At 49.0% G+C, this 122,558-nt stretch overlaps 2 protein-coding genes across 5 annotated transcripts; one reads left to right on the top strand and one right to left on the bottom strand.

Annotated features, from left to right (window-relative positions):
- The first annotated feature begins 2,921 nt into the window (after positions 1-2,921).
- Positions 2,922-116,584, top strand: TDRD9 (tudor domain containing 9). Of its 4 annotated transcripts, XM_086362716.1 has the most exons (37): positions 2,922-3,400; positions 20,728-20,843; positions 28,352-28,449; positions 29,899-30,120; positions 30,627-30,749; positions 35,246-35,326; positions 38,262-38,426; positions 47,502-47,605; positions 50,463-50,527; positions 53,275-53,329; positions 53,480-53,564; positions 54,880-54,937; positions 57,333-57,437; positions 59,612-59,709; positions 60,234-60,365; positions 62,082-62,247; positions 62,337-62,400; positions 62,475-62,538; positions 62,864-62,908; positions 66,387-66,440; positions 69,452-69,568; positions 70,754-70,861; positions 73,938-74,038; positions 75,448-75,621; positions 77,475-77,586; positions 78,635-78,847; positions 79,106-79,195; positions 79,641-79,901; positions 80,977-81,132; positions 82,058-82,128; positions 83,484-83,593; positions 84,048-84,144; positions 96,098-96,236; positions 100,821-100,939; positions 112,325-112,397; positions 113,072-113,173; positions 116,335-116,584. In XM_086362716.1, the coding sequence occupies exons 1-37, from the start codon at positions 3,105-3,107 to the stop codon at positions 116,434-116,436; spliced, it is 4,341 nt and encodes a 1,446-aa protein (XP_086218842.1). In that variant the 5' UTR covers positions 2,922-3,104; the 3' UTR covers positions 116,437-116,584. The 4 variants fall into 4 exon arrangements, with proteins under 4 accessions (XP_086218842.1, XP_086218843.1, XP_086218844.1 ...); XM_086362717.1 differs by lacking the exon at positions 113,072-113,173; XM_086362718.1 differs by lacking the exons at positions 96,098-96,236; positions 100,821-100,939; positions 112,325-112,397; positions 113,072-113,173; positions 116,335-116,584 and adding an exon at positions 85,609-86,897 and having other exon boundaries at positions 2,955-3,400.
- Positions 12,072-14,086, bottom strand: RD3L (RD3 like). Its single transcript, XM_086362720.1, has 3 exons — positions 13,851-14,086; positions 13,166-13,471; positions 12,072-12,518 (listed from the first exon to the last, which is right to left on the bottom strand). The coding sequence occupies exons 2-3, from the start codon at positions 13,462-13,464 to the stop codon at positions 12,221-12,223; spliced, it is 597 nt and encodes a 198-aa protein (XP_086218846.1). The 5' UTR covers positions 13,465-13,471; positions 13,851-14,086; the 3' UTR covers positions 12,072-12,220.
- Positions 116,585-122,558: the final 5,974 nt, after the last annotated feature.

Raw genomic sequence — 122,558 nt, 5'->3', positions numbered from 1 at the left:
GGCTCACAACTGAAGCAGCAGATCCAATCTATCCAGCAGTCCATTGAAAGGCTCTTAGTCTAAACAGGTGACCTCAGCCACATGTCCTGCTGACTCCTCCCCCAGGAGTTATGTATCATATTGTCTGTTAGCATGCAGTATCTTCAGCTACCTTCTGTTGTTATAAAATACTGTAGTGCTTTAATCCCGTTTTTGGACTTCCGTGGTGTCTCAATGTTAAAGAACCTACCTGCCAATGCAGGAGACACAGTTTTGATCCCTGGGTCAGGAAGATCCCCTGGAGAAGGAAATGGCAACATGCTCCAGTTTTCTTGCCTCAGAAATCCCATGGACAGAGAAGCCTGGAGACTTCTGGTCTCCAGTAAACTCCTGGGGTTTACCCAAACTCATGTCCATTGAGTCAGTGATGCCATTCAACCATCTCATGCTCTATTGTCCCCTTCTCCTCTTGCCTTCAATCTTTCCCAGCATCAGGGTCTTTTCAAATGAGTTAGTTCTTTGCATCAGGTGGCCAAAGTACTGGAGTTTCAGCTTCAACATCAGTCCTTCCAATGAACATTCAGGGCTGATTTCCTTGAGGATGGACTGGTTGGATCTCCTTGTACTGCTGCTGCTGCTAAATCACTTCAGTCACGTCTGACTCTGTGTGACCCCATAGACGGCAGCCCACCAGGCCCCCCTGTCCCTGGGATTCTCCAGGCAAGAACACTGGAGTGGATTGCCATTTCCTTCTCCAATGCATGAAAGTGAAAAGTGAAAGTGAAGTCGCTCAGTCGTGTCTGACTCCTAGCAACCCCATGGACTGCAGCCTACCAGGCTCCTCTGTCCATGGGATTTTCCAGGCAAGAGTACTGGAGTGGGGTGCCATTGCCTTCTCCGTCTCCTTGTACTAGTAATGTACTAATAATGTACTAGGGAACACAAATGGGATTTGCAGTTATTGAAGTGGACGACAGAAGATGATGTGGTTGGATGGCATCACCTACTCAATGGACAGGAGTTTGAGCAAACTTTCGGAGACCGTGAAGGACAGGGAAGCCTGGTGTGCTGCAGTCCATGGGGTCACAAAGAGTTGCACATGACCGAGCAACTGAACAACAGCCTATCTCGCAAATTCGAACATGTGTTAGCTTTCACCAAACTTGTAGTGTTTTTCAATCAATGCTGAACGACGTACAAAGAGTCTCAATGAGTTTATGATCACATTTTCTTGTCTTTCCCTTGCCCACAAATGTGTACATGTGAGGCGGTTCAGTATTTGGATCAGCCAAAACTCCAAGGCCCAGATCTCATATGTTGGTGGTGTGGCCAAGTTAGGACCTGGAACTGCTAGCTCAGTACCATGCTGGGTTCATTTTTTGTAAGAAACCAGTAGTTCAACCGCGTCTAGTCTGACTTCTACCTGCACTGCTCTCAGGCTGACCTCTTAACCGCCACTCATTGCGTATTTCCCAGTCCTGAACTGATTGGCTCTCACACTGTTGATCAGTACATGTTCTTCATGCTGCTCAGGCACTCTTTCACACTGCTTCTGGGAGCCCACATGGTGCCCGACACTGCACTGGGCACTGATGATATTAAGGTGGGCAGGCAGTAACGTCAGTATCTTTGCTGGACTTGTCCTCTCTGCCTTTTCTTTCAGGCTGTTTCCTAGCTTCTGTCTATCTCCACTCACTCTGGCCTGGACCTTTTCAGCTGCTCTGAGGGTTTTAACCACCATCCATTTGTTGATAATCTCCAAAGGTGAACCTCTTACCACCTGTTTCTGTGCAGCTGTGGGGAGGACATTGCCTCCGAGAAATGGATTTAGGAAGGAAGACGAACTCAGTTCAGTTCAGTCGCTCAGTTGTGTCTGACTCTTTGCGACCCCATGAATCACAGCATGCCAGGCCTCCCTGTCCATCACCAACTCCCGGAGTTCACTCAGACTCATGTCCATCGAGTCAGTGATGCCATCCGGCCATCTCATCCTCTGTCGTCCCCTTCTCCTCCTGCCCCCAATCCCTCCCAGCATCAGAGTCTTTTCCAATGAGTCAACTCTTCGCATGAGGTGGCCAAAGTACTGGAGTTTCAGCTTTAGCATCATTTCTTCCAAAGAAATCCCAGGGCTGATCTCCTTCAGAATGGACTGGTTGGATCTCCTTGCAGTCCAAGGGACTCTCAGGAGTGTTCTCCAACACCACAGTTCAAAAGCATAGATTCTTCGGCGCTCAGCCTTCTTCACAGTCCAACTCTCACATCCATACATGACCACTGGAAAAACCACTCAAGGAAGACGCAACTCAAGTTGCGGCCAGTCAAGTTCTGGCCCCCTAAATTCCGTCCAGATGCTCTCAGCTCCCAGAGCCCCCTGCCTTCATCAGCGGATTACCTCCCCTCCAAGTCCTCCTTCACCCAGCTTGTTATCGGTTCTCCCGCAGGTGTCCACTTAGGTGTCATTTTCTCCAAGAAGCCTTCCCTAGCTTTCTTGCTCCTTTCCCCAAATTAGGTGCAAGGTGTCTGAGGTTAGCAGGGTCGGTTTGCCTTTCATCTTCCTCACCCTGAGGTCTATCACTGCGACCCTGCACTGGGCCAGGCGCACAGGAGGTCCGCAATAAACTTCTGTTCCTTCTCGGCCCAGATTGCCAGGCCTTAGACGGAGTAGCCCTGAGGGGGAGGCTGGAGAGACACTGGGGGCGCTGGTCTTGCACATCTACGGTCCCCTGATGCTGGGCCCACCTCCACAAGGCCGAGGGACCCTGAAGGCCTCATTTCCCCAAGTTTGGTAATGGACGGCCAAACCCCGAGTCACGCAGCCTCTGTGTGGGCTGAAGAGCAGTGCTCCCAACAGGCCTAGCGCAGTGCGTTGGCGCCATGGGGTCCTTTGGCGCCACAAGCTCCCAGCAGCCCCGGTGCGTGGAGGGCTCTGATTGGAGGGCTTGTGGTGGGGCGGGGCCAGCGGCCTGAGGTTGAGCAGTGTGCCTTGTGGAGGGCTCTGATTGGAGGGCTTGCAGTGGGGCGGGGCCGCGGGCTCGCCATCTCTTGATCCTGCAGCCAGGTTCCCGCCTCGCCTGTTCACGCTTCTCTGACTGGCGGTTGAGCGGCGCTCAGGCCCGGCTGCGAACATGCTGCGCAAGCTCACCCTCGACCAAATCAATGATTGGTTTACCATAGGCAAGATGGTGACCAATGTGGAACTCCTCGGCTCGCCACCTGCCTTCCCAGCCGAGGCTGCTCGGGACGAGGCACAGCGCAGGGATGCGGCCCCCAGCTCTGACCCTGAGGCTGAGGGCCAGGCTGAGGCTCCAGCTGAGGCTCCAGCTGAGGCTCCGGTCCTGGCCCAGGCCCAGGCCGAGGCCCAGCACCAAGACCAGGAGCAGGCTCCAGCCCAGGCCCAGGCCACGCTGGCACTACCATGGAGGTAGGAGGCTGGGGAGGAGAGAGACGGGTGGGCGCAGTTGTGGGTCTGGGCTTCCAGGACCTGGGCCGTCCCCATCCCGTGAGACCGCGTCCCTGGCCTTGGCCTGTCTGGTGAGGTAGCTGGGCATCAGACAAGCCCCAGTCCGTGGCCTGGACCAGATTAAACTTCTCCACCAGGAGTGGAACCTCCCCAGAGTTTGGGTCAGTGAAAAATCTTTTTATTGATAGGCTTTATTATTATTTTTTAGAGCAGTTTAAATTTACAGGAAAATTGAACAGAAAGTAGAGTCCCAAGTATCTCCTCCTGCTCCAACAATTTCCCTCATTGTTAGTATCTTGCTTTAGTGTGGTATATTTGTATGTTTGTTACAACTGGAATTTATTTTGGAGCCCAAGAAAATGAAATCTCACACTATTTCCCCATTTTCCTCATCTATTTGCTGGCAAACCAATAGATACATCACACACACACACACACACACACACACACACACACAAGTCGCTCAGTCGTGTCCGACTCTGCGACCCCATGGATTGTAGCCCACCAGGCTCCTCAGTCCATGGGATTTTCCAGGCATGAATACTGGAGTGGGTTGCCGTTTCCTTCTTCAATAGATACATCATTATTAACTAAATCCATAGATAAGACAGAGGGTTCATTCTTGGTGGTGTACAGTCTGTGGGTTTGGACAAAGCATGACGATATGTATCCACCATTAGTATCAAAACAGTAGTTCCCCTGCTGAAAAAAATCCCGTGTTCTGCCTGCTCATCCCTCTTTGCCCCACTCCCCATCCCCAGTGGGTAGGCAGCCACTAATCGTTTTCTTGTTTCTAGTTTTGCGTTTTTCACAGTGCCTTATAGTTGCTTCCCTGTGGTGGTCCAGTGGTAAAGAATCTGCCTGCCAATGCAGGAGACCCAGGTTTGATCCCTGGGAGGGGAAGATTCCCCTGGAGAAGGAATTAGCAACCCACTCCAGTGTTCTTGCCTGGGAAATCCCACGGACAGAGTCTGGCGGGCTACAGTCCATGGGGTCGCAAAAGAGTCAGATACGACCGAGCAACTAAACAATCGTTGTTAACCTGCTGTATGTGACCTTTTCAGATTGGCTTCTTTCACTTAGTATTATGCACTTAAAGTTCCGACATGTCTTTCCAGGGCTTGATTACTCATTTCTTTTTAAGTGCTGAGTAACATTCCATTGTCTGAACGCACCATGGTCTGTCGGATCACCACTGAACACTATGTTGGTGCATCCCCAGTTTTGGCAGTCGTGAATGATGCTGCTGCAAACGTCCTTGTGCAGGTTTTGTGGGCCCAGAGGCGTCGGCTCGCCTGGGTAGCTGCCCAGGAGCAGCAGTGCTGCGTCTTTGTGCGGTTTCGTTCGTGCTCCTTCTCCCATTGCTCTTCTGCTGGACTGCGGTGGAATCTGTTCGTGATCTTGGTGGAAATAAAGCAAGAGGACGCCTGCGTTTTCAGGAGACCTAGATCTGGTCAGTCGGAGAAGGCAATGGCACCCCACTGCAGTCCTCTTGCCTGGAAAATCCCATGGACGGAGGAGCCTGGTAGGCTGCAGTCCATGGGGTCGCTAAGAGTCGGGCACGACTGAGCGACTTCACTTTCACTTTTCTCTTTCACGCATTGGAGAAGGAAATGGCAGCCCACTCCAGTGTTCTTGCCTGGAGAATCCCAGGGACGGGGGAGCCTGGTGGGCTGCCGTCTATGGGGTCGCACAGAGTCGGACACAACTGAAGCGACTTAGCAGCAGCAGCAGCAGCAGCAGATCTGGTCAGTAGAAACACCTGCTTGCTCTTTAAAGAAAGTCAGAGTGGAAGCACCTCTTCGCACCTGGGGAATCTGTAGCACTGCTTGGCCCCTTCCCCTCAAGTTCAACGCCCTTTACAGTTGAGATGCTGGTTTTGTTTTTAAAACTTCTTAAAGCTACTCTTGTTCTTTGCCCCTCACCCCTACCCTTTGATCTAGTGGATGGACTCGAGCCTGAGTCAAGGTCTCATGGGCTGTTTCCAGCCTTTGTAAAGCCAAGTGGGACTTGGTATCTTTGGTAAATTTGTTTCTTGGGGGCAGGGAGGGGACAAAGAAACTGTGATACAACTTTCGAGTTGCTGTTCTGTTTCATTTTCACACATTTTGTTTCCCTGAATCGCTCTGGCAAATGATTCCATTGTCTGAATGCACCATGGTCTATCTGGCCCACCCTCGGCCCACCCGCTGCCCTGCTTCGCCCTGTGCTCCCTAGACTTAATGGACAGAACGGTATCGCTTTCAAATAACTGGTTGTTGAAGTAAATTATTACTGACTTTGTCAGAAATGACAAGCACGGATTAAAATGTCCTTTTAACTGCTAAGGACCAGTTTTAAAAATTTTCAATTCTTCATGGGCTAAGACTGTTGTAAAGTCAATAAAAATGAATTTTCAGAGTAGTAAAATGAAAAAAGATAAAATGTAAGCCCCATTTTTAAGATTATTACAATCAGCATGTAAAATAACTTTGTAAATGCAGTAGATGTTTGCCTGCTGCTGCTGCTGCTAAGTCACTTCAGTCGTGTCCAACTCTGCGTGACCTCATGGACTTCAGCCTACCAGGCTCCTCTGTCCATGGGATTTTCCAGGCAAGAGTACTGGAGTGGGCTGCCATTGCCTTCTCCAGATGTTTGCCTACCACCAGTGAAAAGGCAAAAAATTATGACACTGAAAGATGAACCCCTCTCCCCAGGTCAGTGGGTGTTCAGTATGCCTGAGTGACATAGCTCCAGAAAGAATGAAGAGGCTGAGCCACAGTGGAAACTGTGCCCAGTTGTGGATGTGTCTGGTGGTGAAACTAAAGTCTGATGCTGTAAAGAACAGTATTGCATAGGAACCTGGAATGTTAGGTCTGTGAATCAAAGTAAATTGGAAGTGGTCAAACAGGAGATGGCAACATTTAGGTGAAAATTGACATTTTAGGAATCAGTGAACTAAAAATGGATGGGAATGGGTGAATTTAATTCACATGACCATAATATCTACTACTGTGGGCAAGAATCCCTTAGAAGAAATGGAGTAGCCCTCATAGTCAACAAAAGAGTTTGAAATGCAGTACTTGGATGCAATCTCAAAAATGACAGAATGATCTCAGTTCATTTCCAAGGCAAACCATAGTATAGTGCAATTCTCACATCTGCACGTGACTACTGGGAAAACCATAGCTTTGACTGAAGGGACCGTTGTTGGCAAAGTGATGTCTCTGCTTTTCAGTACACTAACTTTGTCATAGCTGGAGCGCCAGAGACTTGATACTTTTGAATTGTGTTGGAGAACATTCAATCCTAACGGGAACCCTGAATGTTCATTGGAAGGACTGATGGTGAAGCTTTAATACTTTGGCCATCTGATGCGAAGAGCCGACTCATTGGAAAAGACCCTGATGCTGGAAAAGATTGAGGACAGGAGGAGAAGGGGGAGACAGAGGATGAGATGGTTGGATGGCATCACTGACTCAGTGGACATGAGTTTGAGCCAGCTCCGAGAGATGGTGAAGGACAGGAGGCCTGGTTTGCGTCAGTTCACGGGGTCGCAAAAAGTCAGACATGACTTGATGACTGAACAACCACAACAAAGCAGAGGGCCCGGTTGGGTCCACCTGGACGCGTGACTCACAGAAACTGTGAGTAACATGTGTGTGCTGTTCTAAACTGAGTGCTCGTGCTGACTGTGGCAGCCGCGGGAAACTGACAGACGGGTGGAGCTGGGATTCAGACACTAGAAGCTGTCGCCTGGTACTGCGGCCGCGCAGAGGCTTTTGACTGATGTCTTCTCTGTGCAGGAGAGTGTCGATATTGGGAGAAAACATTTGATGCAGAGGAAGACAGGCTTTATCAGTGTAGGGTATCACACAGTGAAGCCTTACTAGAGGGGATCAGTCCCTCAGGTGGGAAGAGTAGCGCGCATGAGTCATTGGAGTCTAGTCTGTGGGTGCTGCTAAGTCAGTTCAATGAGCTGCAAGAGTCATGACCACTAGCGTTTAAAAACGGAGCAGCAGAAAATTCCAGTATGCATCACGATAGTTCAGATAAGAGTTGCTCTGTGAGATGGATGCATGTCTGGGTGGTGAGTACGGTCACAGTGTGCGTTTCCTTCTGGAAGGAAGCCGCGCCTGAGGCCCTGTGGTGAGCGATCAGAGATGGCCACGAGCTGGGAGGGTGAGTGGTTTGCAGATGATACGCTCAGTGATGTGGATTTCCTCCTGTCTTGTTTTCCACATGGTATTGTGTTTTTGCTCCTTGGTGCTGATTGTGGGGTATGTTTTCTTTTATTTTTACATTCTCTTTCTTCACCTTGGCATGTGAAAAAGGAAATACTTTGTGACTGTGTTAGGCATTTCAAGCGTTTTCTTCCACGGTTGTCTGCGGGCTTTTCTTTGGAACTCAGGGCCTGGCCCCCAGCTTGAGGCTGGGAGCTGGCCACCCCACCCTCTGCCCAGGGCTGGTCTGTGTGTGGACTGGCCTCTGTCTGCAAAGCTCACAGACTCCTGGCTCACTCCGATCTTGCTCAGCTCCCACTTTTATCTCTTGACTCTCCAGCACCTTAAGGTGTGCTTGATCCCGGAGACACTGCTACAGAAGCTTTCAGATTGCTGTCGTCTGGCGCCTTTATCCAGTTTTCTTTTCTCTTGGTTTCCCATTTCCTTCCTGGTGTGCTGTTCTGTCGATTGAGTGCCTGCTGCGTTGGGCATTTTGCACGTGACATAGGCCACGTAAGCAGTCCGTCCTTCTGACAGACGAGGCTGGTCCTGTCTTACAGCTGCCCCTGGGCTTCCTCAGCTGCGTTGGGAAGCTGCTCCCAGCGCGGGTATCTGATAGGTTGGACAGTGGGTGTGTTTGACTCCACAGCATACGATCTTTTCCTTTTGGCCCTGCCTTTCCATGTCTAGGCCTTGCATAGATGTTAGCGTTTGCTTGTGTTACCATCCAAGGAGTCTGTTTTCTCTTCACCCACAAAGTCCCTGTTTTTTAAAAACCTTCTATTTAACGGATGTAAGTTATTAGGTCATTTCCCCATTCATTGGGAAAGTACTTGAGTGTCTATGTCTTCCATGCGCAGCTGGAGTAGGCTGATGGAGAGGAGGGGCGGTCCGGCGGGAGCAGGCGCCGGGTCACGGTTCGTCTTCGGTCTCAGTGAGAAGCTGCCCCACCCAAGACGTCCGGGGTCACTGGACGGCGCCTGGAGGCTTTGTGCGTGGCCGCCTGTGTGGTTCCCACTCCAGCAGGATGGCTGCTAGTTGAATGAACTGAATGGGGCTGGGGCAGAAACAGGGAGGTCAGGTATCAACTTTTATCAGCGCATATCCTGTTGGCTCTGTTTCTCTGGAGGGTCCTCAGTAATACATCATCCAAGCAGGAGTATCCTCTACAGGGGTATAGACCAGGACAGTGGCAGTGGAGGTGGTGAGCGACGATGGGATTCAGGATGTGTTATTAAGAGGCTGGAACTCTGTAGCCGGATCAGATACCGAATGGGAGTGGGGAAGCAGGCACGGGTGACATCGGGTTTCTGGCCGAGCCCTTGGAAGCTGTTGGGACCCGCTGAGGAAGGCCGGGCCACAGGAAGAACTGGCGTGGGCGGAATACCAGGAGCTTGACCTTGAACATGCTAACTTTGAAATTCCTATTAGATAACGGTAAGTGCAGGTGGTCTGGAGTTGAGGAGAGAAGCTCGCTGTGGGGCTGGACCAGTGGGAGTTTAAGGCTCTGGGTGAGGGAGCCCCGAGCCTGGAGCACGTGGTCATTTAGGTTGTGAGATAAAACGTGCAAAGGCGGCTGAGGAGGAACACCAGCGGGGCCAAGGAAGGGCAGCGGGAAGCCTGTTTATGTAGCGCGTGCTTGGTATCCTGAGTGTGTATCTCTTAGTGCTCTCAAGGAATTATTTTGTGTTGCTTTCCCCACATAACTCCTTGAGGGTGGAGATTTTCAGTGAGTCTCCACCTCAGCACAGTACCTGGCACGTAGCGGGAACTCAGGTGTCCGAGGGAATGAATTGTCTTTGTGGGTCCCAGTTATTTTTATTCTAAAAACGATGAGAATTGCTTCCTCATTTGCTCCTGTCTTGAATAAAGCCTGAAATCTGTCTTTACTCCTCTGACCAGAGCTGATTTCCCTCAGGTTGGGGCGGGGCGCGTGTAATACCCTGGCAACTGAACCATAAAGTATTTTCAGAGTAAGGGTGTTTCACAGTGTATGCTGTTGCACACAGTCTTGTTTGTGATGTGTTTTTTGGCTCCTGCACCATAGCAAGGGGATCAGAATGATTCTGAGATGTCTGCTGGTAAAATTGGATGGATAGGTAGTAGTGTCATTTCCTGAGAAGCGACTGGGAAACACTGGGTGGAGTGCTGAGTTACGCTCTTAGTCTGTGAAGCGTGCTGTTTGGATTCCTCTGTTCCTTTCCTGCATTTTACTTATCCTGTTAGCGTACCTCTGTGATTTGGTTTAGAGCATGTTGATTTTAAGTTGCCCGTGGGCCTCCAAAGGAGGTGTCAGGTAGGCAACCGGCTGTGTGCATTTGGGGCTGGAGGGGCCTGCCCGGCTGGCGTGCATCCCCGCTCTGCCAGGCAGCATCACTGTGCTGTTGGGGAGCCCTTGAACAGGCGTGAGGCCGTCTGCTCATCTGTCCGATGGGAACAGCATCACCTGCTTTCGAGTTCAGGATTGAGTGGGACACGCATGTGGTGCTCAGCGCAGTGCCTGCGTGGAGAGCCATGGCCGCCTGTTACTAGGTGGGCCGAGCTGGGAACAGTGCCGCCTTTCGAGAGCTGGCCGTGTGTCAGGCTACCAGAGTCCTGTTAGTGGATTAGTGTGTGTATTCCTTACTGTTCCCAAGCTCAGACCGTTAGCTGCTGTGCTGATACTTCATCTTTGTAAACCGTACCTGAAGCTTTCCTCCCCGCGTTTGTACCCACTTATGTTTTTAATCCTCATTCTTTTGTCGATTTAAAGTACTATAAATAGCCCTGTGTATAAATGTGTGCATCTACTAATATTTCAGGAAGTTACTTGTGTTATACTTTCTACTTGATTTGTCAGTTTTTAAGGAACAACTCTAGTTTTAAGTTATATACACTGATACTGACACAGGAAATGTGGTTATTGGGTTATTGCCGAAGACGAAAGTGGGAGGTGGAGGCTGAGAATGCCGAGGGCAGCGCGTTTCCCACCCCTTGCCGAGTCTGGGTGTACAGCTGGTTTGTGCCTTATGGGCGACTCAGTGGTGGGGGTCCGTCTTCTTCCTGGGCTGCTGGGATGACCTACCGTCTACAGCCTCTTCAGTCACTGTAAGCTTTTTGATACGAACTATATTTAAAACTTTATTTTCTTCCCTTCTGGACAGAGAGGATTGCCCTTTCTTGAAAGTGCTGTAGACTTGGTCATTTCTTTTGTGCAGTGGCTGTTTGAGGTGCCTTGTGGGAGGAAAATGTTTTAAGCCTCTTCATGGTGTGTATTTTCTGATACACATGCTGAGGCTGCCGGTTCTAGTACTGAATTTCATAGACAAATTCCAAATTCTATTAAAACAAAAATTCTGTGAGGACCTATCATATAGCATAGGGAAATCTACTCAATACTCTGTAATGGTCTTTATGGGAAAATAATCTAAAAAAGAGTGGGTCTGTGTATATGTGTAACTGATTCAGTTTGCTGTATAGCAGAAACCCACACAGCGTCGTAAATCAACGAGACTCCCATAAAAATTACTTAAAACCCTGTTTCCATCGTTGATGCAGTGTCGGACCTCTCTTTTCTGCTTCCTGCATTCAGTGCTCAATGAGCAGCTGTGCACTTTGGGGAGCATTTCTCTTTCCCACAAATAGTTCTCACTCCGTGAACTCTTAGAGTGATGGGAGAAGCCATAGTTATGTTCCGAAAACCAAACAGAGAGGGAGCAGGCGTGAAAGGTGTCTACTCTAAGTCTGCTTGGGGAGTGTTCCCATTTACCTTGTCTTATTAAACCCTGGTTGTGTTGACACCAGGATGGCCTGGAGACGGGAGTGGCTGCCCACTCCAGTATTCTTGCCTGGAGGATGCCACGGATGGAGGAGCCTGGCAGGCTACAGCCCGTGGGGTTGCAAAGAGTTGGACATGGCTGAGCGACTAACACAGTATTGGTTTAGATCAGCATTGATTGTTTTTCTTTGAGAGTAGCAGTTACCAGTGTTGTTAAACCAGTTCATTTATTTTTATTCATAGTATAGATCTGTGTTTTTTTATACTTCTCTTAATGTTGGTTGAGATTAAAGATGAATCTGAGTGTTGAGGTGAAGCACTGCTTTGCTTGCAGACCACACGTAGTTTTCTCCCTCCCTGCCGCCTTCCCCCACAGAGAATGACTGACTCAGTCTTATATTGTAAAGGTAAGATTCACAGTAATCATTTATTTTATTCAATACATAGCTTCCTTTTAGAATAAAAGTCAAAGTTAATTTGTCAAATTTTATACTTCATACTTTCATATAAATTTCATATTTCAAATTTCAGAATAAAACTTAGTTTCTGTGAGTTGTGTTTGAGGTATAAGAAAATACTTCAAACAGTTTTTCAAAATATTTAGGAAATATTTTAGTTGAAAGCATACTGTTCAGTGAAAACATTGCATTTTAAAAGTGGCTAGAAAAGGAACACTATTTCAAATATCGACTACATCACAGAAATTTTAGCTTCTGATCTTGCAACAAAGAGTAACATCAAGTCACATCACTTTCTCTTAATGTTAAGAGTTCTGATGCTAAGATGGTCACCAAAAAACTCTTCTCTCTGGGTATAGGTAACTTAACTTGATGGGTAGTAGTACGGTAGGTTCCATATTCGATGTGAGAATGTCGGGAACCTGTTCTTTGTGTTTCTGTCTACATAACTTGAGATGGTGGGGATTTCATCTTTCTCTGGACCCTCGGAGCTGCCCCCTGGGGTCACGGAGCGCACAGGGCAGGCTGCGCCCGGGGACCCTTCCAGGCACTCCTGCTGACTGCCCCCGTCAGCGCTGCTCAGGAAGTCTCTCAGAACTTGCTTGAAGATGTAGACGATTTCCCACGGCAGTACATCATTTTCTGCCAGAACTTCTCGAAATCTAGAGGCAAAACACTTGTGAGTATTCAGTTCAGAAAATCTCTTGTCATAACCCTTTATCTCAAAAATTCAGCTTAAATAATGTGCTCATATAGTAGTTATCCATCTTTAGCGTAAACTGCTGGAGAAGGCAATGGCACCCCACTCCGGTACTCTTGCCTGGAAAACCCCATGGACGGAGGAGCCTGGTAGGCTGCAATCCATGAGGTCGCTGAGAGTCGGACACGACTGAACAACGTCACTTTCACTTTTCACTTGCATGCATTATAGAAGGAAATGGCAACCCACTCCAGTGTTTTTGCCTGGAGAATCCCAGGGATGAGGGAGCCTGGTGGGCTGCCGTCTAGGGGATCACACAGAGTCGGACACGACTGAAGTGACTTAGCAGCAGCAGTGTAAACTGCACATTTCTTTAAAATTATGCTTCTAGTGAAGAAATTTTGAAAGTGACTTTAAAACATTTCCTAGCCAGTGAGTTATCAACAGATTTTTTTTTTCTTGTTCAGCCCATTCTTAGGGATTTTGGTTGCTGAGCATTTGATACACACGGTTAAAGGACTTATATGATAAATAACGATCTCCACTCTAAGTGTAAAAGGAGCTGAGAGCTGACAGCAGACATCAGGAGAAGAGAGTGTAGAGTTTTACCTGCTGAGAACAGTTCCCGTTTGGCACGGTTGAACCTGTGAGCAGAGAACTTCGAGTTGTCTTTGTTCAGTAGCTGGAATGGCTGTGTGGGGATGCTGGTAGCTTCTCAGCCAGTTGTAATCCACACCTGTTTTTTTCACTTTTTGCTCATTTTCGATCTCTTGTATCAGTCTCTCCCGTTCCTTCAGATGCCATTTTAATTCCCGAAGCAGAGTCTTTGTCACTACATCTGAGTCAGGGTAGTGTGTGGATTTGTAGGAATCATGTTTTGGCCATTTCATCCAGCCAAAAAATGGCATTTTAAGCCTGTGGAAAAGCTTTCACTTGTTTACTTGCATAAAATGTTATGGTTCTGATCAGCAAATATTTGTTTCTTTACAGTAAATTTGCCAGAAAAGTGCATGAATTTTTCACTGGTTAGATATACAGGTCAGACTAAGATTAGAATGGATTATTTCTAACTAGGTCAGTGCCAAAAACCAGGCTTTCGAAATACTTTTATGTAGCTAAGCAGGAATGAAATACAGTCAGGGATAATCTACAGACTGAACACTTCCTGAAAATAACACTAACACTTGCTATTAAAAGTTCTTAGGAGGCTCTATAATATTAACATATAGGAAAGTGCTGTCCGCAAACAGACTTCTGACTTAGGTTTTTTATACAGAAAAGGTTTAAAGGTTACCTGTGAAGTTGCTGGGTCCAACGTGGCCTGTTGCTAAAGAGTTCACTTGAATTGGTGATGGAGCTGTGCTTCACACAGGCACGTCTCCTCCTCCTGGATGGGTCCCCTGTTGAGAGAATGAGCCGCCTCCTTTCCCCACTGAAACCGTCTTCAAAATAAATAACTTTCTGTGTTAGGAAGGAGGCCGTGATGTCTTCATTTGGAGAGAATGCTCCTTAATCCACCTTGTAAGTAACCTAGAAGAAAGGACAAAAATAACTCACTGTTTAATCTTTACAAATTATATAACGCTTCGCCTTTTGAATGTAGCTGTCTCTTTGAAAAAGATGCCGGCAGCCACGGATTCTGGTCCTAAATGCATTTAGACATATCTTTGGTGAAGAGATGAAGAAAGGTCGTCTGAAGCACCACAGATGCGCTCCCAGCTAAAGTGAAGACTGTCGCATGATGTGATGCTCTGTGTGCGTAGCTGCAGGTCACAGTTTAGTGCTGTATTTTTATGCCTGTAGAGCTCTAAAAATAACCATGTTGCTTTTATTCTTCAGCTTAACTTTCAGGCCATTTGGAAGTCAGGTCACTGTCCCCGCTAATGAAAGCATGGGAAAGGGATGGGACTTGACTCCGCACAATATACACACGATACACATTCTGAGAAAACACGCTACAGTTGTGCAAAGTAGGCAAAGAATGCTAGATATTAGTCCTGTGAAATATTTAGCAAATGTTACATTCTGTACACATTTTGTTTTTTTTCTAAATAGTATTTAAATTTGTATATTTAAACAAGTTGCAATGCATTACATATATTACATACAGTGAAGTAGATAACTTTGTAATCTCTAGAAGCATGGTGATAAGGCAATCTACTGATTGAGGTCAGAAAAAAAAAGAGACATAAGAACATATAAAGTTGAAAACAAAATCTTACAGTTCATTAAAGAAAATAATTTCTGGTTTTCTTCTGGAGCTGAGAGTGAAACTTGCACTTACTGTTCGGGTGAGTGCCGGCGTGTAAGGTCCTTGTGAGGGTTTTCTGTCCCAGAGCCTGTGTGTCTTTCCCTGCAGTGTGGACAGGTTCTTGACTCTCTGGGTCTGTGAAATGACTGCACAGCGCTTCCCTTTTATAATATGTGTTTCTTGTGTTGCTCTTTCCTCCAACTGAACTGTGACGAGTAGACCTCATTCATCCGCATCAGACCTGCATGTCACGCACGATAAAGAGGGATGCGTGTGGTCACCCTGCAGCTCCTGTTACTCACATGTTAGAAAACCCAGATGTCAGGGTTCATTATCTGCAACGAGCAGGTTTTCACATCGCATTGTGTGTAGCGCCGTGCGAAGGACGGGAGGAAAGTTTCTCGTGACAGAGCTGTCCTCTCGGATTTCCTCCTGACAGCACCGTGAACCACGCAGCTTCTCCCTCTGAATAACCTCCTCGTCGTTGCTTTGGTTCTTCACGTTTGCCTCTGAAGCGTCAGAGCTGTACTGGGTTGGAAGATGACCCGCATTTCTGTCCCGGGCTGGCTTGCTTGCATACCGGTGTCTGTCCCTGCGTGACCCTTCAGCTGCGCTCACACTGGTTCTGCTGAGGGGCTTGTCTTTCTTTTCCGTGTACCTACACTGTAACTCTTTTTCAGGGCCTGTTTTAAATACCAGCTAATTTTTTCTTCGGTCTGAGGGAAAAACATCATTTTCCCTTGACCCCTGTTTGCTTGAGCTCTGGTCGCATCTCTCTCCACTGCTATACTACTGTCCTTTAAGACCAGGTCTGTTCTGCCCCCGCTGGGGTTGCGGCTCTCCTTCTCTCAGCAGGTACCCTTGACTGTGCCGACTGTGCCAGGCCCGGGTGCATGTCGGGGACTGGGGGCCACGGGAGGCAGCGGTGGACAGACTGACTGTTCCCTGCCCTGCGGGCCCGTGGGCAGACGAACCCGAGTCCCCGAGGGGCCAGTGTGGTGGTCCTGGCACACTCAAGGCCTCCCTGGTTGGCTGCGGGGGTTGGGGAAGGCCTTCCTGGGGACGGGCTGTCCTTGGAGCAGAGACCTAAGGGTCACTGAGTAAGCCACACAGAGAACTTCTCGAGGGGCGGTCTCCCGCCTCCCCTTGACCTGTTAGCACCTAGCTAGCTATCAAGGCTTGCCCAAGTCTGATCTTGACAGAACGTTTCCTACCGCCTGGACTCACATTCAGTACATTTTCCTTTGATCTTCCTTGGATAAGCCAGTTTTTCTAATACTTAGGGTGTGCCGCCTGTAGTATTACACATTTTGTTTCTTCTGTCCTAGCTCCTGAGGTCATTAGATTGAAACAGAGCCCAAATGTCATTCTCTGATTAAAGCAGTTCCCCTACTGTAATGTAGATAGAGACAGAAGTATTTGTAGATCCGGGTAAGGAAGTACTTTTGCATTAATCCTGCCTGTTCATCAGAGTATAATCAGAATAATGTTGGATTTTGTTCATCAAACATTTTAGTAAGTTGAATAAGTGAATTTTTTCTAATTAATTGTAACCTGGTGAAGCTGTTTTGTGTGGAAGACATAAAACTTGAACTGTGAAGCAGTTAGGTTAATTCCTTTTTGGTCACTGTCATGGTTTTCTAGGCTACATCTTGGCTGAATTGTAGAAAATTTTATAAGACAAAGTGAGATAGGATCATATCATCCCTAGTGTGCGTGTGTGTAAAAGTGTAAGATGTATAAGGAAGTACTTAAATTTAAGTCTAAAAAGACAAAACTTTGGAATCCTGAAGGGCAGGCTAAGGAGCCAGATTGTGTATAAGCAGATTTTGTATATTTGCGACCAGGGCCACCTTACACAGTTCTCAGCAGCTTTCTCTTGCAATTAAAGGCAGGTTTTTCATTGTAAGGAGACTACTGTCTTCCTGTTTTTAATTCCTTTGCTACTGACCTCAAAGTTCTGGATTATTGGTTCTTTTTTTTTTTTGTCTGTTAAAGATGCAGTCACCATTTGAGAAACTGATGTTGAATTTCCTTTCCCAGTATTATTCCCTCCATAAGACGTCTCACACTAAAAGCCGCGTTTTCATGGGGCTGTGCTCGTGTCTCCCTGGCTGGAGGGAATTCGCAGCACGTGCCCGGGTTAGGTGCAGCTCTCAGGTGGCCTCTGTTGTTGCCCTTGACCTTGGTAGACATGTTCACAGTTTTATAACTCGTTCATTAATATTTTCCTTTTTTGTGTTCTTGTTTAAAGCCTTCTTTACTCCAAAGTTATGACATAGGGGAAGATCAGCGTTTTAGGCTTAAAAAATAAGTACCCCTTGGGTGTAGTTGGTTTGGAGTTAATTAGTGGTTGGTGTGAGGTGGGGGGTCCCCAGGTTGGATAGCCATTATCCAAAGTCAGTGGTTGTCGCTTCGCCCAGCAGCGCTCCTGACGGCTCCTAGCGCAGTCCCTGTGGGCGTGCCCTGGGCGCTTGGAGTATCCTCATATCGTGGGCCCTGGGTCTTGTCACACCCTGTGGGGCTGCAGGTTCCACCCAGCCTCCTGTGGGCAGCGATCCGAGGCCCATCGGGGCCTCCGAGCCTCGGCAGGGCTGTCCGGATCTGTCCTCAGTTCTCCAAGTCCGTGCTGGGCTGTCTGGGCTTGGTGCCGTGCGCCCAGCCCGGGTGAGCACAGCGGTTCCTAGGGGTTCCCGGGGGTCTGCAGCGTCCCAGGTGCTGTCCCGCCCAGGGCCTCCCTCTCCCGGTCCTCTGGCTGGAAGCCGGGGCTGTCTTGTCCTGTTCTGCCCAGCACTTCCTGCAGCAGCCTCTGCCCTCTAGGCCGAGCAGTGGATAGATTAAGAAAAAGGGCCGTGAGAGTTTGTGCTGCCGACAAGGGTCCATGTAGTCAAAGTGGTGGTTTTTCCTGTAGTCATGTACGGATGTGAGAGCTGGACCATAAAGAAAGCTGAGTGCCAAAGAATTGATTTCGAATTGTGGTTCTGGAGAAGACCTGAGAGTCCCTTGGACTGCAAACCAGTCCATCCTAAAGGAAATCAGTGCCCCTACACCTCTGCCTGTGCCAGGGCCCCCGTGCATTTTATAGTGTGGGGAGTTCAGGCCAGGGGCTGCCAGAGCTAAACACGATGCTCTATGCCTGGTGAGCGCTCTGCATTCTCGTCTCTCCCTAGTCTGCCCGGTACCGCTTACTGGTCAGCGTTCCGCAGCAGCTGCGGAGGCATTCTGCCGGGAGTCACAGCTCCCTTCTGTGCGGGTGCAGTGTGCTTACCCATCTAACTGGAAGCTGGAGCCTTGAACTAATTCTTTTTTATTTTATTTATTTTATTTTTTTAAATTTTATTTTATTTTTTAACTTTACAATATTGTATTGGTTTTGCCATATATCAAAATGAACTCATTCTTGACTCCTCGTCACTCAGTCGTGTCTGACTCTTTGTGACCCCATGGACTGTAGCCTGTCAGGCTCCTCTGTCCATAGGATTCTCCAGGCAAGAATACTGGAGTGGGTTGTCCTGCCCTCCTCCAGGGGATCTTCCCAACCCAGGTCTCCTGCATTGCAGGAGGATTGTTTACCATCTGAGCCACCAGGGAAGCTGGTTATTTTACATACGCCGTGTCTAATAATGACGGCATATTCTATGGGCTCCACTTTAACCGCTGCCCCTCTGGTCTGAGCGATGTCATCTCTGGCCTTGGTTATATGGTGCTCTGTTAGGTGGTCTCCCTGCTTTTCTGCTGTGTCTGAGCCCCCATCATTCCACCCCACTTTACCTGATCAGAGCCATCCTGTTAAAATAGGAGCCAGGTATTGTTATTTCTCTGTCTGAGTGCCAAACTCAACTCACTCAGAGAAAAGGCCAAAATCTTTAGGATTAGCCCCTGCCAGTCCCCTGGTTCTCCTCTGCCCGAATCCCTGGCTCTTCTGTACCTCTACCCCCACCAAACCAGGCTTTCTCTGCTGGAGCCACATGGGCCTCTTGCCCACCTTCCTGGCACTTTGGCCTCAGGGCTCCTGCTTTCCTGACTGCCTCCCTCAGAGAGCTGCCCAGCCTTCATTTCTGTCTGGTCTTTGCCTGAGTGTTCCCCTGTATATTTTATACCCACACACCCCCCACATTTTCTTTATCCATTCCTCTGTTGATGGTCATTTGGGTTGCTTCCATGTCTTCAGTTCAGTTCAGTCACTCAGTCATGTCTGACTCTTGGCAACCCCATGGACTGCAGCACACCAGGCTTCCCTGTTCATCACCAACTTCCAGAGCTTGCTCATGTTTTTCGACTCATGTCTGTTGAGTCGGTGATGCCAGCCAACCATCTCTTCCTCTGTCATCCCCATATCCTTTTGCCTTCAGTATTTCCTAGCATCAGGGTCTTCTCCAGTGAGTTGGCTCTTTACATCAGATGGCCAAAGTATTGGAGCTTCAGCTTCAGCATCAGTCCTTCCAATGAATATTCAGGACTGATTTCCTTTAGGATTGACTGGTTTGATCTCCTTGCAGTCCAAGGGACTCTCAAGAGTCTTCTCCAGCACCACAGTTCAAAAGCATCAATACTTTGACTCTCAGCCTTCTTTGTGGTCCAACTCTCACATCCATATGTGACTATTGGAGAAACCATAGCTTTGACTAGATGGACTTTTGTCAGTAAAGTAGTGTCTTGGTTATTGTAAATACTGGGGTGCGTGTATTTTTTCAAATTAGAGTTCTTTTCTGGGTATGTGCCCAGGAGTGGGATTGCAGGGTCATACAGTAACTCCTGTTTTTAAAGAAGCCTCAGACTGTTGTCCGCAGGGGCTGCACCGTTTTGCATTCCCACCGACAGGGTGGGAGGGGCCCTTCTCCCACGCCCGCCCGCGCTTGTTGCACGTGGACTCGAGAAGGAAGTGATTTGGCTGCCAGGTCTTGCTTGTGGCGCGCAGGCTCAGTGGCTGTGGCGCTGAGCTTGTGTGCCCTGCATTGGAAGGCAGAGTCTTAACCACTGCACTGCCAGAGCTCTCCCTATCATTGTAGACTTTTTGATGGTGGCCGTTCTGACTGGCGTGAGGTGGCACTTACTGTTGTTTTGACTTGCATTTCTCTCATAATTACCAGTGTTGAGATCTTTTCATGTGCTTGTTGGCCATCTGGATATTGTCTTTGGAGAAATGTTTATTCGGGTCTTTTGCCCTTTTTTTTTTTACTGTTTTTTTTTTTAATTGAGCTGTGTGAGCTGTTTGTATAGTTTGGCAATTAAGCCCTTGTTGGTTGAATTATTTGCAAATATTTTCTCGCATTCTGTAAACTGTCTTTTCTTGGTTTCATCTCCTTTGCAAAAGCTTGCAAGTTTGATTAGGTCCCATTTGTTTATTTTTGCTTTTATTTCTGTTGCCTTGGGAGACTGACCTAAGAAAACATTGCTATGCTATGTCAGAGAATGTTTTGCCTTTGTTCTCTCTGAACCTGTAGTCTTGACTGCCTTTAGTTCAAAAGGATCCTCATGCAAAAGTGAGCTGCGGAGGCTCGTTCTGACACCCTGAGCCTCCATGCGCGTCTCTGCACATGCTCCCTGTCTGCAGCGCAGCACTGCTCTCGGGGAGGCACGGAGGGCGTTGCAACAGATTCTGGTAGATTGCCCTGCAGAGGAAGTGGCTGTGTCCGTTTACTGCCCTCTCCTCGGGATCTGAGACCATTTGTTCTTTTGGCCAATTTGAAGGATGAAAAAACTTTCTCATTGCTTTAATTTGCATCTCTTTGGTGACTGAGAATTTGATTGTATTTTCATTTGTTTATTGATGCTTTGCAATTTTTCTTGTAGGGCTTAATGTAAAAGTTATTTATTCAAGAATTCTCCTAGCATATGGACATTTCTTAGCTTTTTATAAACAGTATAGTTTTTATAGGACTTTTGTAAACAGTATAGTAACTTTTAATATTCTTTGCAGGCTCCTGGGTGAAAAGAACGCAGAAACGGAGTATATTGACAAATACAGACAACTTGAAGCACAAGAATTTTATCTGTATTTCCTTGATCACTTAATCAGCGGGTCAGATAAAACAGGTATCTTTAAATATCATAGAATATGTGTGAATTGTTCACAACATTAAGTTCTTAAACGTCTTTAAAAATGTAGTATTATTTTGATCAATGAAGAATCCATGTTACTTGTTAATTCAGGATTTTTAGGGGAGTGAGTGTATGATAGATTATACATTGCCAGTGTGTCATAGGTTGTAAGTTGCTCATTTTTTTCTCTTTTAAGTGTAGTGTCTAAAATAGTCTGCCTTTTGGAAGACTACTGATGGTCCCTTACCTTACTGTTAATTTGAAATACTTGAAATTGTTATTAAAGTTATTATATGGAGAAGGAAATGGCAACCCACTCCAGTCTTCTTGTCTGGGAAATCCCATGGACTGTAGAGAGGAGTGTGATGTAGGAGCCAGGCTCCTCTGTCCATGAGGTCACAAAAGAGTTAGACACAACCGAGTGACCAAACAGCAACAACAACAATAACTGTGTGAGTTTGTGAATATACTATAACCAGTCATCCACTTTAAAAAGCCGGGTTTTATAGTATATAAAACATACCTTGATGAAAATTCAGTTGGAAACAACAGGTATGCAAAGAAGCAGGAAAATATATCCTTGATTAAGAGAAGAATCAATCAATCAATCAAAATTCACCCAGAACTGACACAGGTGTTCATATTAGCAGATAAAAACATTTATTGATACGTAGTTTTTATAACTACATTTCATATGTTAAAAAAGTTAAATAGAGAGACCTGAAAGATTTTTTTAAAGACCCAAATTAAACTTCTAGAGATGGAAGCTCTTGCATATGAGATAAAAAGAACTCTGGAGACATCTGGGTTAGTCCAGTGGTTAAGACTCCTTGCTTCCACTGCAGGGGGCATGGGTTTGATCCCCGGTCAGGGAACTGAGATCCTACATGTCCTGCAGCAAAAAAAAAAAAAAAAAAAAAGCGATAGATTAGATTTTGCAAAAGAAACAATGAACTAGAAGGCATAGCAATAGAAACTATGAAACGCTGGGCTGGAAGAAGTGCAAGCTAGAATCAAGATTGTTGGGAGAAATATCAATAACCTCAGATATGCAGATAACACCACCCTTATGGCAGAAAGTGGAGAGGAACTAAAAAGCCTCTTGATGAAAGTGAAAGAGGAGAGTGAAAAAGTTGGCTTAAAGCTCAACATTCAGAAAACGAACATGGCATCCGGTCCCATCACTTCATGGCAAATAGATGAGGAAACAGTGGAAACAGTGTCAGACTTTATTTTTTTGGGCTCCAAAGTCACTGCAGATGGTGATTGCAGCCATGAAATTAGAAGACGCTTACTCCTTGGAAGGAAAGTTATGACCAACCTAGACAGCGTATTAAAAAGTACCCAGCAAAAATATTTTTCAAAAATGAAAGTAAAAGAGTATTTCAGATGCATGAAAGATAAACGAATTTATCTACTCACATGTAGAAATTTAATGATGTTCATTAGCCTATAAATGTGAGTTTTCTGTTTTATTTTTAAAAATCATCTGTATCATTAAACAGTTAAAAAATTATTATAGTTTTAAGAATAACTGTATTAAAACAAAATTTTAAAGAATACATAAATATGTAAAAACAAAAATTTAAAGAATACATAAATGTGTAAAATAAAAGACAGAAGTCCTTTTTAATCTCTCCTCCTCCCATGGGTGCAGCTGTTCAGAGTTTACATTAAGCTCGTCACTTCCTGTGAGAGTGCACTCTTTTTCTCTGTGGGTTTTCTTGTTAGCATTAGGCCTGATTCATATGGTAGAAGTAAGTTTTTATTCTTTTGCTTTGCAAACGCTTATCCCTCACAAGCTTCCTACCGGCCAGCCAGGAAGTTCTACACCCTTCCCTTCTGCCCTGTGTGCTCACGCTGTGATGTAGAGATAGAAGCTGGGATTCGAGTAATGTTTTCCTTTTCAGCCTTTTTGAAAATTTCAGCATACAGCCCGTATATAAAAGTATATCAGTCCTTTTAACGGTCTTCACTTGGACTTCTTGATAATATAAAATACTGATACCTTTCATCAATTCTGAAACAGTCTGAGCTGTTATCTCGGAGACCCCCACCCTCATTTAGCTTGCATTTTTCAGTTTTCAGTCACCCAGCTGTCTGCTGGTCACTTTCTCCTTGTTGGTCTTTCTCCTGAGGCAGAAGCAGCTATGAGTTCTTTGTTTCCGTCTCTGTGTCCCAGTCTGGTTAGAGACTTTGCCCTGGTGTTTTCTTCTGTCTCACCAAACTTTTGGATTTTTAAAGATGGTGTTTGTATATTTAATCTGGTATCTTTAGTTGTCCTGAGGGGGAATATTTGTCTGAACAATGCAGTACCTTATTACCAGAAGTGATCGTTCAAAGTGATCGTGTGTGTCCTTTGATCTGATGTTTACTTGTGCTAAGAAAAGTACAACACCGTACGTGTAAGAATAGTCAGTGCATCATTGCTTATGTAAGGGACACCTTTCGAATCTCTTCAGTGTCAATGAACAGAAGACTGGCGATTTTTAAAATATTTATTTATTTTTTTAATTGAAGGATAATTGCTTTACAGAATTTTGTTATGAATCAGCCGTAGGTGAGGACTGGTGATTTGACCTGTGTAAGGGAGTTTGCAGATGTTGCTAGAAGCCCGCCACTTACTTACTGTGGACAGATGGCCGTCGTTGCCGTCTCATGGGGAGGTGTGTTAGTTTTAAGATGGTGCTTGGTACCAGGGCCCTTCCCGTTGCCCCTGCGTACTCAGCGCCCGGCACACACCTGCTGGCCCCTGCGCGGAAGCCACTAGACTGCAGAGGGATGCCTGCGAGTCCCAGTGTCTGCTCTTGGAACTTTTGATTTGGGTTCATATTTGAAACTATTTGCAATCTCTGTCCGTGGCACCTTTAATATATTTGGAAATTTTCACTAGGGAGTCATACAGCTTTGGCTGCACTTGGAAGATTCACTCCAAGACCAGTGTTTATCAAGATGTGAGCCAGGGACGGTGGGGAGCAGTGAGAGCAGAAGTTGAAAAGGCCTGGCCTCTGCTCTTAGAGAGGCCATCATGTGACCACACAGTTACACGAAGCGGGGCTTTAGAGGTGAATGCTCTGGAACGTAGCTCTCTGCGGACCTGGGACAAGGACTGTAACTTGAGCTGGGGTTCAGGAAAGTCATAATCGGGACTGGAGCTGAAGGATGAGTAGAAGTTTTAGAAGTTACCTAGGCAGCATGGGGATCGGGGAGAGGGGAATGTGTGCCAAGGGCTGTAACGGGGGAGAGTCTGAGGCTCCAGCCTTGGGAGCGTGCAAGGCACTCATTCGTGTCTGACTCTTTGTGCCCTGTGGACTGTACAGTCCATGGAGTTCTCCAGGTCAGAAGACTGGAGTGGGTAGCCTTTCCCTTCTCCAGGGGATCTTCCCAACCCAGGGATTGAACCCAGGCCTCCCGCATTGCAGGTGGAGTCTGTACCAGATGAGCCACCAGGGAAGCCACCAGCCCTGGGCGAGGGCCGGCATTGCTGGGTGTGGGGGCCTGGGTGGGGGCAGCGGGGGACTGAGTCACAGCCCTCCCAAGAGGCCCACACCTTCATCTTCAGAGCGGTGGTGCCTGCGCTGCGTCCCTGGTAGAAGGAGCTTTGCAGCTCTGATGACGTTAAGGAGCTTGAGGTGGGGGTGCTGCCGGGTGGGCCCGGAGTAAGCACAGGGCTCTTCCCAGAGTCAGTAGTGGATGTGACGGCAGGCACCGTGGGCTGCATGATTCGAGTAAGGGGCAGGAAGCCAGGGGACGCAGGCCCTCCGGAAGCTGAAAAGGTGTGGGGACGGTTCTCCCCAGAGCCTGCAGAAGGAGCCAGCCAGACTGCTGTGGGCCTCAGATGCTCAGAGCTGTGGGAGAGGCAAGGTGTGCAGTGTGAGCGTGAGGCTCAGGGTCCTTGTCTCAGGAGCCGGGAAGCTGAGCGTGCTCGTGGGGGAGATGCAGCTGCTGGCGGGGGCCAGCCTGGGGCGGAGAATTCTGGTCCTAGTGCTCAGAGCAGCGGTGGGCTGAAGGTTCTAGGTTTATTCTGGGTGAGTCTGAGGGGAGGAGTGTCAAGTGAGGAGTGTTTTGAGGAGACTGCTCTGCTCATACTGGAGGGACTGGATCGGAGGGGCCGGTGTGGACCTGAGAAGTCCAGGCAGCACTGGCTGGTGATGGTGGGGAGCGGGGTGCTGGTCCGGGGCCAGCCGGGCGGGACTCGGGGCATGGGGATGGGGACATGGCGAGTGGCAGGGCTCACGCTCTGGCTTCTGAAGTGTGGTAGTGCCCATGAGGGCAGAGAGGCGGTTCTCTGGAGAGTGTGTGTGCGTGTGTGCGCGCGCCTGCGTGCACGGCGCACACAGCACACAGCAGCTTCTATCCCTGTTCTGTCTGTCTGCATTAAAACCGTAAGATCGCACCAGTACCCCTGACTCTGGTCCGGCACCAAGGTTTCAGAGTGAGCATTTTGTCATGTCCAGATACAGAGTCCTTTTGCTTTTGGTGTGATGTGGGTGGTATTTCATCTATGTAGCTCTTCTTAAAAATTATTTCTAAGTAGAAATCCAAGAACGCACATTCACTAAATTTCTATGAGTAACATTAGAATTATTTTGCATAATTAAAGGTAAATCATTTTTTCAAAGTTGACATTTAATAGCATTTCTGAGCAGCCCGCTTCCAGACTGTGGGCCCTGCTGGGTTTCTGCTATTTTCACACAGCAGTTTTGAACTCGTCCTGGGCTGTGTCTGTAGTTGTGACGAAAGGCCATAGCACGGCCTCCCTCTTGTTCCGTGACATTTCTGTTGGTGATTTCCGTCCCTCTCAGAACTTTTCTTCTGGGTTTAAAAGAATGGCCTTTATGGAGTTCTTAATAACTGAAGAAGGAAACAGTCAAATTAAGTTTAATTTTGTATTTGGAACACCAACCCTTACTTGGAGAAAGTGCTGTGTGGTTATTTTGAAGATTTAATTTCATGGTTAAATCAGTAGTGTAGTGATTAAGCTTCTTTTCTACAGTGTACAGCGTGTAATAGATTTTTTGATAAAATCCTCATGCCCATTGTATACTATTTGGAGCCCTGAACTGCTGAATTTTGGGGTTAGATTTTAGATTTGGCTGTTGCGAAAATAACGGGGTGACTTGGTAAAGAGAAACTAGCAATTTTCATGGTTTCCTGTTTTTTCCAGTTCAAGTGAAATGCTTTAATGTTAATTACCTAGAATAAAGAGAAAACAGGAAAATAAAAACAGCGAATTTTGAGGGCAGTGTGTCCTGCATCACTTTTGAGGGAAGGTTTGGCTGTGCGCAGTTGCCGCCTTGCCCTGGCTGGCCGTGTCCTTTCTCCGAGCGCTGCTCGCGGTGATGGCCTGGGCCCCGCCTCTGGCTGGGCTGCGCATGCGCAGATGCCCGAGGTGCGCAGCCGGGACCTCTCTTGGTTCCCGGTCCTCCCTCGGGCGGTGGACGCGGAGGCTGGACTCGACTCGTGCTGGGTCGGCTCCAGCCAGTGACCTGAAAACGTCAGCCCGTGTTTCGTGTTAAACAGAGGAAGGGCTGCGGTTTAGACAGTACAGTTAGGCCTTTCGGGATTTTATCCTGTAGCATTTCTGTCTTCAAGTAGCAGCCTTCAAAATGCGTGTCATCAAGGAGTGTGAGTCACGTTAGTGTGGTTAACGTGGTGGCTCGTTCAGCGGCTCCGGGAGCCACGGCTCCGGTCTCTGAGCAAGAAGCACGGCTGCCAGCCTTTGGTCCCTCTGGAGAGCCCGTGTCGCATCATGGCCCTGGCAGGCCCGGGCGCTCACGGTGTCCCTCCGTCTGTGACCACGTCCCTACGCCGTCTTTCGGGGCTCCCTCGGCTGTGGAGCCTCAGCCCTTCCGTTTGTGCTGTAAGGGCCGATTTTTGATGGATAAGCCTGCTGGCCCCAAGAGAGGGAAGGGCCAGATGTTTTCCCTATTTAGGCTTGCATTATCTCAGTTCTTCATTTGTAGAGCGGTCTGGGTACCCAGCCATCATTTTTAGAATTCCAAATAATTTAATAAAATGTTGGAAGCATTTATAAATTAGGAACTGTTCACACTCTGAATTTTGCACAGTGTTTTGAAGATAAAGTGGTTAATTTAAGGGCTTTTTAGCCAAGTGCTTCTAGAAGGGGTGAGATTGGGCGGAAGTGCAGCAGTGGAGGTATGGGACAGCGGCACAGACCGTGTAAAAGCTGCGAGCGGGAGGGGAGCAGAGAGGGAGGAGAGTGGCCAGGAAGCGCAGGCTTCTGAGAGCAGTGTCAGCAGTGAGGTGTCTAGATGATCAGAAAGCTGTCTGGGGCAGGACTTGGAGAACAGCCTCCTGAAGTCAGTGCCCGGCTTCCTGGGAGGAAAGAGGAGCTGGCTCCTGTGCTCTTCAGGTTCGGAACAAGTTGTTGGTTCAACTGCAGGAAAATAGCCATGTTGTAATTATATAGCTAGGCCAGTTTTGAAACTGAGGGTATGTGTAGGAGAACATGTAGGAGAGCAAAAGAGAGGCAGGGACACGTGTGTGTCGGGCAGGAACAGCGGCGGCCGGGCAGAGGGAGAGACGGGGCAGAGCAGCACAGGGCTGGGAGGAGCAGGAGGGAAGGACCCAGGAGGGCCAGCCCCGTGCTGAGGCTGGGAGAGACAGGGACACTCCAGAGTTTACTTTGGAAATAAAATTATTTCCCAATAAAAGTTTGTATGCTGAGACTTTTGATGATTGTTAATTTGTCAAGAATTTGTGGCATTGCCGGAGAGGAGTGTGTATATTTACAAGAGAACATTCACTGGGCTTCCCTGGTGGCTCAGGGATAAAGAATCCACCTGCCATGCAGTAGACCCCGGTTCCATCCCTGGGTCGAGAAGATCCCCTGGAGGAGGGCATGGCAACCCACTCCAATATTCTTGCCTGGAGAATCTCCAGGACAGAGGAGCCTGTCAGGCTACAGTCCATGGGATCCCGAAGAGTCAGACACGACTGAGCAGCTAACACTTTTATTCACTCGTAGGACTGGGCAGAGCTCCCCTGGTGAGCCTTTGTCAGAGCAAAGACGGTCCCCTGCCTCTCTCAGGACCCCTGCTCACAGGGTGGTGTGTGGCTGTCTACTGCCGATTTGTTCCAGTAGCAAGGAGTGAACACTTAACAAACTGATGTGACTTTTCAAATCAGAGTTAGTTCTTTCAGCTAGTCATTTTTGTGCTGTTTGCAAGTGATGAGCTTGGCGCTCTGCAGGCCTCTTGTCTTAGAGGTGGCACTAGCCTACAGCACCGATGGCTGCGATGGATGGGGGGGTGGCGCTCTGCTCCTGTGCGTTGCTAGTGGTGGGTGCTCCACTAGCACCCACTCCATCATTGCTGATGACCCTGCTCACAGTGTTGGCCGGTGAATGCGTGTTTGTGTGTGTGTGCAGCTTGCTCTGTATATGCTGTATATATAGACTAGATAAACATGGGGTTGTTTATCTTGCCTTTTTTCACATAAGAAATACCATTGTATTTGTTTGTTTTGTCTGAATCCAGGTCCAAGGCCACCTTTAGCTAAATCCAGCCATGTGATGCGCATCCCAGAGACAGCCTATAAATATCCTGAGTTGCCTATAAGCCGGTGTAAGGAAGAGGTAACGTTATTTTTCTCATGATGTAGTTTTGTTGTTTGCATGCCAGCGACCCAGCCCTTGGTTTCTAGTCTGAAAGTGACGAGGGGCCGGGTGGGCACCGGGAGGAGGCTCTGTGCAGTGACCGCGCAGAGGGCCTTCCTCCCGCCGTGTGTCACTCGTTCAGCTTCCCCCGAGCTCACCTTTTCCTTCGTCCCGTCTCCCCTGCTCTGAAGTAGATGTGAGTGGACACCTGTGGGCCCAGGGAGCTGCTGCCTTCAAGTCCCGCTGCCCAGACCTTTTTGAAAGCGGATACTGCCTGCCCCTGGCCACAGCCGCCTCTCGCATTCCACTGGGGTTCCTTTACACACTGGCTGTTTGTGTTGCCTGGTTATTGATCAGTCCTTGACATATCATTTTATGAACAATGCCAGGCAATACAGCAGGAAGATGATTGCATTTTTAATTAGTTACGTGTTACTAGACCTGGTTGGGCTTCCCAGGTGGCGCTAGTGGTAAAGAATCTGGCTGCCAATGCAGGAGATGTAAGAAACTGGGCCTGGAGCATCCCCTGGAGGACGGCCTGGCAGCACACTGCACTATTCTTGCCCGGAGAATCCCATGGACAGAGGAGCCTGGCTGGCTACAGTCTGTGGGGTCGCAAAGAGTCAAACACAACTGAAGTGACTTAGCAGGGCATAACCCGGTTAAAAGTCGATGTGTTGAGATCGTAGTTAACTGTACTAATGGAGGAAATGGCTGCAGATGACAGTGAACGGTAAGTGTTCTGAATTCAGTTTGCTTTGTCTTAGATTGAATCATGCAACTTGTGTAGAGTGTATATGCTTTATTAATTTTAAGAGGCCAACGTTAAAATTAATCTGCATCCCCTGACCATTTTGATGACTAGGGTGATAACCGAATGGTGTTTTGGGTGGGGGTGGGAGGGGTGGATAGCTGGGTCAGCGCTGTAGCCTTGCACATACAGTCTGTGGAGCAGTGGGGGTTACTTGTGTTCAAGTGTGTCTGAAGAATTTCAAGTGAGAACTGAGGGTACATTTGTTGTGTGTAACAACAGCTGTGTTTTCATGTTTCTCAGTAGAATTAGATGGAGGCTCATCACACAATTTAAAAATAATAGAAATTTAGACTTAACAAGAGCTCTAGAAATTCAGTCTGGTGTTTTCATTTTTATGGATGAAGAAGCTGAGACCCAGGGGGCAGTGAACTTGGCCTCGATTTCTGTAGCATTCGCTCCTGCTCACAGTGGTCAGTCAGGTCAAGTGCAGTAACCACTAGTAACCTGTGTCCCTTTTGTGAGGTTTAGGTGGTTAGGTTAAGGATTTAACTTGTAAGGGTGAAGAGAAAAGAAATCCTGAAAGTCTTCTGAGGTTAAGCTTTCGGTTCATAGGTAACACTTTGCATCATTGTTAAATCTGTGGCAGTTTTGAAGGAACTCTTGTACCATTCCAGGTCATCTCTTTGATCGAAAGCAATTCCGTGGTGATCATACACGGCGCCACGGGCAGTGGCAAGAGCACCCAGCTCCCACAGTACGTCCTCGACCATTACCTGCAGCGCTCCGCCTACTGCAACATCGTGGTCACCCAGCCGCGCAAGATCGGGGCCAGCAGCATCGCCCGCTGGATCAGCAGAGAGCGCGGCTGGGTTTTGGGTGGATTGGTGGGCTACCAGGTGAGTGTCTCTCCTTGTTCATTTTGTCTTTTACGTAAGTCGATGATAGGATGTGATTTATTTTCTGCTGGGAGAGAAGATGCAATCAGTTGCTTATGGAGCAGAATTATGGCATAATTTCGAAAATAGTGAAAATCAGAAGTTCTTGAAAATAGCTTAACTTCTTTCTCAGTTGAACAGAAAAGAAGTGAGAATTCTCAGACTCATGGCTTTTATAATTTTATCTTTAATTATATCTTTATGTTGAAGAGGTCTTCATATATAGTCATCTCAACATCAAAATGATATGGGCAGTATGACTAGATAAGCCAGTCTCTCCCCTCATCACCAAAGAAGGAGAAGGAAAATGAATTTGAGAATTTGTTAGTTTGTTATATTTTTTGCATTATATGATAATTTTTTGTTCCCTTTCTTACCTTCATTATGAAATTAACATTGCTTTCTTTGTAGTTAAATGTAAATCATTTAAATAGAAAATTCTCTTTTTTTTCCTTCCCCAATTGTAGGTAGGGTTGGAAAAAATAGCGACAGAAGACACCAAGTTAATTTATATGACAACGGGAGTCCTGCTCCAGAAGATAGTGAGTGCCAAGAGCTTGGTGGAGTTCACACACGTCTTCATTGATGAAGTAAGTGCTCTGCTCTTACGCTCTGTTTTCATTTGATGAGAGAACACAGTACAAGTTACTTATAAAGTGTCAGAAAGTTCTTTGAGTCTATATCAGCTTATTCTACTCATGCAAGTTGATTGGCTCTTTTTATCCTTTGCTCTTACTTCCAAAACATGGGTGAGGAGGTTGAGGAGAATGCAGAGATTCCTTGTTTAGACCAGGGGTTGGCAGACTGCAGCCCTCACGCCAAATGTGGCCCATTTCTGTAAATAAAGTTTTGTTGGCACACAGTTTTGCTGCGTTTATGAGTGCTGTGAGGCTACTGCAGAAGAGATGGGTAGTTGGGACGGGGCCATTTGTTCCGTGAAGCTGGACATATTTGCCCTCTGGCCTTTTACAGGGAACGCCTGCTGACCCTGGTTTGGAGTATTAGCCACATCAGACAATTAAAAGAACTTTACTTGTCTGTAGGTGTTTTCAGCACCTTACAGATACTTTCCATCTAATAAAACAAGAACAATAAGAACAATAAAAACATCTTTTAAGAAAATGAATAGATATTAATCTATTCACTTTTCTAAAAAAAAAAATCCCTAATAATGTACTGTGAACCCTTTTTTTGTGCCAATCTTAGCTGTCTCAACTTTTCTCCGTAAGGATAGAATATTTTAATTTGATTTGACTTTATTCTGTCTTCTTTTAGCCATGCCGTGGGGCTTGTGGGGAATCTTAGTTCCCCAACCAGGGATTGAACCTGTGCCCTCTGCACTGCGTGTTGAGTCCTATCCACTGGACCTCCAGGGGATTCCCAATTTTGTTTATATGTTAGACTAGGGTTTTTTGAGGTGAAGTGATGTTGTGTTCAAACAGTTGTGCCACGAGCTCTGGAAGTAACTCCCCCTAGACTCTGGAGTTTTAAACCTCAGCAGTAGTTATGCCTCGAGAAGCTTCACTGGTTTCTTGAGGCCTTGGAAACAGCAGATAAGTGGGATCTGTGGGAGGCCGTGAGGTGGCGCTGGAGCGCCTGACGGAGGCTGGAGTGAGGGCCTCTGCGCGGCCCTCTCGGGCAGATCTCCCCACTCTCCTGGTGCGTGTGTGATCAGCATGGAACCGAAACGTGCTGTCAGCGGGAATCATGAGTAAATAGTCTATAACAGGAATAGAGAAGGGTGCTCTTTGAGCCAAACTGATGCCGATTGCCCGGGAGACCCAGATTCATGAGACACTTGAGTTGTGTTCTGGGCTACAAGGTGGGGGCCTGGAAAGGCAAAGACAGAAACGTAACGCAAGCTGCTGTCAAGAGTTAGGATCGGAGCCGGGGAGAAGGAAGGGTGCTAGGGGGTTGCTTGGGGTTGGACGGCTGCAGAGCTAGCGGAGGCCTGAGGCCGTGGCGTTGCTGCTGGCGGACAGCGTCTGAGAAAGCGGGTGGAGGCCTGGAGTCCGGTACAGTCAGGGACATGCAGATCCTCGGGGCTCCAGGGCCAGTCTGGACTCGTGTCCGCAGTGGGCACCCTGCTCCACCCTGGATGACTGAACTGCAGTTACTCCGTTTTGACTTTGAAGTGCATCCTCTTTGTTAGTGGACAAAGAAGATACACAAAGCCTGTGTGCCGGGTCACAACACACGGCTGCTCTAATTAGTGTGAAGTCCAAGCCGTGTCATGTATAAGCCAGAGTGACTTCCCGCCGCGCAGCGTGTGAGAGTTTCTTCCATCGGTACTGCAGGTGAAGCTGAGCGGGTGCGTTTCCCAGGTCGTGTCCGCCTGCCTGTTTGGCGGCACTCGCGGGTATTTGGGACAGGGACATGCGGGGCATCTGTTGTTCTTTGCACTACAGTGGGATGTGCAGTGTGGTTCATATGTTCTTCACGACTTTTGGCAGTTTTGAGTGTCTTTAGGTGGTGATGAAATCAAACTTAGGCGGTGTGCCCAAAGGTGGTGTCAGTATGATAAAGTTCACAGGAGTCGCCGTTAGTCACTGAGCCTTTCACTCAGGCCTCCAGGTGGCATGGCAAGGCTCACCCTGGGTAACCTACTCCAGAGTCTCTGCTGCTCACGCTTCTGTTTATCTCTGTGGATCCAGCATCTTTCTGACTGTGTAAGGAGGTGTTTCTGCACATGCACACCTGAATGATGTGGGCAAGCCTGTGTGCACTGTGGTATTGGCTTCATTCTCTCCTGAAGCTGCGTGATGGTAGCTGAACACGTCAGCTGCACTCTGCGGGAACTTGCCCCCACGGGAACGTCTTGTCACTTGGCACTGTGATAACTTTGCTTAAAGAATGAACAGGTTTGGATAGGCCTGAGGTTTTATGTTTACAAAGAGTACTGTTTGTGCTGTGTGGGGTGATGTGAAGGCAGCCAGGCGGCTGGAGATGGAATGCTGCCTCTGTTCGGTGCGTCCGACTCTGCAGCTCCATCGACTGCGGCACGCCAGGCTTCCCTGTCCTTCAGCACCTCCCAGAGTTGGCTCAAACTCATGTCCATTGAGTCGATGATGCCATCCAACCGTCTCATCCTGTTAACCCCTTCTTCTGCCTTCAGTCTTTGCCAGCATCAGGGTCTTTTCCAGTGAGTTGGCTCTTTGCATTAGGTGGCCAAAGTATTGGAGCTTCAGCATCAGTCCTTCCAGTGAATATTCAGGGTTGATTTCCTCTATGATTGACTGGTTTGCTCTGCTTGCAGTCCAAGGGACTCCCAAGAGTCTTCTCCAGCACCATAGTTAGAAGGCATCGATTCTTTGGCACTCAGCCTTTAAGGTCCACTCTCATATCTGTACATGACTACTGGAAAAACCATAGCTTTGACTAGATGGACCTTGTTGGCAAAGTGATGTCTCTGCTTTTTAATACTCTGTCTAGGTTTGTCCTAGCTTTTCTTCCAAGGACCAAGCATCTTTGGATTTCATGGCTTCAGTCACCATCTGCAGTGATTTTGGAGCCCAAGAAAATAAGGTCTGTCACTGTTCCATTTTTCCTGATCTATTAGCCATGACGTGATGGGACTGGATGTCATGATCTTCATTTTTTGAATGTTGAGTGTTAAGCAAGCTTTTTCACTCTCCTCTTTCACCATCATCAAGAGGTTGTTTAGTTTTCCTTTTTGCCATAAGGGTGGTATCATTTGCATATCTGAAGTTATTGATATTTCTCCTGGCAATCTTGATTCAAGCTTGTGCTTCATCCAGTCCGGCATTTCACGTAATGTACTCTGCATATAAGTTAAATAAGCAGGGAATGGAATGGTCATGTCCTTAACTTCTTAGCTCTGGAAAGAGAATAAACTCACTTCAGGTGAATCATTCATTCAGTAAACATCTGTAGAGTACCTGCCTCATTAGGTGCTGAGGTCATAAAGTTGGAGAAGCTGTAGTTTCTGCTCTCAACCTCTCTGCTGGGGGGACAGATGTCTGCTGAGGTGTTGGGGTTGGCGAGAGGACCCTGGGGACCCTGGGGTGGAGGGCCAAGTGGGTCCTCGGGCTGGAGGGGCAGCCTGGCCTCCAGCAGCGGGAGAAGCGATTGTGTGAAGTCTGAGCTGTGGGGGCTCGTCAGGATGGCGTGGGGGCCGGGGGCCTCGGAACTGAGGAGGGCCCCCTTGGGGCTCTTCACTGAGCCTTTGTTTTTGCTTCTCAAGTCCAAGGCAGCATGTTCGTGTTGAGGCGCTGCTCTCAACACTGAGTTTGGTGAGAGAACGAGAGTTAGGTTGCTAAGGTGTCCGGCCAGAGAAGCAGTAGTGGGGTCTCTCGCCCTGCGGAGAAGGGGCCTCCCTCTTTGAAACTCAGGAGCTTGTCTCCGCGTCGGCAGAGACATGGCCCAGGGAGGAATCCCCTGTGCCCTGTGCCCGGGGCAGCCTGGCTCAGTCTGAGATGCCCCATACGTGACTCAGCCCTTGGCATTAGCTGGTGGGGGTAGGCACAGCTAGGGTGGGCAGTCCCCGGGGTGGGGGCATTTGGCTGGAAGGCTGCTGTCTGAGCGGGGCTGCGCGGGGCAGTTTCCCCTGGGGCCCCGCAGCCCCATGTCCCAGACGCTCCTGCAAGGCTCCCTGCTGCCCTCTGCTCCTCCCCAGCCCTGCCCTGCCTGCTCCTGCCAAGCCAGCTCTTCCCAGGCCTCCTGTCAATTTCCGCCCTGCCGGGCAGGCGGCCTGCTGCCCCGCACACCTGCTCCGGTCGCAGTGCAGATGGGCCCGGGGCAAGGGCTGTGGGCTGGAGGCGGCCACGGGAGGCTGCTCTGTGTTGTGTCGGGGACTGGGGGCGCTGTTGGCATTGAGCGGGCGGGGCTGAGAATGCTAGACGTGCCCCTGCCCGGATGCCAGTTGGGCCCTACCGGGAACCCTGGGGATGGAGGGGAGACAGTGACCCACATGCCTCTCCTGCACGTCCTGGTTTAGGGGCTGAGTGGCGACGTCCATCGCGGAGCCTTGACCCCGGCCCTGGGCGCGGCGGTGAGCCCCTTACCCCCGGTCACTCTGCACTGACGGGTGCCTCCCCCCGTGGGGGCCTCCCTTCTTATTTTGTAGGTACACGAGCGAACTGAAGAAATGGATTTCCTGTTGCTAGTTGTCCGCAAACTTTTAAGAACAAATTCACGTTTTGTGAAGGTAAAGTTGATTTCGTGAGTAACTGAAATATTCAGGGTTAAGATTTATCATGCAGTTTTGTTCAGTAGAAACGGTTGAAAGCAGTGACTCTTAAAATCATTGTCTCTGTAGTCCTCCAGATCTTGCTAGGAAGCTGGCCAGAGGACCTTCTCTTAGGATCAGACTGTGGAAGAGTTTTTGGTTGTTAGGCTGCATTAAATTGTAAAATATTCTCCAGGCTGCAGAAAATAATGAAATGCTGGGTGTTAGAGCGCAACTTTGGGCTGAATGAAAACCAGAGCTGGAGGGAATGTGACTCTGTCATCTCCGTTCTGTAAGCAACACTGAGTCGCACTGAGGTTAGTGGTCATGTGCCCTGCTTCTATAGGAGACTTGTGTTAGGAGCTAACCAAAAGTCTGTGGGAATGGCCAACGTTATTTACATTTTATCTGAACAGGAAGAATGAGGACATGAACTTGACCAGAGTAGCAGAGGGTTTATAATTATTACGCAGTCTAGACACAGGTCAGCCCAGCTCTGCTATGCAGGAGTCTCCCGGAGCGGTGGTGGCTGGTGCAGTCATTCACCATGGGAAGGGCTGTGGGAGGACTTGCTGTCTCTGGAAAGTGGGTGCCCGCTAGACCATACGGTACCTTGTCTGCATGTGTTCCATCTCTCGGCTTAGGGAGACTTTCCTCCCTCCCCACCTTCCAGGGTGGGGACGTCAGCCTTGGGAGGGTCACAGTCTCACCTGGTGGGCGCCGAGGAAGTAGAACCCAAGGTTTGCAGGAGGCGGACTTAGTGCCTAAGAGGCTTCCCTGATATCTCAGCTGATAAAGAATCCGCCTGCAATGCAGCAGACCCTGGTTCGATTCCTGGGTCCGGAAGATCCCCTGGAGAAGGGAAAGGCTACCCACTCCAGTATTCTGGCCTGGAGAATCCCATGGACTTTGCAAAGAGTCAGACACGACTGAGAGGCTCTCACTTTCCCTGCTTAAGAGGACCTTCGAAAGATGGAGAGAATCAGCAGAACCAGACCTTTCTCGACAGTCGCTTTTTAGTATAATCTGTTTATCTGTTTACGTTTGGCTGCGCTGGGCCTCCGTGCTGCGTGGCCTTTGTCTAGTTGCCACGAGAAGGGGCTGCTCTCCAGCTGCGGCGTGCGGGCCTCTCCCTGTGGTGGCCTCTCTTGTTGGGGAGCGTGGCTCTGGGGTGCTCAGGCTTCAGTGGTTGCAGTTCTGGCCTCTGGAGCACAGGCTCAGTAGTTGGGCCCACAGGCTTAGTGGCTCCACAGCATGTGGGGTCTTCCTGGATCGGGGGTTGAACCCCATGTCTCCTGCATTGGCAGGCGGGTTCTTCATGACGGAGCCACCAGGGAAACTCGTGATTGTCATTTTAAGACTAATTTTTTACTGTAAGATAATAACTTGATTACAGTTTTTTTTTTTTTTTTTTTTTTACTTTTTAAGAGCTAAGAGTGTTGGTGAATTTTAAAAAATCTACCACACTGTTGAAAATGGTGCTCCGGAGTTTGGTATTGGTCACACGCGCAGTGGGAAGCGGCTTGTCAGTGTCAGTGTTGTCGTGATTTATTAAAAAATATATGAAGCGTATGCTTTCTGAATATAGAGCCTTGTAACAGTGTATGTAGTTGGGCTAAGAAACTAGAAGGCAAGTTCTGTATGGCTTTGTAGTAAGTGTTTTGAAACTCTCGAAACTTCCTCCCTTACTCCTTTTTAAAAAGAGAGCTGCCGTGGGGCCTTAGATGCAGGAGGAGCCTGGGCAGATGGGCCTTCCAGGCCCGCTTCCGCCCCGCACCCAGCTCTCCAGAGGGCCCCGGCTTTGTGCCGTCCCCCGCCTGCAGACCCTGTTGTCGCCGCTGGCTGCCCAGACTCAGCCCGGGCCCCCCGGACAAGCAGGTGTCAGGGCAGGCTGCTGAGCAGACGTCTGTGGGGATGAGCGGAGAGCCGCGGGGAGGGTGCAGGGCCGGGAGGCGGGGGCGGCCTGGGCCGGCCGTGGCTGTGAGCAGTGCCCATTCGCGCTCAGGCAGACAGAAGCCCTGAAGCGCCCCAGCCTGGCGGCTCCGGCAGACGCGTTAGTCCTCTGCTGGGACAGGTGTGCCCTGGGGGCCACTCAGAGCACCCACAGTGCCTCACAGAGCCTGGCTTCTGAGTGAGCTTGGTCAGTGGGGTTTTGACCTTTTGTATCTGACATCAGAGGGGAAATACAGACTTTCTGTCTGCCCAGTAAATGTATTAATAATGTCTGTGTAAAGTTTTTATTTTTCTGCAAAGACTTAGACTTCAGAAATACGGTCAGCAGACAGCTGTGTCTGCCTCCCGCTTAGCATTTTGGAGCCTGGCGGATGGTGGAGACCCTGCATGGTGCTGCTGCCGTCTCCAGGGCACAGCTGGCGGGCTGAGCATGCTGCTTCTGGCATTCACGGCTGAGTTCTTCAGGGTATCATCCCAGATTTGCTTTCTGGCAAAACTGAAACCTGCAGGGAGTCCCCGAGCCTCTGCCATCCCACTCGGTTGGGACTGGTTGCTGGGCGCCTCCCGTTTCTCCGCTTAGGGTCAAGGTTTCCTGGCTCCCCTGTCCTCTTCCCCTTTGCTGCTCTGCTCCCTCAGCTTTCTGGAACACACCGTCTAGAGCTTGTTCTGTCCTGAACTAGTTCTCTGATGCAAAGTGTCCTTTTAGGTAAATAGTTGTAATTGAGCTTGATTGGAGAAGTGTAGTTTCTCACTTGATAAAGTAATTGAAGAGAAATTGTAAAAGTTGACATCTCTAAGCATTCTTAGATTGTAAGAATTTGTATTACACTGGAGATCGAGTCAGAGTATTCAATTAAAGCTTTGAGAATTCCTGGAAGAAGAGAAGCCTGGCCTTCTAGCGAGCCTCCCGGTCGCCACTGCCATCGGTGTCACTCTGTCCTCTCAACGGTCTCTCCTCTAGGTTGTCCTCATGTCAGCCACCATCAACTGCAGAGAGTTTGCAGATTACTTTGCTGTTCCCGTTCAGAACAAGATGAGCCCAGCTTACGTTTTTGAAGTGGAAGGAAAGCCCTTCTCAATTGAGGAGTATTATCTTAACGATTTGGAGCACGTTCATCACAGCAGGGTATGTTGGAATGCGTTGTTTCTTTTACAGGGAATGTACTTTTGTATTTGATCACATCTGCATTCATTAGCTACAATTGCAAACCTCTATTGGAGCTTAAAATTGGAGCAGGGCGATGGTGTGGAATGGGCCTGGAGAAGAATAAGAGGAAGGAAACGCTTGGGTTTGTTGGTCATAAACTGTGAGCATAATAAACCCTCACATTGTATATCCTGGTGAAAATTATTCAGACTTGTTTTACACTTCGTTGAAGAATAAAATGTAGGAGTTTGATTCACTGCAAAACTGTAGATTCAGCTGGGGGTGGGTGGTAACTTTATTTCAGTTAAAGTTTCTAGTGTAAGTTGTATTGCTGTAAACTAAACGAAGACCGCCTTGTGGGGACTGAGCACGGTAACCCGTTCCTGTGAGAAGCCGCAGGCGTGGTGCGCTCGTCCTCGCGTGGGCTATACATTCTTAGGGTCGGAAGACCGGCAGGTATTTGCAGGTACGAAGCAGCTCCTTCCTCCTCCCGTCTTCTGTCTGCCAGCTCCCCTGCCAACAGGAGGACACAGCTGTCAGCAGTTCCTCTGGATCCTTCCATTACATTTTTGTGCCTACAGAAGCAAGTATGGATGCATTGTTTCTCTTTTTTATAGAATTTTATTGTTTTTCTTTTTATAGATTTCACTCCATGTGCATCTTGCTATTTTTCACTTAACTTTGCACATTTTTTACATTATCATTGTATGATTTCTTCATTCCCTTTTTAGAGCTGTATAACATTCTTATATGTGAATATAAATATTTGTTTTATTTACTGACGTGTAGTTGACTTGCAGTATTGTAAAGAAATCCTGGCCTATAACATACACTTTCACACGTGCAGAGGTGTGTGCGTTGAATGCAAACACTACACGTGTGTGTGTGTGTTTATATTCTTTCCATCGTAGTTTGTTCCGGGACATCGCATGCAGTTCCCTCTGCTCCACAGGGGGGCCTTGTGCTTTACTTGGTGTGTGGGAGTTTGTGTCTGCTAATCCCAAACTCCTAATTTACCCCCGACTCATTTCCCTCTTTGGTAACCATAAAGCTGTCTTCTGTGTCTGTGAGTCGGTTTCTGGCTTGTAAATAAGTCCATTTACGTCACGTTTGAGATTCCTGTAAGTGATGTCACGATGCGTGTCTTTCTCTTTGGGACTTACTTTGCTTAGTGTGATCGTCTCTGGGTTCATCCGTGTTGCTGAAAGTGACGCCATCTCCTTCTCTCTGTGCCCGAGTGGCAGTCCCTCGTGTGCGCGCCCCGCCTTCTCCGCCGCTTCATCTGCTGGTGGACGCGCAGGAGCCTGCGTGTCTTGGCTACTGTGAGCAGTGCTGCTGTGAGCATTGAGGTGCATTTATTAAAGATTATCTTCATTTAAGTACTTTCCAGTGTTTCTGATCCTTTCTTATTAAAAACAGTGCCAAAGAGAACATCTTTGCACATCTGAAAGCGTGTCTTGTACACCAGGCTTTCTTGGCCTCGGCATGGTGACACTTTGGGCAGGTAATTCTGTCTGGCGAGAGCTGTCCGCTGCTTTGCAGGATGTCTGCTGGCCTTGACCCACTAGGCGCAGGTGGGCCCACCAGGGCTCTTCCCACCCCCACCCCTTTGTGAGGACCCACACACCCCTGGAGTCGGGGTGAAGCACTGCTTCTGAGGAGCCCTGTGTGGGATGAGCCCTCCTGCGGCGCAAGTTCCTGGGAGTGGCTCACAGGACGTGTGTGCATTTGGAATTTTGATGGATGCTGCCAAGTCGCTCTCTAGAGGAATTTGACTTCTATTAAAAGCATCTGAATGTTAAAGTAAGCAGTCTCTACTACAGTGAGTTGGCAGACTACGCTTCATCTACTGTTAGAAGATGTATTTTGTCAAGTCTGATTATGTCAAAGGGAGGCCAGTGATGACCATTAGAATGTAGCACTTCTTTTTTCTTCCAACTTTTAGAACAACAGTATTTCAAAACAGAAAAGTTGAAAGAATTTTGTAGTGAGCACCTGTGTATCCATTACCTAGAGTGTACAGATAACATTTGCTTTGTACCACTTCAAAAAAAACCCTGAACCTGTCAGAACAAACAGCTGACACGGTGGATCACTGTGAGCCAAACTTGACTTGTTTGGAGTTCACTCGTTTTCCCAATGCTCTCTTTCTCTCCAGGATCCCACATTGGGTTTATGTAGCTGTCATGTCTCCTTGGGCTCCGCTGGGCTGTGGCAGCTTCTCAGGCTCCTCTTGTTTTTGATGACCTTGACGGTTGTAGGAGTAGCGGCCAGGGGTCGGACAGCAGGCCCCACTGCTGGAGGCTTTCAGGTGCTTTTCCCATCAGACTGGGGCTTCACTGTGAGCCTCGGGGCAGAGGGCCGCTGGGAGCAGTGCGGTGCTCTCACACGGCGACCAGGGCGCGGCTCATCCCTGCTGAGGGGACCCGGACCTCCTGGCCGAGGACGTCTTCCCGGCTGCTCCCCGTAACTCCTCTCCCCTCCTTTCCTTCGTCCTCTTTCTTTTCCAGAGTGAGTGTGTGTGTGCATGCACACTAGGTTTGCTTTTGTGTATCACACCCAACCCCAGGTAGAACAGAGTGGGGGACATTCTCCCCTCTCCTTGCTGGTCTGTGGTTGGACACGAGTCTCTTAAAGCAGCCCGTATTCAGGATGGAGGGAAAATGCCCATGTTTATAATGGAGCACCGCGCCTTGTCTGACCCGTTCTGGAATACGAGTAGACAAGCTTTACACTCTCTTCTGCTGACCACAATCTCACTAGCTCCTGTCGATTCCTCCTGGTCGTGCTGAGGAGGGGTCAGGCCTGGACCCAGGTGTGAGCCCCGGCGGGCTGCTGGGTCGTGCTCCTTTGGGAGGACGCCGGGCCCGGCTGTGTTTACATTTCCGGGTCACTGTCAGTTACTCTTTCAGTGAATGGACACGCAAGGCATAGCTCTGGATTAATTTTTACGTGCTTCATGTAGCTTCTCCCCTAACCCTTGGACTCAGAGGACCCGTGTTAACATGGTCTTCTCACCGAGATGCCCGGTGCTGTCGTGGTCCCTCGCTGTGCAGTCTACGCGAGACCCTCCCGGGGGGGCAGCCTCTCCTCCGAGTGTCAGTCCCATCCCTTCCCACCTCCTCGGGGCCTCAGCGTATCCACGGCCCTGCTCCCCACCCCTTTCCCAGCGTCTTGTCCACATTTAAAGAGCCCTGAGTCTCTCACCTGAGAAACCCCTGATTCGGTGCCCTGCTGCTCACAGCTTTCGCCAAACCCAACTCGCATTGCTTGCTTGGCACCACGCCTGATTCGCCTGCATCTCTAGCGACCGCCTAGCGAGGTCCGGGGCACTCGGGCCTGCATCGCCTGCCCCCCTCTGATTCTTGATGCTGCTGGCACCACATATCTGGAAATGGACCCTTCCCGTGGCCCGTGAAGCCCTCCTGGTTGTTCTGTTACTAACTCTGTGGTTCCCTCCAGGGTCTTTTGAAGAGTCTTTCTCATGCTTGATTTTCAGCTTGTTTTAATTGCCAAGACTGCTTACAACCCCGCCCCAGGAAGTTCACGAATGTAACCGTGCCCTGAGACGAGCTGTGGCCACCGTGCCCTGCACCTGGGCCAGAAGCAGAGTGGGTCCCACTCCCTGGGCCTGCCCGTGGGTTCCTTCTGGAGGACGCCCACCGCCCGGGAGCACAGCTTAGTCCATTGAGGGGATTTGGGAGGAGGGTGTTTCTTGTTGTTCAATCGCTCAGTCATGTCTGACTCTTTGTGACCCCAAGGACTGTGGCACGCTGGGCTTCCCTGTTCTTCACCCTCTCCCGAGCTTCCTCACTCTCACGTTCATTGAGTCAGTGATGCCATCCAACCATCTCATCCTCTGTCGTCCCCTTCTCCTCCCACCTTCAATCTTTCCCAGCATCAGGGTCTTTTCCAGTGAGTCAGCTCTTGCATCAGGTTGCCAAACTATTGGAGTTTCACCATCAGTTCTTCTAGTGAATATTCAGGACTGATTTCCTTTAGGATGGATGGGTTGGATCTCCTTGCAGTCCAAGGGACTCTCAAGAATCTTCTCCAACATCACAGTTCAAAAGCATCAATTCTTTGGCATTCAGTTTTCTTTATGGCCAAACTCTCACGTCCATACATGACTCCTGGAAAAACCATAGCTTTGATTATACAGACCTTTGTCGGCAAAGTAATGTCTCTGCTTTTTAATACGCTGTGTAGGTTGGTCATAGCTTTTCTTCCAAGGATCAAGTGTCTTTTAATTTCATGGCTGCAGTCACCATCAGCAGTGATTCTGGAGCCCAGGAAAATAAAGACTGTCCCTGTTTCCACATCTATTTGCCATGAAGTGATGAGACCAGATGCCATGGTCTTCATTTTTTGAATGTTGAGTTTTAAGCCAGCTTTTTCACTCTCCTCTTTCACCTTTGTCAAGAGGCTCTTTAGTTCCTCTTCACTTTCTGCCGTAAGGGTGGTGTCATCTGCATATCTGAGGTTATTGATATTTCTCCCTGCAATCTTGATTCCAGCTTGTGCGTCTTCCAGCTCAGCGTTTGTCATGATGTACTCTGCAAAGAAGTTAAATAAGCAGGGTGACAATATACAGCCTTGACGTGCTCCCTTCCCAATTTGGAACCCGTTCGTTGTTCCATGTCCAGTTCTGACTGTTGCTTCTTGACCTGCAGACAGGTTCCTCAGGAGGCAGGTCAGGTGGTATCATGTTCCCATCTCTTGAAGAATTTTCCACAATTTGTTGTGATTGACACAGTCAAAGGCTTTAGTGTAGTCGATGAAGCAGAATTAGATATTTTCCTGTAATTCTCCTGTTTTTTCTGTGATCCAGCAGATGTTGGCAGTTTGATCTCTGGTTCCTCTGCCTTTTCTAAATCCAGCTTGAACATTTGTAAGTTCTCAGTTCACGTATTGTTGAAGCCTCACTTGAAGAATTTTGAGCATTACTTTGCTAGCGTGTGAGATGAGTGCAATTGTGTGATAGTTTGAACATTCTTTGGCAATGCCTTTCTTTGGGATTGGAATGAAAACTGACCTTTTCCAGTCCTGTATCCACCGCCGGGTTTTCCAAATTTGCTGGCATATTGAGTGCAGCACTTTCACAGCATCAGCTTTTAGGATTTGAAGTGGCTCAGCTGGAATTCCATCCCCTCCACTACCTTTGTTCCTGGTGATACTTCCTAAGGCCCGCTTGCCTTCACACTCCTGAACGTCTGGCTCTAGGAGAATGACCACACCATAGTGGTTATCTGGGTTGTGAAGATCTTTTTTGTTCAGTTCTTCTGTGTATTCTTGCCACCTCTTCTTAATGTCTTCTGCTTCTGTTAGGTCCATACCATTTCTGTCCTTTATTGTGCCCATCTTTGCATGAAATATTCCCTTGATGTCTCTGATTTTCTTGAGGAGACTTCTAGTCTTTCCCATTCTATTGTTTTCCTCTGTTTCTTTGCATTGTCACTTAGGAAGGCTTTCTTATCTCTCCTTGCTATTCTTTGGAACTCTGCATTCAGATGGGTACATCTTTCCTTTTCTCCTTTGCCTTTGGCTTCTCTTCTTTTCTCAGCTGTTTGTAAGGCCTCCTCAGACAGCCATTGTGCCTTTTAGCATTTCTTTTTCTTGGGGATGGTTTTGATCAACGCCTCCTGTACAATATTACAAACCTTTTTCCATAATTCTTCAGGCAGTCTGTCTATCAGATCTGATCCCTTGAATCTATTTATCATGTACACTGTATAATCGTAAGGGATTTGATTTAGGTCATATCTGAATGGTCTAGTGGTTTTCCCTACTTTCTTCAATTTAAGTCTGAATTTGGCAATAAGGAGTCCATGATCTATGTAGATGACACCACCCTTATGGAAGAAAGTGAAGAAGAACTAAAGAGCCTCTTGATGAAAGTGAAAGAGGAGAGTGAAAAAGTTGGCTTAAAGCTCAACATTCAGAAAACTAAGATCATGGCATCTGGTCCCATCACTTCATGGCAAATAGATGGGGAAACAGTGGAAACAGTGTCAGACTTTATTTTTCTGGGCTCCAAAATCACTGTAAATGGTGATCACAGCCATGAAATTAAAAGACGCTTACTCCTTGGAAGGAAAGTTATGACCAACCTAGACAGCATATTCAAAAGCAGAGACATTACTTTGCCAAGAAAGGTCCGTCTAGTCAAGGCTATGGTTTTTCCAGTGGTCATGTATGGATGTAAGAGTTGGACTATAAAGAAAGCTGAGTGCTGAAGAATTGATGCTTTTGAACTGTTGTGTTCGAGAAGACTCTTGAGAGTCCCTTGGACTGCAAGGAGATCCAACCAGTCCATCCTAGAGGAGATTAGTCCTGGGTGTTCATTGGAAGGACTGATGTTGAAGCTGAAACTCCAATACTTTGGCCACCTGATGTGAAGAGCTGACTCATTTGAATAAGACCCTGATGCTGGAAAAGATTGAAGGCAGGAGGAGAAGGGGACAACAGAGGATGAGATGGTTGAATGGCATCACTGACTTGATGGACATGGGTTTGGGTGGACTCTGGCAGTTGGTGATGGACAGGGAGGCCTGGCGTGCTGTGGTTCATTGGGGTCGCAAAGAGTCGGACACAACTGAGCGACTGAACTGAACTGAACTGATCTGAGCCACAGTCAACTCCCAGTCTTGTTTTTGCTGACTGTATAGAGCTTCTCCATCTTCAGCTCAAAGAATATAATCAATGTGATTTCCGTATTGACCATGTGTAGAGTCATCTCTTGTGTTGTTGGAAGAAGGTGTTTGCTATGACCAGTGCGTTCTCGTGGCAAAACTCTCTTAGCCTTTGTCCTGCTTCATTTTGTAGCCCAAACTCAAACTTGCCTGTTATTCCAGTATCTCTTGACTTCCTTCTTTTCCATTGCAGTCCCCTATGATGAAAAGGACATTGTTTTTTTTTGGTGTTAGTTCTGGATGGCTTATAGCTCCTCATGGAATCGTTCAGCTTCTTCAGCATTACCAGTTGGGGCATAGACTTGGTTTACTGTGATACTGAATGGTTTGCCTTGGAAACGAACAGAGATCATTCTGTTGTTTTGGTCATTTTGGCAGGATGGCATGAAACAGGATAAAATTGGACCCTCCCCTGTCCATATTCTGCTCCCCCGTCCATCCGTATTCCCCCACCTGCTCAGTCTCTCACTCACAGGAGTCCTGCTCTCCTCCTCAAGGAGCTGCCTAGGCCGGGGTGAGGCCGTCTCAGATGGAGGCAGACACTCAGGGTCCTGGACCTCAGCTGGGAACAGAGACAGGGGCGCTTCTGCCCCACTCTGCCGAGGGTCATGGTCCGGGAATGTGGTGGGGCTGGGGGCAGATGGAGTCGCCCCGGCTGCACCTGTGTGAGCATCCACGCTTGCCTCCGTGCTCCTGCCCGCTGCTTCCCACACTGTTGACTGTGGTGCGGTGGGTCCTGCCCTCTGCAGGGCGCCCTGCCTGCCTGCCTGCCTGCCCCGGGCTCGCCAGCAGCGGGAGGCCCGGGACTGTGTCTCTTTGGGTCTCCTTTGTGCACATGGAGGCTGAGGTTCGGCAGCTGGGCCAGTGCTGTGGCCCCTTGTGTCCTTGGCACCTGCGTCGCACGGGCTTGGAGAAGCCCGTTCACCGGGTGCCCCGGGCTTGGAGTCTGGAGCTCAGTGAGGCCTCGGCAGCCAGCGCTGTGCTTTTCCCACAGCTTGTTTGTAGGAAAGCAGCTCTAGTCGGGTGTGGATGTTACTGTTGGAGGTTTGAAGAGTGTACCTTTTCTCCGTGTACCTTCTTTGTATGGCTGTAATGTGGTAAGTGGAGAAGGCAATGGCGCCCCACTCTAGTACTCTTGCCTGAAAAATCCCATGGACGGAGGAGCCTGGTGGGCTGCAGTCTGTGGGGTTGCTAAGAGTAGGACACGACTGAGCGACTTCACTTTCACTTTTCACTTTCATGCATTGGAGAAGGAAATGGCAACCCACTCCAGTGTTCTTGCCTGGAGAATCCCAGGGACAGAGGGGCCCAGTAGGAGGCTGTCTGTGGGGTCACGCAGAGTCGGACACGACTGAAGCAACTTAGCAGCAGCAGCAGTGTGGTAAGTACTGGTGGCTGGGTAAAGTAGAAGAGCGCTTAAGGTAAAGGTTAAACATCAAGAATGTTTATTCAGAGTTAATTGACTAAACAAGATAATTTGTCGTACTTACATTAGTAGAATTGTAATAATGAAACAGATTATTTAAGTAGTAACTGACTTAATTTACTCTAAAAATTGGAAAAAAGTTTGTATTTGTAGCTAACTTCTCCTGAAGTCTTTTTCTAATGTGTTCTGCACACAAACAAATGCTATGTCTTTTATACAGTACTTGATAAGTAAAATTGTTAAACAAAAAAGCCTTCTTATTCTTGGTGAGAAACTGCAGCATGGCTATAAAATAGATCTTAGGGAAACTGATACGATGTCATGGTGGACACTCTGGGGAGATGCGTTCCCAGTGACGGCCTCTGCCATGTGAACGCTGTCAGCTCAGACCGGTGGTCCTGACCTCTCCGGGGGTGGTGGGTGTGGCTGAACCCCAGTGTTCCGGAGAGGCCACCCGAAGGGCAGTTTTAAGGTGCCTGGGCTCCCTGGCTGTGCTAACCCAACTGAGAGCAGTCTAGTCACCCCCAGAGCCTTGGTGGCTGTGATACCGCGGCTGCTGTCGCCGGTGCCGACGAACTGCTGCCTTTCCCTGGCTCTGGTGGTCTTCCCGGGGGGCTCAGTCCTCGGCTCTTGAGGGTGGTTGACAGAGGGGACGGGAGGCTCCTCTTGGCTCTGCAGGCATTTGGAGCACCTTTTCCATGTCTTCAGAACAGATGTCCTGCCTGACAATGGGCTTCGGCCTGCGTGCACCCTGACTGCACCACTGCTCCAGCGACGGGTCAGGGCGGTGCTGGTGGGGGCTCTGTGTCGGGCCTTGTTGTTTAGCAGGCGCCCGGACCCTGGCTGCCAGCGATACCGTGTTCGTTTGGGGTATTTGTTACGAGTTCCCTTGGTGAGCCTGTCTGGTATTCCAGCTTCCCTTCTTCCTCTTTCTAGCTTTCTCCCCACCTCCTGGAGGAGCCAGTGATAACCAGGGCTGTCTATGAGGTTGCCATCTCCCTGATTCAGATGTTTGATGACTTGGACATGAAGGAGAGTGGGTAAGAGATCCTCCAGTGGGCAGTGAACTTCAGTGGGATCTGGAAGTCTTTGTTCATTATGAAGCATTTTAATGTTTTTATAATACTAACTGTAGATATCTTTTCAGTGGTCACTCTATATATTTTAAAATTAAAGTTAGTATCTAACAAATGTTTTACTGGAAATTTCTATTTTAAAGTAGCTAAAATCATACTAAGTACAGTTTTAGGGCTGACAGGTTTCAAGCTGGAAACTGTAGGCTGAAGACAGACACGCAGAGGTCGTGCCCCACACGCCCGAGGTGAAACTCGCAGGATGCCGTGGGAGAGGCTGTCGAACGCTTTCTTGGCCTTTGATTCCATTTATCCCAAAGCTCTATTCCTGATTCTAAGCAGTCGCCCATTGTCATCCAGACGCTTGTTCATTGACTGGCTCTTTGAAACCTAGAAGGTATTTTCCCTTATGGGCAGTTTTAGGTTCCAGGTGTGGTTAGAGTCTTTCACGATATTGCACTGCATTAAAAACTTTCACCATTTACATATTGGAACAGCAAGCAGAATGTGGATCCCACCTCCTCGTGGTGGCCAGCCCTCGGCTTCTGAGAAGGCTGTTCTGTGTGGGCCCGAGGCACGCACAGTCCTTCTCTTTAGTTGGTGGTTGTGTGGTGTGAATGTGCAGGAAGCATCAAGGTGTTGTTTGTCCTGCCCTCTTGCCGTGGAGGGAGGCAGCCGTGTTCCGTGCCTTCAGAATAGATTTCCTGCCGACACTGCACTTGCGTCTGTCTGGATCCTGACTCGTCCGCTGCTCTGGCAACAGGGCCACGGGTGTGCCAGGACCACGTGTGCGCTGGGGCTCGAGCAGTGCTTGGCACCCGAGTTGGAAAGTACAGCTTATGTGCAAACGAGGACTACTTTAACTGTTTTTAAGCTCCCGCAGTTTTTTGTTATTTTTATATGATCAGTGTGTTTACACTTACTCAAATACATGTCATTTTATGCATCATTCTTTCATCTTAGACTTTCTTAGATTGTTTCCATTCTTCCCAAAGCATGTCCTTCAGAAGTTTGAGTCTGCTGGTAAACCTCAGTTCTTATGTGGCTAAAAATGTGTCACTCTCATTTGAGAAACACAGTCTTGTTAAGTGTAAAATTTGGTTGCTATTTCTCTCCTTACTTGTACTTTTTCTAATTTTTTAGTTTAAATAACTTTATTGATATGTAATTTACATATATCAAATGCACCCATTTTTATTGTTCTCTCAGATATTTTATGATATTTTCCCATGATCTTCTGGCTTCTCTTATTCTGGTGAGAACCTTTTGATTCAGCCGTTCCTTGCAGGTAAATGTATCTTTGCCTGGTTAACCTCCAGTTGCGGTCCTGGTCTTTGATACCCTGTGGTGTGATTGCCGTGAAGGGGTGTGGCTGCCTTTTCATGAAGCTGTGTGAGGCTCTGTGGACTCGGGGAGTCTGAGTGGCGCTGCCCACAGCCCTCCATCCAGTGGCGTCGCCTGCTCGATTATCTGTTTTCCTTTGATCAGCTTCAGTAGTTTGTGTCTTTTAGGACTGTGTCCATTTCATGTCCATTTCTAATCTGTTGGCTTTTGGTTGTTTGTGGTTCTCCTTTACAGTCCTTTTCATTTCTGTAAAGTCAGCAGTGATGTCTTCTCTTTCATTTCTTTTTTTTTAATAGCAGCACCTTATTTTATTTTGTAACAGAAAGTAGCTTGATTAATTGTTCATCTTGGCTGTGGGGTCTTAGTGGCTCTGCTGAGGCTGTCTCTGGTTGCGGAGCGCGGGCTCCTCCTGTGAGTGCAGGCTTCTCTTGCTGTGGGGCACAGGCTCCAGGCACATGGGCTTCAGTAGCTGCCACACGTGGGCTCAGTCGTCGTGGCGCATGGGCTTAGCTACCCCGTGGCATGTGGAATCCTCCAACCCCAGAGGTCAAACCTATGTCCCCTTCACTGGCAGATGGATTCTTATCTACCTCACCACCAGGGAAGCCCCTCTTTCCTTTCCGATTGTAGTAATTGGACTCTGTTTTTCTTTGGTCAAAGTAGGTAGATTTGTCAGTTTGTCCTCTCAAAGAGCTAGGTTTTTGTTTTTCTGTTGCTTTTCTTTCTCTATTTCATTAATTTCCACTCTAATCTTTTTTTTTTTTTTAATTCTTGGAAAAGCCAAGAAACAACAGTCCCCGCCATTCCTGGGAATAGTAGCCACAGAGAAGGAGGCGGGGTGAGGGGGTAGCCCAGTGGCTGCAGCTCTGTGGCCCTGCCCGTTCCTGTCATGCTGTCATTGCCAAGCTGAAGGTTCCCACTCTTGTTCTTGTAGGTCTCTCCAGCTGGGGTGTCAGCAGGGCAGGGAGCGGACTGTCTCGCTGCTGTGCCGGCCTGCATGCAGGAGGCCTGGCACCCGGGCGGGCCGCGGGGGTTTGTGGAGGAATCAGCCTTCTGAGTTCACATGAAGTAGACGGGCGGATGGAGGCAGGAGGCCAGGGGATGGTTTGAGACCTTGGTCTATAAAAATGATAATTGTTTCAGTTCCTTATAAGTTTAAGTTTTGTTTGTAATAGTTTTTCTAAATCTCTTGTATTTTGAGGGTCTAGATTACAGTAACTAAACATCAAAGACTTTTGCTGATGATGAGTTTTAATGGAACAAAGTAGTCAGGAGGCTGGAGGCCTCTTGGTTCCCTGTGGGGCTTTGGGCTGTGTCTCCCGTCCTGGGGCCCCGTGTTGTCTTACATAAAGGACAGAACGTTGCAGGGGGTGACCTGGAGGTAAGAGCCTCTCACGGTTAGAAGCCTGCACTACCAGGACCCTAAAAAACCACGGCTGCTTCACCTTGACTAACGTTTGTGCACCTCACCTGTTAACAGGGCCAAGACCCCGTCAGGCAGCCCGTTTCTGTCAGAGCGGAGCAGCGTGCTGGTGTTTCTGCCAGGTGAGTGCCGTTCTTCCATGATGTGGAATCGTGCTCAGGATGGAGGCTGGTTTGTGTCTAGCACATATGGTGAAATATGGTTATTTGTAGAGCGGGTTTACTGTGGGACACTGGGGATGGGAATGGATGGGGTTCTTAGTTTGACTTCTTACTATAACCCTTTGTGTTGCTAAAAACATTAATAATGAGTTTAATGTTATTTTTGAGGGCAGTCTGACCCCCTTTGGGAAAAAACCGGCTATGTTAAGTTTGCTATTTTTGAGGTAATTGTCATCCATCTGGGAGTTGGCGATGGACAGGGAGGCCTGGCGTGCTGCGATTCATGGGGTCGCAAAGAGTCAGACACGACTGAGCAACTGAACTGAACTGTATTTAAAGTTTATTAATAATAACGTCATTATTGTAATACCATGAAAATAATCAAGGTAGTCCTCAAGTTCTTTTCTCTTCAGTATTTGAGAAAATAATCTGTTTAAGATACTTGACAATGTGCAGTTCAGTTCAATCCCTTAGTTGTGTCTGACTCTTTGCAACCCCATGGACTACAGCACACCAGACTTCCCTGTCCTTCACACCAACTCCCAGAGTTTGCTCAAACCCATGTCCGTCGAGTCGGTGATGCCGTCCAACCGCCTCATCCTCTGTCGTCCCCTTCTGCTGCCTTCAGTCCTTCCCAGCATCAGGGTCTTCTCTAATGAGTCAGCACTTTGCATCAGGTGGCCAAAGTATTGGAGCTTCAGCTTCAGCATCCATCCTTCCAATGAGTATTCAGGGTTGATAACCTTTAGGATTGACTGGTTTGATCTCCTTGGTGTCCAGGGGACCCTCAAGAGTCTTCTCCGACAGTTTTGAACTTCTCCACAGTTCACAAGCATCAATCCTTCAGCGCTCAGCTTTCTTTATGGTCCAACTCTCACATCCATACATGACTGCTAGAAAAACCATAGCTTTGACTAGATGGACCTTTGTTGGCAAAGTAATGTCTCTGCTTTTTAATATGCTGTCTAGGTTTGTCATAGCTTTTCTTCCAAGGAGCAAGCATCTTTTATTAATTTGACAAGATTAATTTATGTTAAAATTGTACTTTTTCAACGTGATGGTTTTTTTAATGATTTTTTAATCAAGTGATATAGCTTGATGAAACCTTATGACAATTCATGTATTTTTTTTGTTGTTGGAAAGTAATATATAGAACATGTGGGTATTTGTGCTAGTTTTGGTGGAGAACAAAAAGCATGAATAAAGGTAACTTATTTTACTCTGGAATACAGCATGTGGGTTGAAAGCTCTGATCACATTTTGCTTAACTTGGTATGGATTAGTTTTGTATTTACTGATTAGTTTTGTATCCAGAAGACAGCCATCGGCTGGCAGTGGAGTGGAGCTGCATTTGCCCATATAAATACTTGTTAGAGGTTTCTGTGTGCGTAACGTTGTGGGAAGAAAGGGCCGGAGTGGAGCCAGGGCCGCGCGCCTAGAACACCTGACTCGAGGTGTGTGCTTCCTCGCCGCTGAACGTCACCGGAGCAAGCTGTCTGCGAGTGACACCTCACTGCTGAGTCTGTTGTCTTTCTGTTACATGTTTATGTGAGTTCAGGTCTGACAGTATGCTCACTTCATTGATTGATCTTTTGGGAATGGTTCTGTGTTAGAGTTTTTAGGGCTGCTGTAACGAAGGCTTAGAATGGCAGACATTTATTCTCTGGCTGTTATGGAGACTGGAAGTAAAAATCAAAGTGTCTCAGGGCCCTGCTCCCCCTGAGGCTCCGGCTGGACTCCTCCCCGGCCTCTCCCTGCTCCTCCTGGCAGGCAGTCTTTGGCCCGCCCTTGGCTCGAGGCTCTGATACTTCTCCTCCTGCCTTGACCGTTACACGGTGTTTTCTGCGTGTGTGTCTTCTTACAAGGACAACAGTCCTATTGAAATAAAGGCCCAGTCTTCTCCAGTGTGACCTCCTCTTAACTAATTAGATCTGCAGTGATGCTTTATTTGCAAATAAAGTCACATTCTGAGGCACTGGGGTTGGGGCTTCCACATCTTTTGGGGACACACAGTTCAACCCATAGAGGTTCAAATATTGATAACTCAGGATGTGGCAAAATCACATGCAAACTTTATATATATCAATGAGCATTTCTGAACCTAATAAAAAAGATGTAGCACATCTTTGTGACCAATACTTTTTAAATATTAGTTTTTGATTGTAAGATTTTTGCATAATTAACGTAAGGCATTTGGAAAACCAGTGGAGGGGCAGGAAACGCGAAGCTACTCATAGGGCCAGCACTCACAGGCGCCGCTGTTGGGGAAAGGAAAGCATTGGGAGAATACGCTTCTTCTCAGTTTTGAGTACTGGTAGAGCCGACTCATTGGAAAAGACCCTGATGCTGAGAAAGATTGAGAGCAGGAGGAGAAGAGGGCGGCAGAGGATGAGATGGTTGGCTGGCATCACCAACTCAATGGACATGAGTTTGAGCAAGCTCCAGGAGATGGTGAAGGACAGGGGAGCCTGGTGTGCTGCAGCTCACGGGGTTGCAAAGAGTTGGACACGACTTTGTGACTGAACGACAGCAAAAACAGTGTTGCATACTTGTCACTTGTAATACTGATGTATTTAGGTGAAGAGGATAAAAAAATCAACTAAAATGAATTGGTAGTACCATCTTTGAAAAAGATGTCGTCTTAAAGGTTGTTTTTTAGAAATGAATACAAATCTCTTTTTTTCTCCTCCACTATCTTTCTTCCCTAGGTCTGGGTGAAATAAACTATATGCACGAACTTCTCACAAACATGGTTCATAAAAGGTGTGTTTAAAACGATAGCCTGTAGAGTTTTGCTTGTAACGCGTTGTGTTGTTTCTGCCCTCAATCGTTTAATCATCTTAGTGAGTAGTTGCTCATTTTTGTATCTGTTTTCCGTTTGTGGATGTTTTCTTTCTTTTCCTTCTTTTCTAGGTTGCAGGTCTATCCACTCCATTCAAGTGTGACTTTGGAGGAACAGAACAACGTGTTTTTAAGTCCAGTGCCCGGGTACAGAAAGGTGGGCTGGCTGGGGTACCCGTTCTGCACTCTGAGTACCTTCTCCTTAGAGACCCTGCTGATGAGAGCGTGGTGGCCCAACGGGTGGCGGGCTCTGTAGCTGGTGGTTAGTCGCCCACACGCGTGCGTGCTGATGAGCCAGGTGTATGATTTCATTTTGCCTTTGTTTTGTAAGTCAGTTTGCTAAGGTTTGTTATTTCCACAGCCTCAGGGCGTTGTTTCTCGTGGGCTCGGGGCCTCTGTCCCTGGCACTGCCCTGGAGATTGTGGTCAGAGCCCACACTCTTGATCCTGCTTAAGAGCATTTCTTTAATCCTTTATGGTGGTGATGGGATTATCTTATCACAGTCCTTCAAGTGTGGCTTCAGATCATCAGGGGCCCCGAACGTGCAGCCCAGCCCCTTTGATTCCAGGAGAGGGTCTGAGTCTCTGGGGCAGCCTAGGCCTTGCCAGCAACTCAGGGCTCTTAGGCGCTGCGGCCCTCCCAGGGCCTCTGCCTTGAGTCTGTTGTGCTCTGCGCCCCCGGATGATTCCAAGGCCCCTGAAGCTGCCGAGTCTGGGGTCAGGAGAGCTGTTTTCGCCCCGCTGCTTGCCCACTGCATTTGTGCGCCTGCTGTGCGAAGGAGCCTGGGTTTCTGGTGAGGACTCCGCCAGACTCCTGAGAGCGAGTCCACCAGGAAAAGCTGTGCCTTTACATAGAGGTGAAGGGTTAAGAGCGCGTGTGTGGAACTGGACCGATGACGCGAGGCTCTGTCCCTTGCAGGTGTGTGCCTTTGGGCACCTCGCTTCTCCCAGGCTTAATTTTACTGTTTGAAAGTAGAGGCAATAAAACCACCTTGCAGAGCTGTTAGGAAGGTTACTTATGATAATATCTGTCTGTCCTTGAATTGTGGTGCTGCCGGCCCGACACAGGTAGGTGTTCAGTGCCCAGACGCCAGTGCTACAGGGCATGCTGCTGTTTACTGAGGGCTCAGTTCAGGCCGGGAGCAGTTCTGAGCATTCTGTATTTATTAATTCAAATAATCAGGTGGGTATTGCTGTAATCTCCATTTTATAGATGAGAAGAATGAGGTGAGTGGTCCAGGGTCCCACACTGGTGTGGAGCAGAGCCCCCTGCACTGACTCCTCCTCCTTGCCTCACCTCCGAGACCCTTGACCGATTGTGGACTTTTGTGTAAAATAGAAAAATGGCTAAATTTAAAATTTGAGTCCAGTGTTTTTGCCTTTCAGTGATTCTGAGTTGCTTTATTTTCGCTTTGCCTGATGCCTTCCCATACGTGTGAGCGAGTCAGATTGCTCTTTTTGTTTGTTTGCCAGATCATTCTGTCCACCAATATCGCAGAGAGTTCTGTCACGGTTCCAGACGTCAAGTACGGTGAGGTCCCCGTCTCCCCCAGCGTGGCCGGGCAGTCGTGGCCTGTGTGTCCTCGGGAGGCCCCTCCCCGTACTGTCCCCTCCCTGTTCTGGAGGTGCAGGCTCCATGCTGTCCTCTGAGCACATGCATCCTTCCACATGGGCAGCCTCTGGGCACGGTTATTTATACAGGAAGTGATCCGGGGCGTGCCAGGGGCTTGTGGGCAGTAGAGCGTTGGGGCTGCCCCGCCGGACATCGTGACTGGAGGGAGGACCCCAAGTCCTCCCCGTTGCTGAGGGTGGTTGAGAAGGACCCCGAGTCAGTACAGGGGTGAGGGCACTCAGGCTGGGCGCCCACGTGTGTGTCCTTGATGACTCTGTGAGGCTGTGGGTTCATGTTTGGGAGCCAGAGGGACTTCCTGGCGGTCCAGTGGTTCAGATCGTGCTCCCAGTGCAGGGGGGCGTGGGGTGCGTCCCTGGTCGGGGAACCAGATCCCGCACGCGGAGCATCACAGCCAAGAAAAAGTTTGGGAGCCTGACACGTGCCAGACAGTGTTCTCGATGGGAGGCCTGCAGGATGGGCCAGACGTGTTGTCTGGTGAGAGACGTTGGTAGGTAAAAAAGTGTGTGGTTCCAGGTCGAGGTGGATGTTACATAGGACAATCATCCAGAGAAAGGAGTTACCATTAATTGGGAAGAATGACCTTTTGGTTGGGGCCGCGGGGGCCCCCTCTGTGAAGAGGAGACAGCTGAGGGGGGCTTAACTTGGGGGCGCCCGAGTGTGGAGGAGCCGCAGGGTGCCGGCTTGGGGCCAGGCCAGCAGGCCATCCCGGGGCAGGGAGACAGTGCCAACCACGGGGTGACTCTGTTCTCCTGACACGGGGGCGGGCGGGCACTGACAGACGGGCGATGAGATGAGTAACCACGTGCCGCCCGGTGGGCTGTGGGTGTCCGGAGGGTGAGGAGCGGGCAGAGGGGCTGGGGGCCTGTGCTCCTCAGATGGACACACCATGGGTCCGTGTGTGGGGATTAAGGGCTGCTGGGGAGGGTTGCAAGACAGCGGTGGGGGAACCTCCAGTTCCAGAGAAGAGGCTGGAGATGGAGCCTGAGGGGATGTCGGGTGGGGGCACGGAAGGCGAGTTGGGTGGAGGATGGGCACAGGACGGGGTCCTGGATGCCGCCTGCCCCGTGTCTGGGAGTGGAGGTCCCCGCGGGTGATGGTGGGGGGAGTGTCCGGGGCCTGGTGGAGCCATCAGGACGGGCTGGGGGCACATGGTGTCGTGGACGTGCAAGAGGGTCTCCTGAGGCGGGCGGGGGCGGGATGGGCGGGCAGGGCACTGAGGAGGGGCGCGCACGTGCGGCGGGAACAGACCCTCTTCCTGCACGGAGCCTGCCTGCTCTGTGCTGGGCCTGGGGCACGGGGAGAGCGGCACGGGCCCTGTCCCCGGGTGTTAGAGGGGAGGACCCTGACATGGACATGGAGCAGCCGCCCCCAGCCCCCTAGCATGCACGCACGTGCGCGCGCGCGCACACACACACACACACACACACACTCAGGGCTGAGACCCGACTGTACACACACACACACACGCACTCAGGGCTGAGACCCGACTGTACACACACACACGGACTCAGGGCTGAGACCCGACTGTACACACACACACACACACACGGCTGAGACCTGACTGTACACACACACACACACACACTCAGGGCTGAGACCCGACTGTACACACACACACACACACACTCAGGGCTGAGACCCGACTGTACACACACACACACACACACACACGGCTGAGACCTGACTGTACACACACACACACACACACACACACACTCAGGGCTGAGACCCGACTGTACACACACACACACACACACACACACAGGGCTGAGACCTGACTGTACACACACACACACACACACACACACACACACACACACACTCTCAGGGCTGAGACCCGACTGTACACACACACACACACTCAGGGCTGAGACCTGACTGTACACACACACACACACACACACACACTCAGGGCTGAGACCCGACTGTACACACACACACACACACACACACACACGGCTGAGACCTGACTATCCCCGCTTCAGCTGTGCTTCTGCGTGGCCGCGAGTCCTGGGAGGCTGGGGCGCAGCCCGCACCGGCTCCCTGTGCTGCAGGGGCTCTGACCAGCAGTCTTCTTTCCGTCCGGACGCCCAGTCCGTAGGAGGGGAGAGCGTGGCCACCGCTGCCCTGTCCTGGGCAGTTGGGAGTGGCTGGTCTTTTCCAGAGGCTGCTGTGTGTACATCAGTTCTAAAGGCTGTGTGTTCCATAAATCGACTTATCCCTCTGCACTGTGATTGTCACGGTTATTTCTTGCTAGCCTAGCCTGGTATTTACATTCCCTTTTTTATGACAGTTATAGATTTTTGTTTGACCAGAACTCTGGTTTGTGATGAAGACACGAATTACCAGAGTCTGCGGCTGAGCTGGGCCTCTAAGACCAGCTGTGAGCAGAGGAAAGGTAAGGTGTTTGTGTTCCAGCACAGCCCCGGGGCCTGGCGACACACTGGGGGTCCTTTCAAGGTTTTTGCTCTTTGTATGTTTAGTCTTAATCAGAGATTACCTTTATTGGAACCAGTTTTACGTATAAAGCAACAGCATCTCACAGCATCAGACTCTGTTTCCATGCCCGACCCTCCTCTCCACTGAGCAGCTGAGTGTGTTGGCATGCCCACCAGGAGTGTGTGGTCACCTTTCACAGTGCCAGGGTACGAAAGCTGGCACTCACGTTCTCACCTTTGAAAGCTTGCAGCTTGAAGGGTCGTATGTAGAGGACTTCCTGTGTTTCCCCCAGAGTGTATTTTGTCTTTTACTCCTCTTGACAGGGTATTTCGTAGAGAAAAAGTCACATTTTGGTGTGGTTTGGGTTGTATCAGCTTTTCTTCTTATGGATCATGCTCAAGATTCAGACAAGAGCAGTTCGCCTAGCCTGGACTGTGAGGGGTTTCTTGTGTTTCCTCTGGAGTCACATCGGCTGGTTCTTGCCTCCGTGTCTCTGAATCACGCAGTCAGTTCTCGTCACTGATGTGCGGTTTGTCTGGATGCAGCGTCCCCGCGCCGTCATCCTCTGGTGAAGGGCGTGCGCACCTCTGCGCACACCACGGGCTGCGCTTGTCTGGGGCTGTTTCTGCTTCTTCATTACGTTCTCTCGGCTGTTTTTCCTCCACCAAGAACACACTGTGAGACTTAACATGAAGCAGATGGGTTCCTACCCCTCCATTCTTCATTCTCAAGGTTGTTCTAACTGTTCTGTTAGGCTTTGCCTTTCTGTGTAGACTTTAGAATGATGTTGTGTACGCATACACAGAAGCTGCCCCTGGTGCTGCTAGGACTTGGTTAACCCTGAACACGAGTTTGTGGAGACCTGAGTCTGCCTGTCGCTGAGTGCGTGTGTCTCCCTTGTTTAGGGTGTCTTTGACGTCGTCAGCCAGCATTGTGTTATTTTCAGCAGACAGACGCTGCATGTGATCTGCTAGAAAGTGTTAGTCACTCAGTCATGTCATGTGATCTCATGGACCGTAGCCTGCCAGGCTTGTCTGTCCATGGCATTCTCTAGGCAAGAATACCGGAGCAGTTTGCCATTTCCTTCCTCAGGGATCTTCCCGATCCGGGGATCGCGCCCGGGCCTCTTGCGTTGCAGGCAGATTCTCACCATCAGAGCCACCAGGGAGGCCGTTTTGCTAGATCTGTGTCTAAGTGTTCAGTTTAATTGGAGGGACTGCAGTGATTGTGAGGGCGTTGTTCACGCGGGTTTTCACATGCTCGTTTCTAGTGTATAGACGTGGTTTATTTTCTGTGCTGCTGTTGAGTCTGGTGACTCACCGATTTCACTTGTTGGTTCCAGGAGTTGTGCGTTTGGTTTTGTCATTACCTTGGGATTTCCCGCGTGCAGTCCTGTCGTCTGAAGATACGCGGGTGGGGTGGAGGTGGAGGCAGAAGCCTGGACACTCCCCTCAGTCTCCTGGTGGCAAGGGGGGCGGATTCCCAGGTTGGTGGGGCAGAAAGGGCAGGGGTCCAGGCTCCACAGGCACCTCCCTGGCTGCCCCCACTTTTTAAAAGCAAGTATTCATGAAGAAGCCCCCTCCCCGCCTTCCACGCTCTCAGATTTTATCCTGTTTTTGGATAAAGCAGTTTTCATTGTGCAAGCGATACCATCGCAAGAGAAGAGCCATTGATCGGCCAGTTTCCATGGGCCAGGCCTGCTTCTGAGCTCTGCACACTCAGGTCATGTGAAGTCGTCATGAAGGGCGGACGCTTCCGCACAGGTGTGGGGACAGGGCACAGCCAGCCCATCCGCTGGGGGAAGCGTGGCTTCTCTCGCCAGCTCGATTATCAGTGTAAACTATGTGTTTGCAGGAGAGGTGTGGTGTTTATAATGTTCTGATTGCCGTTGCATTCTGGGGCCAATGTGGTAGTCTTTGGAAATGTGCATTTGATACTGTACTGAGTACAAGTTAGCACTTAATTTCTGTGTATAAGGTTGCTTCTAACACTGACCTATTCTGAAGTTTTTACTGACCTGATTTGGTAGAGGATAACAGAGTTTTCCTTAGTACATAATGGTTATTCTGAAAAATGTCTTTATGCTTATGTTAAAGTAACTAATGCCAGCATTTGAATGTTCCCCCTTTGAAGGCCGCGCTGGACGGGTGTCTAAAGGATACTGTTACAGACTCGTGCACAAGGATTTCTGGGACAACTCCATCCCCAACCACGTCATCCCTGAGATGCTGGTAACGAACTTTGGTCATCTTCATAGTTGGTTTTTATGGGCAGTTTTACCCAACAGTCTGAGGAGTATATTTTGAGTGTCATATAATTTTGACCCTGGAAACATCACTTGTGACCAGGGTCGTCTTGAATGCCAGCACTGGCTTCATCGCCTGGGCCCCAGGCCCCTGAGGGAGTCGCGCCGTGCCAGCGGATGGCCCGAGGAGCGCTGTGCCCAGCCGCCCCGTGCGTGCCTTCTGTCTGTGCCTTCCATCCGTGCCGTCGCCGCTGCCCCTGCCCTCCCCTCCTCGCTCTCTGACCCCCTCCATCATCCGTCTTCCGTCTGTCTCCCGCTCCTCCTCTCCCGCATCTCTCCATCCCCGGTCTCTCTCTCTCCTCCGCCCAGCCCTCTGCCTCTTTCTGTTTTCCTTTCTTAATTCTCTTTACCTCCTCTCTTGCACTGCTTCCTCTGGAGTACTAGTCATGTGAGTAGGTGAGTTGATTTACTGATTTTTCTGTTTCTAAACTCAAGTTCTCTTCTTTTCAGCGTTGTCCGTTAGGAAGCACGATATTGAAGGTGAAGTTACTTGACATGGGTGAGCCCAGGGCTCTGCTGGCCACGGCCCTTTCTCCACCTAGTCTGAGCGACATTGAACGCACCATCCTTCTGCTCAAGGAGGTAGGACCCTCCCATACTTGTTCGTGATGGGAAAAGCTAAGATTTTTGGGTGAATTTTATAGGTTTCATGATGTGGATATCTCTAAGGTATTTTGATGGTTGTGAACAGTGCTTGCTTGGCTAGGCGCTCACGACTAACGGCTGATTCTTGGCTAGGCGCTCACGACTGACGGCTGATTCTTGGCTAGGCGCTCACGACTGACGGCTGATGCTTGGCTAGGCGCTCACGACTGACGGCTGATTCTTGGCTAGGCGCTCACGACTGACGGCTGATTCTTGGCTAGGCGCTCACGACTGACGGCTGACGCTTGGCTGGGCGCTCACGACTGACGGCTGACGCTTGGCTGGGCGCTCACGACTGACGGCTGACGCTTGGCTGGGCGCTCACGACTGACGGCTGACTCTTGGCTGGGCGCTCACGACTGACGGCTGACTCTTGGCTGGGCGCTCACGACTGACTTCTGACTCTTGGCTGGGCGCTCACGACTGACGGCTGACTCTTGGCTGGGCGCTCACGACTGACGGCTGACGCTTGGCTGGGCGCTCACGACTGACGGCTGACGCTTGGCTGGGCGCTCACGACTGACGGCTGACGCTTGGCTGGGCGCTCACGACTGACGGCTGACGCTTGGCTGGGCGCTCACGACTGACGGCTGACGCTTGGCTGGGCGCTCACGACTGACGGCTGACGCTTGGCTGGGCGCTCACGACTGACGGCTGACGCTTGGCTGGGCGCTCACGACTGACGGCTGACGCTTGGCTGGGCGCTCACGACTGACGGCTGACGCTTGGCTGGGCGCTCACGACTGACGGCTGACGCTTGGCTGGGCGCTCACGACTGACGGCTGACGCTTGGCTGGGCGCTCACGACTGACGGCTGACGCTTGGCTGGGCGCTCACACTGACGGCTGACTCTTGGCTGGGCGCTCACGACTGACGGCTGACGCTTGGCTGGGCGCTCACGACTGACGGCTGATGCTTGGCTGGGCGCTCACGACTAACGGCTGACTCTTGGCTGGGCGCTCACGACTGACGGCTGACTCCAGGTTTATATACTGGTTCAGACCAGCTTTGTTAGCCGCTCCTGCGCTCTCGCCACCCGTCAGCCACCCCCCACCGGGCTTGCTGTTTGCTGGTGAGGCTGAGAAGCCCTGGCAGGGCCGCTGGGCGCAGTGCGGCCCTGTTCCCCAGCTCCGGCCGCAGGAGCCCTCTCCCCTGCCCTCGAGTCCTGCTCCTCGCCCCCACCAGCCTTCTCCTTCCTGGTGCTGGAGGCCTTGCCCCTGTGGTGGGCTCCGGCTCTGCCCCTGCGGTGGGCAGCCTGGCCAGGCGCCCCCGTCTGCCGGCTGTGCGCGTGTGCCTCCGGCCCTCGGCCTTGGGGTGCCTCTCGTACTTGCTTGGGTGTCCGTAAAACACGCTCCATCCAGTTGAGGACATCTTTCTCCGCATGGGGGCTGCTCCATCTGGCTGTGAATGATGCGGCAGCTGGATATTTGGGATTGGGCCTGCCACGTTCGTTAGCCTGTGAGTTACGTGGAAATAATGAAATGGCGTTCTCGGCTTCAAAAAAACCTTTAGTCTCAGTCTTTAGTAAGCTGACTCAGAGGCCCTGTGGAACCTTGCTTATCCACAGCTGGTCCCTGTCTTAAACTCCCTGCCTGAGGGAAGAAGGGCGTGGGCAAAGCCCACTTGCTGACGGCCCTGCTTTGTTTCATGAAGGTGGGAGCGCTTGCGGTGAGCGGGCGGAGAGAAGACGACAACCCCCACGATGGTGAGCTGACCTTCCTAGGAAGGGTTCTAGCCCAGCTTCCTGTCAGTCAGCAGCTCGGCAAACTCATAGTCCTCGGACACGTGTTCGGGTGTCTGGACGAGTGTCTCATCATCGGTGCGTGTGCAGCGGCCAGGCGGTGACGGAGGGCGCAAGGCGAGGCCCTTCTGAGCATCTCACATTGTCTTTGTTTATTCTCTTGATAGCGGCATCTCTTTCCTTGAAGAATTTTTTTGCGATGCCTTTCAGGCAGCATCTTGATGGATACAGGTATTTTCCTCTCGTACTTCTAAGCTGCTGTGTTTTACAGGCAGCAGGTGACGCCCTTTGTTGTCTGTTTTTAGGAACAAGGTGAATTTCGCTGGCAGCAGCAGGAGCGACTGCATCGCACTTGTTGAAGCCTTTAGAGTAAGTCCAGCTCCGAAAGCAGTGACCGCGGGTGTCAGGACACTTTCACGCCCTGTGCCTGTCTTCGTTAGGAGGATTTTTAGTGTTACCGACCCCTGAGACTAAAGAAACTGTTGGGAGAAGTATGTCAGGATGGGAGTCTGAGTCTTTGAAGTTGACTGGAAAAAAATCTCCCAACTGAAAATCCTAATTCACCCACTTAAAAGAATAATTTTAGTATATAGTAGAACTATATGTTAACTTTGACAATTTTCAGAAAGAAAGAACAAATCTGTAAATTGTCTGTGGTCAGGAAAGAGTTTTGACCCCGATGGTTTCTTTGCAGGCGTGGCAGACCTGCAGACAGAGAGGGGAGCTGCGGCACCCGAAGGTCAGTGGCCGTTCCCCGAGTCTCTCTGCTGTGACTGCTGGCGCCGCGGGAGTTGCCTGGGCCCCTGCGCTCAGCCTCATCGCCCGTGCGAACCGGCAGCGCCGGCTCCTGGAGGTGGCGGCCTGTGTGCGGCCGTGCTGCCCGCCGCCCGCCTCCGAGACCGGGGTCCCTTCAGTGTCAGGAGCCCCGGCAACTGCTGGGACCGCAGGCCTGGGGGCCACGCCTGGGCTGCCGCTCAAGAGCGGAGGGGCTCGGGGCTTTCCGTCTGCTGCTTCAGCCATGTGCTCCATAGTCGGCTTGGAAAAACCAGCCTTTAGCCTTCGTTGTTTGGGGTGGGCACAGGCAGGTTTTGTTCTCCTTCTAAACTGAGCGTGTTCAAAAGATTGCTGGTAGGTATGTGTGTGTAAATTTGCCATGCCCAGATGCATCCTTAGAGCAACTGTCTGAGTTACTCATGAAAGCCATTGTGTAGACAGTCAGCCCAAAAAGAATAAATGCAAAAAGGCAAAATGGTTGTCTGAGAATGCCTTAGAAATAGCTGAGGGAAGAGGAGAAGCGAAAGGCGAAGGACAAAACAAAAGATAAATCCTTCTGAATGCAGAGTTCCAAAGAATAGAAAGGAGAGATAAGAAAGCTTTTAGTGCAAAGAAATAGAGGAAAACAATAGAATGGGAAAGACTAGAGATCTCTTCAAAAAAATTAGAGATACCAAGGGAACTTTTCATGCAAGTTGAGTTCAGTTCAGTCGCTCAGTCATGTCCGACTCTTTGCGACCCCGTGAATCGCAGCACACCAGGCTTCCCTGTCCATCACCAACTCCCGGAGTTCACTCAGACTCACATCCATCGAGTCAGTGATGCCATCCAACCATCTCATCCTCTGCCGTCCCCTTCTCCTCCTGCCCCCAATCCCTCCCAGCATCAGAGTCTTTTCCAGTGAGTCAGCTCTTCGCATGAGGTGGCCAAAGTACTGGAGTTTCAGCTTCAGCATCATTCTCTCCAAAGGAATCCCGGGGCTGATCTCCTTCAGAATGGACTGCTCGAATCTCCTTGCAGTCCAAGGGACTCTCAAGAGTCTTCTCCAACACCACAGTTCAAAACCATCAATTCTTCGGCACTCAGCCTTCTTCACAGTCCAACTCTAACATCCATACATGAGCACAGGAAAAACCATAGCCTTGACTAGACGGACCTTTGTTGGCAAAGTAATGTCTCTGCTTTTGAATATGCTATCTAGGTTGGTCATAACTTTCCTTCCAAGGAGTAGGCGTCTTTTAATTTCATGGCTACAGTCACCATCTGCAGTGATTTTGGAGCCCAAAAAAGTAAAGTCTGACACTGTTTCCACTGTTTCCCCATCATTTGCCATGAAGTGATGGGACCAGATGCCATGATCTTCGTTTTCTGAATGTTGAGCTTTAAGCCCACTTTTTTCACTCTCCACTTTCACTTTCATCAAGAAACTTTTTAGTTCCTCTTCACTTTCTGCCATAAGGGTGGTGTCATCTGCATATCTGAGGTTATTGACATTTCTCCTGGCAATCTTGATTCCAGCTTGTGTTTCTTCCAGTCCAGCATTTCTCATGATGTACTCTGCATATAAGTTAAATAAGCAGGGTGACAATATACAGCCTTGACGTGCTCCTTTTCCTATTTGGAACCAGTCTGTTGTTCCATGTCCAGTTCTAACTGTCGCTTCCTGACCTGCAAAGGTGGGCACAATAAAGGACAGAACAGTATGGACCTAACAGGAGCAAAAGAGATTGAGAAGAGGTGGCAAGAATATACAGAAGAACTGTACAAAAAAGATCTTAATGATCCAGATAACCACGATGCTGTGATCACTCACCTAGAGTCAGCCATCCTGGAATGCGAAGTCAAGTGGACCTTAGGAAGCATCACTATGAACAAAGCTAGTGGAGGTGATGGAATTCTAGCTGAGCTATTTCAAATCCTAAAAGATGATGCTGTGAAAGTGCAGCACTCGATATGTCAACAAATTTGGAAAACTTGGCGGTGGACACAGGACTGGAAGAGGGCAGTTTTCATTCCAATCCCAAAGAAAGGCAATGCCAAAGAATGTTCAAACTATCGCACAATTGCACTCATCTCACACGCTAGTAAAGTAATGCTCAAAATTCTCCAAGCTAGGCTTCAACAGTACACGAACTGAGAACTTCCAGATGCACAAGCTGTATTTAGACAAGGCAGAGGAACCAGAGATCAAATTGCCAACATCTGTTGGATCATAGAAAAAGCAAGAGAATTTCAGAAAATCATCTGTTTCATTGACTACACTAAAGCCTTTGACAGTGTAGATCACGACAAACTGGAAAATTCTTAAAGAGATGAGAATACCAGAGCACCTTGGTTACCTCCTGAGAAATCTGAATGCAGATCAAGAAGCAACAGTTAGAACTGGACATGGAACCTGGACTGGCTCCAAATCGGGAATGGAGTACGTCAAGGCTGTATATTGTCACCCTGCTTATTTAACTTACATGCAGAGTACATCATGAGAAATGCCAGGCGGGATGAATCACAAGCTGGAATTAAGATTGCCGGAGAAATATCAATAATCTCAAATATGCAGATAACACCACCCTTATAGCAGAAAACGAAGAAGAACTAAAGAACCTCTTGATGAAGATGAAAGAGGAGAGTGAAAAAGCTGGCTTAAAGCTTAACATTCAAAAAATGAAGATCAGGGCATCTGGTCCCATCACTTCATGGCAAACAGATGGGGAAACAATGGAAACAGTGACAGACTTAATTTTCTTGGGCTCCAAAATCACTGCAGATGGTGACTGCAGCCATGAAATTAAAAGTCACTTGCTCCTTGGAAGAAAAGCTATGACCAACCTAGATAGCATATTAAAAAGCAGAGACATAACCAAGAAAGATCTGTATCATCAAAGCTGTGGTTTTTCCAGTGGTCATGTATGGATGTGAGAGTTGGACCACAGAAAAAGCTGAGCACTAAAGAATCGATGCTTTTGAACTGTGGTGTTGGAGAAGGCTCTTGAGAGTCCCTTGGACAGCATGGCAGCCCAAGCAGTCCATTCTAAAGGAGGTCAGTTCTGAATATTCATTGGAAGGACTGATGCTAAAGATGAAACTCCAATACTTTTGGCACCTGATGCAAAGAGCTGACTCATTGAAAAAGACCCTGATGCTGGGAAAGATTGAAGGCAGGAGGAGGAGGGGACGGCAGAGGACGAGATGGTTGGACGGCATCACCGACTCGATGGACATGGGTTTGAGCATAGTGCAGGAGTTGGTGAGGGACGGGAGGCCTGGGGTGATGCAGTCCTTGGGGTTGCAAGGAGTCGGACGCGACTGTGTGACTGAACAAAGAGCCAGCCAGTGTTTTTCCTGTTGGTTTATATTCTTCCTTGTGAGATGTATGTATTATCGTAGATGTATCAGTTCTGGTTTGTTACATTAATATCAAATATTATGCTTTTGTGTATTTAAAGGATGAACTTGACTGGGGGCGGTTAAATTACATTCAGATCAAGAGAATTAGAGAGGTAAGTTGTATATTCTTTGAACGCAAGTAAAGGTGACGTTTATCAAGTACCGGCAGTACCCAGGGTGCTGTACAGTGCTGTGCTTAGTTGCTCAGTCGTGGGGGACTCTTCGCGACCCGTGGGTAGCAGTGAGCCTTCCAGGAAGTGCGTCCTGTGTCCAGTGCAAGTAGACTCGATGTGTTGCGGTCACAGTTACGGTTTGTTATTGTGAAAGGACACAGATGACGACCAGCAAAGGTGCAAGGCGGGTGGGGAGGGACCAGGAGAGACCAGCGTCGGCCCGCAGTCGGGGTCTCGCGGCAGGGCCTCTGGGCAGCACGGGTGCTCACAGCCTGCAGGAGACCGCAGGCCGGGGGGCTCGCTGGCCTTGGCCTGCAAGCTTGTGTTGAGGGCTGGTTACGTGGTCGGGGGTGCGCACCTGGTTGACCTCACTTGCTTGGTTTTCAGCTCCTCTGAAGGTCACATGGATACCCTGTGGCCCAGGCCCCTTGCCCCCCGCCCCCACGATGTCGCGCTGCTCCATGAACTGCTTGTTGCGTTTGTGCTGAACCAAGGCCTCAGCTGAACAAAGACGCTCTTAGGGCCAGTATGCCAGGGACCCAGAGCTGACCTGCCCGGAGCCAGACCTTCCTCTGGAATGTCCAGGACGTGGACAGCCGGGCCTGCTGACTCAAGGCCTTTACTGCACCGGTTTGCAAGATGCTGTGTCTGTTTTATTGTATTTTCAGAGAACTGACTCCTGGTTTGATTTGACAGTTTTACTGTGCACGTGTTTTGTGGGAGAGGAAAGGTAAAAGACTTCAGTGGATTGACTTTGGCTTTTTTCCATTAATTTAGTTTTTCTCTGGTTTACTTTTAGTTACTGAGGTGAGAACTTAACTTGTTTTCACTTTCAGTCTTTTTAAGCCATGTCTGACTCTTTTGAGGTCCCAGGGACTATAGCCTGCCAGGCTCCTCTGTCCACGGGGTTTCCCAGGCAAGAATATTGGAGTGGATGGACTTTCAGTCTTTCTAATTAAAAGTAGTTAAAGCTGCGAGTTTTCTTGTGAGCAGTTTGGGTCCGTTGGTCTTTGACATCCCATGTGGGGATGCACGTTCCCTCCCCGCTATAGGGAGCTTACTGCTATCCCTGTCTGAGGCTTATTTTCACTGTTGGCTTTCTCCTTGATTCAGGGTCTTTTAGAAGAGTGTTTGAGTTTCTGGGTAGAAATATCTTTAGATATCTTGTTTTGTTGTTAATATTTTGATTTTTATTGCATTTGGTCAGAAAAGGTGACTTGCATAATTTTAAATTGGTTTTTAATTAGCAAGCTGTATTTCCTGCAGCCTTCTGGGTGATTTCAGTAGTGAGTGTGGAAGTGGCCAGGCTGGGCCCTTCCTGTGTCCCCAGGCTCTCCTCCTCTCCTCATAGGTCAGGACTTCTAAGAGTTTCCGTCCTCACCGTTCTTTTTTGTAGTCTTTTTCCAGTTACCTTTACAGCTGTGGCTTGTATAGTTTTTTCTTTCAGTTCAGTTCAGTTCAGTCGCTCAGTCATGTCCGACTCTTTGCGACCCCATGAATCACAGCACGCCAGGCCTCCCTGTCCATCACCAACTCCCGGAGTTCACCCAGACTCACGTCCATCGAGTCAGTGATGCCATCCAGCCATCTCATCCTCTGTCGTCCCCTTCTCCTCCTGCCCCCAATCCCTCCCAGCATCAGAGTCTTTTCCAATGAGTCAACTCTTCGCATGAGGTGGCCAAAGTACTGGAGTTTCAGCTTCAGCATCATTCCCTCCAAAGGAATCCCAGGGCTGATCTCCTTCAGAATGGACTGGTTGGATCTCCTTGCAGTCCAAGGGACTCTCAAGAGTCTTCTCCAACACCACAGTTCAAAAGCATCAATTCTTCGGCGCTCAGCCTTCTTCACAGTCCAACTCTCACGTCCATACATGAGCACAGGAAAAACCATAGCCTTGACTAGACGGACCTTTGTTGGCAAAGTAATGTCTCTGCTTTTGAATATGCTACCTAGTTTGGTCATAACTTTCCTTCCAAGGAGTAAGCGTCTTTTAATTTCGTGGCTGCAGTTACCATATGCATTGATTTTGGAGCCCAAAAAAAATAAAGTCTGACACTGTTTCCACTGTTTCCCCATCTATTTCCCATAAAGTGATGGGACCGGATGCCATGATCTTCGTTTTCTCAATGTTGAGCTTTAAGCCCACTTTTTCACTCTCCACTTTCACCTTCATCAAGAGGCTTTTTAGTTCCTCTTCACTTTCTGCCATAAGGGTGGTGTCATCTGCATATCTGAGGTTATTGACATTTCTCCCGGCAATCTTGATTCCAGCTTGTGTTTCTTCCAGTCCAGCGTTTCTCATGTTGTACTCTGCATATAAGTTGAATAAGCAGTGATAATATACAGCCTTGATATACTCCTTTTCCTATTTGGAACCAGTCTGTTGTTCCATGTCCAGTGCTAACTGTTGCTTCCTGGGAGATAATTTTGTGGTAAGTTAATTTATGATGCGTTCATAGGTGTTTGGATTTGTGTATTCTTGTGTGTATACATTTGAAGTGTGATAAAATAATTTTATGTGAGACGATTCTATTTAAACTAAAGAGGTGTTTTTGTTGAGAGTGACTGTGTAGCCGTTGTTTTTAATCACAAAGCAGCAGTGTGTGCTCCTGGCAGGAGGCTCTGGGAGTGTTCCGAGGGCCTGAGGCAGGGCGGTGGCCGCGGAGGCCCGCTCGGCCGCTGGCGCCCGTGTGTGCGTTTGCAGTGCTTCCTGTGAGTGTTTATGAGCTGGGGTTGTGAAGCGTGTGCAGCTTTGTGTCCTGTCGTCTGTCGCACTGTATTGTGTGTCTTTTGCACCCTTTCTTAATCAGCCTCTAGTATCGTGGCTCTCAGTAGCTGCAGGGTTTCACCCACAGGCGTAGCGATATTTCCCGGTGTGGACTCTTTTCTGGTGCTCCCGCTGCCCTGGATGGCGTGGTCGTCTGGAGACACTGTCGCTGTGCTCTTCTTAGGTGGCCGAGTTATATGAAGAACTGAAGACTAGGGTCTCACAGTTCAACATGTACGTTGATTCCCGGCCGCCTGTCCTGGACCAGGAGTACAAGTACAAGCAGAGATTCATCCTGCAGGTACGTGGGGCACCCGGACGTCCTTCCTGGTTCCTTCTGCTCCTCTGGGCTCGGTTGTGAGAGGGCTTGCTCCCTTTCTCTGGTACAAGTTGTGCCTCACAGGAGATCTTAGACACGCAGCGCTCACGCTGTGCTGGAGAACAGGAAACACTCCACCCTTGCGTTCAGGTTTCTATGTCACTGAGTTGGTGATCCAGACCCAGTTCTGATCTCTGGAGGCGTGTTTCTGAAGGCTGCTGTCTTTACTGCTTCCAGAGAGATCCTTTTATTTTGGCTCTTAAGAAAGTAAAATTGCTGTTAATATTACGTTGCTTTTACCCTGCATCAGAAAGTTATTTCAACTTTGGAGGCCGTGATCAGACTCCCTTGTTGGATGGAGCCTTGTAGGCGTGTGTGGAGGGAAGTGTGTCCTGGAGAGGCAGCCAGTGCTTCTGACTCAGGCTCAGAGGCGGAGGCGGGCTTGTCCTGCGTCCACCTGTTGGCTGACGCACACAGAGTTGGGATCCTGTAACCTGGAGGCTGCTGGGAAACCAGTGTCAAATTACTTTAAGGTTGGGACAGTCTTCCTTGGGTGTTGGTTTCAAATGGCATGTTTTTAACTGACGAAGCGGCTCTTTGCAGAGTGCTTTTTAGAAGTGAGCATTGAAGGCAGGCCTGCTGCCCTGAGTCTATGTGCCCCAGTTGTAACTTTACCTGAACATTTTGGAGAAGGCCTGACCCATGGAAGGAAGTATGTTGAGGAGGTAGAAAATGCTGGCTAGCCCCCAGGGCCCTGTGTGTGCAATCATTTGTGTCCTTGTTCAACTCGCCACTGTTTTCTAAACCTCATTCTTTCTCCTAGCTGCACGGTGTGGCTTGTGGGATCTTAGTTCCCCAAGCAGTGATTGAACCTGTGTACCCTGGATTGGGAGAGTGGAGTCTTAACTACTGGACTGCCAGGGAAGTCCCTAAACCTCATTCTGAGAAATAGGCTCTTTGGAGCAATGATCTTGTAGAATGTGTTTCTGTTACAGGGAAGTAACCAGAATCGTGACTTTCTGGTTGGTTGATTAAAGGTCCAGGTTTTTAAAAAATATTAACTCATCTTTTACATTATGGATGTCATTCTGGGATGAGATTACTGTATTAATGAGACAATGTGATAGAATCATGCTGTTACTTCATGCAAATACATCTGTCTCCCAGGTTGTGTTGGCAGGTGCTTTTTATCCAAATTACTTTACTTTCGGGCAACCTGATGAAGAGATAGCCACGAGGGAGCTGGCAGGCAAAGACCCAAAGACGACCATCGTGGTAGGTGGGGAGACAGTGGCCTTCCCTGGGGGAGACTGGGCGCTCGGTTTTCAGGCAGGCATCATTCCAGTGTGGCCAGTACGGAACATTTTATTTCCCCTTTGTCTCTGTTTGTATAAATGCTTAGTGGATTTTTTTCCCCTAAAGTGAATTTCATGGCTTGTCTGACCTTTTCACATGCCTCCACTGGTTCCTGTCTCACAGACCTGGCCTGAAGAAAGAAGGCCTTGTGGAGTGAAGTAGTCAAGGCTAACCTTGCCTGCCCCATCTCATTCTGAAGGATTTAACATACTTCTCCATAAATTTAAGAGCAGGTGGTTAATAACTTCATTTTACGCAAAGTGTAAAGGGTTATTTGGTTGGCAAGTTTGTACTGTGATTTAAACTCTGATCCCCATTCACACGTAACAGAATCGCCTAGAGAGTGTTTGTTTATTTTGAAATTCAGACTTGAGGCCCCGTGCCACAGAATCTGAACTAGAAGTGTGGCCTGAAAATTAGTGTTTAGATAACACGAGCTTTGGGCGAATCTCATGGTCGGTCACGGCGCTCACCACCTGTCAACGCTGGTGGACTCTGGGTCTAATCAGACCTGAGCCCAGGGCGACTTCAGGGTCGGCCTCTGGGAGTCGGGCTTTCGTGGGCTCGTGCTGCGACCTCAGCCTGCATCTGCTAAAGGGGCGCGGAGACCTGGCGAGGCTCCCGGCGGTGGCGAGCCCACAGCACTGCAGCCTCTCCTCCCCCACGGGGGCTGTGCTCTGCTAGTGAAGAAGCAGAGTTCACACTGGGGTGGGGTGGGGGGTCTTGGGGGAGCACCGCGCTTTGTCCCGCAGAGGTGCTCGTCAGCTCTGCCTCGCGGTGGGGAACTGGCTGGGCCTCTGCTCTTCCTGATGGCCGTGGTGGGCCAAGCGCGCTCGGCGCACGTCCTTGGATGTGGGACTGTGCTTGCCTGTTCACCACGCGCTCTGCGGGCCAGAATTCCCTCCCGTGTGCTTTGTAACAGCTGAGCTCGTGCTAGTATGGACTGTCCTCTGAGGGCGCCTTTGCTAGCTGCTTTTTACTCATTTTTCTTTGCATTTCACCCTTCGAGTGAGAGATTGGTCATCGCCCTTAATTCATGATGTGGCTGGGAGGTCCGAGGGTGGCTCTGTGACTTGCCGAAAGAGACTGAACAAGGCAGGACTTGAACTCAGACCCGAATCCACAGCCCTTGCTGTTCACTACCTGCTGCCTCTTGTGGAGCTGTGCTGGGCGTGGGGCAGGGGCTCCGGGTTTCATACCAGAGTCAGAGCTCAAAACCCAGATGGCCCTGTGGGGAGGGCAGGGTGGGTGTGGGGAGGGGGCGGAGTGGGCAGGGTGGGAGTGGGGAGGGGGCGGAGTGGGGAGAGGGAAGGAGGGGTTGCCCAGGGCCTCCTGGTTGGGTGTTGCCTGCAGGGTGAGGACCCACTCCCGCCTCTCAGGGGTGTCTGCATTCCCACCACTGCCTGTGTAGACATACCATGTTTGATAAAGATATATAGGCTACTCTGTTATTTTAAGGTGAAATGAAGTCTTTTGTGTATTGGACTTTTGGACTATTTTAACAGGGAAGAATCAGTTTTCATTCCGATCCCAAATTAAGGGCAATGCCAAAGAATGTTTAAACTACTGCACAATTGCACTCGTTCACATGCTAGCAAGATTATGCTCAAAATTCTCCAAGCTAGGCTTCAACAGTATGTGAACTGAGAACTTCCAGATGTACAAGCTGGATTTAGAAAAGGCAGGGGAACCAGAGATCAAAATTGCCAACATCCATTGGATCACAGAAAAAGCAAGAGAATTCCAGAAAAAACATCTGCTTCATAGACTATGCTAAAGCCTTTGTGTGGATCACAACAAACTGGAAAATTCTTAATGAGAATACCAGACCTACCTGCCTCTTGAGAAGTCTGTATGCAGGTCAAGAAGCAACAGTTAGAACTGGACATGGAACAGCAGACTGGTTCCCAGTTGGGAAAGGAGTACGTCAAGGCTGTATATTGTCACCCTGTTTATTTAACTTATATGCAGAGTACATCATGAGAAACGTTGGGCTGGAGAATCACAAGCTGAAATCAAGATTGCCAGGAGAAATATCAATAACCTCAGATATGCAGATGACACCACCCTTATGGCAGAGATTGAAGAGGAACTAACGAGCCTCTTGATGAAAAGTGAAAGAGGAGAGTGAAAAAGCTGGCTTAAAACCCAGCATTCAGAAAACGAAGTTCATGGCAAATAGATGGGGAAACAATGGAAACAGTGAGAGACTTCATTTTTGGGGGCTCCAAAATCACTGCAGGTGGTGATTGCAGCCATGAAATTCAAAGACGCTTGCTCCTTGGAAGAAAAGCTATGAGCAACCTAGACAGCATATTAAAAAACAGACACGTTACTTTACCAACAAAGGTCTGTCTAGTCAAAGCTCTGGTTTTTCCCAGTAGTCATGTATGGATGTGAGAGTTGGACCATAAAGAAGGCTGAGCATCAAAGTATTGATGCTTTTGAACTCTGGTGTTGGAGAAGACTCTTAAGAGTCCCTGGACTACAAGGAGATCAAACCAGTCAATCCTAAAGGAAATCAACCCTGAATATTCATTAGAAGGATTGATGATGAAACTGAAGCTCTGATACTTTGGCCTCCTGATGCAAAGAACTGACTTCTTAGAAAAGACCCTGATGCTGGCAAAGACTGAAGTCAGGAGGAGAAGGGGATAACAGAGGACGAGATGGTTGGATGGCATCACCTACTTGATGGACATGAGTTTGAGCAAGCTCCGGGAGATGGTGTGAAGGACAGGAAAGCCCACTGTGCTGTAGTCTGTGGGGTCACAGAGAGTCGGGCACGACTGAGCGACTGAACAGTGTGGAAGAATTAGCCTTTGTCCGATGTGTGTTATTAAAGCTCAGTTATTACCCACAGCGGTCGTTAGTCCTTCTGTGCCCTGCTGTGGGGTCCACCTCTCTGGTTAGAGACGGCGCGCTCTGCTCTGTGAACACGGTGACTCGCGGGGGCTCCGGGTCTGCCCCTGCTAATGCCTGCCGTGTTTTACAGCTGAAGCATATCCCTCCCTACGGATTTCTCTACCACCAGCAGCTGCAGTCTCTCTTCAGACAGTGTGGCCAAGTCAAGTCCATCGTGTTCGATGGTGCAAAGTAAGTGGTGCACTTTTGTAATCCATTGCGGCTGCGAAAGAGCCGCGAGGTTTTCACTTTTGCAGGGGCCGGTTCTTGAAACTGGGTGTGTGGGAGAATGGGCCCACACGTCAGAGGGCTGCTGTGGACAGCTCTCGAAGCGCAGCTGCGGTCCATGTAGCTGTGTGTCTGTTCTCAGCCGAGTTCCTCCTAAAGGAGCCGAGCTGTGTGGTCCCGGGTCTGACACCCAGGGTGTTCAGTAGTGTGAGGGGTATGGGCTGACGCTCGGGGGGTGCACTGCACTGGGGTGTGTCTGGCTGAGATTTCACGTGTGGGCCAGCCGCCAGAAGTACCCCCAGGAGACTTTGTCTGCTTCAGTCATTTAGAACCTGGGGGACAAAGAGCGAGGAGCCAACGGGGATAGGGAATGGGAGGAGGCTGGGAGGCAGGGGAGGGATGTCGTGGGCTCAGCTTGTTCCACCTCTTGAGTTGGGAACACTCAGGGAAGAGGAGAATCATGGTGATCTAGAGTCTTCGAAAGAAATGATCTCTAAGGAGAGACCTGGGCGCCTTCTAGAGACAGCTGGTGGGACCGGAATGGACGTGCGTGAAGGGAGCCCCAGGCAGGTGGGGGTCAGTGGAGGGGGCGGAAAGGGAGCTGAGGCGGGACAGTGGAGTTGGGAGGGGGACTAGGGGTGGAAGGACAGTGGAGCTGGCCGCTCTTACCAGCTCAGGGCTCCGGCTCCCCCAGGCTTGCGCTCTCCGGGACAGCAGCTGGAGGGTCACGAGTCTGTTTCTGAGTGTGATGTTTGACCTGGGCAGTTTTGACATTCATTCACCAGCAAATGTGAACGAGAGGGTTTTCCCGTTTATACCAGGGAGTGCCTGGCGGGCACCCACACTGCGTGTTTGATTCTTACCCCCGGGGAGGGGTGGGCTGGCAGGACCCTGCGGAGCGGGGCGGTGGAGGCCGTGCCTCAGCGTCACTGTGATAAACCGGGTGTTTGAGGGGGGCCAGAAAGATCGCTGAGCTGCTCAGCTGTGTGCTTTTCTCTCTCTGCATTTTATTCTACAATAAACTAGCAAAACCCAGACCTATCACTTTGTTCCAATAATGACAATTAAGATTTCTTAGCTGGACATTCCACTTGAAGTCAGTCTTTATTTCACATTATACTGCATGATACGTGAGGACGATACTGGTTTTTAATTTAATGGTATGTTATTGTAATTTTTATTGCTCTTAAGTGAGTAGTTTCCTCTTGAATACATCTTCTTGATTAACCCTGTGATGAGAAGTTAGTTACTAGGTAGTTTTGAGGAGATGTGTAGCTGAAAATCTTTTATCTGAACTTGAGAGAAATTAATATACACTTAACTCTGTTTCAGACGCCTCATAAGCTTATTTTTTATCTGTATTTGTGGAGCAGAGCCTTTGTGGAGTTTTCACGCAATCCAACAGAGAGGTTTAAAACGCTCCCTGCCGTGTACATGGCCATCAAGATGTCTCAGCTCAAAGTGTCCCTTGAACTCAGTGTTCACTCTGCAGAGGAGATTGAAGCGAAGGTGCAAGGAGGGGCCGTGTCCAAGCTCCGGAACACGAGGTAGGCTCAGGAGGCTGGTGGGCACGACTCTGTCCTGCTGCCTACACATTCTCAAATGCCACTTTTGAGCAGCTGCTTAGCCGTGCTGAAGGTCACACACTCGCACTGGCCTGGGCTGCCGTGTGCGCTCGCACAGGTCGCTCGACCTCTCTGAACCTCAGCGTTTGCGTCTGTGTAGTAGCTGTGGCACCTGTGGTCAAGGCTGCCGGGGAGTAGGCAGAGTCCCTGTGTCATTTTCAGTTGAGTCGAGGGGACTGAGCCTGGTGCCAGCCCCCTTTCTTCCTCCTTCCCGTCGCTCCTTTTCTCAAGCACAAGAGGGTCTTCCTTGTCCTCAGCGGAGCTGACCCGGCACAGAGTGGCGGCGCCCTTGGGAGCTCCTGGCAGGCAGCGCAGGGGTTCCGCCCAGCCCAGGGTGCTGCCGTGCGGTTGGCGGCTCTGTGCACCTTGGGCCGACCTGAATGCCCTCGGCGTCCCCGGTGGGAGCACTTTCGGTTGTGCCCGCAGAGCTGCAGTCCTGTGTCTTTCCTCTCAGTCATCTTGTAAGCCCCCGAGGCACCCAACCCGAAGTCGAGGAGTGGGGAGGAAGGGAAGTGTGGCCACGAGTGTGGCTGGTGTGGGATGACCTGACTCTGAGGGTGGCAGCTGGGTGTGCTGAGTCTGGGGCCACGTGCAGCACACCCATCCCGCTGCCTGGCTGCCTGGGCACCTTACTTAACAGACGGGTCTGCGGACAGGGCAGAGAGGCGGGTCAGGGTCTCTCATCATCCTTCCTCTTCATGGAAGAATAAAATTACTAGGGAAAAAAGGAAACCTTTTCTCAAACTTGAGTTGTATCTCCTCACATTTTAGCATTGGCTGTGTTGCTGCTTTAAGGGATGAATGATAACTGGATTTTTTAGAAACCACGTATGTGTTTTCTAATGACATGACTTCATGACCTAGGCGTGGACTTCCTAGTGACATGACGCAGCCGTGGATTCTTATGGTTTTCTAAAGGTCAGGGTCACTCACCTCTGAACCCACAAGTCAGGAGACCTTGCAGTTCCCAGATTTAGAATTTATATCCTTGAAAGCAGAATTCCGTGACAATCTTGAGCATTAGCATGTGTTTGTAGAGGGTGGTGTGTGACTGTGGGGTGCACCCCCTGCCCCAGGGCAGCGCAGGACACCGGCAGAGTCTCTCGTGGGAGATGAGGTGCAGTTCGTCGTCACTGGCTGTGTCTCATTAAACCTCTTTTCCTGTAGTAGCCGTGGACTAGTGCGAGCAGTCGCCTCACGTACGTAAGCACACGCGTTCTTTGTGACACCTCTGTTGCACTAGTGCGAGCAGTCGCCTCACGTACGTAAGCACACGCGTGTTCTTTGTAACACCTCTGTTGCACTAGTGCGAGCAGTCGCCTCACGTACGTAAGCACATGCGTGTTCTTTGTGACACCTCTGTTGCACTAGTGCGAGCAGTCGCCTCACGTACGTAAGCACACGCATGTTCTTTGTGACACCTCTGTTGCACTAGTGCGAGCAGTCGCCTCACGTACGTAAGCACACGCGTGTTCTCTGTGACACCTCTGTTGCACTAGTGCGAGTAGTAGCCTCACGTATGTAAGCACACGCGTGTTCTCTGTGACACCTCTGTTGCACTAGTGCGAGCAGTCGCCTCACGTACGTAAGCACACGCGTGTTCTTTGTGACACCTCTGTTGCACTAGTGCGAGCAGTCGCCTCACGTACGTAAGCACACGCGTGTTCTTTGTGACACCTCTGTTGCACTAGTGCGAGCAGTAGCCTCACGTACGTAAGCACACGCGTGTTCTTTGTGACACCTCTGTTCCTTTTAAGATAAGTGGTGTCTAACAGGGTGAACGTGGACTTCCAGAAGAAGACAGTTGATCCCGTGCAAGCCTCCTTTAACATGGTGGACCAGTCGCGGACCATCACAGACCTGCTGCTAACGGTGGAAGTCACAGAGGTGAGAGCGGTGCGACCCGGGCGCTGGAGCTCTTCTGTCGTCTCTGTTTAGAGCCGCCCCGTCGAGCGCACGGGGCAGTGGACGTGGAGGTGCAGCCGCAGACGGCCCGTGTACCTTAGTCACCCACGCCACACCCGTGGCAGCGAGGGCTTAGTCCTCAGGTTGCTTAGGGTCGGCCCTCTGTCCATGGCTCCTCGCATCCTCACATTCGACCGGCCGTGGACCATGTGTCCTGTGTCTCACAGTGGAGAAGGCTCCCGGTGAGGGGCCCTCACGGTGCACACCAGCGTCATCAAGGGCATCGCTAAAGGCCACCAGGAGTCCGTCTGGGTGAGCTCGAGTCACTTTCACTCGGCGAATTCAAACGTGGCTGTAACAGAAAAAGAAACACAAGTGTTCATCCTAGAATCAAAGTTTAATTTTCAAAATGGTAGTACATTTGAAATGCCGAAAAACACCAGTTTAGCAACAGGCACAGGTAGGAGGTCACTGGCGTGGCGCTGTTTGCCTGTAATTCAGTTGTATCAGCAGAGCTGGCATTGGCAGCAGCGTTCGTTGGAGTGTAGTTTTTACTTCTTCAAAATAAAATTTCAGTTAAAATGCTGCAGGCTTCCTAGCAAATGCGTGGTCCCCTTCCCTGGGAGACTCCGCATAGCAGCCTGGCCTCCCGCCGCCTGGAGGGCCGCAGCGGTGCGGCCTGGGCTGTGTGGTGGCGGCAGCGGGTGAGGCCGTCCGCACTCCGCCCCACGCTCCGGGGGTGCTCTGTGGGCTCGGCGGGTCCTGGGGGCTGGTCGGATGGGACAGCCCTGACCTCGTGTGGCCCCAGGGCCTGCAGTGCTGGTGCGCGTCACACTCCTTCACCTCACTTGACCGGAGCCCCCGTCTCCTCATAAGCACCGACTCAAAGCCTGGAGGACCTTACGGACCAGGGAATATAGCTTGTGACCTGCGGTGGTCGGCAGGGGGGCACGCCAGGCCTGCAGCAGGCGCGCCTGTCCCTCTGGACGGAGATCCTCTCCAGGGTTTGTCTCCTCCTCCTCCCCTCTAGGTGGTTGAAGTGGGACACTTCTGGGGGTACAGGACCGATGAGAAGAACTGGGAGTTTCTGAAGAGTCTGGCTGCCGAGATAAACCGCCTCACGCTGGTGCCCCTGCCTGTCCACCCCCACCCCGACCAGGTCTGCCTGGCTCCCTTCGCCGACAGTGATAAAGAAAGCTACTTCAGAGCTCAGGTCCTCTATGTTTCTGGAAATTCTGCCGAGGTATGTTTTTCTGTAGTAAATCTTGCAAACGGAAATGAGGCAGACTCAAAGCAGTTGACAGAAAGGTTTTTGTCTTTTCACGTGGAAACTAAATATAAAATAGTTACAATTAGAGAAGTGGTGCAGTTGGAAAGCCCCTTCCCTCAGTGGCCTGAGGACTCGCCCCGTCCTGGGAGTCCCGAGGAGCGGGCTGGGCTGGGGCGGCCGCGTCTGGGCTCCTGGCCGGGCCTGCACTGACGCACACCCGGCCTCCTCTAGGTGTTCTTCGTGGACTACGGGAACAGAGCGCGCGTGGCGCTGGGCGTCCTCATGGAGATGCCCTGCCAGTTCCTCGAGCTGCCCTTTCAGGTGAGGGGGACACATTGCTGTGGCCTGAGCGTGTGAAGCTGGAGGGGTCTTGGAGGTCAGGGCTCGCCCCTCAGCTTGCAGATGGGCCAAGACCCAGAGCAGGAAGGCCCTCATTTTGTTGTGCTCCCCAAGTCTGGTTTCTGCTTTTTCCCTGAGATATGTTGCTGTAGATGTTTTTGCTGATAGTGCTTCTGGAGCAAGTTAAAGTACATGGAGGGTTTCAAACTTCGTGAAGTTTATAATGCTTTTTCACCTGTGCTTTGTAAAAGGCATTCTAAGCTTTTTTGTCATCGACTGACGAGACCATGTGGTTTTAGCTGTGGCGTCCTCGGTCACCCTGCCGTGCTTCCAGTAGGGTCTGTGATGGTTCCTGGTGCAGACCCCGCCCAGGTCTACTTTGGGTAGCGTCTGGGCTGAGTGTCTGGCCCTGCCCTCTGCCCTGCAGGCCCTGGAGTTCAAGATCTGCAAGATGCGGCCATCAGCGAGGTGCCTGGTGTGTGGCGAGCGCTGGAGCAGCGGGGCCAGCCAGCGCTTCTCCTCTCTGGTCGGCGGCCGCACCCTCCTGGTGAAGGTCTTCTCCATGGTGCACAGCGTCCTGCACGTGGACGCCTACCTCCCCTCAGGGCTGCAGGACACGGTCAGCGTGCGGGGCATCCTCATCAGCCAGGGCTACGCTGAGCCGGCCGAGGAGCCGTACGAGTCCAAGGTGTGTGCTGCCCGTGGATGGAGCATGTGTGTGCGTGCCCGTGGGTGGGGTGGGGCGGGAGGCAGGGGGGGCCTTTCCCGCTCTCAGGATCTCAAGGGCTGCAGAGCCGGACAGCGATTGGTGTGTTGAGATCTGTGGTTCCTTCCTAAATGTCTTCTAGTTTCTTTGAGGCCAAATCATGGTGGCCAGGTACAGTTCTTGTGGTTTCCGGTTATGAAGCTGTTGGTGTTTTGTTGTTGTTGTTCTTGGAATGAAACTTAGATGTGAAAGTGTTCTCTCTTTGGGGAGTTGTTAAAAAATGGATTCCAAGATTTATCTCCCTAATGAATTTTATAATTCCTTTATAAAATATTTGTTTCTAGCGTTTGAAACATTTCAAAATGTATTTCAACTGTTTATTTCAAAACCATTTCTGAAGCTGCCTTTCTTGATCTGAAGGTTTGAGATGCCACTTTGAGGCTCATGTTGAAGGTGGCTCCTTCTGTAATTTCTGCTGGGGATGAGGTACTGGGTTGGGCAGGGGGCAAACCAGCAGGGAAACGTCACCATAGAGCCAGCCGGGTTTGTGTTTCCACTTGAGAAAACGCACCGGGGGTCCTGGTCACAGTCCTGGGATGAAGCTGACATTTTGTGTACAAAACCTGTGTCACCCTTCAGTTCTCTGATGGCTGAGGGCTTCCCTTGTGGCTCAGCTGGTAAAGAGTCCTCCTGCAATGCTGGTGTCCTGGGTTCGACCCCTGGGTTGGGAAGATCCCCTGGAGAAGGGAAAGGCTACCCACTCCAGTGTTCTGGCCTGGAGAATTCCATGGACTGTGTATGTCCAGGGTCGCAAAGAGTCAGACACGACTGAGCGACTTTCACTTTGGCTGAAAGTTAGTAAAGGCTAATGAGCTGAGCCTTTAGTGAGTTCTGTCTTCTTTTGTTTGTATCAATAAATTATCTTTTGACATCTTAATGATCTAAAGGTAACCTAATGATAAGGTGGTGCCTATGAAATGCTTTGATTAATTTGGAGTAAAATGTTTTTAACACTGGTTTTCCTTTTACCAAAATGAATTTTTCTTGTTTTGTTTAGCAAAGCCACGAAGCTCTCAAGGGTCTCTTTTCCAAATCAGTAGAAGACCTGACAGACATGTCCATGGCGTCTCCCGTGAAAGACGACGAAAAGCACCTGATCCGGATTTTGCTGGAGAGCTTTTCTTCCAATAAGCTGGGTAACCCAAGCTGCAAGGTAATTTATAGGAGGTATTGTACAGTCCAGTTAAGAACTTCGAATCACTCTGCAGCTATAAGCTGAGTTGTAGCTGGAAGTCATGGTGGTTTTTTGTTCTTGGTTTTTAGTACTGTTACTTCTCTCACTGTGGAGCCTGTATTAATATGAGAAAAACCTAGAATTTAGTGTAGAGACAGGCTTTTGGCTAGTTCTTTTTTTTTTTTTTTTTGAGTGGTTCTTTTTTAAGCCAACCTTTCCAGAGGCGACACCATGTGAAAAAGATTGCACAGCCTAAAAGCTGAGGGTTATGTTGATTATATTTGGCGGACTTGCTGAGGACTCAAGCCCGGGAGGCAGCCTCTCAGACAGTTCTGAGGAGGCAGGATAGATGGGCGCTTTGCAGCAAAGCCGGGCAGTTGGGTGGCAGGCTGCGTTTCCAGTCACAGAGACCGGTGTTTGCTTGTCAGATGGAGGGGAGCACGGCTGTGGGCTTCGGAGGACCAGCGGCAGGGCTCAGCTTCGTCCCTTGGTGGCGTCTGGCGGGAAGGGTTGGCTGGGACGTGTCCCCTCGCCCCAGCCAGGGACTCTGCTTTTATTGTCCTGGCCTCTGGCTGTGTGGTCTTGGGCTGCTGCTGCAGTGAAGAGAGACCTTTCACAGAAGTGCTTGACAGTGTTTCCTTTTCTTGACAAAGGCTATCTTATATATGTGTGTGTAGATACATTTTATATGCAAAATATGAAGGTTTCCATTGATGGAAACAGGTGCATTCCAGGAGAATACCTCTTTTAAGGCGTTTTTCCCCCATTAAATCTTCAAGACCTTATGACTAAGACGTAGCTTTTTTTCTTTCTTTTAAACTGTGAGCTGACTTTTGGATTTTTAAAATGAAAGTGAAGTGACATTTTACTTATCCGTAACGTTTTGTATGTTTTGTGTGTACAGGCAGTACTTCACGGGCCTTTTAACCCTTACGAACTGAAGTGTCATAGTCTGACCAGAATATCCAAGTTCAGGTATGATTAAGATTCCCATGAAGCTGCTTTCTCTGGTCCTCTGTTCAAAGGGCTTATCAGAAACTAAGCTTTTCTATGTCTAACCTCTCGGAACCTGCTGCCTTTGCTAAGTTCTCTGGCCTCTGTGCTCGCTGCAGACCTGAGGTTCCCACACTCTCTTAGGTGAAAGCCGTTCTGCTGAGACCTGGGCTTTATCAGGGCCCTCGTCGTTTCTGTCCTCAGCATCATCGCCATTCGTCCAGCAGATCTGTCATGCCTGCTGTGTCCTGGGAGGGGTTTAGCGAGAGCACTGGGGGCCGCAGCACAGGTGGTGTGCCCCACATTATGGGTCCAGCGGGCACAGCGGCAGGACAGAGGAAACCTCTGACTTCACGGTGGGTTGCTGTGGCTCTTGATGGGCTCCTGGAGCATCATGGAGGCGTCTCAGAGCGCCCTGACCACACTCGGAAGGCTGTTGGGTTTCAGAAGTCTGAGACCCGGAGTGTGCGGAGGAGTGAAGACCAGGAGCATTGTGCTGGCAGGGTGAAGGCTCCAGGAGGGTCCTGGCAGCAGAGGGTGCAGGCCAGATCTGGAGCGAGTGCTCCCCTGAGGACGGGGAGTGAGAGCGGAGGACTGCTGGGAGGTGTGTGTTGCCAAGCCTCATGAGTCGCTTCCTCCTGAGAAGCATGGGAAGCCTCATTTTGTGCATCTTAAACAATCGCTTGGGCTGCAGAGGAAAAACCCTGGCTTGCCAGAGTCTCCTCCAGAACCAGCAGCAGACGTGTCCCCAAGAGCCTGTTAGAAACGCAGAGCTCAGCCCCCGGTTTGCAGCAAGAGCCCCATGGTCTGCAGGTGCCCGGTGAGCACTTGAGAGGGTGCGGAGCCCGCATGGAGGAGAGACTCTGGAGGCCGTTCCGTCCTGCTCCAGGCGGGTCACCGTGGACTGTGTCCGCCGTAGGAGGAGCAGAAAGCTCATGGGAGCTTTCGGTGTGGACTCAATAGCCTGGCCTGCGATTAGAGTCAAAGGTTTGGGAGGAGCAGGCGTGGAGGGTCCCCTGCTGGGCCGCTGTGAGCAGGGGGCAGGTGGGCCAGGCCGGGCTTCCCCCAGGCGGGTGTCAGGGACAGCCTGCTGGGACGCAGGCCGCAGCCGCTGCAGGTGGGCAGTGCGGGCGGCGGTCTGGCTGGAGGTGGAGGTTTGTGCCAGGGCAGCACGTGGGTCTGGGCATGGCCGAGACTTGGTGGAGACGGGCCGTGGCCTCCCAGCGATCGGTCGGTCACTGCATTGCGGCCGGCCTGTCTCTGCAGCGGCCCCTCCTGGCCTGGCGTCAGGCGCTGCCTCGTGCAGGGGCCGCCTCTCCCAGGAGCTCTGCTTCCAGGTGCGTCTGGATCGAGAAGGAAAGCATCAACTCGGTCATCATCAGCGACAGCCCCGAGGACACGCACCAGCGGCTGCTGGTCGCAGCGTCCCTCTCCGTGAACACCACTGGTGAGTGAGGGGCTGCGCCGCCCGCCCTGCTCCCCGCCTGACTCCAGGGCCGGGACGTCTGTCCTGAGGTCGGGAGCAGCCTCACACCTGCGGCCCGGCTCCTGGACTCTCTTCTGAGTGCATCAGCGGGTGTGAGTTTGAGCCGGAGAGTCCCAGCCTTCCCACTCCTTGCGCAGGGGCGCAGGGACGGACTCCTTGGCCGTCCATGCTTTCCGTTATCTTGGCTGGACAGGAGGGCGAATCCCAGGTCTTGGCCAGAGGAGGAAGGAGAGGAGGAGTAACCAAACAGGACAGTCAAAGCCAGGGCCTTAGGCGGCGGGCTTCCCTTGGGGGGCTGGGGGACCCGCACCGGGAGCTCTGCCTGCCGGGCGTCTGTGGGACAGCTGCACGCGGGGTGGGAGGCCTGAGCGCAGGGCGCCCACAGTGACCGCCTGCCCGCCGGGCCCGTCCGCAGGGTCCACCATGCTGCTGCGCGAGACCTCCCTGATGCCGCACATCCCAGGCCTCCCCGCGCTGCTCAGCATGCTGTTTGCACCCGTCATGGAACTCAGGTAGGGAGCGCTCGCAGGTGAGACCGAACCGGCGGGAGAAGCGGGCGTCCTCGTGGGAGAGCGCTGATGGGAACGGCCCTGGGGTCTGCCTGCCGGCAAGCCCGCTGGCTTCAGTGTTTACGGTGGTTTGTGGGGCTGCGCTTGGATCCTGCTCAGAAGGACACTGAGCGGGCCGACAAGGACACACAGCCTCCCATGGGGCCCGGTGACAGTGCAGCGAGAGCACTCGGGAGGGAGAGCGGAGGCCCGGAGCGGTGCCATGGCGGTGTGCGTCCATAGCCAGGGGGCGACGCCAGGTTCCCTGGCAGCGGCGTCAGTGGACACCAGTGGGTCCCCGCTCGTTGCGGGCTGCGAGCAGAGAAGGCAGCTGGAGCCCCTGGGGTGGAGTGAGGACCAGGCAGACAGCAGGCAGCCCCGAGACACCGCGCTTTGCACGGTGTGTGTTGGAGTAGCAGGGCCTTGCGTTGGGGCAGCAGGATTCGCAGGGCATGACCGAGGGGGCAGCCCTGCTGGGCTTTGTCGAGTTGCGGGGTGGGGGGAACGCAAGAAAGGAATGCAGCTGGGCCTTCGGGAGCCCACGTTCTGGTGGGTGAGAGGGACGGCCTCCCCAGACACTGGGGTGGGCCTGCGCACGCTTGAGCAGGGCTCGTGCCCGTGGCTTGTGCCCCGTCCACGTCTCCTGGGAGCACGCACAGGTCCGTCGACCAGCCTTGCTGGTAGAGCTCAGGGTGGGTAGCCCTGTGCCGTGCCTCAGCCCTTCTCCTGTGCGGGCTGCTTAGAATCTGCTGTCACGTTTCAGATACACAGTGCTTTTAAGAAATAATAATAATAATTGTATATGTCTCTTCCCCCTACTATAAAAACATGTGCTACCTAGAAAAAAAAGACTGTATGGGAAACATGAACATCATCAGTATGTTTGTTTTCAGTGTTCACCTAGATAAATACATACACTTAAAACATTGAAGTATAGTTGACTTACAGTGTTGTGCACGTTTTATTTTGTTTTTAAATTTTTTCATACTACATTTTATAAGCATTTGCATAGTACGACGGCGTCTTTGTAAATATTCACTGTACACGTTGCGTCACACACTGCTGAGTGAACACGGAGTGGCTTTTGTCAACTCTTCCCTGTCGTGTTTACATTTGTGTTTGTTTCTGACCTGCTCTGACCCTGAAGGAATTTAACATGCCTTTGTATGTTGGAATTTGGTTTTGTAATAATGGTGTGATAGACATCTCTAGAATAAAGGCATCTCCTGGGTCTTTGTAGGGGAGGCGGATGTGGAATCAACACAGCAGGTGCGACGCTGCAGCCAGAGAGCTCCACGCGGGGCAGGGGCGGGGGTCTGATGCGGTGGGTGCATCGCCGCATCTGTCCAGGCTCCTGCTTCAGCTCTTTTTTCAATATAAACCTCTTGAGGACTTGAGTAATGCGGTGTATTTTTTTTTTTAACCCAGGATGAATTCCTCTTTAAGAATTCTGGACAGTGAGGTACTTGGAGCACTCAGAGCCTGAGCAGGAGGAGCTCCGGCACGCAGTGTCTTGCTGCACTGCCGCCTGTCCTCCCGTGTAAGAGCTCTCCCCATCACCCCCGGTGCTGCATACTCCCCCAGGCGCGCATCCTCGCCCTCTTGCCCTGGACGAGCAGCACGGGAGCGGGGAGCGGCTCACGTCTCCACCCTGTGTGCTCACGGACTGTCTCCGTTGTTGACCAGTGTATTCATGGGCTGTTTTTGTACCCGTATTTTAAAGAAGCCTTAGGAAACAGGAGACCAGAGCAGGGACCTGTCAAGTACTGGAAGCGGGTGGGGTGCTGAGAATATACATTAAGAAAGGGACCTGGGCTTGCTCTCTGGCCGTGCCTGGCACTCCCCAAAGTCTGGGCTTCCCCAGCTGTCAGAGGGGCCCTCCTGGGCTCACAGGATGGTGGAGGAGACTCGCAGACACTTTAGCCCCCACCGTGACTCAGGGCCTGGCTGCTCGCATCTGGCAGCAGAGCAGGGAGGTGGCCAGAGCCTCAGAGGACAGCCTGAGCAGCGTTTGGAGATGCTGTTAGGCTCTTAACACTTTGAAGGTTAATACAGTATGCATTACAAAGTACTTAACAGCGTTGTTTTTTTTTATGGAGGCTTCAGATTGATTTAACATTTACCTTTTGAGGAAATATATTTCCTTATTCAACAAGCTCTGGAAAATTCTTAAAGAGATGAGAATACCAGACCACTTGACCTGCCTCTTGAGAAATCTGTATGCAGGTCAGGAAGCAACAGTTAGAATTGGACATGGAACAACAGACTGGGTCCAAATTGGGAAAGAACTATGTCAAGGCTGTATATTTTCATCCTGGTTATTTAACTTACATGCAGAGTACATCATGAGAAACTGGGCTGGATGAAGCACAGGCTGGAATCAAGATTGCCTGTAGAAATATCAATAACTTCAGATATTCAGATGACACCACCCTTATGGCAGAAAGTGAAGAAGAACTGAAAAGCCTCTTGATGAAAGTGATAGAGGAGAGTGAAAAAGTTGGCTTGAAACTCAGCATTCAGAAAACTAAGATCGTGGCATCTGATCGCATCACTTCATGGCAAATAGTTGGGGTAACAGTGACAGACTCTAATTTGGGGGGCTCCAGAATCACTGCAGATGTGACCGCAGCATGGAATTCAAAGACGCTTGCTCCTTGGAAGGAAAGTTATGACCAACCTAGACAGCATGTTAAAAAGCAGAGACATTACTTTCCCAGCAAAGGTCCATCTAGTCAAAGCTATGACTTTTCCAGTAGTCATGTATGGATGTGAGAATTGGACTATAAAGAAAGCTGAGCGCCGAAGAATTGATGCTTTTGAACTGTGGTGTTGGAGAAGACTCTTGAGAGTCCCTTGGACTGCAAGGAGATCCAACCAGTCCATCCTAAAGGAAATCAGTCCAAATATTTATTGGAAGGGCTGATGCTGAAGTTGAAACTCCAGTACTTTGGCACCTGTTGTGAAGAACTGACTCATTTGAAAAGACCCTGATGCTGGGAGGGATTGGGGGCAGGAGGAGAAGGGGACAACAGAGGATGAGATGGCTGGCTGGCGTCACCGACTCAATGGACATGAGTTTCAGTAAACTCCAGGAGTTGGTGATGGACAGGGAGGCCTGGCGTGCTGCAGTCCATGGGGGTCTCAAAGAGTTGGACACGGCTGAGCAACTGAACTGAACTGATGTCCTTATCTGGCACATTTGTGGAGTTCTAGGATATTAGCTTGCAAGAAAAGTTCCACCCGCAAGGAACTCTGTTTCAACATCATTTTAACATACTGCAGTGTGAGTTTAAACCTCCTTGTTTAGAGAAGTTGGCCCTCGCACAGATGGCTGTGGTGTGCTCGAATGGACTGACGCTCCTTCCCTGCGCTCTGTTGCAGGCTGGGGCCTCCGTAGTGTCCCTTGCTGCATGCTGTGAGGGGTGCACTTCCTTTTGTTCCTGTCTTGATTTTTGCAGTTTTCAGTTTGAATCTAAAACATGCTTCATAAAGGAAGTAAAAGTATTTTTGTGGTCTTAACCACTGTTTCTTAGGTGCACATAGGGTGTTTAGGATCCCTAGAAGGGAATCAAACCCAGTGCTTTGATTTCCCTTATTAATTTAAGATTTAGAGTCGATGAGCATGGAGTTGCTACCCCAGTGGGAGTCGGTTCAAGGCTGAGTGTGTTAGGCCGTCCTTGTCACAGTGTGTGTTCTCACAGGTGAGCAGGTCAGTTTAAGTCTCGTCACAGCTGCAGTAACGTGGAGGCGACGTGATGCCTCGTTGACAGCCGTGATGAAGCTGTCGTCCTTCACTTTGCTGAGCCCTGGTTATTCTGTTTTGGAAAGGTTTTGTATAAACTGAAATAATAAATTACATTCATTAAAAACAAATGTGGGTGAGCTTGCCATTTAAGGAAACATTTTGGTGACTGTTGTGTAAAGCACGTACTCAGCATCTAACGTGTAAGTGAATCTGAGTCTCTTTGAGTTTACTTGGAATGTGATTCTCTTTCATTTTTATTACAGTGATGGGAAAAGTGTGTGTGTGAATGCTCTCTGCCTGGAGTGTTTTCCTCAGAGTTTCACTGATCTAGATGATGGGAATGTCTGCATTGATTGAGTCAAATAAAATTACCAAAATATTTTAACAGGTATTTAATATCAATATTTGTAAAAAGTGAGAAGATCTAAACAGACATCTCTCCGAAAACGACATACAGGTGGCTTATAAACACAGGAAAAGATGCTCAACATTGCTCATTATTAGAGAAACGCAAATCAAAACTGCAGTGAAATATCACCTCACACGAGTCAGAGTGGCCATCACCAAAAAATCTACAAATAATAAATGTTGGAGAGGGTGTGGAGAAGGGGAACCCTCTTGCCTTGTTGGTGGGAATGTGAATTGGTACAGCCACTATGGAGAACAGCATGGAGCTTCCTTAATAAACTTAGAATAAAACTACCGTATAACCCAATGATTCCTCTACTGGGCATATACCTTGAGGAAACCATAATTGAAAAAGACACACGTACCCCAGTGTTCATCGCAGCACTATTTACAATAGCTAGGACATGGAAGCAACCTAGGTGTCCACCAACAAATAAATGGATAAAGAAACTGTGGTACATATATATAATGGAGTATTACTCAACCATAAGAAGGAATGCATTTGAGTCACTTCTAATGAAGTGGATGAACCTAGGGCCTGTTATGCGTAGTGAAGTGAGTGAGAGAGAGAAAACCAGATATTTTATACTCATATACACATGGGCTTCCCAGGTGGCGCCCACCTGCCAGTGCAGGTAGACGTAAGAGACGCCGGTTCAGTCCCTGGAGCGGGAAGGTCCCCTGGAGGAGGAAATGGCAACCCACTCCAGGGTTCTTACCTGGAGAATCTCCTGGGCAGAGGAGCCTGGCGGGCTGCTGCAGTCCAGAGGGCCGCACAGAGTTGGACACAGCTGAAGTGACTTAGCATGCATGCACATATGTGGAATCCGGAAAGATGGCACTGGAGAACCTGTTTGCAGGGCATCAGTGGAGATGCAGACAGAACAGCCTTGTGGGCATGGGGTGGCAGGGAAGGAGAGGGTGGGATGGATGGGAAGAGCAGCCTGGGAGTGCGTACGCCACCATGTGTAAAACAGACAGCTGGTGGGCATTCGCTGTATGATGCATGGAGTCAAATCTGGCGCTCTGTGACAACGTGGAGGAGGTGGGGTGGGGTGGGAGGTTCAAGACGGAGGGGATATATGTATACCTATGACTTATTCATGTCGGTATATGGCAACACCCAACACAGTATTATAAAGCAGTTATTCTCCAACTAAAAATAAAATGTCAAAAAATATTTTATTCATTTGATAATATCAGTATTTCAGAATGTTCATTCATTTGATAATCTGTTGAGCCTGTCATGGGCTGAGACAGTAGTGTTTTAAACTAGTGCCTGTAACATGCGAGGGAGCTTGGGGTCGAGGGTCCTGGGTGTGAGTGTCGGGGGGAACAGGGTTCCTGCTGGAGGAGCCTGAGCCCCTCCTTCTGGGAAGCCAGAGAAGCAGGGGCCTGGCCGGGAGTATGGTATGCAATGGAGCCCCGCAGAGGGGGTTGTCAGGATGCCGTGGACACCGCTGGGAGCCCTTGAGCCAGGACGCAAGATGAGCGGACGTGTTGTGAAAAGCCAGCAAAGACGGACTAGAGGAAGCAGGAGTAGATGCGCGGTAAATGGGTCGGAAGCCGACCGCCCGGTGGGCGATGACAGTGCTTTGGACGAGGCGGTGGCTGTTGGGATGGAGAGGGTGCGTGGATTCAGGAGAACTCTGGGAGATGGAAGTGGCAGGAGCTGGGGGTGGCGGCGGGAAGCAGCAGGCTTTTGTGCAAAGGGGATGCAGGGCTCTGTATTCTTGGTGTGTGTGATTGTTCTGCGGTGGGAAGGTGGGATAGACATCTTGAAGCTTTTACTGGGTGCTAGACATCTTTCACAGGTCACACGTGAGTTTATAGCCCTTTCTCCAGAAATATCACTTATAAGACTTCACTGGGGAGGGAATTCAAAAGTAGGGGGAAAACTATACGTGATAAAATATTCTTTACATTGTCTTGTCATGCAGTGAGAATTAGAAACCTAAGTAATGGCTTAGTAAAAATACTTTACTCTTTTTATAACTAGATATACTCTATTCTTTTTGATATAAAAACTGGAGGAGAAAATGCAAAAATGAAATTAGTTGCTGCCTTACGGGTTGGCAGAATTTAGGATTTTCTTGGTCACTTCTTTTAACATTCAAGCAGGGCTTACAGACTTCCATGGGCTTCCATGGTGGCTCAGACGGTAAAGAATCTGCCTGCAATGTAGGAGACCAGGGTTCAATCCCTGGGTCAAGAAGATGCTCTGTGGAAAATTCTTAAAGAGATGGAAATACCAGACCACTTTACCTACCTCCTGAGAATCTGTATGCAGGTCAAGAAGAAACAGTTAGAACTGGACAGGGAACAACGGACTGGTTCCCAATTGGGAAAGGAGTACTTCAAGGCTATATATTGTCACCCTGGTTATTTAACTTCTCTGCAGAGTACATCATCCAAAATACTGGGCTGGCACAACAGCCCCAGGGAAATTCCTAAATATATTTTTACTATTATCATTTTTAAATTAAAAAAATTTTTTAAGTTCTTTATTACTCCTTTAATTTTCATTTTTATAACCTACTATTACCTTGCAAAAAAAGACCCTATTTTTAAAGCAAATTTCATATATATATTTTTTCTAATTTTTGTGATTGATTTTGTTCTGTATTTTTAATATTTTTGAGAGTCTCACCTGTATTGTAGATTTTTAATCTTTGCTTTTTGATATTTGTTATCAATTTTGTGATAGCTCAGTTAGTAAAGAATCCACCTGCAATGCAGGAGATGACTCTAGTTCAGTTCCTGGGTTGGGAAGATCCCCTGGAGAAGGGATAGGCTACCCACTCCAGTATTTTTGGGCTTCTTTGTGGCTCCGCTGGTAAAGAATCCGCCTGCAATGCAGGAGACCTGGGTTCGATCCCTGGGTTGGGAAGATCCCCTGGAGAAAGGAAAAGCTACCCACTCCAGTATTCTGGCCTAGAGAATTCCATGGACTGTATAGTTGATGTGGTTGCAAAGAGTCAGACACAACTGAGCAACTAACACACTTTGTACCTTTAAGAATCGAATCTTTAGTATTCATTTTCACTTAGGGGTGTGATTAATGGCTTGATTGCTCTCTCCCCTTTTTGACTCTCCCTTTTCTCCCCCAGGTCACCTCTATCTCCTCCACCTTCTCTTCTTGACTTATCTCTGTGAATCTCTCTGGGTATTCCAAGCTGTGGAGAACACTTAGGGAACTGATTACTGGCTGGATTGGTCTTTCCACTTTTCACTGCCTGTCTTCTCCTCCTGGTCACCTCTATCTCCCTCCCTCCTCTTCTCTATCTCCTTCCATGTAAGTCTGTGAGCCTCTCTGGGTGTTCCAAACTGTGGAGAGCACTGAGGGAACTGATTACTGGCTAGATTGCTGTCTCCCCTTTTGACTCCCCCTCCTCTCCTCCTGGTCACCTCTATCTCCCTATTCTCTTCTCCATGTAACTGTGAACCTCTCTGGGTGTCTGTCGCTGTGGAGAATTTTTTCACCATTAACCTAGATGTTTTATCATCTGTGCTGTATGGGTGGAGAAGTCTTGAGGCTACTGTAAGAATAAGACTGAAAGCCAGAGACAGAGGCTTAAATCCGAAACTTGAGAACACCAGAGAACTCCTGATTCCAGGGAACATTAATAGACGAGCTCACCCAAAAGCCTCCATACTTAACACTGAAACCAAGCTCCACCCAAGAGCCAACAAGTTCCAGAGCAAGACATACTACACTAATTCTCCAGCAACTCAGGAACACAGCCCTGAGTGTTAAAAGACAGGCTGCCCAAAGTCATGCCAAACCCATAGACACCCCAAAACTCACTACTGGATACTTCATTGCACTCCAGAGAGAAGAGATCCAGCTCCATCCACCAGAACATAGATGCAAGCTCCCCTAACCAGGAAACCTTCACAAGCTGCTAGTCCAACCCCATCCACAGGGAGCGAGCTCCATAATAAAGAGGAACCACAGACTTCCAGCCTACAGAAAGGGCACCCCAAACACAGCAATTTAAATAAAATGAAAAGGCAGAGAAATACTCAGCAGGTAAAGGAACATGATAAATGCCCATGAAACCAAACAAAAGAGGGGGAGACAGGGAGTCTACCTGAAAAAGCATTCAGAATAATGATAGTAAAAATGATCCAAAATCTTAAAAACAAAATGGAATTACAGATAAGTAGACTAGCAACAAGGGTTGAGAAGATGTGAGAAATGTTTAACAAGGACCTAGAAGAAATAAAAAAGTCAGTAATGAATAATGCAATAACTGAGATCAAAAGCACTCTTGAGGGAACCAACAGAAGAATAACCGAGGCAGAAGAGAGGATACGTGAGGTGGAAGATAGAACGGCGGAAGTAAATGAGGCAGAGGGGAAAAAAGAAAAATGAGGACAACCTCAGAGACCTCTGGGACAATGTTAAACGCCCCCACATTTGAATCGTAGGAGTCCCAGAAAAACCAGACAGAAAGGGCATGAGAAAATACTTGAGATAATAGTTGAAAACTTCTCTAAAATGGGGAAGGAAATAGCCACCCAAGTCCAAGAAACCCAGAGAGTCCCAAATAGGATAAACCCAAGGCAAAACACCCCAAGACACGTATTAATCAAATTAACGAAGATCAAACACAAAGAGCAAATATTAAAAGCAGCAAGGAAAAAGCAACAAATATCACATAAGGGGATCCATAAGGATCCATAAGGACAACAGCTGATCTTTCAATGGAAACTCTTCAGGCCAGGAGGGAATGGCAGGATGTACTTAAAGTGATGAAAGAGAAAAACCTACAACCCAGATTACTGTACCCAGCAAGGATCTCAATCAAATATGAAGGAGAAATCAAAAGCTTTACAGACAAGCAAAAGCTAAGAGAATTGAGCACCACCAAACCAGCTCTCCAACAAATGCTAAAGGATCTTCTCTAGACAGGAAACAGAGAAAAGGTTTATAAACTCAAGCCCAGAACAACAAAGTAAATGGCAATGGGATCATACTTATCAATAATAACCTTAAATGTAAATGGGTTGAATGCCCCAACTAAAAGACAAAGATTGGCTGAATGGATGCAAAAACAAGACCCCTACATATGCTTTCTACAAGAGACCCACCTCAAACCAAGGGACACATAAAGACTGAAGGGCTGGAAAAAGATATTTCATACAAATGGAGACCAAAAGAAATCAGGAGTAGCAATACTCAGGTCAGAAAAAATAGACTTTGAAATAAAGGCTGTGAAAAGAGATGAAGGACACTGCATAACGATCGAGGGATCAGTCCAAGAAGAAGACGGGACAGTCATACATACATATGCACCCAAAACGGCAGCACCGCAGTGTGTAAGGCAAATGCCAGCAAGTATGAGACGGGAAACCAACACAACAGTAGTGGGAGGCTTTCCTACCCCACTCACACCTGTGGATAGATCAACCAAACAGAAAATTAGCAAGGAAACACAAACTTCAAATGATACAATGGACCAGTTAGACCTAATTGATATCTGTAGGAGATTTCACTTCCAAACAATGAATTTGACCTTTTTTCTCAAGTGCACACGGAACATTCTCCAGGATAGATCACATCCTGGGCCATAAGTCTAGCCTTGGTAAATTTAAAAAAATTGAAATCATTCCAAGCATCTTTTCTGATCACAATGTGGTAAGATTAGATGTTAGGTACAGGAAAAAAAACTAATAAAAATCCAAACATGCAGGCTAAACAACATGCTTCTGAATAACCAACAAATCACAGAAGAAATAAAAAAGAAATCAAAATATGCATAGAAACTAATGAAAATGAAAACACAATAACCCAAAACCTATGGGATTCAGTAAAAGCAGTGCTAAGGGGAAGCTTCATAGCAATACAAGCTTACCTCAAAAAATAAGAAAAAAATCAAAATAACCTAACTTTACAGCTAAAGCAACTAGAAAAAAAAGAAATAAACCCCAGAGTTAGTAGAAGGAAAGAAATCATAAAAATTAGGGCAGAAATAAGTGAAAAAGAAACAAAGGAGACTATAGCAAAAATCAACAAAACTAAAAGCTGGTTCTTTGAGAAGATAAATAAAATAGACAAACCATTAGCCAGACTCATCAAGAAAAAAAGGGAGAAGAATCAAATCAGCAAAATTAGAAATGGAAGTGGAGAAATCACTAGAAAATGGAGATCATTAGAAAATGGAGAAGAATCAAAAGGATCATAACAGAGTACTATCAGCAACTATATGACAATAAAATGGACAACTTGGAAGAAATGGATGAATTCTTAGAAAAGTATAACCTTCCAAAACTGAACCAAGGAAGAAATAGAAAATCTTAACAGACCCACCACAGCACGGAAATTGAAACTGTAATAAAAAAATCTTCCAACAGACAGAAGCCCAGGACTAGATGGCTTCACAGGTGAATTCTACCAAAAATTTAGAGAAGAGCTAACACCAGTCCTACTCAAACTCAGAAAATTGCAGAGGAAGGTAAACTGCCAAAGTCATTCTGTGAGGCCACCATCACCCTAATACCAAAATCAGACAGAGAGGCCATAAAAAAGAAAACTATACAGGTCAATATCACTGATGAACATAGATGCAGAAATCCTCGACAAAATTCTAGCAAACACAGTCCAACAACATATTTAAGAGATCATACATCATGACCAAGTGGGCTTTATCTCAGGGATGCAAGGATTCTTCAGTATTTGCAAACCAATCAATGTGATACACCACATTAACAAATTGAAAGATAAAAACCATATGATTATCTCAATAGATGCAGAGAAAGCCTTTGACAAAATCCAACATCCATTTATGATAACTCCAGAAAGCAGGCGTAGAAGGAACATAATAAAAGCGGTACATGATAAACCACAGTAAACATTGTCCTCAGTGGTGGGAAAGTGAGAGCATCTCCCCTAAAGTCGGGAACAAGACAAGGTGCCCACTCTCACTGCTACTATTCAACATAGTTTTGGGAGTTTTAGCCACAGCAATCAGAGAAGAAAAAGAAAAGGAATCCAGATTGGAAAAGAAGAAGTAAAACTCTTACTGTTTGCAGATGACATGATCCTCTACATAGAAAAGCCTAAAGACACCACCGGAAAATTACTAGAGCTAATGAATATAGTAAAGTTGCAGGATATAAAATTAACACAGAGAAATAAATCCCTTGCATTCCTATACATGTAACAATGAGAAAACAGAGAAATTAAGGAAACAATTCCATTCACCATTGCGAGGAAAAGAATAAAATACTTAGGAATAAATCTACCTAAAGAAACAAAAGACCTATATATAGAAAACTATAAAACACTGATGAAGGAAATCAAAGATGACACAAATAGATGGAGAAATATTGCCACTTATTTACAAAACAGACAGATACAGAAAACAAACACGGTTAAGGGGAAAGGAGGAAGAGCAATAAATCAGGGCAATAAATCACATCACACTCGCAGATACAGAGTAGACGAGCACCAGGGGACTGGACGGCACAGGGGACTCGGCTCAGCAGAGTGCTCTCACAACCTCGGTAAGGGACAAGAATCCGAAGAGGAGTATATATATTCTGTACATCCATATATTCAGGTGTGTGTGTGTGAGTGTGTGTACCTGAATCACTGCCATTCCCCTAAAACTAACATGACATTATAAATCAACTATATTTCAATAAATAAATATTTTATATATGTGCATATATATATAAAATAAGCTCAAGTTACCTCTTGAAAACAAAAAACCGAGTAGCTTAACAATTAACTTTTCTCAAAACTTCGTGTAGAGTTGATCAAGACGGCAGATGCTACACTGGCGTCCTGTGTGGCTTGGGGTGCAATCCGACCACAGGGGCCCCGGTCCTGCCAGAACATGACATGGAGCTTGCGTTTGACGTGCAGTTCAGCGTGGAGGATATTGTGGAGGTAAGGCTGCGGTTATCATGGCGTGGGAGCTCCTTCTCACTTGGGTTTTGCTTGTACAGCCGTTCAGCACGCTGAGTCTGACATGGTGCTGTTAACACAGGCTTATACCTGTGGTCTCTCTGTGATGAGAACCTTTTCACAGACTGTACTGAGCTCCGTGAGGATCAGAAAGGTGGCTCAGTGGTAAAGAACCTGCCTGCCGGTGCAGGAGACATAAGTGTCGTGGGCCCGATCCCAGGATCAGGAAGGTTCCCTGGAGGAGGGCATGGCAACCCACTCCAGTATTCTTGCCTGGAGAATCCCATGGACAGGAGCATGGCGGGCCACAGTCCATGGGGTCGCAAAGATTTGGACATGAGAATTGATGCTTTTGAACTGTGGTGTTGGAGAAGACTCTTGAGAGTCCCTTGGACTGCAAGGAGATCCAACCAGTCCATTCTGAAGGAGATCAGCCCTGGGATTTCTTTGGAAGGAATGATGCTAAAGCTGAAACTCCAGTACTTTGGCTACCTCATGTGAAGAGTTGACTCATTGGAAAAGACTCTGATGCTGGGAGGGATTGGGGGCAGGAGGAGAAGGGGACGACAGAGGATGAGATGGCTGGATGGCATCACTGACTCGATGGACGTGAGTCTGAGTGAACTCCGGGAGTTGGTGATGGACAGGGAGGCCTGGCGTGCTGCGATTCATGGGGTCACAGAGTCGGACATGACTGAGCAACTGATCTGATCTGAGGTAGTGAGCACGTGTGCCTGTACACACACCAACTAGGGTTTGGGGGATAATTGCATTGAAGCAGGTGAGGGAAAAGGAATTTTGGAAAACAGTGCTTGACTGGCAACAGTTAGGCTATAGATGAAAAGAAAATGTACAACACTTTGCTCCTTGGTAAAGTTATTCTCCAGGAGTGCGAGCTCTGAAATGGCTCAGCATGTTACTGGAGTTGAACAGGTGAGGGATGTGGGCGCCAGTTTCTTACTGCGGGACAGGGCCTGGAGGCAGGCAGGAGAGGAAGGCTGGGCACACCCTGTGAAGCAGGATGACCGAGAGGCATGGTTCAAGGGTATTCGTGTCTAACTGCATGTAGGCGAGTTACATGTTCATGAAAAGTGAAAGTCGCTCAGTCGTGTCTGACTCTTTGCGACCCCATGGACTATACAGTCTATGGAATTCTCCAGGCCAGACTAGTGGAATGGGAAGCCTTTCCCTTCTCCAGGGGATCTTCCCAACCCAGAGATTGAATCCAGGTCTCCCACATTTCAGGCAGATTCTTTACCAGCTGAGCCACAGTACGTTATCTCAAACATGTGCCTGAATTGCCCAGTGCTCTGAGAGCCAGAAACAAAGGCAGCCAGTAGTCAGCCACGAACAAACCCAGGGCCTGACGGTAGTTTCTGATAGGATTTTCCAGTAAGAGGATCAGGGGTTCCCCAGAGAAATGGGCAGAGGAAGTATGTGAGCCCGGGGCTTCTTGTAGTGCCAGGAAGTGAAGATGCCCTCAGGAAGCAAGGGCCCGCCGGTGCCAGGGCCGGAGCAGTTAGGGCCAGAGAATAAATCGTGTTGTGTTGGATGATAACCCAAGAGTGTCCGGGGATATAAACCAGTGATTGAATAAACAAATGAGGAGAAGAGACCAATCTTCTGTCCTGGAGAATTCCCAATAGCACTCGAGCGGTGCAGCTGAAACCTCCCCTCCCCTCCCCCTGCTTTAGGGGTGGACTAGACTTAGTGACCGGCTTTCACTAAGCCTGGCAGAGACTGCCCGGGCTCAGTGGCCAAGGCCAGCGTCGCCAGTGACCCGTCGTGGTGGTGGCACACACATCCTGATGTGATGGAGTGAGAAGGGCCCCCATGTCTGTGGGCTTCTCCCCCAAATTCACCACCCCAACCTAGTCATGTGAGAAACATCACGTAGGCCCAAACTAGGGGGCATCTCCCAAGATACCTGACTCCTCAGGACTGTCAAGGTCTCAAAAGACAGGAAAAGCCTGAGAATCTGGCCGGGAGCAGGAGGAGGCTGGGGAGACGTGACTGCAGGTGCCGTGGATTGGGTCCAGAAATGGGAAGAGGATGCCAGTGGAAAAGCCGGTCAGAGCCAGGTGTCAGTTAACAGTGTGGTGCTCAGGTCAGGCCTTGGCTATGACTGGTGGGCCGTGGGATTGTGTTGTGACAGCTGTCCATATCAGCATTCATTTTTAAAAAAAGCTTACCAAAGTTGGTTAATTTCTGTGTAGCCGTTTTAATACTGAAGATGGAAAAGAAAGCAACATTTTTGGTGCATTATGCTTTATTTCGAGAAAAGTAAATGCAACTGAAATGCAAACAAAGTTTGTGCAGCACATGGAGAAGGTGCTGTGGCTGAGCGATGTGGTAAAAGTGGGCTGCGAGGTTTTGTGCTGGAGACTCGTCTCTGGATGATGCTCTGTGTCAGGTAGATCAGGTGAAGTTGATGGTGATCAAATTGAGACCTTAATGGAGAAGAATCAACGTAATACCATGCAGGAGATAGCCGACATACTCAAAATATCCAAATCAAGCATTGAAAGTCATTTGCACCAGCTTGGTTATGTTAGTGAGTACGATATTTGGGTTCCATGTAAGTGAAGAAGACCTTCTTGATTGTATTACTGCATGTGATTCTTTACTTAGACATAACAAAACCATTCTGTTTTTAAAACAAATTGTGATGGGCTCTGAAAAGTGAATCCTGTGCATTAATGTGGAACAGAAAGGATTATGGGGCAAGTGAAATGAACCATCACCAACCACACCAAAGGCCGGTCTTCACCCAGAGAAGGCGATGTTGTATTTATGGTGGGATTGGAAGGGCATCCTCTATTATGAGCTCCCTCTGGAAAGCCAGACGATTAATTCCAGCAAGTACTGGTTCCAGTTAGACCAACGAAGGCAACATTTGACGAAAGCATCCGGAATTAGTCAACAGAAAACCTTTAATCTTCCATCACGATAACAGACAGTATGTTTCTTTGGCGGCCGGGCAAAAGCTGTTACAGCTTGGCTGGGAAGTTCCAGTCCATCCTCCGTATTTGGCAGACACTGCGCCATTGGATGTCCATTTATTTTGGTCTTTACAGAATTCTCTTAGTGGGAAAAATTTCAGTTCCCTCTAAGACTGTAAAAGGCGCCTGGAACAGTTCTTTTCTCAAAAAGATAAAAAGTTTTTGGAAAGACGGAGTTACGAAGTTGCCTAAAAAATCACAGAAGGTAGTGGAACAGAACAGTGAATACATTGAACAAAATTCTTGGTGAAAATGAAAAAGGTGTCTTTTATTTTTACTTAGAAAACAAAGGGACTTCCCTGGTGGTGCAGTGGGTAAGAATTGCTCTGCCAGTGCAGGGGACTCGGGTTCAGCCCCTGACCTGGGAAGATCCCACATGCCTCGGAGCAGCCGAGCCCTCGTGCTGCAGCTGCTGGGGCCTGCAAAGCCACAGCAAGAGAAGCACGGCGATAAGTCTGGGCGTCGAAACGAAGAGGCGCCACGAGCCAAGACTAGAGAGAGCCCGCGACAGCAGTGAAGGCCCAGAGCCTCCGAGAATGAGTGAGCCAGTGAGCAACCCGAAGGAGCCTCCCAGCCAGCCCAGTGCTCTAAGTTGTCTCTAGGTTACCTGTAACACCTGCTGCTGCTGCTAAGTCGCTTCAGTCCTGTCCGACTCTTCGCGACCCTATGGACTGCAGCCCACCAGGCTCCTCTGCCCATGGGGTTCTCCAGGCAAGAGTACTGGAGCAGGCTGCCATTTCCTTCTCCAATGCATGAAAGTGAAAAGTGAAAGTGAAGTCGCGCAGTCATGTCCGACTCCTAGCGACCCCATGGACTGCAGCGCACCAGGCCCCTCTGTCCATGGGATTTTCCAGGCAAGAGTGCTGGAGTGGGGTGCCACTGCCTTCTCCCCCTGTAACACCTAACACAGTGTAAATGCTCTGGAGATAGTTGCCAGTGTTCAGTAAATTCAAGTTCTGCTTTTTGGGACTTTGTGGAGTTTTGTTTTGTTTTTCTGAGTGTTTTTGATCCAAGATTTGTTGAATCCACAGATTATAGGGGCTTCCTGTGTATAAGATACAAGTAGGTTTTGAACAATGTAGCCCCATGGGCTAAACTATTACATTCTAGAACAGAAGTTTAAAGAGTGTGCGTACACGGAAAAGTCTGAACCCTCCTTGCTGGGTTTTTTTTTCCCTTTTGTCATTGTTTCTTAAATTATGATAGTTGGTGGCTCAGACAGTAAGAATCTACCTGCAGTGCAGGAGACCTGGGTTCAATCGCTGGGTTGGGAAGATCCCCTGGAGAAGGAAATAGCAACTCACTCCATTGTTCTTGCTGGAAATCCCATGGACGAGGAGCCTGGTCCAGGGCCACCGTCCACGGGGTTGTCAAGAGTCTGACACGACTGAGGGGCTAACGCTCACTTCACTGGTGTCATTTTTGCCTTGATCATTTGTTCCAGAAACCATACTGACGATAATTGTGAAAATATTAAGTTGAATGTTTATGAATTACTTAAATGTAGATTGAGATTCAGTCATAGTAGAACCATGTGAGCATGTACCTTGCCGTTTATTTACAGATTAATATTCTCAGAGCTGCTGTCAACAAGCTTGTGTGCGATGGACCGAATGGATCGAAGTGTCTTGGGCCGGAAAGGATCGCGCAGTTACAGGATAACAGCCGCCAGAAACTTTTAGGGTGAGCTGTGTGGCCACGTGGGCTTCCTTCTTAGCCGTCTGGACCTTGGGTGTCTTGCCTTGTCTGTGATACGATGCAGTGTGCTGGGTTAAGGCTCTGAAGTGGGGACGTGTCTCCGAGGTGCCAGGACAGAGGCCTCAGCTTCCTGGGAGCAGCAGGCTGTGTCCTGGGTGGCCACTGGGAGCCGGGCAGGAAGCAGGGTGGTTTGAAAACTGTAATAAAGAGAGCCTTTCAAACGGCACCGGCAGGGCAGAGGGAGTCCACGGTGGGCACCTTTAGGGCAGAGAGATGAGGGGCCCCAGGCTTGAGGACCACCTCACAGGAGTTGGGCCCCTCTCGTGAGCTTCCCAGCTGGCTCAGGCTTGCTGCTTGCTAGACTCCCCGTTGACCAAGGCCAGCCAGAAGCCCTGCAACCAGGGCCCTCACTGGGGCAGCCCGTGAGGTCAGGTCAGCCTGGAGGTGTCAGAGGAGGCCGAGGGGGAAGGACACGGTGGGGAGGAGCAGACAGAGGCCCTCGGCACGTGGGGTCCCGCAAACCACTCTCAGCCCCTCTCCCTGCTGGCTTCACCCCTTGCCCGGCCCGGGACAGTGGCCTGGGCCGCCGGGAGCCAGCTGAGGACAGTGAGCAGCAGGGTGCCAGGCACAGTGCTGCCTCTGCGACTGCAACAGAGACTGAGGTGCGCTTTACATCAGAGTTCACACACGCGCAGCACAGAAGCCATCTCAGTGTGTGTGCCCCGGCGGATGCACCACGTGGTCAGCAGCGGAGCGACGCCGTGCTGTAAAACACTGGAGGTTCTCATAAAACTGAGAGACCCCCAGCAAGATCCGCGTGGAGGAGCGGCTGTCTCCACGTGTTGGAGGCCCCTGTCCCGGTGCGGCTGTGCTCTGCCCTGCGTGTCCTAAGGGCACCTCCCCACCCCCAAGGCGGGCAGCCAGTCCTGACTTGCTGGGCGCCGCACGCGGCGGGGAGGTTGGGTGCAGTTCAGTGGTTGTTAGTAAGCGTGTGGAGTTGTGCTAAGCACTATACGACTCTGTTACAATGTTTCTGTCATCCCCAAAGCTTGCTTATAAATAACCTTAGAACAGAATTGTGGGGATAGCCACACAATGCTATAAATCTACTAAAATTATTAAATTGCATACTTAGAAATAATTAGTTTATGGTATATAATGACCTCAAAAAAGCTGTTTTTAGAAGCAGCAGTTCTTCTGTCCATTTGTCAGCATCTCCTGTCCCCAGCCAAACTCCAGGCAACCACTGGGCTCTTACGGTCTCCATAGATTTTTCTTCTCTGAAAATTATTTATAATTGACCTAATGACTTTAAAAACCTGGCTTCGTTTGTTTAGCCGAGTGTGTTTGAGGTTCATCCGTGTTGTGATGTGTTTATCCTCTTTAATGACGGGTGCTCCTCCGTGTGCGTATGTCACACTCCTCCGTGTGCGTATGTCACGCTTCATCCGCCCATCCACCGGTTGTTGAAATGCTTGGCTTGTTTGCAGTATTAGGCTTTTTGAGTAATGCTGCTCTGGAAAGGCACGCAGCCTTTAAATAGATGTGTGTCTTCTTCTCTCTTGGGTAGATATCTAGGAGTGGAAGTGGTAGGTTGTATGGTAAATTTGTTAATTTTTTAAGAAATGGACAAGCTGGTTTTCAAGCTGACTCCCATATCACATCCCTGCCAGCAACGTGTGGCCGTTTCCTTTTCTCCATCCTTGCCTGCGCTTGGTTGTGAGTTTTTTATTGTAGTTAATCTAGTGGCCTTACAGCGCAGTTCAGTCTCTCAGTCGTGTCTAACTCTTTGCGACCCCATGGACTGCAGCACACCAGGCTTCCCTGTCCATCACCAACTCCGAGTGTGCTCAAACTCATGTCCGTCGAGTTGGTGATGCCATCCAACCGTCTCATCCTCTGTCCTCCCCTTCTCTTCCTACCTTCAGTCTTTGCTAGCATCAGGGTCTTTTCCAGTGAGTTGGTTCTTTGCATCAGGTGGCCAAAGTAATGGAGCTTCAGCTTCAGCATCAGTCCTTCCAGTGAACATTCAGGACTGATCTCCTTTAGGATGGACGGGTTGGCTCTCCTTGCGGTCCACGGGACTCTCAGGAGTCTCCTCCAACACCACAGTTCCACAGCATCAGTTCTTTGGCGCCCAGCCTCCTTTATGGTGCACCTCACGTCCACTCACGACCATTGGTCTCCTCCAACACCACAGTTCCACAGCATCAGTTCTTTGGCGCCCAGCCTCCTTTATGGTGCACCTCACGTCCACTCACGACCATTGGTCTCCTCCAACACCACAGTTCCACAGCATCAGTTCTTTGGCGCCCAGCCTCCTTTATGGTCCACCTCACATCCACTCACGACCATTGGTCTCCTCCAACACCACAGTTCCACAGCATCAGTTCTTTGGCGCCCAGCCTCCTTTATGGTGCACCTCACGTCCACTCACGACCATTGGTCTCCTCCAACACCACAGTTCCACAGCATCAGTTCTTTGGCGCCCAGCCTCCTTTATGGTGCACCTCACGTCCACTCACGACCATTGGTCTCCTCCAACACCACAGTTCCACAGCATCAGTTCTTTGGCGCCCAGCCTCCTTTATGGTCCACCTCACGTCCACTCACGACCATTGGTCTCCTCCAACACCACAGTTCCACAGCATCAGTTCTTTGGCGCCCAGCCTCCTTTATGGTGCACCTCACGTCCACTCACGACCATTGGTCTCCTCCAACACCACAGTTCCACAGCATCAGTTCTTTGGCGCCCAGCCTCCTTTATGGTGCACCTCTCATCCACTCACGACCATTGGTCTCCTCCAACACCACAGTTCCACAGCATCAGTTCTTTGGCGCCCAGCCTCCTTTATGGTGCACCTCACGTCCACTCACGACCATTGGTCTCCTCCAACACCACAGTTCCACAGCATCAGTTCTTTGGCGCCCAGCCTCCTTTATGGTCCACCTCACGTCCACTCACGACCATTGGTCTCCTCCAACACCACAGTTCCACAGCATCAGTTCTTTGGCGCCCAGCCTCCTTTATGGTCCACCTCACGTCCACTCACGACCATTGGTCTCCTCCAACACCACAGTTCCACAGCATCAGTTCTTTGGCGCCCAGCCTCCTTTATGGTCCACCTCACGTCCACTCACGACCATTGGTCTCCTCCAACACCACAGTTCCACAGCATCAGTTCTTTGGCGCCCAGCCTCCTTTATGGTCCACCTCACGTCCACTCACGACCATTGGTCTCCTCCAACACCACAGTTCCACAGCATCAGTTCTTTGGCGCCCAGCCTCCTTTATGGTGCACCTCACGTCCACTCACGACCATTGGTCTCCTCCAACACCACAGTTCCACAGCATCAGTTCTTTGGCGCCCAGCCTCCTTTATGGTCCACCTCACGTCCACTCACGACCATTGGTCTCCTCCAACACCACAGTTCCACAGCATCAGTTCTTTGGCGCCCAGCCTCCTTTATGGTGCACCTCTCATCCACTCACGACCATTGGTCTCCTCCAACACCACAGTTCCACAGCATCAGTTCTTTGGCGCCCAGCCTCCTTTATGGTGCACCTCACGTCCACTCACGACCATTGGTCTCCTCCAACACCACAGTTCCACAGCATCAGTTCTTTGGCGCCCAGCCTCCTTTATGGTGCACCTCACGTCCACTCACGACCATTGGTCTCCTCCAACACCACAGTTCCACAGCATCAGTTCTTTGGCGCCCAGCCTCCTTTATGGTGCACCTCACGTCCACTCACGACCATTGGTCTCCTCCAACACCACAGTTCCACAGCATCAGTTCTTTGGCGCCCAGCCTCCTTTATGGTCCACCTCACGTCCACTCACGACCATTGGTCTCCTCCAACACCACAGTTCCACAGCATCAGTTCTTTGGCGCCCAGCCTCCTTTATGGTGCACCTCTCATCCACTCACGACCATTGGTCTCCTCCAACACCACAGTTCCACAGCATCAGTTCTTTGGCGCCCAGCCTCCTTTATGGTGCACCTCACGTCCACTCACGACCATTGGTCTCCTCCAACACCACAGTTCCACAGCATCAGTTCTTTGGCGCCCAGCCTCCTTTATGGTGCACCTCACGTCCACTCACGACCATTGGTCTCCTCCAACACCACAGTTCCACAGCATCAGTTCTTTGGCGCCCAGCCTCCTTTATGGTGCACCTCACGTCCACTCACGACCATTGGTCTCCTCCAACACCACAGTTCCACAGCATCAGTTCTTTGGCGCCCAGCCTCCTTTATGGTCCACCTCACGTCCACTCACGACCATTGGTCTCCTCCAACACCACAGTTCCACAGCATCAGTTCTTTGGCGCCCAGCCTCCTTTATGGTCCACCTCACGTCCACTCACGACCATTGGTCTCCTCCAACACCACAGTTCCACAGCATCAGTTCTTTGGCGCCCAGCCTCCTTTATGGTCCACCTCACGTCCACTCACGACCATTGGTCTCCTCCAGCACCACAGTTCCACAGCATCAGTTCTTTGGCGCCCAGCCTCCTTTATGGTCCACCTCTCATCCACTCACGACCATTGGTCTCCTCCAACACCACAGTTCCACAGCATCAGTTCTTTGGCGCCCAGCCTCCTTTATGGTGCACCTCACGTCCACTCACGACCATTGGTCTCCTCCAACACCACAGTTCCACAGCATCAGTTCTTTGGCGCCCAGCCTCCTTTATGGTGCACCTCACGTCCACTCACGACCATTGGTCTCCTCCAACACCACAGTTCCACAGCATCAGTTCTTTGGCGCCCAGCCTCCTTTATGGTCCACCTCACGTCCACTCACGACCATTGGTCTCCTCCAGCACCACAGTTCCACAGCATCAGTTCTTTGGCGCCCAGCCTCCTTTATGGTCCACCTCTCATCCACTCACGACCATTGGTCTCCTCCAACACCACAGTTCCACAGCATCAGTTCTTTGGCGCCCAGCCTCCTTTATGGTGCACCTCACGTCCACTCACGACCATTGGTCTCCTCCAACACCACAGTTCCACAGCATCAGTTCTTTGGCGCCCAGCCTCCTTTATGGTGCACCTCACGTCCACTCACGACCATTGGTCTCCTCCAACACCACAGTTCCACAGCATCAGTTCTTTGGCGCCCAGCCTCCTTTATGGTGCACCTCACGTCCACTCACGACCATTGGTCTCCTCCAACACCACAGTTCCACAGCATCAGTTCTTTGGCGCCCAGCCTCCTTTATGGTGCACCTCACGTCCACTCACGACCATTGGTCTCCTCCAACACCACAGTTCCACAGCATCAGTTCTTTGGCGCCCAGCCTCCTTTATGGTGCACCTCACGTCCACTCACGACCATTGGTCTCCTCCAACACCACAGTTCCACAGCATCAGTTCTTTGGCGCCCAGCCTCCTTTATGGTCCACCTCACGTCCACTCACGACCATTGGTCTCCTCCAGCACCACAGTTCCACAGCATCAGTTCTTTGGCGCCCAGCCTCCTTTATGGTCCACCTCACGTCCACTCACGACCATTGGAAGAGCCATAGCCTGGATGAGACGGGCCTTTGTCAGCAGCGTCTCTGCTTTTGAACTCGCCAAGTTGGTCATGGCTTTTCTTCCAAGGAGCAAGCGTCTTTTAATTTCGTGGCTGCAGTCACCATCTACAGTGATTTGGAGCCCAAGAAAGTGAGGTCTGTCACTGTTCCCATTGTTGCCCCATCTGTTTGCCGTGAAGTGATGGGACCCGATGCCATGGTCTTCGTTTCTTGAATGTTGAGTTTGAGCCAGCTTTTTCACTCTTCTCTCTCACCTTCATCAAGAGGCTCTTTAGTTCCTCTTTGCTTTCTGCCGTAAGGGTTGTTATCATCTGCAGATCTGAGGTTATCGATGTTTCAGATCTTTCACATTTTTTTAATTGGGTTGATTGTCATCTCATTACTGAGTTGTAGGCGTTCTTTCTAAATGCTTGCTGAAAGTCTCTTATGAATATGTAATTTGCAGATACTTTCCCCGTCATGTAGTTTGTCTTTTCGTCTCCCTTTTATTTTCATATTCTGAAGAACACACAGACTTAATGTTGATGATGCTACTTCATCTTTGGTGTGGCGTATGCTTTTGGTGTTCTATCCAGTGTCACACAAGTGTTCTCCTCTGTTTCCCTCTCTCATATTTGTGCTCAGTTGCTCAGTCATGTCCAACTCTTTGTGACCTCATGGACAGGCTCCTCTGTCTGGAATTTTCCAGGCAAGAAAACTGGAGTGGGTGGCCATTTCCTTCTCCAGGGCATCTTCCTGGCCCAGGGGTTGCACCTGTGTCTCGTGTCTCGTGTCTCCTGCACGAGCAGGCGGTTCTTCACCACTGCACCACCTTCTTGTGTTTGGGTTTTGATCCGTTTTGAGATGATATTTGAATGTGGTATGACATGTAAGAGGCTTTGAAGTTTGTTTTTTCACATACGAACATCCACTTGTTATATGTTACAACATAATTTGCTGAAGAACTTTCTTTTCCCTCATTGAATTACAGTGGCACCTGTCCAAAATAAACTGGCCGTGAGTGTGAAGGTTTATTTATGAACTTCCTGTTTTGTTCTGTTGACTTATGTGTGTTTTAATAGTAATTCTTGAAATTGAGCAGTGAGCCCTTGTGTTTCGTTCTTCTTTTTCAATGTTGCTTTTACTTTTCTAGATCCTTTTCCTCTCCACATGCAAGTTGGGCTCAGCTTGTCAATGTCTACAGTGAGCCTTGCAGGAACCGTGATAGGGATTGTGGTGGATCTGCAGATGAGTTTGAGGAGAATTGCCATCTTAACAGTATTGAGTTGTCTGGCCCACCAAGATGGAATGCCTATTAGATATCCTTCAGTTTCCCTGAACACTTTCTGTGGTTTTCAGTGTGCAGTGCTTGCACTTTTGTTAAATTATTTCGAAATATTTTTGTCTTTTTGATGCTATTGTGAGTTTAAATAATTTTCTTTATTTTTGCATTGTTCATTGCTACAAATGAACAATTGATTTTTATATACTGGTCTTTTATCCTGTGACCTTATTAAATGGTTAGTGCTAGTAGTTCTTGTAGACTCTTTAGGATTTCCTACATACAGGATTATATCTATGAGTAAAGACAGTTTTACTTCTTCCTTTCCAATCTGTATGCTCGTAATTTTTCCCTTGTTTTATTCTGCTGGTTAGAACCCTCAATATGTTGTTAAACAGAGGTGATGAGAGCACATGTCCTTGCCTCAGCCCCCGTTTCAGGGAGAAGCCTTGTCACTCGCTGAGTGTGGCGGTGGCTGGAGGCATTCAGCAGAGGCTTAGCAGCAGCAGACGCTCTCCATCCGGTTGGAGGGGTTCTCTTCTGTCCCTAGCGTGCTGGCAGCTTTGATTGGGGAAGGATGTCACATTTTGCCAATGCCTTTTTTGTGTCTGTGAGAAAATTGTGTTTTTTAAAATTTATATAGTGTATTAATTGCTTTTTGGATGTTATAACTAGCTTTGCATTCTTGGGATGAATTCCACTTAGTGTGTAATTCTTTTGATAAGCTCGTTTGCTATTTCTGTTGTTAGGGTTTTCCCTCTGTTTCTGAGGCTCATTCACTGGTCTTAAGTTTCCTGTGATCTCTTTGTCAAATTTGGTATCAGAGCGGCACTGGCTTCACAGAACGAGTTTAGGAAGTGTTTCCTGCCACTCTGTTTTCAGAAAGAGTTTGTATAGGATCGATATCATCTCTTTAAATATTTGATTGAGTTTACCAATGAAATCATCTGAACTTGGACTTCTCTTTGTGGGGAGATTTTAAATTACTACTTCAATTTCTTGTGTTTTAGGTCGATTCAGAGTTTCTATTTCTTTTTAAGTCAGTTTTGATAATTTGTGTCTTTCTAAGAATTTTACTCAGTTTGTGTAAATGAACTAGTTGGCATACAGTTGTTCAGAATCTTCTCCAGGAACCCTTTCCTCTGTATAGTCAGAAGTCACGTCCCCCTTTCTTGCTTTGGATTTTGTGTGTATTGCCTCTCTTTTTTCTGGGTTAGCTTAGCTAAAGTTTATCAATTCTAGTGATCTCTTCGAAGAACTAATGTTTGGTTTTGTTGATTTTCCCCCCTAATGTTTATTTTTTCTGTTTCGTTGATGTTTATCTCTGCCTGGAAAATCCCATGGATGGAGGAGCCTGGTGGGCTGCAGTCCATGGGGTTGCCAAGAGTCGGACACGACTGAGCGACTTCACTTTCACTTTTCGCTTTCATGCATTGGAGAAGGAAATGGCAACCCACTCCAGTGTTCTTGCCTGGAGAATCCCAGGGACGGGGGAGCCTGGTGGGCTGCCGTCTATGGGGTCGCACAGAGTCGGACACGACTGAAGTGACTTAGCAGTAGCAATGTTTATCTCATTGTAATTATTCCCTTACCTCTGGTTGCATTGGGCCTAACTTGCTGCTTTTCCAATTTCCTAACTTAGAAGCTTTATTATTTTGAGAACTTTTCTGTTACAGACATTTAAAACTGTAAAATTCCCTCCATTACTGTTTTTGCTGCATCCCATACTTTCTGATCAGTGGTATTTTGATTTTAATTCTTTTAAAAGTACTGTCTGGTTTCCCTTGTGATTTCTTCTTTGATGCATTATTGAGGTGCATATTGTTTAATTTTCAAATATTTTTTGAGATTTTCCAAATATTCTATGTTGTTACTGTATAATGCATTTCCGTTGTAGGCGTTACACGGACATGAATGACCCCAGTCTTTCATAACCCCTCCCACGTGTACTGGGACTTTCTCTGTGGCCTGGCACACAGTCTTTCCTGGAAAGTGTTCCTTGTTCCCTTGAGAAGAATATATGTGTTGTTGGGTGGGGTGCTCTGTAGATGCTGGGTGGGTCCATGGTGGGTGGTGGCCTGGGATTCACTATGCTTGCTGATTTTCTTTCTAGTTCTATGAAAATCAAAACTGGGACATTACAGTTTCTATTTATTGAGATAGGAGTATTTCTCTTCTCTGTCAGTTTTCCGTTTCTGTCTTTTGGGGGCTCTGTTAGACACGTTTACATTTATAAGTGTCGTATCTTCCTGAGGTGTTAGCCCTTTTGTCATTATGAAATCTCTGTTCTGATAATCTTTCTTGTTTAAAAGTCTGGTTTGTCTGACATAGCTGTTCTGCTTGGTTTGGTTACTGTTTGCTTACTGTTTTCATGACGTATCTTTTCCCGCCCTTTTAGTTGAAAGGGCACCTGCATCTTTGCATCTTTGAAAGCCTTCTTTCTGCCCTGCCATGCTCTCTCCTCCCTGGGGACTCCACTGTATGGTGTTTGGTACAACTGACGTCGTCCTGCTGGTCTCGGAGGCTCTGCCATTTTTTCTTCCTCCTCCTTCTCCCTGCTGTTCAGTTAGGGAACGTCCGTTGCTCTGTCCTTAAGTTCACTGACTCTCTGTTCGTCCATCTCACACCGACAGATTCCTATAAGGACTTCTTCATTTTAGTTACTGTACCTTTCAATTCTAAAATTTCTCTTTGGTTCTCGTGTATAGTTTTAAACTTTTAGTGAGATTTCCTTTGAGTCATTGTCATCGTGTTTTCCTCTATTTCTTTAAACACGGTTTGCTTTAATTCTCTGTGTGTGCTTGCAGGGACCTCTTTGAAGTCTTACCTGCTAAACCCACGTCCGAGCCCACCCACTCAGCCTCTGTTGCCTGCTCTCCTTTTTATTCCTGAGTATGGGTCACGCATTCCTGTTTCTCATATATCTTGCTAGAGATTGAGTGTTTTAGGTAATGTAGTATATTAATGTAGGGTTTTGGTTCTTCCCTGCAGAATTCTGCAGAATGGGTTTCCCTACATGCTGTAAGGCCGCAGGTACCTTTTTTCTTTAATTCTCCTTTTATTTTTCAGCCTGGCTTGTTAGGGGTTGTCCTCGTGTCTGCATTGCTCAGTGCTCAGCCATTGGTGGATCAGAAGTTGTGCTTGGACCTCTGAATCATCAAGTTTTCCAGCCTGTGCTGGTGGGTCCGTGTGTGGGTTGACAGTACTTCTAGAGTTCAGGCAGTGTTAAGCTCTTTCCTGGCTTGTATTTTTCGCCAGGGCCCTGTGGCAGGCTGGGGGCCTTCGTAGGGCTCCTCTGCACCTGTGTGTGCAGCTGCTCCATCACCCTGGGGTCGTCTGGGAGCCCCGCTGGCCTCTGCCGCTCTCGGCCCCAGGGTCTCCCTGGGCATTTCCTGGGAGTCTGCTGGTCTGCACTGGCCCCAAGCAGGACCAAGGCCAAAGGCTCGCAGAGCTGGAGGCTTTCTCCCTTCCATTCCTCCTGCACTTGTCTGACTGTGCTGCCAGGCACGAGGCTTCACCCTCTGCTGCACATCAAGTGAACTCAGTCTGGCCATGAGCATGCCTGTTCTCACAGCCAGCTCCCCTGGAGCTCTGGAGTGCCAGGTCAAGCTGCTGGGGTGGGTGTGAGTGTGGCGGGGAGCAGCCCCAGGTTTGAACTCCGCAGACTCCAGTGTTGCTGCCTAGAGTTCAGCAGTTTTTCTTGAATGAATGCTTCTGAACTTGTTTGCTTTTGGTTAACATCCAGAGCCTTCAGATGTGTTCCTTGGACAATCGTGTCCAGTTTTATACTTGTTGGGGAGGAAGGAGGTGCAAGAAGATTTGCAAACTTTATTCTCTTATTGCTAGAATTCTCTATCTCAGCCTTTTGACATTTCCAGCTTGTCACAGCTGCTTAAGAGTAAATGGTATAACAGTTCCTGTTACATCTCCCAGAACTTGACTCAGTGACACAGACATGTTCGGTAATGGAGCTGCCTCCACTGGTTACCAGGGGAACACAGAGCACAGTGGTCAGCCTTAGAGGCCGCGTCACTCCATTCTTTTCCTGCTTTTGAATGTATGAAAGTGAAAGTCAGTCACTCAGTTGTGTCCGACTCTTTGTGATCCCATGGACTATATAGTCCATGGAATTGTCCAGGCCAGAATACTGTTTAGCCTTTCCCTTTTCCAGGGGATCTTCCCAACCCAGGGCTCAAACCCAGGTCTCCCACATTGGGAGCAGATTCTTTACCAGCTGAGCCACAAGGGAAGCCCAAGAATACTGGAGTGAGTAGCCTATCCCTTCTCCAGCTGATCTTCCTGACCCAGGAATTGAACCTGGGTCTCCTGCATTGCAGGCAGATTCTTTACCAACTGAACTATCAGGGAAGCTCTTTTGAATGTATAGTGGATTAAAATATTCTCTGATCACAATTACATAAATTTTGACCTTTAAAAAACTTACTAGCGTTATAATCCTGAGCGAAAGTACATAGAATTTAAATCTCTTTAAATATCGTAGTAGTGTTTTCAGTTACTAACATATAATTAAGATGACTTAAACTCTCTTTTTTAAAATTTTAGTTTGTTCTGTCAGTTGAAACCAAGAGAGAAGGTTGTTCCTAAGTGGTACGAGAAGCCATACGAGTGGAATCAGGTAAGTGAGAAACTGGAGGCGGTGTGGGCCGCCTGCCCCCAGGACGGACGGGGAGAAGCCTCAGTGGGGCTCAGGGAGAGACTCAGAGGGGCTCAGGGAGGAGGATTCGGGAGAGCAGAGAGACTCGGAGGGGCTCAGGGTGAGACTCAGAGGGGCTCAGGGAGGGACTCAGAGGGGCTCAGGGTGAGACTTGGAGGGGCTCAGGGAGAGACTCGGAGGGGCTCAGGGAGGAGCCTCTAGAGGGGCTCAGGGAGAGACTCAGAGGGGCTCAGGGAGAGACTCAGAGGGGCTCAGGGAGAGACTCAGAGGGGCTCGGGGAGAGACTCAGGGGCTCAGGGAGAGACTCATAAGGGCTCAGGGAGGAGCCTCTAGAGGGGCTCAGGGAGAGACTCAGAGGAGCTCAGGGTGGAGGATGCGGGACAGCAGAGAGAGGCGCACGGCGGAGCGGGCGGCGCCGGCGGTCGGTGCGGCGCCCGCAGGCAGCCTGCCACTTCTGAATAGTGCATTGCTCGGTCCTCCGGTGTGTCTGACTCTTTGCAACCCCATGAACTATAGCCCTATACAGGCTCCTCTGTCCATGGAATTTTCCCAACAAAATACTGGAGTGGGTTGCCATTTCTCTTCCAAGGGTCTTCCTGACCCAGGGATTGAACTCGAGTCTCCTGCATTGGCAGGTGGATTCTTTACCCCTGAGCCACCGGAAGCCCTCTGGATGGTATATTGTATGTGAAAAGTTAGACCCCAGGCTAACCATCCTTCACTTCTGGATAAAACAGGTATGGGTGTCGGGCGCGCATTTAGGGCACGTTTGCTGTTGCTTTCATCTTCTTCGGTTGTCATGACGACGTGCCATCCACTGGGTGGCAAAAGCAGCAGCAGTTTACTCTGTGACAGTGATAGAGGCCGGGTGTGGGTGCTGTGGGTGCCAGCACGGTGGGGCTCTGCCGAGGGCCCTCCTGCTTGGAGACATCCACCTTCTCACTGTGCCCTGGCGTGGCAGAGACTGGGTGGCATGCTGTCTGGGGTCTCTTCCTGTAAGGGCACTAATCCATCGTGAGAGCCTCCCCCGCACCTCCGTCTAACCCGACTACTGCCCAAAGGCCTGCCTCCTAATACTGTGCCACTGGGGGTCTGGATGACACGGTTCGGCCCACAGCGTTTGTGAAGTGTGGCAGGGCCCACACCAGGCACCGTGACATTTCCTGCCCATGAGATTTAGAGAAGAGAAGAAAATGTGATTGCAGGAAAGGAGCCCAGGGAGGAATCGTAAGCTCTAATCCTAGAGCCAAGAGAAAAGAGACATCAAAGGCAAAGGAGAAACGGGAAGATATACCCAGCTGACTGCAGAGTTTCAGAGAACAGCAAGGAGACCTAAGAAGGCCTTCTTAAGTGAACAGTGCAAAGAAATAGAGGAAAACAATAGAATGGGAAGGACTAGAGGTCTCGTCAGGAAAATTAAAGATATGAAGGGAACATTTCATGCAAAGATGGATGCAATAAATGGACAGAAATAGTATGTACCTAACAGAAGTAGAAGATATTAAGAAGAGGTAGCAGGAATACACAGAAGTGTACAAAAAAGATCTTAGTGACCTAGATAACCAGGATGGTGTGACCACTAACCTAGAGCCCGACATCCTGGAATGTGGGCCTTAGGAAGCATCACTATGAACAAAGCTAGTGGAGGTGATGGAATACCAGCTGAATTATTTCAAATCCTAAAAGATGATGCTGTGAAAGTGCTGCGCTCAATATGCCAGCAAATTTGGAAAACTCAACAGTGGCCACAGGACTGGAAAAGGTCAGTTTTCATTCCAATCCCAAAGAAAGACAATGCCAGAGAATGCTCAAACTACCGCACAATTGTACTCATCTCACACGCTAGCAAAGTAATGCTCAAAATTCTCCAAACTAGGCTTCAGCAGTATGTGAACCGAGAACTTCCAGATGCACAAACTAGATTTAGAAAAGGCAGAGGAACCAGAGATCAAATTGCTAACATCTGTTGGATCATAGAAAAAGCAAGGGAATTCCAGAAAACATCTACTTCTTCATTGACTACACTAAAGCCTTTGACTGTGTGAAGTGAAGTGTAAGTCACTCAGTCATGTCTGACTCTTTGCAACCCTGTGGACTATACAGTCCATGGAATTCTCCAGGCCAGAATACTGGAATGGGTAGCCTTTCCCTTTTCCAGGAGATCTTCCCAACCCAGGGGTCAAACCCAGGTCTCCCACATTGTAGGTGGATTCTTTACCAGCTGAGCCACAAGGGAAGCCCTTTGACTGTGTGGGTCACAATAAACTATGGAAAATTCTTAAAGAGATGGGAATACCAGACCACCTTATCTATCTCCTGAGAAACCTGTATGCAGGTCAAGAAGCAACAGTTAGAACTGGACATGAATAACGGACTTGTTCCAGATTGGGTAAGGAGTACGTCAAGGCTGTATATTGTCACCCTGCTTATTTAACTTATATGCAGAGTACATCATGAGAAATGCTAGGCTGGGTAAAGCACAAGTTGGAATCAAGATTGCCAAGAGAAATATCAACAACTTCAGAAATGCAAATGACACTACCCTTATGGCAGAAAGCAAAGAAGAACTAAAGAGCCGTTTGATGAAAGTGAAAGAGGAAGGTGAAAAATCTGATTTAAAACTCAACATTCAGAAAACTAAGATCATGGTATCTGGTCCCAACACTTCATGGCCAATAGATGGAGGAAAAATGGAAACAGGGAGAGACTTTATTTTCTTGGGCTCCCAAATCACTGCAGATGGTGACTGCAGCCATGAAATTAAAAGACACTTGCTCCTTGGAAGAAAAGCTATGACCAACCTAGACAGCGTATTAAAAAGCAGAGATACCACTTTGACAGCAAAGGTCCATCTAGTCAAAGCTATGGTTTTTCCAGTAGTCATCTATGGATGTGAGACTTAAGGAAGCACTCAGACTTTTGAATTGTGCTGGAGAAGGTAGCTGGACTGCAAGGAGATCAAACCAGTCCATCCTAAAGGAGATCAACCCTGAATATTTATTGGAAAGACTGATGCTGAACCTCTCTCTAATACTTTGGCCACCTGATTTGAAGAGCTGACTCATTGGAAAAGACCCTGACGCTGGGAAAGATTGAGGGCAGGAGGAGAAGGAGACGGCAGAGGATGAGATGGTTGGATGGCATCGCTGACTTAATGGATGTGACTTTGAGCAAACTCCCAGAGATAGTGGAGGACAGAGGAGCCTGCGTGCTGCAGTCCATGGGGTTGCAAAGAGTAGGACATGACTTAGTGATTGAACAGCAACAATCCTAGAGCCAAGGCTGTCTTTATAAATAAACCAGCTGGGGCACTGGTTCCTCATCCCTGTGGCGGGGGAGTGAGACGCTGCCCCCGGAGCGGTGTTTCCCACTCCAAGTCCGACAGTTACTTCTGCTGCAGCGTTCCTGTGGTCCACGTGCTCCGTGACGGGGTTCCCTGTCAGAGTGCTGAGCACCAGTCACTGGAGCTGCTCCAGCACGTGCACGAGCTCTGCCCTCAGGAGGACGTGCAGGGTGCGCCGGCCACCTCTCCCACAGCCTCCATGGGGGGTGTGAAGCTAATAGCAAGACTTAGTTAGGAAGCCGAGTTTCACTCTGGGGTTGGTGGGTTTCAGAAAACTTACACATGCTCTAATGCCTCTGTGAAGTTACTATTCATGTTTACGTAAAAGAATGCATGGGAGATTTCTGAGTAAAGCTTACTGTATTGTTAAGACGAATTGAAAGATGGCATAGCAAATGTATAGTATTTGGTGTTGTGAGAGACATTGAAGGAGTGCTTCCTGCCCTCTGCACACACACACACACACACAAGGTCTGTGTATGTGTGTAACTTTGTTTTACTTTATGTCTAGAAAAGCGCTGTTGCGGAGCCTGACTGGCCCTTTTGCCCCAACAGGTCGATCCGAAGCTGGTGATGGAGCAGGCGGACCGAGAGAGCAGCAGGGGCAAGAACACCTTCCTGTACCAGCTCCACAGGCTGATTGTGCTAAGCTCCTAGAGGGCGGGCGCCCTGCCCCTGCGAGCCGCGCGCTGCGCTGCCTCAGTGGGGGCTGGAGGGTGGTGTTTCTGTTCACATGGGAAGAACTGGGAAAAGGCTGGTCTTCTCGTGAAACAGAAAATCACTGTATTAAACATTTTGGGAAAAATTGTTCTGAAGGAAGACTTCATTTGGAAAAAGGTTCTCTTTTGCTCTGTTATTAAAGTAGATATCCGTAGGTAGTATTGGGTGTGAGGTTCTGGATCCAGCGTGTGTCCCGCCTTCTTGCCGTGGTTTAAATGCCTGGACCCAGGGAGACCAGTGCTCCCAGCTGATGACAAGGGAAAGCTGGGTGTTCTTTTCCAAAACCATGTGACCTTTTCTGACTTTTTTCCGTGAGGGGAGATATCTAATTTCGGTAAAAATACTTCGTTTTGTGTATCTCAGGTTTTTCCTTAAGTTACAATTCTTAGTCCACGTTTTGGAAATGAGAGAGATCACCTGGTCACTAGCATATCTAATAAAAGTATTAGACCGAGTTTGTTTCTGACAGTTTTAGTCAGAGGAGATTAAAATATATTTTGTTCTTAAAAATAATAATCCATTGTTAAGATTATGAAGATCACCATTTTCCAACCAGAGAATCAGTACCAATTCCACGTGGAGGAGACAACTTTAGTTGGTGAATAATCATCTTTGGCCAAATTTAGCAGAAAAGTGTAAAGTACAATGGAAACCTATGCAACTAAAATATAACTGTACTATACAGAAAAATCACCATGAGCAACTTAGTACGTATTTCTAACCCGTGAAATCTCAAGGATTTCTGTTTGTTGTTATTCCAATTAACAAAGTCCACAAATGTAAGCCATTTTAACGTTTCAGTGCAGAGTAAAGAGAGTAAAGAACATCTGCAATAAAATAAAAGCCTGCTGCATAATCCCTCCTGCTCATATCCTCTTGACCAAAAAACATTAACACTAGCATGCATTCAAGACCAAAATCCAAGCAGATCCATAAAAGGACTGGTCACTGGCATGGTCAGCCATTCTACTGTTTTAATTTTACTTATGGCAGGCATGAAAAAATCTAATTAGATGAAACTTCACTAAACACTTTTTTAAAATCGAACTTTCAAACTTCTCCCGTAGTAACATATACCCAAGACTTGCCTAGCTTAGAATTAAGAGGAACTGCTATATTTACTTGCATTAACTTTCAAGAGTGCTTTGAAAATATATGGATGTATTCATACATGTAATCTTATCATGACCGGAATGGCTTATTTATAGACTATAAATGCCTATCCAGATAGAATGAGCAAGTACGAAGTTAAATTAGTACAGTTTGCCACATCAGAAGGGAATTCTGCTGTAAGGTATTTTTCTCCCCAATCTCCAAACATTAAGTCCAATATGTGAGCTTTAATGTTAAGTCTTACTATACTTTTAGTGAAACTAAGCAGACCCAGCATTGACAATGTAGGTAGCTTTAACTTTCTAAGAAAATGTAACACAAAATTCGCAACTTGAAACCATAACATGCCAAGGTTTTGATATATTATCTTAAAACACTTAGGAAGTGTCCACATTTTCAGAAATTCTATAGAGTTCTATTTAGTTACATATGTTATTTATTTTTCAGTGTCTGGCCTATTTCTCAAACATGTGGTTATCTTTGTGTATTGCCAAAATCAGTGACTTACCTTAAGTTTTGTCAGCCAGCAACATTTTCAGTGAATAAGAATGGATTTTAATTAGCCAAATGTAGACAGACATTGAATCTCGTCACTTTAAGTTTGGTAATTGCTTAATGTATCAGTTTTAGATTTCTAGCACTGCATGTGCTGTATTTATTCTGACTTTACTAAAATAAAGAGTTGAATACAAAAAAAATAATAATACAGATTTCTAAAACTGATAAAGGAGTGTTCAGTCCAGTCGCTCAGTCGTGTCTGACTCTTTGCAACCCCATGGACTGCAGCACTACAGGCCTCCCTGTCCATCACCAACTCCCAGAGCTCAGCTTTGTTTATAGTCTAGCTCTCACATCCATACATGACTACTGGAAAAACCATAGCCTTGACTAGAGCTACTTTTGTTGACAGAGTAATGTCTCTGCTCTTTAATATGCTGTCTAGGTTGGTCATAGCTTTTCTTCCAAGGAGCAAGCATCTTTTAATTTCATGGCTGCAGTCACCATCTGCAGTGATTTTGGAGCCCCAAAAATAAAGTCTGTCACTGTTTCCACTGTTTGCCCATCTATTTGCCATGACTTTTATGAGACAGGGTTAGCAGCAAAGCAGAGCCGCTGTAAATGCAGCAGCCAGTGAGATCTGAGTTAGTTCTCACGGAAGGTCTGGACCGGCCAGTGGGCGGGTAGGAGAAAGGGTCCTCCTGAGTGGGGCTTCCACGGTGAGAAAACACGAGAAGCTCTTGGGTTTGGTTCGATGGTGGGGTCGTGACCAGGAGCTCATGTGGAGGACTCGAAAGCCATCCCGCGTCGAAGCGGGGAGGACTTCTGTAAACTGGGGCCTGGCCGGCGCTGCCCTGGGCCTCCTCGGGTCAGCGGGGCCAGCAGCCGGGAAGCCTGCTGGCACGCGTGTGCCGGGCCGCGCGACTGTGTCTCGACCGTCTGAGCACGTCACCCCCGCGTCCCTGGCGTCCAGTCTTGCTCAGCTCTGAGCAAAAGCACCCCCTGCAGGTTTCCAGGGAGAGTGCTTCCCGCCAGCCCCACACGGGCCTTCCTCAGCTGTAAGGGTCAGGTCTCGCCTCCACGAGGAGCAGGACATGCTGCCTGCTCTTTGTTCTCCGCACCGCCCGCCGCCTGATGGAAGTGGCCGGCAGCAGAGGGAGCTGGCGTGGGGGGCCGGAGGGCCAGGCCGGGCCTGGGCTGCTGGTGCTTTCTGCTTGTTAGTTAGCGTGTAAGTAGCCGTTCTGTGAGTGGCTGAAAAAGTAAGCAGCACCAAAGGCTTGTGTAAAAAAAGGGGGGACTTCGCTGGTGGTCCAGTGGTGAAGACTGTGCCCCCAGTGCAGAGGCCCGGGTTTGATCCCGGGGCAGGGAACTAAGATCCTGCAATCTACAACCAAGACCCAGTGCAGCCAAATACATTAATAAAAAATCCAGTTTTTAGATTTTTGTGGTTATGGCCCTCAAAACAATTCTAACTCTTACCTTTTTTTTTTTTTTTCTGGAATTGCCTCCATCTTAAGTATTTTATTGAGTAAATTATGCTTTTGCATCATTTCACCTTAGTGGTTAACTGCTTGCTGCGCTAACAGAAGGAGGTGGGGCTCTCTCCATCCTTCTGCCCCTCGTTTTCCCACCCCAACCCAGGCATCTGTGTTGCTGGTTAAATCAGTCGTTGGTCTTCATCACATTAACTTTGTACATATGTTTTCTGAAAAAAACAAAAAAAACAGGTAGTGTATGTGATAGCGCGTCTTTCCATACAACTTTGATTTAGAGGGTGATTGCCATGCTTTTCATGTGCATGATTCTCTCCTGACATATTCTTTCAGTTTTTTATGTTCTTAGTCACGTATGTCCGTGGTGTGAGATGAAGGGGTGTTAGAGGTAGGTAGGAAGAGTCCGCCTTCTCCCCACCAGTACCGAGCTGTCCCCAGAGGCAGCCGTGGTCTCTGTCTGCACAGTCCTCCCATGGGGTTTGTCAGGCACGTGCTGTTGCTCAGGGATGTTGATGACCTCATGGAGCTGACCCTGGGAGTGGAGACAGGAGGGACAGCCAGGCCAGCAGCAGTGAGCGCCCAGAGGGTGGGTAAAGGGTGCGGAGGGGCCCACAGCAGGCTGCTCTCCCGGGAAGGGGCCGGCCCGGTGGTCAGAGTCCTGGGTGCTGGGGCCATGAGGTATCTGTGCTGCCCATCAGCTCTGCAGCCATCACTCAGAAGTAATCACAGGTGATGCTTCGATGAATCAGCGAGGCTGAGTTCCAGCAGAGCTTTATTTATATGAACCAGTGTCAGACCGTGGGTTTTGGTTTGCTGACCTGGTGATGGAGGGCGGGTGCAGGAAAATGACCACGTCAGGGAAAGCTTCACGGTGAGGGGAGAGCGGATAGAGATCTGACCTGAGGGCACGTGGGGAGGAGGGATTCTGGGCAGAGGAGATGAGGAGGGAGCAAACGCCTGGAGCATTTGGAGAGCGAGCCGGGAGGCAGGGCAAGGACCCTTAGATAGGAGCTGAGGCCACAGGGCGAGTTTGCCTTTCATTCTGAGTGCGGTGGGGGCTCTCAGAGGGGCTTGGGCAGTGATGTCACACCTGAACTTACTAAGAACGGCCATCCTGGCTGTGGCATGGGGCACGGGGCAGGCCACTGCGCGTAAGGACCCTCACCCAGGGGGACACTGGTGCTGAGAGCAGGTGGCCAGCTGGGGGCGTGTGTGCCAGAGCGCAGCGGTCACAAGGAAGGCGGTTGGGTTTGAAAAATCAGAGGAGGAGCGTTCTCGGGACACCACTGTGTGGGGGTGAAGGATGGCTGCAGAGTCTGTGTCCACATCTTAACCCCTGGGGTCCTGTCACGTGATCTTATCTGGAGAGTCTTTGCAGGTCTGATGAAGGATCTGGAAATGAGAAGACCGTCCTGGATTTAGGATGGGCTCTGAAGCCAGTAACCAGCATCCTTTTAAGAGAGCCACAGAGGACACAGAAGGAAGAGGCCTTGCAGATGGAGGGGCAGAGGCAGACAGGGCACACCCAGAGCCCCCAGAGACTGGGGGCGGTGGGGACCCTCCCCGAGAGCTCTAGGAGGAGTGAAGCCCTGCCGGCCCCTTGGTCCCAGACTCCCGGCCTCCAGAACCCAAGACGGCCCATTTCTGCCGCGTCAAGACCCCCTGCCCTGCCCCCGAGCCCTCGTTTGCGGTAATTTGTTGCAGCAGCCACAGAAAGCTAATCCAGACACACCGTCTGCTCCCTCCCAGAGGCTGTCTCTCCATGCATGCAGGCCCCAGGTCTCACACCTGGCTGTGTGCTGCACACACTGATCTGTGCCTTAATTTTTTGGCTGAATTTTTATTGTGGATCGTATTTCTGGATCACTACAGAAAGAGTTACCTCATTCTTCTTAACTACTTTGTGGTATAGAATTTTATTGATTTTTCATACCTGACTACCTTTTCACACCAGGCATGTAAATAGTAGACTCACTAATACACAGCATTGCCGTGAATATCCTCGTGCACCTGTGTGACACAGAATAATACGAACTTTAAAGTCAGTTTGTCGATATCCATGTAATGACTTGCTGGGATTTTGGTTGGGATTGTGTTGAATCTGTAGATCATGTTGGAGATAGCTGACATCTTAACAATATTAAGTCTTCCTTCCCATCCACGAACAAGGTTAGAGACATCACTTTGCTGACAAAGGTCCATCTAGTCAAGGCTATGGATTTTCCAGTAGTCATGTATGGTTGTGAGAGTTGAACCATAAAGAAGGCTGAGCATCGAAAAATTGATGCTTTTGAACTGTGGTGGTGGAGAAGACTCTTGAGAGTCCCTTGGACTGCAAGGAGAGCCAACCAGTCCATCCTAAAGGAAATCAGTCCTGAATATTCATTGAAAGGACTGATGCTGAAGCTGAAGCTCCACTACTTTGGCCACCTGATGCGAAGAGCTGACTTATTAGAAAAGACCCTGATGCTGGGAAAGGTTTAAGGCAGGAGGAGAAGGGGACGACAGAGGACGAGATGGTTGGATGGCATCACGTATTCAATGGACATGAGTTTGAGCAAGCTCCAGGAGATGGTGAAGGACAGGGAGGCCTGGCGTGCTGCAGTCCATGGGGTCACAAAGAGTCAGACAAGACTGAGCAACTGAACAACAAATCCACGAACGTGGACTATCTCTCCATTTATTTAGATCGTCTCTGGTTTCTTACATAAGAGTTTTGTACTTTTCTGCATATGGGTCATGTACATGTTTTGTTCAATTTGTTACTAAATACTTTTTCTCCTTTTCTTTGGTGCTAATGTAAAAGATACTGTGTTTTAAATATCAAATTCCTATTGTTAAGTGTTGGAATACTGGAAACCACTGGACTTTTTAAAGTTTGTTTTTTTTTAATCTGACCCATTTTTTAAAAGTCTTCATCAAGTTTGTTAGAACACTGTTTCTGTTTCATGTTGT

The sequence above is a fragment of the Bos grunniens genome, chromosome 21 (genome assembly GCF_055505025.1).
Source record: "Bos grunniens cultivar Pamir isolate PY7600 chromosome 21, Bosgru_T2T1.0, whole genome shotgun sequence".
NCBI lineage: Eukaryota > Metazoa > Chordata > Mammalia > Artiodactyla > Bovidae > Bos > Bos grunniens.
This window is presented reverse-complemented; position numbering and strand designations above follow the sequence as displayed.

Bases quoted from the DNA above. Each gene is read 5' to 3' on its own strand.
- TDRD9 (XM_086362716.1), top strand. From the start codon at position 3,105: ATGCTGCGCAAGCTCACCCTCGACCAAATCAATGATTGGTTTACCATA. The intron at 69,569-70,753 runs GTACGTGGGGCA...TCTGTCTCCCAG, and splicing joins AGCAGAGATTCATCCTGCAG to GTTGTGTTGGCAGGTGCTTT. The intron at 112,398-113,071 runs GTAAGTGAGAAA...CTGCATTGGCAG, and splicing joins AGCCATACGAGTGGAATCAG to GTGGATTCTTTACCCCTGAG.
- RD3L (XM_086362720.1), bottom strand. From the start codon at position 13,464: ATGCCATTTTTTGGCTGGATGAAATGGCCAAAACATGATTCCTACAAA. The intron at 12,519-13,165 runs GTAAAACTCTAC...TTTTGCCTCTAG, and splicing joins ACGGGAACTGTTCTCAGCAG to ATTTCGAGAAGTTCTGGCAG.